The 143,067-nt window shown below is 46.6% G+C and overlaps 4 protein-coding genes and 1 non-coding gene across 27 annotated transcripts; 1 reads left to right on the forward strand and 4 right to left on the reverse strand.

Moving 5' to 3' along the window:
* Positions 1–397: 397 nt before the first annotated feature.
* Positions 398–12,262, reverse strand: TRMT61A (tRNA methyltransferase 61A). 10 transcript variants are annotated; one of them, XM_019747237.2, is made up of 5 exons: positions 12,124–12,262; positions 11,023–11,174; positions 6,477–6,836; positions 3,692–3,904; positions 398–1,602 (listed from the first exon to the last, which is right to left on the reverse strand). In XM_019747237.2, the coding sequence occupies exons 2-5, from the start codon at positions 11,060–11,062 to the stop codon at positions 1,337–1,339; spliced, it is 879 nt and encodes a 292-aa protein (XP_019602796.1). In that variant the 5' UTR covers positions 11,063–11,174; positions 12,124–12,262; the 3' UTR covers positions 398–1,336. The 10 variants fall into 10 exon arrangements, with proteins under 10 accessions (XP_019602796.1, XP_019602794.1, XP_074182974.1 ...); XM_019747235.2 differs by having other exon boundaries at positions 3,692–3,958; XM_074326873.1 differs by lacking the exon at positions 12,124–12,262 and adding an exon at positions 7,200–10,602 and having other exon boundaries at positions 3,692–3,958; positions 11,023–11,170.
* A 203-nt stretch (positions 12,263–12,465) lies between these two features.
* Positions 12,466–15,853, forward strand: CKB (creatine kinase B). Its single transcript, XM_074326871.1, has 8 exons — positions 12,466–12,614; positions 12,915–13,132; positions 13,291–13,445; positions 13,517–13,649; positions 13,978–14,149; positions 14,842–14,965; positions 15,197–15,386; positions 15,466–15,853. Exons 2-8 carry the CDS (start codon positions 12,940–12,942, stop codon positions 15,642–15,644), a joined length of 1,146 nt encoding a protein of 381 aa, XP_074182972.1. The 5' UTR covers positions 12,466–12,614; positions 12,915–12,939; the 3' UTR covers positions 15,645–15,853.
* Positions 15,854–27,790: 11,937 nt separating this feature from the next.
* MARK3 (microtubule affinity regulating kinase 3) lies at positions 27,791–107,194 on the reverse strand. Of its 13 annotated transcripts, none has more exons than XM_019747200.2 (19): positions 106,923–107,194; positions 92,561–92,752; positions 80,730–80,783; positions 67,052–67,100; positions 64,526–64,591; positions 60,326–60,396; positions 55,622–55,678; positions 51,681–51,917; positions 51,400–51,519; positions 51,060–51,159; positions 50,638–50,750; positions 49,947–50,052; positions 45,441–45,658; positions 43,491–43,594; positions 36,354–36,515; positions 35,399–35,656; positions 31,822–31,848; positions 30,442–30,486; positions 27,791–28,321 (listed from the first exon to the last, which is right to left on the reverse strand). In XM_019747200.2, exons 1-19 carry the CDS (start codon positions 106,971–106,973, stop codon positions 27,976–27,978), a joined length of 2,376 nt encoding a protein of 791 aa, XP_019602759.1. In that variant the 5' UTR covers positions 106,974–107,194; the 3' UTR covers positions 27,791–27,975. The 13 variants fall into 13 exon arrangements, with proteins under 13 accessions (XP_019602759.1, XP_019602756.1, XP_074182981.1 ...); XM_019747197.2 differs by having other exon boundaries at positions 49,947–50,100; XM_074326880.1 differs by lacking the exon at positions 92,561–92,752 and having other exon boundaries at positions 49,947–50,100.
* Positions 107,195–127,156: 19,962 nt separating this feature from the next.
* On the reverse strand, positions 127,157–135,582 carry EIF5 (eukaryotic translation initiation factor 5). 2 transcript variants are annotated; one of them, XM_019747252.2, is made up of 12 exons: positions 135,361–135,582; positions 135,017–135,226; positions 133,644–133,923; positions 133,445–133,526; positions 132,979–133,151; positions 132,572–132,683; positions 131,686–131,825; positions 131,286–131,444; positions 130,792–130,953; positions 130,300–130,464; positions 129,751–129,885; positions 127,157–129,347 (listed from the first exon to the last, which is right to left on the reverse strand). In XM_019747252.2, the coding sequence occupies exons 3-12, from the start codon at positions 133,713–133,715 to the stop codon at positions 129,258–129,260; spliced, it is 1,290 nt and encodes a 429-aa protein (XP_019602811.1). In that variant the 5' UTR covers positions 133,716–133,923; positions 135,017–135,226; positions 135,361–135,582; the 3' UTR covers positions 127,157–129,257. The 2 variants fall into 2 exon arrangements, with proteins under 2 accessions (XP_019602811.1, XP_019602812.1); XM_019747253.2 differs by lacking the exons at positions 135,017–135,226; positions 135,361–135,582 and adding an exon at positions 134,411–134,752.
* LOC141570917 (small nucleolar RNA SNORA28) lies at positions 132,180–132,303 on the reverse strand. The gene has a single exon (XR_012495359.1). It is a non-coding gene; the product is annotated as a small nucleolar RNA SNORA28 (small nucleolar RNA).
* Positions 135,583–143,067: the final 7,485 nt, after the last annotated feature.

The following is a 143,067-nucleotide window of genomic DNA, read 5'->3' on the forward strand; positions in this document are numbered from 1 at the left end:
AGCTCTGGGACGCGCGCACACACACACATGCACACACACACAGGAACACACACCCATACACACATACGTACACACATGCACACATACACATGTACAGACACACGCACATACCCATGCGCACACGTGCATGGACACACATGTGGACACATGGACTCTCTCTCCTCCCCCACTCTCCCCAGGGACAAGTGGCCTTTCTGCAGTCGGGTGGGGATGGCCACACTCGCCTTTGTCCACTTCATCCCAGGCTTTTGTCTTGGAGTCTAGAGCCCCGTGGGGCCTGCTGTTGGACAGGGAAAAGGAGCAGGGGCCAGGAGGGCTGTAGGGGGAGGTCCAGCCAGGACACTGGTGTGGGGAAGGGGACTCTGGCCTCCGGGGCCAACAGAGTCCAGTAAGCACATGGGGGCAAGAGTGTTTATTTCTCCGCCAGACATGGTCGGGGGCTCCGTGCCAGCACAGTACCCTGGGGCTCTTGCTCCAACGTGGGAAAGGGGAGGTCAAGGGAGCCACCCAGGCCCTTTGTGCACAGTGGGAGGCAGGGACACCAGCCACATAGCACAGAGCTGGAGGCCAGGGCAGGTGCCATGTGCCCCCAGCCCTGGTGTCCTGCCCTCCGTCCACATGCACCTCCCCTGACAACCCCAGGGCTCCTGCGAGGGGCAGGAGCTCCTGTGAAGCTGGGGTTGAACAGCTGGGGCCCCAACAGGGACTGGCTGGGTCACTCGAAGCATGTCACCCTCCTGCTCCAGCTCCTGAGGGATGCTGTGTGTTCTCACTTACTGACACAGCCGAAGGCACTTCCCAGGGGTGGGAAAAGGAGGCGGCCACACAGGGCTGCACCTCCAGCGGCAGGGGGGGTGCAGCACCCAAGGGGGTGGGGTCAGGCTGGGCCCACAGCAGGACTGCCTCTCCCTATCCGTGGGAAGGCCCTGAGGAGGGTGGGCAGAGACCAGAGCAGGGCTGGGCTTCCGACAGGCAGGCCCGCAATCCACGGCCCTGAGCCCCAGCCCTGCTCCCTGAGTCTCTGCCTCCCCACCTCCCTCCCTGTTTGGGGCCACCTGGGAAGGGGTGAGACCTGGGCCTCAGCATTCAGAAGAGCCTATGGCAGTGGAAACTCCGTGTGGCGGTGAGCAACAGCAGGATTGGGACACAGAGCACAGTGGGACGGGTGGAGGCCTCCCTCCTGGGAACGAGGCCTGGTGTTGACGGTCCCCTTTTGGCCACCCAGGAGGCCCCCAGCTCCACCCCACCATCTGTCTAAACACAGGCCCAGCAGGCATCTGTGACCATATACGGCGCCTTCCTGCCGGGGCCTCCAGCACTCCCAGCGGGCCGCGCACTAGGCCGGGCTCTTGGTAGCAAAGGTCAGGTAGCCAGTGTGGCCCACGGCCTCCTTCATGGGTGTGCCACTGCGGAAGGGGCAGGCATCGGGGCCGGGGCCGGGGCCGGCTCCCAGGTCCGGTGCAGGCAGGCTGACAGTGCGTACGTTGTACACCTGGGGCAGCGCCTCCAGGGTGCTGAGCTCCGAGAAGCCTCTGGCTGCCAGCGCCTGGCATGTGCGCTGCACTTGCTCTATGCAGGGTGAGAAGGAGCAGAAGCGCCCACCTGTGGGGGCAGGACCAGTGTCAGAGGGTGGGCGCTGCAGGACCTCACAGCCCTCCTGTCTGCCTGGCAGCCTCCTCTGCCTGGTGTCTATGGCTGGAACGGCAGCGCAGAGGCAATGCCACCCCCAGCCACCCCCAGCCCCTCCAGGAGCAGGTGCCGGTAAAGAAACCCCACTGTGAGTGAGGAGGGTAGATGTCTGGAGCTTCACCTGGGGTCTGAGGCTGGCCCTGTGCTTGGACCATAGAGAGCTGGGGTCAGGGGCCAGGGCAAAGGCTGGGTCAGGGGTTAGGTGGAGCCTTGGTATTGCAGCTGCCAGCACGCTGGGCACAGAACAGCTCTAACTAGACAGCCCTAACCAGGCAGCCCAAACCACACAGCTCTAACTAGACAGCTCTAACCACACAGCCCTAATCACACAGCTCTCATTACACAGATCTAACCAGACAGCCCTAACCAGACAGGCGTAACCAGATAGCTCTAACCACATAGCGCAGCACAGGGCCGGGGCGGGGTGGAGAAGGGGGCTCTGGGGGTCGGGGGGTATGGGTGGGGGACAGCCATCACAGGAAATTAGAGGCTGTCACCAGCTCCTGGGAACTGGAAGGCTGAGGATGATGAGGTGGGGGCGGGAGCTGACAGCCCCTTCCTACCACCTCCCACTGGGAGCTGCCTGCAATGCCCCTCAGCCTGGCCCAGCGCCAGCCTAGGCCCCAATCCTGGCAGGGAGGGCACAGGAAAGCCAGGGCAGGGAAAGGGGTGTGGCCCTGGCAAGTCCTCTACTCTCCGTGAGGCCTGGTCACCTCAACAATACCTGGGGACACAGGTCCCCATCAGGGCTGCAGGAAGGTCTGGGCTTGGAGGAGACATGTGCAGCTTGAGGCCAACCCAGAGAGGGTCTAGTGTCACTCCCAATAGGGAACTCTGTCCCTGTGTACACTGCCAGGGAAACTGAGGCCCCACTAGGCAAGGCCCGAGCTTGCTGGCCAGCCTGAGGTCTGGAGATGGGGTGGGGAAGTGGCCAGTCTCACAGCAGGCAGGCCCATGAGTGAGTTGAGAGCCTCTGGGCCCAGAAGAAACAGATCCAGGGAAATAGCCCAGGGGAGGGGCTTAGAGGGCACAGGGATGCAAGAACAGATGGCGTGGCTCCCTGGGCCAGCTACCAGCAAGGAGTCTCAGCAGCAAGAGGGAGGCTGAGGAGTGTGACTGCCTGGGCTCGGCCAAGGCTGGGCAGCTGGCTCCAGTCTCCCTGGGACCGGGGCCTGGAACCGCCAGTGGCCCTAGAGCGAGTGTGGGGGGGTCCAGGGTGAAGCTGGTGGGGGTGGAGATGAGGGGAGCCAGGGCTGCCCCTTCCCCCAGCCCCAGGCCACCTTGGCCAAGACCAGGGACCCAGGAGCCCAGGGCCAAGCCTGAGCCAGCTGGCGGGGTCCCTCTAGCCTCTGCCCTGCTGTGGGAACAGCCTGGCATCTGTCTTTCAAGGGACAGCCCTTCCCCCAGGGTACAGGGCCTGCCCGCCCCCTTCACACAGGCTCAGCTGGGAGGAGGGAAGGGGCCTGGGGCCCGATTGCTCCTTCTCCAGAAAAGGGCAAAACCCAGGGCCTCAACAGCACTTCCCTGGCTTGCAGCCCACTTCCCGCCTCCACACCAGCGTCTTCCCTAAAAGGGACCAGCTCGCCTGCCTCCTGGCTTGGGGGAAGGGAGACTCTGCAGGGAACTGCTGGGGTCAGGGGTTGACCTCTAACCTCAGGCTCACCAGTGGTGCAGGTCCCACCGCTCACTCAGGCGGGGCTGCCACAGTCCCCAGGGGCCTCAGACATCTCTCACCTCTACCTCCACCTCCATGCAGGCACCCAGATGGAGCCCCATTCTCACCCATCTGACTCTTCCAACCCTCAACCTCTACTGGGTGACCTCTCCGTGGCTCCCGGGCCAGCCTGACTCACCCCTACCCCAGGTTAACAGGGCTGAGGGTTGGGGACCAGCTGCTGTGTGGCCTGGACGGTTCTGACCTCTGGGTCAGATGACCCAGAGTCGAGGGGGGTGGGCAGAGCTCGGCCCCCAGGACACACCCCTCCCAGAACCCCAGATGCACCTTCAACCTTGAGGGCATCCCAGGCGTGGCCCACGGCCTCCCAAGGGGACGGGATGTCCAGGAAGACGGCGTCTGCCACGTGGCTCACGCCGAAGCCGCTGTGGCACACGTCCTGGTTGCGCACAGTCACCCAGCGGCCCACACCGTGCTCCTGGAACTCCTCCCGCGCCTTCTCCGCCCGCTGCTGGTGGAACTCCACTGTGTGCAGGTGGCCTGTGGGCGCAATGGTGCGGATGATGGCGTGGGACACGGAGCCGCTGCCAGTGCCTGGGGGACAGGACGAGTATCAGGCAGACTGCTGGGGCCACCCAGGGAACAGCCCGTGCGCTCCCGGAGAGACCCACGGGGCTCACAAGGTCAGCGAGCCCAGGCTACCAGTAGGCCTCACTTGTTAGCTGCCTGCCAGTGCTGGCTGCCGTGGGTGTGGGTCCTGAGGCTCGTCCAGGGAACCACTGGGGTCAGGGGCTGACCTCTGACCTCTGACCTCCAGCTCGGGGGTAGGCGAGCTGGGATTGATCCCAGATGTCTGCTGTGGGTCCAGGTGGGTGCGTGGCTGCCCCACCCAGTGCCCATGTGGGAACAAACATGGCTGCAGAGACCTAGAGATGGGGTTCTGAAAGGGGCAGAGTGGACAGAGCAGCCTGGGTCTGTCCCACTGCCTTCCACGCGGTGCCTGGGCCCCAGCTCCCTGAGTTCCCAGCCCACTCAGGTTAGTCAATCTCTGCCCCCAATCTCCTCCTGCCACAAGGGGTGCGGCTCTGCCCTCGCCTTGCTGCACTTCCGGGACCTTGACACCACCTCAGCACAGAGCCCCTCTCCCCGCCATGTCAGTGTCCCCCCATTTCCCACCAACCACAAGAGCCATTCCTCAGCTTCCTCCCGGGTACCCCTCTGCTTGGCCTCCTAGCCTGCAGCGGCCCCCATCCAGCCCGACTTGCAGGTGCCACCTACTTGATGACAACTCCCCAGGGCCATGTCCCTCCACTCCAGACTCCAGCTAGTGTCCAGTGGACACTCGCCACCTCCCCTCAGCACCCAAACAGTGCTCAGCATTAATAACCGCAAAGCTGCACCTGATGCAACGCCAAGTCCTCTCCTTGCCCAGCCTTCCCACCCCCGTCAACTACACCCCTGCTCAGCAGACAGCACGAGGCCCCTTGACTCTGCCCACTCCCACCCACGGCGCATCCGCCAGGAACTCCTGCCACCCGTCCACGTCTCTCCAGGAGCCACTCCTTGTCTTGTCCCCACCAGCCTGCCGCACCCAGCTGGGCCCCTCCCTCCTGGCTGGCTCTGCAAAAGCCACCAGACTGGCCACCTTTAGTCCTGTCTCAACACTCCCCGTTGGACCAGGCTGACTCTGCTCTGCACAAGCAGCAGAACACCCCTTTCCGTGCAGGGTGGAGTCAGGCAACTAATGACGCTCCAAGTTGCGCCCCGTCTCCTCCGACCTCATTTCCTGCTCCTGCCATGCCAGCCTCTGTGCTGTCCCTCACTCAGGGCCCCTGCATGACCTCCCTTGGGGTGACACTCTCTCTCGGTTCTTGGTAGGTACCTCCTTCTCATCATTTTCAACTCAATGGCCCCTCTGCCGAGAGGTCTTCCCTAACCACCCTAACTAGAGGGATCCCTCTCGGAGTCCCCCTCAAACATGAAGCCCTGTCTTACAAGCTTTCAGCATTCAACCCACTGAAATGGTCACACTGGGCTGGCTTACTATCTGTACCCCTCTGACAAGCAGAAACCTGCTCTTTCTTGTGCACAGCTATACCCGCAGTTCCCAGAAGGGAAGCCGGCACGTCAGAGCAGCTTAGAAGCATGCCCACTGACCGAGCTCTCTCACCATAGGGGAGTGAGGCCCTGGCCGAAGGTGTACAGGGAGCGGCAAGGGATGGTGCTGGCTCTGAGTTCTGCTGTCAACCTGCCACTGGCACCCTAGCTGCCCTCGTGCTGAGTACTTGGCCTCTGCCCAGCCCCATCCACTCTGACCCAGAGCCTAGAGTCTGAATCTGAATCTTCCCATTCAAAGAGTTTGGCTGGGCAACAGGGACCATCCAATTGTCCACATGGAGAAACCAAGACCCAGAGAGCCACAGGATGGACTGAAGCCCTCAGAGAGCGACAGCAGTGGTGCTGGGGAGACTTCGTGAGCCCAACTCCAGCTGGTGGGGTCCAGGCACCTCTGGCATGTTTTCTGCCAGGCTGCATGGTTCAATCTCCACCCCAAGGCAGTCCTGGTACCTCTGGGTGTGTCTGTGTGTGTGAGGGCCCAAGAACAGCTGGCCTCAGGCTCTTCTAGCTGCACCCCAGGTCCTGGGCTCAGTGACAATGCGCTGGCTGGGGATGTGCATGAGGTAGGCTCCCCACATACCACAAACACCTCGGCACAGCCCTGGACACCCTCCAGGAAGGGGCACCTCTCGGTCCTGGGGCTGGGGCTCCCACTTGCAGCAGTCAGGGACTGCTCTGCCAGGCACCCTCTGCCCTTCTGTCAGCACCTCGGTCAGCAACAAGCAGCACTCTGGCCCCGCCCACCGTGGCAGGCAGGACCCTCACAGGCCACCACCTCCCGGGGGGTTATCCTTGGTCCAGTCCTGTCACCTCTCACTCAGATTGCAGCACCAGCAGCTCCCCTGCTCTGCCCTTACTCTCTGCAGTCAGTGCCCCAGAAAGATTCTGTTAAAACAGGTGGAGTGGCCATGCCTGTCCTCAGAAAGGGCATGCTGGGGGTTGTCTACACATTGGGTTTGCATCGGTTTCTCAGAGGTAGAAGCAAAGAACTCACCAGACTCACAGACCACGGCGCCGGGCCGAAGCTCCAGCATCATAGTGAGCAGCGCGATGTCCGTGGAGTAGAGGATCTGGGTGCGGTGCGGCAGGTTCAGCGTCCAGAGCTCAGGCGTGGGGTGCAGCACGTACACCCAGCCACCTCGGCCGCAGGTCACCTTGGAGCCGAAGGGGCGGCCGATGAGGTCCACTGAGTGCCGCAGGACACCGTGCCGGGTCTGGGTCTGTGCCCCACGCTGCACGCGCACTGCCACCATAGCACCATGACCCAGTGACAAGATGGCTGTGTCACCCTCTTTGATCAGCTCCTCATAAGCCACAAAGCTCATGGTACTGCAGTCTGGCAGGTGCCAGGAACCTGGAAGAGGTGTGTGGGGGCATGAGCACATAGGGCTCCAGGAGGCCGGGGGTGCGTGGTAATGCCCAGACCCTGAGCCTGGGGGTGGCGTGAATGGCTCAGGCCCTGGCACTGTGCACCAGGACAGCACAAGGCTGCACCCTAGCCTGACATTTGAAGCCCTTGTTGGTCTGGGTCATGAGACAGAAGCCCTCAGCCCAATCACGGATGGACAGACTGAGGCCAAGCAACGGCAGAGAATGGGCCCGAGGATTCCCACAACGTCAGGACCTGAGCCTCTCATCACCCGTCCCCAAAAGCTCGGCTCCCATTCTCCAAGTGTGAGATGAGAGCGGCAGCCAACGGGAAGCAGCCAACGCTCACCTCGTTTCCAGGCTCGACTGGGCAAAACCCACCTCTCCTCAATCTCCCCGAAGGCGGGCTTCCGGGCGGACGGGTGGCAGGGGGATGCAGTGAGGCAGGGCCACAAGCACAGGCTGAGGACACGCAATGGGCCTTAAACACAAGCACCGGCTCGGCCCGGGCAGAACGGGGAGGGAGGGCCGGCGCGGCGGGCACCCGCCGGGGGCGGCCCACGGAGGCTGGAGGGACGCGCAGGGCTCGCCAGGGAGACCCCCGCCCGCGCACTGTCACGTGGCCCCGCAGAGTCTCACCAGCGACACTGTGTCGACTCCTGCGGCGGGAGGCTCCGCACGTGGCACCGCGACAGCGGCCACACCACTTCCGGCTCCTCGGGCCCGGCGCCCGCCGATGACGTCACGGTGCCCTGCCGTCCCTCGCGGGATCGCGGGGCGCGCCCCCGGGTCAGCTTCCTCCCGGATGCGCGTTCCTGTGCGCGCACACGCCCGTGCAAAGACGAGCTGGGAGTCCCACCGCCCCAGCAGTGGGCCGCGCGGGCTGCGCCCAGGGCTGGGCCCCGACAGCCCTGGAGTCCCAGGCCCGCCCGCCCACGGCTAGCTGCCCAGTCCCGTGAGGACACTTTGCTGTGGGCGCTTTGTCACTGCAGATCGCTCTGGGAACACCCCTGACTGGGCCCCAGGGTGCATTCCAGAAAATGGAATCACCTATCAGAGGGTTTAGCTGGGATCAGCCGACGTACAGGAGATGGGGGTCTGGCAGGGTCTGCAGAAGCGGCCTTCCGCCCTGGCCCTGCCCTCCCTGGTCTGCCTCCCCCGCAGGGGCACATTCTCTGCAGTGCAGAAGCCGCTTACACGAGGGAGGGGGTCCTGTGTCCCCTCCTGGGACCCAGGGTGCAATGAGAGCTGGATGAAATGGCTCAGGACAGGGCCAGTGGCCTGAGCAGGGGACTGGGGACGGGGCAGAAAAGGGAAGCAGCAGCTCTGTTATTGCTCAACAGGGCTGATTCAGAGCAGGTTCCTCTGAGGGGAGTGTGTGAGAGGGATGGGGGGCAGGGGACAGGGACTGTCTGCCTCCAGCACTCCGCTCCCTGCAACGCGGGCTTAGCCTTTGGGCCTGCAGAGTGATAGATGTGCCCAGCCCACTCAGCTCCCCTGTAGCCTGGGCCCTAACCCAGGGCTTGGCAGCAGTAACCCTGCTAGGACACCTCTCAGGCTGCTCCAGCCTGCTCAAATGGGAGTGGCTAGGCCCCCGCAGAGCCGGCCCCTTCCCCAGCGCTGCCAGCCTGTGGGGCTCTCTGAACTCTTCCAGGATGCACCAGGATGTCTGTGACCCTTGTCATGGGCCCCTCTGGGTCCATGGTGGAAACCCGGGTGCCTGGCTTCAGCCCTTCCATGCCCCTACCCTGGCTGGGCGTGGGTCTGGGAGCTCCGGGGATAAGAAGGTGAGGGGCTGTTGGTGGCTTCCCACTCTCTGGGTTCATGTCCCTGTGTGGCTGCATCATGGCTTCCCTGCCTCCTGCTCTAACACTGAGACAACCCAGCCCCACCCATGGCTCACCAGCCTCTCTTCCCAGTGACTCTGCTTCACCCCCTTGGTGATGCACCGCCTGAATCACTCCCTAATTGCTCCCCTGAGATCTCAATTTTCCACTTCTCCTGGTGGTTCCTCTTTCGCCATCCACTCAGCTGTGGTGTAGAGCTGAGGCTGGACGCCTACTAAGCCTAAATTAAGACTCGATGACTTGGTGGTGGTTTCCTGTGGTCCTGACTTCCCACTTGCTTCTTTGTCCGTGACTGGCTGACCAGCTCCTCCAAGTGCCCCTCCTCCACAGCCTCCCAGAGCTGCCCTTCTGTTCCATCTGAGCCTGCCCCAGCCCTCGGTCTGAGTCCTCAAGCACTGGCCTCCTCCAGGCCAAGGGCAGAGTCTGTATACCGGGACTCCTCCAATGAGAATTGACGCTATGTAAGCCCAGCTAAGTGTCACTGCACTGAATCCTCCCCACAATCCTGTGAGGGAGGGACCACTTTACAGATGGGGAAACTAAGACTCAGGGAGGTTAAGTAACTTGTCTAAGGTCACACAGCCAATGAGACCAAAGTGGCACTGGGATTTAAAGCCAGTAAACCTAGCTGCAGAGAAACAATGGAAGGTTTGAAAAGGGGGGGAACAGGCAGGAAGGAGACCCTGGAGGAAAGGGAGAAGCTAAGGATGCCCACAGGGGAGGCTTCTCCGCCCACATCCCTAGCAGGGATCAGGTGACCGAGGTCCCCTCCTCTCTGCCCAGCCCAGCCTATGCTCTGAGACCCCAAGGAAGCCCTGCTCCTCTGCTGTTCCCAGCTAACTTCCCCTCTGGATTCTGCAGAGCTTAGGGCCAGGGCACCAGGAGGAACAATGCCTACCTGGCTGCACTCAGACACAGAGGCTGATGATGACTAAGGCCTCCAGTGCCCTGCCCTGAGCCTGGCCCACCTCTGCCTGCCCTGCACCCCCGGCTGACGGGGGTGAGGGGTGCTGATCTGTGGATGAAAGGCCAGCCACTCCTTTGAGGCTCTTCAGAGGCCAGGTGGTTAATGTATAACCAGTCATGATACATTACATCTGAGGAACATGGACCATAAACTGGCCAGGTGACGTCACCCAGCTTTTGCCTGGATTCCACCAGACTGACCTTGGTGCGCCCTGAGGAAAGTGGAGGGTCCACAGATGAGAGCCAGGTCAGCCAGGGGCAGTTCTGGCTGTGGTGGAGGCTGGCCCCTTCCAGCCCCCAACCCTTGCTGCCGCTCTGGGACCAACCAGTCTCCCAAGTAGCCCCTGCCTTGTTGGGGGCCTCACCTTGTCATTTGGGTCTGAAGGCCTCACTCTCCCTCCCCTTCCCCCATCACAGCTGCTGACCACCCTGCACTGTCAGTCTGAGGCCCACCCAGGTTTGGCCTGCCTGGGGTCCCCAGGGTGGTCCTTGGGTGACGTTAGCACAGGGCCAGTCACTCTGGAATCATTGAGTGATTGCAGTATCTCTGACCTGACCCCCTGTCACCCACCTTCTGATTGTCCCTTTGCTTATCTGCAAAATGGGGACAAAACAATGGGGACCCATCTCAGAAGGCTGAGGATTGCAGGAGCCCTAGGCAGGAGTGTCCCCAGGGCCTGACCCTGGGCAAGGCCGCCGCAAGCCAATGGACCTCCTCTCCAGTGTGGACCTCGCTTGTAGAGGGAGCGAGGAATGGGAGTCCTCCTTCCACCCCACAAAGTGCTCAGGTACTCGGCCAGCCTGAGGGGCGGGGAAGGTGGATGGCCTTCTGAGAAATTGCAGAGGCTGAAGACAAAGAGGAAGCCCTGAGTGCACCCCCCTTCAGGGTCTGAAAGCCAAGTCAGCCTCCAGCAGCAGCAGCAGCAGCAGCTCTGGTTTCTAGAAACAGAAACTTGAGCCCATTAGGCCTTCGGGAGTGGGGCGGTGGGGAGGGTAGCTGCAGATATTTGTAAAATTGGGGGAAGGGGCTGCAAAGGGACACAGAGTACAGGAATTCCAGGCTTAAGGGACACCTGCTGTCTGGCCAGCCAGACCATTGGCCTTTTTACAATGGTTTGTTTTGTGGGTCTAAAAAAAAAAAGAAGAAAAAATAAAACACCACAAAACTCAAAATGCTGACTGGGAATAGGTCAAAGCATGCCAAGGTGAGCTGGGGAAGAAGCAGGCGTCCCTTCTGGTCACCACAAGGACAGCCAGGGACAGCTGGGGAGACTCCGCACCCTTTGATGAGCACACAGGCAGAGGTCACTGAATGTGCCGGTCCTCTGGGTCTCTCTTCAGCGCCCACTCCCCACATACCTTGGAATTCCTGGCTCTGCCCTGCCCCAGCCGCGCCCATCTCCTCCCATCTCCTGCTGGTGTTCTGTGCACTTGGCTGCTCACTCAGGGCCAGTCTTCCCTCAGCAGCAGCCCATGTTCACCTTGCTTCCAACAGAGCTCACCATGCAGGCCTGGGAAGATTTTGTGAAATATACACGTAGATAAGGGGTTCCCCCTTTCTGGCTTTACTCACGAAGCAACATATGATGGGCATTAGCTACAGAAGCTCCAATGCACTCTTTAATAGCTGTATGCTTTTCCACACCACAGACATGCCTCTCTACCCGTTGGCTACTCCCCAAATGATGGGTGAGTTATATCCAGGTTGGTTTGTGTTTGTTTCTCCCACCACACAACTCTTGGCCTATCTGCAAAGAGAAATGACTGTCCTTTCTATCGGCTGGATTCCTAGAAGTGGGATTGCTGGGTCAAGGAGTGTGAACATTTTTAATTTTAATAAATCCTGCCAGATTACTTCCCAAAAAGGATGTAGCAATTCACAGTTGCAAGCAGTGTGTGAACGCCTGTCTCCCCACATTCCAACCCATAGCCAACACTGGCTGCTGTCAATCTTACATTTTTGCCAATCTGAGTGTGTTGGGGGTAATAGAATGTAGAGACATTGTTGTTTTAATTTGCCTGATTTTGATTTATAGTGAGTTCTTTTTTTTCCTAATCTCACATATACTTATTGCTTGTGTTTCATCTTTGCCAACCTCTGGGGACTGCCTTTGGGGGTGGGGTGGTGAGACTGAACCTGTCCCCAGCAGAGAGGGCCTAGGGCTGGGGTCTGGAGACTGAGAGACTGTGTACTCCCCAGCGGCCTCTCAGGGTTACAGTGTTCCTGCATCTACCAGGAGGCGCAGGGTTCGGGGTCGCTGGCTCAGATCCCCCAGAGCCTGAGTACTTGCCCAAGGTCAAGGCAGCGCAGGTGCCGCTGGGCTGGGCCGCAGCCAGACTGCGCCTCCGGTGCGCCTTCGCTCTGCACCAAGATCACCCGGGAGATGCAAGCGGGCACCTTGAGAACGGTCGGCGGCTCAGAACCAGCTCAGACCGGGCGGGGCGGGGCGGGGGCAGTACCTGCTGCAGAAGCCCGAGCCTCTCTGGCCCGGCCTCTCGCTGCCGCCGCCGCCGCGCCACCGCGGGGACTGGCAAAGGAAGACAGTGGCGGGATGCAGACAAGCCCGGGCGTCCTCAAGTGCCGGGTGGCTCTCCTGCCTCAGTTTCCCGCGGTGTGGGGGGCAATTCCAGGACGTCCAAGGGTCTGAGGTTCCGGCTTTGGGGTCCTGGGCAGGCGCCGGGCGGGGCGGGCGGGTTGTGCCGGGGTCCCAGCGAGGAGACACACAGGGTGGGCGGCCTTGGGGGGTGGTCTGGAGCTGCGGGCGGAGGACAAAGCAGCGGCACCTCCCCGCAGTGCAGGCCAATGGAATGAATGGGCTATAAATAGCGGCCAATGGGCGGCCCGCGTTGCGCCCCTTAAGAGCCAAGGGAGCGGCGAGCGGCCGCTGTTTGCCAGCGCCGCGCCCGGAGTTGCTTAAGGACCGAGCGCTCCCCCTACGCCCGGACGCCTGGTGAGTGGGCCCGAGGGCTGGGGATGGCCGTGCTGGGCGCCGGGGCAGCGGCGATGCACACAGAGGGACCCTGGGGCATCGTGCGCTCCGGACGCGCACGGGCAGGCAGCCGCGAGCGCGCGCGCTGGCGGGTCTGCGGTCCTTGGTGGTGCCGGCGCCCTCTGCCTGCGCTGCGGACCCCGCTGACCTTGGCCGCATCCCAGGTTGACTGGGGGCCAGGGCTGCGGGGTCCTGAGTGGTTTGCAGGTCCGGGGGAGGCCGGGTGCGCCGGGTCCCCGCTGATGCCGCGTCTCCCCACAGCCCGCCGCCCGCCGCCGCCGCCGCCATGCCCTTCTCCAACAGCCACAACACGCTGAAGCTGCGCTTCCCGGCGGAGGACGAGTTCCCCGACCTCAGCAGCCACAACAACCACATGGCCAAAGTGCTGACCCCCGAGATGTACGCTGAGCTGCGCGCCAAGAGCACGCCGAGCGGCTTCACGCTGGACGACATCATCCAGACCGGAGTGGACAACCCGGGTACGCGCACCCCCGTCCCGGGGTCAGGATACTCCCGGGGCTAAAGTCCAGCGCCCTCCAGAACCCCTCTCGGGCCAGAGTTCCCGCGCAGCCACAGGGTCCTCGGCTGCTTGCTCAGGCCTGGCGGTGACGTCACTGTCCCCTTCCTCGCCCCCCAGGCCACCCGTATATCATGACCGTGGGCTGCGTGGCGGGCGACGAGGAATCGTACGAGGTGTTCAAGGAGCTCTTTGACCCCATCATCGAGGACCGTCACGGCGGCTACAAACCGGGCGATGAGCACAAGACCGACCTCAACCCCGACAACCTGCAGGTGCGGGGTGGCCCGGGTGGCGGGGCGGGCTGGGAGTGGGGTCTCGGCGCTCACCCCCGCTCGGCCTGCAGGGCGGAGACGATCTGGACCCCAACTACGTGCTGAGCTCTCGGGTGCGCACGGGCCGCAGCATCCGCGGCTTCTGCCTCCCTCCGCACTGCAGCCGCGGGGAACGCCGCGCCATCGAGAAGCTCGCGGTGGAAGGTAGGGGTCTGCCCGCCCCGGCTCGGCCGCCTCCGCGTCCCCGGCCCCGCCCCAGCTTGTTTACCAGTCACCCGAGCCACCGCCGAGTTCTTATCTGCGCGCGCGGTCCGGTTTCCCGAGAGACCGAGGCCCAGTCCCGCACCGACTGCGGCCGGGCTGGGGTCCGGCGAGGGCCGCCCGCCTGAGTCACCTCCTCCGACCGCCGCCGGACCGCATGGACTGGGCTCCCACAGGGCTGGGCGCGCGTGGGGAGGTGGCGGGCCCGTGCTGCCCGGGTGGGGGTGGGGCCAGGGCCCGCGGCTTGTCCCCTGAGCGCGCCCCTCCGCAGCGCTGTCGAGCCTGGATGGCGACCTGGCCGGCAGGTACTACGCGCTCAAGAGCATGACAGACGCGGAGCAGCAGCAGCTAATCGACGACCACTTCCTCTTCGACAAGCCCGTGTCGCCCCTGCTGCTGGCCTCGGGCATGGCCCGCGACTGGCCGGACGCCCGCGGCATCTGGTGCGTGACCACTCCCCTCCCCCTCCCGCGGCTCCCACACCTCTTCCTCTACGTCCTGCCCTCGCCCAGGCTGAGAGGGAGGAGGGAGAGGCCGCGCTCCTGGGACGGGTTTGGTGCCGCCCAGGCCTCCTCGCAGGTGACGTTGACCGCGCAGGTGCGTGGAGGGACCCGGCTGATGGAGGCCTCAGCCTCGGGATCTTAGAGGTGGGGGACAGGTCGTGTTGGCGTCTCTCCTCCACTCCCTCTTGGGAGCTGGAGCTTCTTGTTTTCTTTCTCACCCGCCTGCTTCCCCCTTCCTCTGAGGATCTGCCAGGTGCTGGGTGACGCAGACGCTTCCCGGTGGAGGTTGGGGGAGGGCTTACAGCCTCCTGTCCCCACTGTCCGGGTAGGGCGGGCTTCAGCGCCCAGATACAGCGCTTTCCCCTGGGGGGGCTGTCCTGGCTCCCCCGCCCCTTACCTCCTAGGTTGGGACCTGGCCCCAGGGCACGTGACTGGCAGGATGGGGACAGCTCAGGGCTTTTTGAACCCTTTCTGAGGTGTCCTGTGTGAACGGAGCTGGGGTTCTGGGTGTAGCTGGAAGGCGCACCTGAGGGATTTGGGAAGTTCCTCGGTCTGGCGGCCCGCTGGAGTTTTCCTGGATGTGCCTTGAGATCACAGTCCAGGGAGGAGCCTTGACTGTGGCCCTCCCCCAGGCACAATGACAGGAAGACCTTCCTGGTGTGGATCAACGAGGAGGACCACCTTCGGGTCATCTCCATGCAGAAGGGGGGCAACATGAAGGAGGTGTTCACCCGCTTCTGCAATGGCCTCACCCAGGTCAGGCCTGCCGCCCCAATAGGGGCTGGCATGAGTGGGGGTTCAGTGCCAGGGAGGGGGCAGGGCCAGGCCCCACAGCGCAGGCAGGGATGTGGGTGCCCTGTCAGTCTCCCTGGGGAGTCCGAGCCTCAGTCACCTCAGGCTCCCACCTGGGGCTTCTGGGTCCCAGCTGGTCCCTTGGGGGGAGGGGCATCTCACAGGCCTTCCCTCTCACACCTTCTCCACCTCCAGATTGAAACACTCTTCAAGTCTAAGAACTACGAGTTCATGTGGAACCCTCACCTGGGCTACATCCTCACCTGCCCGTCCAACCTGGGCACAGGGCTGCGGGCAGGTGTGCACATCAAGCTGCCCCACCTGGGCAAGCACGAGAAGTTCGCGGAGGTGCTCAAGCGGCTGCGCCTTCAGAAGCGAGGCACAGGTGAGTGGGGCAGGGGCTGCTGGCAGCTGTCTCCCCTGGGGCTCCCACCCCAGCCCTGCTGACCTGGCTGCCTCCCCAGGTGGTGTGGACACGGCTGCTGTGGGTGGGGTCTTTGACGTCTCCAACGCAGACCGCCTGGGCTTCTCGGAGGTGGAGCTGGTGCAGATGGTGGTGGACGGCGTGAAACTGCTCATCGAGATGGAACAGCGGCTGGAGCAGGGCCAGGCCATCGATGACCTGGTGCCCGCCCAGAAGTGAAGCCCCAGCCCGCACCTGTCACCGCCACCAGCCCTGCTGCTTCCTAACTTATTGCCCGGGCAGTGCCCACCATGCACCCCTGGTGCTCGCCGCCTGGCGGCTGAGCCCTTAGCCTCGCTGTAGAGACTTCCTCTGTCGCCCTTGGTAGAGTTTATTTTTGTGATGGCTAAGATATGCTGATGTCGAAATAAACTAGGGTTTTGGCCTGCCCCGAGTCTCTGAATGCCGCCTCCCCTTTCCAAGGGCAGCCAGGCCATGGGGGCCCGAGTTCTGGGTCTGCCCCTTCCGCTTCACTTTCTGTCAGATGGGACAGTATCCAGGAGGCGGTCACCCTGCTGTGCCCACCCAGTCCTATTCGGAGAACCCCTCTTGGCTAGCCTGTCTGCTTGGTGTCCCTGTAGGCCTGGGGGGGGAGGGGGGCTGGGGGGAGGGGCAAGGAGAAGGAGGAGCTCCAGAGTGGCAGAGCCTCGACCTGAGCATCTAAGGGCATTGGGGCCTGGGGGGTGGAGCCTGGCACTGCTCAGCCCCATCTTGCAGAGTGGGGGAGGTGTGGACCCTGTGGGGAGGGGGCGGGGGGGGGCAGGAGCCCAGAAACTCGATACCTTTCGGTTGTTCCTCTACACCCCCCAACACCTCCCCCACAACGCTGATCCAACTCCAGTCATCCTGGCAGCCTCTCCCTGCCTCCCCTTCCCAACACCTATTCTATCTGCTAAATCTCTCCTCTCCCTCCCAACCTTCACTCCAGCTGAACGGACCCCCCTGGCCCCTAGGCCCAGCCCTCCAGTCCCTTCCCACAAGGCTCCCTCCCTGCGGACTTCCCTACAGGACCCTCAGGTGCCCTGGCCTCTTGGCCTCCATGGTGGGCCCCCTCGATAGGGTCCCCGGCCAGGAGGGGGTTTGGGGCTGTTCTCCTTGGTCTGTTTCCCTTTCCAGCCACTCCCCAGCTGCTGCTGCCCCTGATGGGGCCCCACCATGGGTGGGCCCTCTGACGGAATGGGCCGGGACTGGGGAGCAGAGGAGGGGCCTTGTGAGCTGGCCAGGGCTGGGCTGTCTCCCTTCTCCAGCTCCACCGCTTTGCGGAGTCTGTGCTGCCACCTGCTGGCCAAGGCCGTCTCTGCCCGGCCACTCCATCGCCAGGGTCCGGGCGCCCCAACTCCTCCAGTTTGGGCAGGCTGGCCTTACCCTCCCTGCTGAGGTTACCCCACAACCGGGAGACGCCGGGCATGGCCTCTGCATCCACCATGTTCTGGGCTGGGCAGTCTTCCCGACTAAAGGTTGTGGGCTCTCGTGTGCCAGTACCCGGTGGCATGTCAACCAGGCCCTGGGGCTCAGGACCAGCAGATGTGTGTGTGTGTGTGTGTGGGGGGGCAGCAGTAGAGTAGGAGGTGCGTCCTGGCATCTGTCTCGGTGGCCAGGTTCGGTCTGAGGGGCCCATGTAGGCGGTGTCCGAGCTGGGCTGGCCCCCTGGTGCACAAGGCTGGGGGTGGGGATCTCCGCACCCATCCTTTGGGCCCTGGGCTGACCAGCCTGGGGGCTGGGGCCAGCTCTGGGCCCACCCTTTTGCCATGAAGGGCCAGCCCAGAGGCACACATCACACAGGGCCCCCTTTTTCTTGGCTTCAGTGTACATCTCCGGCCAGTGAGGGCTGGACTAGGCCACACGGTGCTTTGCAGACTGTCAAGTCTGATGACTCTGGGGACAAAGGACTGTGCCAAGCACGCCCCCTGGGAAAGGCCTTGCCCTGCAGAGGGGAGGCTTAGGGCAGTGCCCACCCGAGGGAGGCAGCAGGAGCAGTGGGAAGCTCTCCCCGGCCAGTTCAGGAGCTGCCCGGCCTTGCTGTGTCACCAGTACCAGAGCCACTGCTGTGCCCAGGGAGCAGCATTGGCAGCACGTGGCCTCGGGGACCTGGCCAGCTCTGTCTGCCCCCTCCAGCAGAAGGCCCTCCTGTGTGCTCAGCCCCTCACCTCTGCTTGGGCAGAGCCTGGCTGGGGGGCATATGCTCAGGAAGAGTGACTGTCCCCACCCACCCCGAGGTATGCACAGCACATTGCTTTTTGACAGAATGTTTCAGAGGGCATGTTTCACCATCTCCACTATCAGGCGGGGCGCTCCAGGGGCACGTCAAATGAGCTGACACCTGGACTCGCCCTGTGCAGGCCTCTCGGCACGGCACGTCACCCAGGAAGGCAGGTGGAGTGGCAGGGCCTGACTCAGGACTTCCTCCCAGCCCTGAGGCCTGAGCCCCACCTTTCTCCTCCTCCACCCAGCTCCCAGGGGCCTGTAGGGCGGACTCAGAGCTACACCTGACTCTACACCAAGGCTGCTCTCCTGGGCCACCTGTTTTCCTACCCAACCGTTTCCCTCTGTCTCGCTGATTTCTCATTTCATCTTGTTTCACTGAAACTTTCTGGGACAAGGCCTCAGCTCAGCAGTCCACGGGCCCTTTGACCAGTGCCCCCCACGACCCCCTTCCCTCTGGATTCCAGAGATTCAAACGGGGTGAGTTTAATTTTCCCTGAAATCACGGCCAAACGTGGGATGTCTAAGAAACGCCCTACCACACGCTATTAAGGGAACACAACGTTTTATTCATTCACTGTCTTGGGTGGAGTACAGACAGCATTCAAACCTGCCACTGCTACCGCCACCACTGGCGGGGAAATGAGCCCACTGACCGGTAGGACCATTCTGCGGGGGCCCCATCCCTGGGCACTGCTGGGCGCTTAGCAGCATCTCTGGCCCCCAACTTCTAGATGCCAGCAGTATTCCCCCCCCCACCACGTGACATGGAAAATGTCTCCAGACATTGCCAAATACCCACTGGGGACCAAAATTGCATCCCTGCTCCTTTGAGAAACACTGCCCTGCAGAAATAATTAAGAGACACAATTGCTTAGAACAGGGGAGAACTGCCAGGACTACCAATATGAAGGGTCCACTAACAAGCCAGGCTGCCTCTCTCAGTGACACGACATGCAGCCACCAAGTGTCAGAAGTCAGTGAGACGCCGACACACTTAAAAAAGCTGAAGTGTCAAACCAGGTTACCAAACAGCCTGTACTCTGAGATCCCACACAGAACATGGACGGAAAAACCCCGGGGAACAGCAGTGAGCTGCGTGTGCGGGGGTAACATGTGACTTCCTCCTTTAAACTTTAGCTTTCAAATTTTCTACAGTGAACATGTATTTATTACTTGTATAAGCTGAACCAAATTCTTTTTTAAAGTGTTCTTTAAAAAATGCTCTAATGTGTCAGTTCGTGGGAGGCCACCGAGGCAGCAGGATGTCACTGTCACAGCTCCTCACTTGCTCTGCTGGGATGGATCACCACCCCTGGGCTGGGGAACTGAGGCTCAGAGAGGAGAGGACGAGTCGGGTGACCAGTGAGGCCACCCGTGTCCAAGTCGAGAGCTCTTTGCACTGCTCTATGACGTTCCAGAACATTCTAGCCCTCGAGTGTGCAGGACCTGCTTTTCTATTTGGAGCGCCTCCTCCAGCACCTGGGGGGGTGCCCACTATGCCCACACGGGATTGGAGTCCATTTCCTTTTCCACAGGTAACAAAGGGAAATAATCTTTTGATGGCAAGAAGTCAGCTTTCTGGGTGCAAGGTTGCCACCAAGCAGGGGACAGCAGTTAGCTTGGGAGAAGTGAGGCTTTTTACCTGTGACGTGGATGACAAAAACCGTGGTTTTTCAAGGGTGCCTGGGAGGCCCTCTGCAGGACCCATTCCCAGGTTGGGAGTCTTCCCACCTTCCTCCCCAACCTGCCTTTCTAGAACTGGGCCTGTTTTGCTGACGACAGAGAAGTGAAGGCGTCTGCTTGTCAGAAGCCCTGACTTTCACAGCCTTCCGAATTGGGGGCTTGTCAAAATTTAAGGCTTGACTTAATTAACATTAAGACCCAGAAAAGCTAAAAGTACTCTTTCCAGCTCCTCCAGTTTCTGCTGAATCTCTAATCTCTGTGCACACGGCTGCTCGTGTGCCAGCAGCCATTTTCCCTCCACTTTCGTAACAAAGCCCTGGTTCTGAGCCTGCCGTGCAGCTGCCAGCCAGAGCAGCACGCTTCCAGGAGGCCCCTACGCGGCCGTAACCACAGGGTAACACGCTGCAGCGGCCATCTTGGGGTGTGAGGACAAGGGCTACCCAAGCCTGGCAGGCGTGCAACCTGGTGACAGCCAGTACCACTCCTGACCTGGCCATGAGGACCGGGGCTGGGACCCTGCTCCGTCATCTACTAACCCTCGGCAAGTTGGGACCCAGCCAGGTGCTGGCTGGTCTGCTCCGGGTCCTGCCAGGCTAGGAGGTGAATTTGTCCAGGAAGTTAATTAGAACTGAGACAGTGGCTCCAGAAACAGTCTGGGGCCCCGCCATGCCAATGTGCGCTCAGGCTGGCACTCGCAGACCCGACACTGATGGCAGTGGCACCAGTACCTCCAGGCTTTTCCTTTGCCAGTCGGTCTAACCGGGGGCTCCCTTCTGCATGTCTGCTCTCTGCCCTGCCCACCCAAAGCCCAGGGCTACCTCTGCCCAAAGCCCCAGGGAGGACCTCCCTGGCTGCCCCAGCCCTCCTTCCGGGAAGGACTTCAGCCCTCCCCCATCGTTCTCCTTGGCAGTTACCCTGTGTCACTCTCCCGTCACACAACTGTATTGTTACGATGTCTGAGAACACAGGCTTTGGGTCTTCTCCCGTTCAGCCCACCCCACCCCACTGGGCTGCTCCCTTTGCCAGAACACGTGGTCTGTGTTAACACATGCCCAGATCATTCCGGAAATACACACTTATCAAGAAAACAAAAACAAAAACCCCAAAACCTCTATTAAATTTTCACTAAAATGAAGTCTTGTTTTGTCAATACTTCTGACCCACACGAGGTTGCACTTCAAATGAAACACTTTCAGAAAGAAACAATACAGTGTTACATAATCATCCATACTTGAAACAGTTGACGCTGCGCTTGACAGGCGTGTGTCTCGTGTGTCTCGGAGAGGAGGTGCCAGAGGAGGTGCCGGAGCAGGGAGCCCAGAGTCCCTGCCTCCTCCTCCTGCTTTCTGAGCCCACAGAGGATCACGACTTTCTTGCTCAGGCCAGTCCCAGCGTTTTGGTTCAGTTTACGAATGACACAACACAAGGAAATGCAGCCCAGCATGATGTGTGTGCCCGCACACGTCATGCCACCAAGACAAAGGTGCACGACACGGCCTTCCTGGCTAAAGGACTCCCACCCACGATGGACAGGCCAAGAGTCACGGGACAAGCCCACCAATGTCCTCCTGAGCTCAGAGCTCACAGGGACGACCCAGGGGCAGGGACTGGGGCAGCAGTGGAGGCTGGCCCGAGGACACGAGCAGAGGAGGAAGTGGCCCCAACAGCACCCAGAGCGTCCAGGGGGCTAGGGGCTGGCGGAGCGGCACAGCTCCCGGTGTCGGGAAACGGCTCTCAGGGGACGCTCGACCAAGGGAGTCCTGGAGCCATACTAATGAACAGGACTGCATATGCTACTTCCCAGCGTATTCCCATGCAAATCACGCCTGCTCTGAGAATGCCTCACACCTACCCACGCCTGCTGCTGCTCCCTCCCGGGGGACGAGGGACGCAAGTCAGTGCAGACCTCACTCCGGAAGGAGCCAGCTTGCCAGGTGCCCCCACCAGCCTGCTTCCTCTCTGGTCCCCAGGGCCTGGCTTCTCAGTGCAGTGCGGTCTGTTTTGGTCTGATGGCAGCAGAACTCTACCCTGAAGCCTGCCAGGTCATCCCCGAAGGAAGTGTTGGGCTGAAGTCCCCTTAACAGAACAGAGGTGCATTGTGTGAGACACAGTTTACTGGGACGGCGACAAGACAGAGCCTGCCCCTCCCTCCCCCAGCCTTGCATGTGCTGCTCCTTCCTCTCCCACTGAGCAGACGCGGGGGTGCTCCAGGCTGTACCTGTCACCGTACCTGCCTCCCCCACCCAGACCGGCATTCCTTCGTGCAGCACTGGCCATACCAGTTTTCACGACCGCGTCTGTCTCTCTCTGCCTGTGAGAACGAGCTCCTGGAAGACAAGGTCTCACCACCTGGTTTATCTCTGGGTCCCCACAGCTCAGCACCGCTGCCCTGTCCTAACCCGCACGAAGTGCGCATGTGGACGAAAGCACATAGTAACAAACCCGTCTTCTCCTGAAACACCTGGAAAGGACTCGGAGAAGCAAAATTCAGTGAGAGAACACAATTTTATCTTCAAGGAGCTGAGTGTTGGCTAGTTAAAGCTCCCAAGAGTAGGAGACACCACCGGCTTGAGGAAAATGCAGAACCAGCCAGAACTCTCCCCCAGCTCCCTGGGTGTGGGGTGCAAGCACCCTGACACGCGGTGCCCCAGCAGAATTTTCCAACCAGCAGCAGTGACTCCCCTCCCGCCTGAGGGACGAGTTCTAGAACGCCACTTAAAATAGCGAGCAGAGGTGGGACAAGTGGGCGGGACGGGGAGAGAGCAGGGGCAGGAGCCCAAGAGGCACAGGCTGGGGGGGCCACGTGCGACCAGTTGTCTCTTCTCAGGGACACCCCAAGCGGGCCCCTATTTATCAACCCACTGGGTAAGAAGGTATTTCACCACAGCTAGAAACCACAGGAAGGAATATTCAGGGAGCTGGAAAAAGACATGAGAACCTGAGAATCCAACCAATCAGTCCACCACACAAACAACAGCAAAGCCCCAAACACATCAACTAGGCCACAAAACCAAAGCCAGCAGTGACCAAAGTGCACGGTGTGGCCCCGTTCTCCTGCCTTCAGGTCCTCTTGGCGAGCAGAGGTGACCCTTGCCCACCAGCTGCCTGCCTTGCGTGTGGCGGGAGGTGGTGCATGCGTGCAAGTGCCACGAAGCAGATCTCACCTTCGGTTTGGTGCCCACGACACAGCATGCAGAGGTGAGAGCGCCTGCCCACACCCACACGCCTCTCTGACCTGACTGTACACCAGCTCTCTCTGCTGCCAACCCCCAGGAGCTATTCTTTTAACAGACTGAAATCCAAACTACACTGACTGTGGCACGGGGCACAGATTAAGGCCCTGAGCCAGGTGTTTCAACCCCTGACGGCCAACGTCGTCCGACGGAGGAGCCACTCCCGTCCTTCCACAGCACTCGCCTGGGGACTTGCACGTCTACCCCAGCTGAGCTGAACGATACAATATGGGCACTGGCAGTGCAGGCAGCTGGTGAGAGCAGGAGCACACGGACCGCCAGGGAGACCAGCTGGGAGCCCTGGCTGTAAAGCAGGAAGGGCTCAGGGCTGCGGGAGACCAGTGGGACCTGTTAACACTTTGTAAGCGGGCATTGTCCCGCCAAATCGCGTCGTAACGCGGGGCTTTTTTGACATTTTCTCGCCAAAATTAGACTTTCCGTAAAATATTCATATCTTTCAATCTATTTGATATTTTTCTATGAAACTTTCAGTGTTTTAGTTTAAAAAGAGGTCTCTATTTATTTATTTTGCAAAATTTTTGCCGGTTCCAACTAGAGGCGATATGACGAGTTTACTCGTTTCCCGCAAAAAATGTGTTTTAACAGTTTTCACTGAAGCCTAAAGCTGCCCTGTGCTTTCTAGATCTCTCTTGCCCACACTTTATTATTATTATTATTACTTGAATACTTATTTTGTACTATGGACCAGGCACTATTCTAGGTACTTGGGATACAGAAAAAAAAAAGACAAAGACCCTCGTCCCAAGGGGCTCCCATTCTAGGAAGGATGGGGAGGACAGACACACGAGACAAGAGAAGCTTGTCAACGACACTGGCTGCTGATGTCAGAGGCAGCAGGCCGAGAGGGCACAGCTGGGCGAGCAGGAGGGCTGGGTACGATTTTAAACTGATGGCCGGGATAGGCCTCTTTCAGGAGACAGGCGGAAGCTGGCGGGAGGGGAGGGCGCTCTCACCAGGCTCGCTGCCTCTCCCTGTCCTCTGGGGACACTAGCAGAGGCTCGGGGCCAGGAAGGTGGCAGCAGAGGCCTGCCAGCTTTCCTCACAGCAGCTCCAAGACCACAACTCTACACTTGAGAAACGGGGGGAATTTCCTTCTCATGTCTGCTGGGAGGGCAGCGTCTGTCCTCTCCTGAGAGCTGCTGTTCCAGGACTTCCGAGGCCTGGGTAAGCTGGCAGCGGAGAGGAGGAGAGGGGCAGCGTGTGCTCGTGCAAACTGCTGTGCGCACACCTGCCAGGTCCCTGCACCTGCCGGCAGGACTCTGCCGACAGGACTCTGCCGACAGCCCAAAGCGAGGCATGACCACCACCACGTTGATTTTCTAGAGGAGGAAACCTGAGGTCACGAAGCTGACGTCTGGGACCCAGGCTGCCTCGGTCTAGGGTATACACCCCAACCGCTGGGCCACACTGCCTACTTCCCCTTTAAATGGCTCCGACAGCGGGGCGCCATGAACCGGAGGTCCTGGAATGAAACCCGTGACGAGTGGGGACAGGCTCAGCACCTCGCGTAGCCAGCGACACACTGCTTGGCAAAGAACTTTCCTGAGCTCACCCACACCTCCTGGGTCCACTCTGCTATCCCTCCTGCTCCCTAGAGGCACCCAAACAAGCTGGCTTCCTCCCTGAGAGTGGCCCAAACATGAAGAAAGGTCTCGGCCCCGTCATGCCCTCAACCTTCCCTACCTGGGCCCTTCCATTGCTTCTTCTCATGCCGTGATTTCCTCCCCCGGACGGAGGGGCCCAGATGCCCTACTTGAGCTCTTTCTGACTCTGATGATCACCCTGAATCTCCCCCATGGCCTGGCTGCCACTCGGCCACACCACACAGCGAGCAGCGCCTCTAAGGAAGTGTCACCTCTGCCTGGGTCGTGGCACACCAAAGCTCGATTTACAAAGAAAGCTGTTGGACTGTGTCCTCCTCACGGAGGACGCCAGGTTCTACTCTCAGGGACAGTGACACCGGCAAAACTGTCAGGACACCTGCAAAACATGCTCTCCACGTCACACCACTCCCCCATTAAAGGATCTCAGGGCAAATTATCAATTAACCAAAACAAAACCAAAAGCCAACCAAAGATCCCCCAAAAGGAAAGCTCTAGGCCCCTCCTCACTCCTGACCTTTCTAATACCCTGGTCTGTGCCTCGCAGAACCGCCTCCGCACCCCTGGTCTCCCTCCCTGGCACTGTGCTGGGGCGGGGAGTGCCCAAGGTCACCACATATCAATTCCTGAGCACCTGAGCAGGAACTGCCAGGACCGTATTTTAGGGACGGTTTCCACGGCAACGGGAGCGTGTTCAATGCACTCAAGGTTTTTCTTGTAGATATCATCCTTCTCTAGGCTTCTGCAGAAACCTGTGCTGTGAACTAGTCACAGCTGGGCTTCCTTCGGATCGTCAGTCCAGCTTCCTCAGTTCTCTGAAGGGTCTTCATGCTGAGAAATGGAAGGGCGGCCTGAGAGCCGGGCACGTGATTAAGGATCGCGGTCTTAGTTCCTCTGATTTGCCAGATCCGAACGAGAGGAAAGTCAGTATAACTGGAATGTTAACCTTATTTTCTGGAGCAGGACAACTCTCTGCTTGGCAGGTAAAGAAAACCAGTAGCACCGGCCTGCCAGGTACCTCACCTCACCAGGTTCCAGGGGAGTGGGTGAGGAGAAACTGTGGCCTTGTCTTGGCTTAAGTATTCTAGAATATTTCTTTTCAAAATTCATTGTATGCAGAATAAAAACGCCGTGTCCTGAGAATGCAGTATCTAAAGGAAGGGTCTGGGCCCCTTAGTAACAGACGTGATTTCACGTTTTCACCTCAGTAAAGGTAACACTACCTGACTACCTATAATGCCACTAAAATCAAGTGAACGTCAATTAGTGGCAGAGACTTTCCATAGCATCTCCTCAGACAACTTCTGTGGGTGAACACTGGTCTGACAGACACACACTCATTGCTCATGGGATCAGCAACCTACTAAAATGCAGACGATGCTTACGATAAATATTCAATTGAAAATAATACGATTTCTGTCAGCATAAAGCAGGGCCATTTCATCAGAGCACGTGGCAAACTAATTTCTCTTAAAGTAATTTAACTTCTAGTGTTCCATGTGTCCCGGAGAACGTAAACAAGGAAAACAATCTGAGACGGGTCCCAGGTGTAAAGACAAGGAACTCAGCCAGAGCCACACCTGTACTTGGCAGAGCTCCCGCCGTCTCTGCGAACTTCTGTAGGGCCACCCTGCATGGGAAGCCACATGCGACCCTCTATTGGAGAGCTTGTGCTCAACAGCTGGGGTCTGGGGAAAGCAAACGCCCCCACTGCAAAAGGGTGGAGAGGGGACCTATTTAGCTATTTATTTAATAAAGAAAGTTTACAAGTTCCAGTAAGGTGAAAATGACGTGCTCTGCTGAAGAGCTCAAAGGGCATTCAGCCCTGCCCTCCTTTCCTGCCCCAGGCCTGGGCTCCACCTCTTCCCCTGGCCACTCCACGGGTGTCCTGGACTCACGGGGGTCCTCTCCTCTTCTCTGGTGAACTTTAAAAAGGAAGCAGCCACCTGCCGAGGTTCTGGGTGGGAGGGGTCCCCTCCCCAGTCCCCCCCTGGTGTCTAAACACGTTTTTCTGCCCCTCTTCCCGCCCACCCCAAACCTTCCCATAGCAGCCCCGGCCTTTCTGCTGCTCAGGCCAAACATTGCAGTCACCCTTGGCTTTTTCTCACTCACTCATCTCCATCCCAGCAGCAAATGCAGTTGACTGAATTCAAAATGCACCCAGAACCCAACCAACATCTCTTGCCTAATTACCAGCTGCCTCCAGACTTTCCTGGCTTCTCCTGGCTCCCTGGACAAATTCACAACACAGGGCTCGAGCAGTTGTCCTTTGAAAACCTGCAGCCACACCACTCTGTTCGAAAGCCCCCAGTAGCTCCCACCTCAGAGGAAGACCGCACTGTAATGGCCTTCGAGGACCCGGTGGTATCAGGCCCGCCAGCAGCACAAACATGCAGTCTGGCCGCCGGCCTCTGCCCCGGGCCGCCCTCACAGCCAGTCTCTGCTCAAACGCTCCACCCCACCCCTCACCCCACGGAACACGGCACTGCCCGAACCCCAGGAGCCCCGCAACGCCTCACCCTGTGTTGCGACTGTTCCTGGCATTTCCCACTTTGTTCCACAGCAGGTACTTGACATCTTACTGCTGTCCTGCCGCCCTATTAGAACATAAGCTGAGACTAGGGATCTGTTTTGTTCACGTGTCCCAAACACCTAGAATAGTGCCTGCCAGTGGCAGACATAAGGATCCGTGACTGAGTGACTGTCCAAACTTGCCTACTTGGACAACCAAACCCAGAATCAAACAGCGTACCAGTGTGACAGTTTCCCGGTGAGAATAAAGCATCAGACTGACTGGTGAGTTCACTGTCCCTTCACCCACCGTGTAGGTGTTGGAAAAAAGCTGTAGGTTGGATTCATGTACTAAATCACAAAAACATGAGAAGAAAATCACCATACTTCATGGAAAACCAACCCCGAACCGTCAAGAGCTGCGTTTCTCCACACACGGGAACAGGGGCTCCCAGGCCCGTCTTTCTCAGGTGGCCAGGGCCAGCTTCTCTCTTTACTGCCTTTGGGGGAAAACAGATGCTGGTAACCACAAAACGTCAGGAGCCACGCTGAGGACAAAGTGGCCACCGGTCTCCATACATCTTCCAGGTGCTCTTGTCCATCTCGGTGGTGAAGGCAAAAAACACTTTTAGTCACTGCCTTAATCTGAGTCTTAAATACAGTACTAGGAGACAATTCGAGATTTTACTGAGAAAAAGTGAATTTTTAATTATCTTGTGAATCTACTTAGAAAAACACACACAAGCAATGTTCACAACTATAAATTTAAACCTTTTGCACTAAAAAAACACACAAAACAACAAACACAAAACCACAGGCATGAACTGTAAACCTGTAATCATTATCAACTAGTCTTAAGGTTAATTCTTAGTAGTAATTCATATTTTCCTCCTTGGCAATTTTAACGTTTTAGCACCAAATGATCTCCCACAGAGGTACACGTAACAACTCTGGCTGCCAGGGTAAGTCAGGAGATGCTTCCGTATGGACCACTCACACGCACAGACAGGACACACACAGAGATGGATGTCACACGCTGACTGTCAGGGCAATGGAAATAAGACAGAGGGCATACGTGTCACACATCTTTAATGTAGTGCATTCGTAGAAAAAAGGCCAGCTTTCGCTCCCAGGCGTGCTCTCCTTAGTTTAATATCATGATTTAGAAGATGCAGACGTTATTGCCTAAATATTATTCTATACATTTCCATTCGTGTTCAGGAAAACGGCTACTTAATTTACACCATAATTACTGGGTTACAGCTTTAGCTCATTGGCAATTTTGGAAGCAATATTTTTGAAAGCTATGGATGTCCCCGAGATCCGCTTGAACCGGACCCCGTTCAGAGACAGTCTTGGCAGCTTGCACACCTCCATCTCCCACTGCACGAGGTTCTCGGCGTGCCCATCGCCGTGGACGCAGAAGAGCAGGAAGCGCTCTCTCTGCTCATAGTCGCAGTTATTGGCGTCCAGCACTTTGCGGATTTCCCGCATCATGTCCCCGGGGTCCATGGAACTAGTGGTTTTCATGCTCCAGGTGAAGCGCAGGGAGCGAGGCTTTGCTTCTTTGCTGTCATCCTTTTGCTCAGCAGCCACGTTGCGACTGAAAGGCACAGTGGCGGGTTCATTTGTAAGTGCACAGGACAGCCAGCCTTCTCCACTCCAGCTGGGTCACCGAGGCTGCAGCGCAGCCCGAGAAGCCACGCCACACCCCGCAGAACCCAGGCAGCTCCCTCCCCTTTTCTAACTATTCATCTCCCCCCGCCCCCCCCCCACAATCCTAAGCCATGCGCGCAGAAAATCTACCTGGCTATAAAATCTGCACCAGCCATGTACTTACTCAAATTAAGAAAATAATCTGTTAAGCAGGATCCTTGCAAACCAGGGAAAGTAAAGAGCGTGCTGAGTGCATCTCCAAAGCCCAATTCCCCCCTCCCCTCCAGGTTGAGTGTGGGGGTGTGTATGTGTGGGGGGGCAGGAGCCACCAGGCCCCCACAGGCCCCTTGGAATTCAATGCTTCACAACCTCTACCGTAACTGTTACTCTGGATAACCAGTGACTCAACAGTTTAAAACTGTTTTTCCTGCTAACAGCCCCAGATGCCGGACTGTGCACAGCTGGCTGTGTGTGTGTGGTGAGACATTCTCTCAGTCCCCTGCACCCTCTTCGATATTTGGCCTTCTATTTTGTTAACTTAAACTTCTAGTTTCAGTTAAAAAGAATTCTTATATGAAATTATCTAATACTTAAGTAGAAAAATAAAATGTTAAGGCTCATTTGCTGTTGAGCACTGAAAACAACCCGTTTGAATGCAAACTGTATGGATTCACAGAGTATATAGGTTTTACTATGCAGAGTTCTCCCTGTCGCCAAACCATTAGAATATTCGATTGGGTTTACACCTTCCAAAATTGACTGAAAACGTCCTATGTATACAATGCCATGTTAGATACTAAATAGGTTATAAAAATGAACAAAAGCTCTCCCTACCTAAGCTGGGGTTAGAGAAGGGAAAGACTCCACTAAGGAAACTGCAGCAGCACAGGAGAGGCCAGGGCAGGCCCAGAGGGTCATGGGAGAGGTGGAGCCCACCTCAGGGGAGGAGTGCATAGGAAAGGCAGGACAGGATACGGAGGAAATGGCTTCCTGGACGGGGTATCTGAGAAGAGCTCTGAAGAGCCCATGGGGTTTCACCACCACCAGAGGGGTGGGGGTGGGGGTGGGGCAGAGTGCCAGCAAAGGCCAGGAGGTCCGAAACAATGCGTTTGGGGCTGATGTAGTCAGTGTACAAATGGACGGGGACTGAGGGCAGTGTCACCCTGACAGCCGCTGGCATTACTTTGCACTGTGTGGGCAGGCCGGTGCACTGTCCTCACCACGCCAGGGGCAGGACCCGTTCCCTTCCTGGTATGAAGGGGGAATCAGGCTTATGGAGACAGGAGCCTGCTCAAGGCTGGAAGGAGCAGGTCCGGGCTGGTCTGCTGTCTGGCCCTCACCCCAACATTCTGCCTCAATTTGCAGGGAGCTGGGGCTGCTGAGGCCACACAGGGCCTCACGTGGACACGGTGGGTCAGGCAATGGGACCGCAGCAGGTCTGCATTCAGAAAAGTCACATGATCATGGCCGTGCTTTTACGAAGACCAGGAGAGCCACCAGGTTCACAAGAGCCGGAAACAGCATGTGGTGACTGGTATGAAAAGGGCACACGGGGTCGACGTCTCTAACTACGGAGCGCCTGGAGCCTATCCAATGACTCTCCCACTCCCACATCCGTGCAATGACTATACAAAATTTAAACGGAAAACACGACCAAATCAAGTGTTCTTTTAAAAAACCTGATTTGAAATATGAAAATTCTCTATTTTGCTTTCACTCGAGACTAGAACTATGCTAGAAGTCACTGAGGCATCCAGAGTCCTATCAACTCCCAGACCTCATTTCAGGTCGTTGGGGCCCAGGCAGTAGGGGCGGGTGGTATTTTACTACCCAGACCAACAGAGAGCCCAGGTCAAGGGGACCAGGCTTTCACCAGGGGGCAGCGCTGCGCCCTCATGTGGCCACCGGGGAGCAGCGCAGCGCGGGGCGTGGGCGGGACCCGCCGCCAGGTGGCAGCAGGGTGCACATGCTTCCCGGTCCGCGTGTGCAGACCCCATGCAGCAATCCTACCCCAGCAGAAATGAGGTATATACCTATAAAATATATTTAAAAAATCGTTCCCCTCACCTTGAGCCCTCATATCTCCCGTTCCTCTCATATTCAGTTGGAAGCCTCAACGAACAGAAGGGAGAAGCACAGAGAAGTGGGAAAGAGAAAAGAGATCTTCTTATACACCAGTACACGACAGCCCGTACAGAAACACAAACGTCATAAAACAAACAGGTCCAGGGCACTCTGGGTCCTCGGTGCTGCTCAGTTAGTCTCTCAGTGGTGACCCAGCTAGGGACCACTCTCCTCCGCGCGTGCCTGCGGCCGGCCGGTGTCACACATGCCGCGGGAGTGAGTGCCTGCCCGGCTCTTGCAGCCAGCACGCCAGGCCTTCCACTGCAGTTCATCGGACCTGTTTTTAATCACTCCCCAGTAAATGAGAAACGGATTTACCACTTGAATTGTACACTGTTACAAATTTTTCTGTCCAAGGGAAAACTTCGCAACTGGGAAGCTCAATTAAAAACTAATCGGGGAGGGGCATTTTCCTCAGGAAGAAAGCAGCCTTCCCAGTTTGTGGTCAAGAACTCCCGTTAACAAAGCGTCTCAGTGACCCACTGGTTTCGTCATCAGAAACCGTATACATAGCCTGGCCGGCCAGTGAGCCGAGGGGCACAGGCAGTGTGGCCTCAACAGCGGACTTTCCGCCTCCCACGTGTGCATTCCAACACAGGGAACGACATTTTTGGTCTCTTGACTATCATCAAAAAATAAGTCATCTAGTACCAATAGCATTTACAACAGTGCTTTAAGTGGAAACAATGAGACATGCTTTCTTCAGTGGTTGGTGGAAAGTGGCTTTTAGAATACTATTTACTATTCAACTCTGAAAATATTAAAACATTTCTGCTATGCTGCTGCCTTCCATCTTAATTTCTGAAAAATCCAAACCAAATGAGGCTGTAAGGTTTGAATTTTAGACTTGTTTCCAGTATCAGAATATTGGCTAATTTCCCTGTCTTTTTAAGGCCTTTTGCTAATTCAATGAAAAAAGGGCAACTAACACCACTACCACTTACCTTCTGCATGCTTGAGGCTAACCATTGAATGCACATAATGTTACTGCACACCTCATTCTTCAAACAGAAGCATGCTAAGTGTTATTAGTATGAAGACAGAATTATTTGGATGCTAAATAATTCTACCAAAGAAAGAAAATGCAGAGCATGCGTAGGCCTCGTTACGTGGGTGCCACAGTGCCTTTAAAAATGCCTTACAGAGTTAATCTATTTCTTTCCAGCTTCCTTTCAAAGAAATAAGTATTTAGTTCTCAGCAGAAAGTTTAGTTTTAAGGAAAACAAAACAAAACAGGGCTAGAAAGCCAAACTTGATGTTAATTGCAGGAGCCATTTTGGGGTGAGGATTGAAAAAAAAAAAATGTGTATATATAAATCCTACCTTTTGATAAACCTGAATGACATGTTTCTAAAAGAAATTAAGCCAAAAAAAGAAATTAACAAAAATGACTTGCACAAAAGAAATAGAAAATCTAGTCAATTATAGAAAGAAAAACAATAAAACAGGGTGCCTTTTCTGTCCAATGAACAATGAAACAGTGACACTGTTGAAAAAGTAAATTATAGATAACTGAGCATGTGACCTTGTAATTAGAAATATTAAAAAGTCTGTACTGGAATCAAAGATTTAGCAGTAAACACTGACATTAGCTGGAATGGGATTTGTTGAAGGCCCTTCAGATGGATCGACTTCAAGATAATAGAAGTCAACAACCCGTGTTAAAGAAATGACGTAAGTCATTTGTAACGAACAAGTAATACCATTTCTCAATTTCAGACTATCTTATGAAAAATCTCACCTTCTTATATAGGAACATTAAAGATTTCATTATAAAATGTTTAACCATTAAAGACAATCATTACTTACTTCGGGAAGATTGAACATTAACAGACTGTTAACAGTGGTATGATTTAAGTCACTTTTTAAGGAAAAAAAAGTTATTGGTGTTTAAAATGAAGTAGACTTTTCAGAGTTTTTGATATTAAAATGAATGAAAATTAAATGACAAGTAACAATGGAGGTTTCATTTTTATGTTTTAGGCAATAAGCTGAGAGGTGTATTTAAAAGTGACTCGGCTTGTTAAAAAACTTAAGAAGATGCTTCAATTGTACTGAACAGAATGTGACAGAAGAAGTTTCAAACTCCGGATCAGGCCTGTATGACCATGTGACCTGTGTTCCTGGGCCAATGTGGGCTGGGCTTGCCACACTATTTCTAACACCTAGTGCTGTGATTGGACATCGGAGGAAGGTGTATTACCTGCCCACTGAATTAATGAATCCCTGGACTTTTTTTTCCAATTTGGGATAACTGTGGTACTGCTTCAGTTCTGACCAATTTAAAAAGTATCTAACTACTCTAGATAACCCTCGGCCACTTCATTACGGATCGAAAGTGGTACACAGCAAGGTCATACACAGTAGAGAAGGTCACATATTGAAACTATTTTGTAAATCATTAGGTCCTACATAAATATAAGGTAGTATTATTCAAAGGATTATTTTAGCTGTATACTGATAGATTTTCATTTCCGAATTTTCTACCGGTGAAGTGCGAGTTCCTGTCAAGTACCATAGGGCGGGACTGCCTTTCCTAGTCTCCCCGCTGTCCCCCTGGAGGTGTGAAGAGCAGGCAGCTGCAGGACGCTCCTCTTGACTGCAAAGGACCTCACAGGTGGCAGAACCCACTGCTGCCCCAAATGCACGGCATCCAGGGCAGTGCAGGTTTTCTGGTGCCAGCTCTTCCCACCAAGACACGGCAAGTCTCCTTGCAGATTCTAAGTGCGCACACCTGAGTCCTCCAGGTACTAGCGCTGTAACCCTGGCAGTTCTTGCTGGGGCAGGAAAAGAAGTCAACACTGACTACGGCAGCAAGGACTTTGATTGTTCTGAGGAACGAACCGACTACATGTGAAGTACAGGACCAAGGGAGGCGACAGACTTCAGCCTGAAACGTTAACAAACAGAAGGCTATCTTTCTGAAAAAATGTAGGGGTGGAAACTGTCTGAAAACTGTAAGATGATGCCCTAGAATTTCTTTAACAAGAAACCTCAGTCTCCAATTTCAATTCAAATACATGAAACACATTCAGAGAATGCGGGAAAGGCCCTTCACAGTTTTCCGTGGGGAGCACGACACAGTGGCTTCAGGGTCTTTTCTGGAGTCACAGGCTTGGCTCAGACTTTTGCTGTAGGATCTCAAACACGTGCCTATATCTCTCTGAGCCTCAGCGCCAGTTTCTTCTACATCTAGTCCGCAGGGTAGGCTGTGGAGACAGCGCGGATGTGCGAGCGAGACTCTGTGTGTGTGTGTGTACGTACATGTTGATATATGCAAAACAAGTACACCCAGAATTCTACAGACATCTACTTAGCATGTAGCAAGCATTCAATAAATGGTAGCTGATATTATTTTTATCAATAATAGTATCAAGATGACTAAAAAAAGAGCACAAAGGAGACAAACAAATTCAAGGATTTTAATGACGAGCCCACTGTAGACGCAGAGCTGACTGCTGCACGTCCCGCTGCGCTTGGGGCTCAAAGGGCAACACACACTGCTGTTAAGCAGGGTTAGTGAGTGACACCTGGCTCCGTGTCCTACTCCCCCAAGTTCAGAGGGATATTCTCTTTGGGACTAGTCCCCAGGAAGGCCCGGGAGACGCCATGGGCTGACCCTGAAAGGAACGAGTGACTTCTGGGGGTCACCGAGCTCCAAACCTGGCCAGACCCTGCAGTCTACTCTGGGAAAGGGTTCTCAGCAGAGCGGCCGGGAAGGGAAGCGGAGGGTAGCCTGGAGTCTTCTGACTGAACTGACCTCTAGTCAGTGCTAACAGATAGCAGAAGTCCTCCCTGATCTGGGTGGCATTCTTGGCCTGACAGCACACAGATCATCTGGGGAAAGAGTTCAATGTGACTCGTCTTAAGTTTTAGACGACTGATTGAAAATAAAATTACTGGAGAATTAAGGAGACTGAAAAATGGTCTTTAGCTTATAGGCTGAATAATGAAGATGGCACGAAACAGCAGGCTGATGGGCCAGAGGGAGGGGCGTGAACCCCTGCAGACTGAGAACGGTCATGCTGTGTGTGAGATACAGATGGCGACCTGTGAGGGTCTGTGACAGGCAGGCCTGCAGAACACCTCGGCCATGCTAGTCCACAGTGAGGCTGAACTGCATTTTCCTGGCTCAGGCTGCCTGGGTGTGGTGCTGGCTAAAGGTGCCTTACACTATCTGCTGAGGGTGTAGGGTGGTACCTTCTCTTTTTCTTCTCGTAGCAGCCATTGTTTCTAGGCTTTCACAACCTCCAATTAGATTATGGAAATAAAGTTAAAGAATCTCAAGGGCACCAGAGAGATTTCCCAAGGCCCCAAATGACAGGCTCCTGGACACGTGAAGGATTATACATGACCAGACACTAGTTTCTTCCTGAGAATGAAGCAGGGATTTTATTCCCATAATGATACCATTTAGAAAGTTACCTTGTTCTCACTGTAACGGGAGACTAACAGAGAGAACAATTCCAAGATTCAAACTAAGAAACGTAATGCTCCTCAATAACAGTGAAATGAAATGAGAGATGGGCCGTGTCTGTCTCCTCCGTGTCCAGAGTGACCACACGGCCCCTGCCCCTCAGGACTGCCTTGGGAGCACCAGCCCCTGCCTACACTGGACCCGGGGTTCCACTAAACCGCACTGAACATCTATGTGGACAGATGTGTGACCCAAAGGGTCAGGAATTCAAGAATCGCCACCATCTCCCAAGTACTGGAGAACTTTTACTGTCGCGAAGACTCTGAGTTCTGTAATTTCTCTCCTACAGGGTTTTAAAGTATAAAGTTAGACATATGAACCAGAAAAACATGAGCTAAAGACACAAAGCTGCCAGCAGTGGCTTCACGCACAGAGAAGACATTCTCCTTTTGCTCCCAACAACCAGCGCCACCTGGCACTTACCTCCTGGTGAGTTTTGAGGTTAATTTACTGAAAAGGTTAGTGGAGCCTCGGCTTCGAGTCTGCGACAGTGGCGTGGCTTCGTGCGACAGGCTGGGCGAGGCGGGCGGGCCGTTGTATGTGGCGGTGCGCCGCTCCCTGGGCTGGCCGTGGAAAGTGCTACGACTGGCAGTGCCTCTGGGGAAGCGGATTCGATCCGGGGTGGTTGCACTGCTAATACTGTGTGTGGAAGCAACTGGGGTTCTCTGATCAGGAATAGTGCTAGGAGATCAGAAAATACAGTTTTACATCTTTGTTCACAAGCCCCGGCTCTGCGGCAAATACGGCACACGAAGAGTTACAGTCACAATATACCTTTTATATACAGTGGAGAAAATCAGTTTTAATAAATCCAGATCCAAGGGGGTATTTCACAGGACTTAAGAGCCAAAGGTGAGTTAAATCAGAAAAGGGACCAGAGGAATAATATACAATGAAACAAAGCCTCATGGAGCTTAAGGGAATAGTACAGACATATTTTCAAGGACAAAAATTAGTGCAGGGAAATTCTAGGATAAAGAATGGCTAATCCAAGCTTCTTCCTTTGCTTTCCTCTCAAATTGTTTACATGCAGAGAACCTGGCCAGTATAAAAGAAACAAAGGCTATGTAGGTGAAACTGAAAAGGCAACTGAAAAGTTCTGGAAGCACACGAATGGCATAAATACTGTAAACTCCACATGCTGACGGCAACGTGTGGAGGGGGGCATCTCTCACCGCACCCCCCTGCAGTGTGCAAAGGCACGAAGATGCACACGACGAGCAAGGACACCACGACACAGGATGTGCATGACCAGAGCACACACAGGAAGCAGGACACTGTGGACAACTGTGACAAATCTGGGACCAGCAAATCCACAGCACGAAATTAAGAAGCAGGGGGTACACATCAGTTACACAAGGAATGGTGTTTTTCTTACACAGCCGTGAAGTTATCTCCTTCACTGTCTACTGGAGGTAACAACGTCTTGGGGTGCCCAGAGGCTGACATGGACATCGACTTCTGATGTCTCAGCCGACAGGTGGAAGGTATGGTACAAACTGAGGCAGGGCTAGCTGCGTGAGCGGACACTTCTGTCAGGCTGGGAGGGGTTTGGGTTCGGGCAGAGGCAGAAACAACAGTATGATGGACCAGTGACAAAACAAGCAACCAGCTGTTCAAAGCACACACCTTCCTCCCCAGATCAGCTCATTTCTGTCAACCTCATTTTGGGGATTCTCAAGCAACTGCTAACCTATAGCTGCTTTTTCAAAAACAGCATTTTTAGGTTTATAAGCTTTAAAGAAAAGAAAACACCTTCCATGTTTGAATAGTTACGTGAGAGGGGCAATGTCTCCATTCAAACCGAAGTGGTAAAGTCAAGCGGGGTGAACATGAACACTCTGCTCCTGACCAGTTCCCAAAGCGCAGTGACAACTTAAAGTGGACCAGTAAAGGACAGCACGGTGTCTGGCTGTTATTTGTCACAGTGCCCTATGTTGTTTAAGTAGAACTAAGAGTCTTCCTACTCAAGGACAGTCACTTCCTTATGAACAACAGTCAAAATTCCCAAGGGGTCAACAGAGCCCTTTTTCAAGGTGGGAAAACAAGATAATTAACGGTTTAGAGACAGAGAAAGAGAGTGACAGAAGTGGCTGCAGTTTCACCCGGCACAGACAGCCACAGGACGAAACCACCTAGGGAGTCTCACCATGACCTCGCCATTCCTTAATTCCAGCTCGGTCACCGTGTCCTCGGAATTCCAAAGGGGCAGTTTCTTTCCTTTAAGGATAACCAGGCTTTAGTATTCTGGCCCTAGAAACTACTGGGCTCTTTTCCTCCAGAGCGACCACGCCCTCTTGCTGGTGTCGGCTTCCTAGCGCTGCAGGCGGCCCATCCTCTGCATGCCTGCTCCCCATTCCCAGAGCACAGCTCACCTCCCTCAGCACATCTGCACTGCTCTCTGGCCTTTACCCGCACACCTTCCAATCCGTCCACCAAATACAAGCCCAACCTTGCACTCGTAAGTGCACTGCATCTTAGGATGAAGACCACATCGCGCCCTCAGGGGCCCACAACTGGCCCTGCCGTCTCTCCAGGCTTTTCCCTCTATTGTTACCTCCCAGAACTCGACTGGGCCCTCCGACGGTGTGCAGTCCCTTGGTCGCATCAGGTCAAAGAACTCCTGCAGGAGCCACAGCTGTCTGTGCCTGGAGAGCTAGCATCTTTCTACTTCCATCAAAATCCAACCCAGGCCACCCCTCCACGAAGTCCCTCAGGAGTGAGTCCCATCTCCTGTGTACTTAGCACGCAGCGGCCGGCACACACCACTGGGGGGGGGTGGGGTGACCCTTCCCTGCTCCAGAGCCCTGAAAGCAAGACCTGCACTTGCATCAAGGTGTCCCCAGGGTCAGCAGAAAGCCTCAGACACAGCAGGTGCTCAGTGAGTACTCTCCTAACTGAAAAGGTAACAGAATGAAATGACTCCTGGAATTTTGATGGTTTGGGGGCGGGAAAGGGGGTGTCTTTATAATCAACTGCTCAGCAAGATGTGCTTGTCCCTGAATTTTTATTTAAGATTCTGCCCCCTGACTTGGCAGAGTGGCTCTGCCACAGTCACAGAACTGAAAGCAAATGCCTTATAAAGATAAAAGGAGATTCAGTTTTCTGGTTTGGCCACTCGGCACTCACTCTTTCCTTGTGGCAACAACACCTGAATCCTGCTTTGGGGGAAACAGGCTCCTGGGCCCTACATGTCTCTGACTCTACCCCAGACTTTACCAGCCACCTGGCCAGTGACAGGTTTAGAGCCAGACCAAAGGGGATGGAGGGGACAGCCCGGGGCTGTGCCTGAGCAGAGCTGAGTGTGGGACAATGTTAAGTGTGCCAGTGCAGGGCCCAGCCAGGGACCAGGGACCGACCGCAGAGGAAGCAGAGCTAGGAGCTGCACCTGACTCTCCCTGGCTGTCGGCTGTGGGAATTCATGGGTGCCATTTAATTTCAGCTTATTTGGGCTGGGCTTCTACCTGTCACTTGCCACACAGAGAGTCTTAACTGATTTAATTATTTGAAGAAATGCTTGGTTGTTCCCAATACATACAGACATACATTTACATGTCATTTTATGTTATTTTTAACAAGTTACAGATAACTACAACTCTCTTGTGCTCTCGTATCTGTCCAGGGCAGGGCAAGGATCAACATACTTTATCCCCTCCACCAGCTGCTGACATTCTGTTGTCCAGATGAAGAGCTGGGATCAACGGATGCATTAAGAAAGGCAGGGGAAGAAGGGGGAGAGAGGAGACAGGGTTGTTCGGCTTCTTCCCTGGAGAATATAAATGGTCCCAACGACTGGAGAAGGAGAGGGCTTTCAGTCAGCCTAACAAGCAAGAAAACGCCCATTCCATTGCCCACAAGGCACGCCACCGCCTGGCTGGGCAGTGAGGAGAGATCTGAGGGCACAGAAGCACGGCAACAGTGTGGACACATGCTGGGCACTAATCAGACCCCCTCAGAGGCCTTTCTAAAAAGGAAGTGTAAATGGCATTTTCATTAGAAATGACTAAGTGTTCTGACAGACTGATCTTAAAGGCAAGTACACGAATCAGTTCTTTAGAAACTGGATCCAGGCCGCACTGGAGTTCCACCAGGGAGGTAACAGAACAGACGTGCTTTGCCTTCCACAGCAGGCTGCATCCCTTGGTTTAGGAAACAGTAAACTCAGTAAATGCCTGATTTCCACTTTGTACAGTCAAACTCACACCGATCCCACTGACAACAGACCATCCCAACGTCACAGCAGCTGCATCTGCTAAGAGTTCCTTGAGCTGGTTGTTGTGAAAGCTGGACAAAAATTTCCCCCCAAAATATTAAAGATGATGGTTCTAGTCCATAGACCAGCCCACAAGAATGTATAGAACACAAAGAGCAGCTGCATTACATTTTTAGTAGTTCTGGGTCCGAGGAAGAACCATGTTTTAAACCTTAACAGAAACAGCAAGCTGTTTCTTAAAATTCAAGTTACATGAAGTTCCTTTCACTCTTCCTAGCTGATGTGTATTTATATCTGATTTTGTGTTGTTTTTTTTTTTTTAATTTTAAACTCTATTTCACTATGGTTACTAATGGACAGGTATTTTCAATTTGTTTGATATGACATCTATCCCAGATCAGAATATTCTGGTATGAAATGTTTTGGTTGCTGACTCAAACTACATCAGTGATTGGGCAGAAGCAGAATTAAAAATATAATCTGAAATATACATGTGGTGACTGATCAAGCCTTGATGCAAGACAAGTGGCTAGATGGGGAAAGTAACAGCCACTTTACAATTTTAGGAATTTACCTGTGATATCAAACACCTAAACTTGTTTGAAAAAAGTTCTGTTGTGCTTTATTATAATGACTGACATCACACTACTCCCTTGGGGGTCCTCCAATGAATACATTTTCAACAGTCTCCTATAGGTATCTAAAAGCATATGAAAAAAGCAGGACAGCATGTCCAACTGACATGGGTTGGTTCATGACACTGCGAAGCTGAAAGGCCAGGTCCAGTTGGTGTGAACTACGACAATTGCTCCCACTCACATCTAACAGCTCCTCAGCAATAAGAAAGGCCAGTGTTTGTGGAGCAGTGTCAGTGCTAAGGGCCAAGTGGTGCAGACTCGCAAGGGGCCTACGTGACTTTCATGGGACCACACACTGCGGGTAGTAATTACACCCTCTCAGGCCCAGCTTCTACTGACTCGTAGGCAGAGCTGGAATTGGGCCATTTTCACAGCCTGACACCTGAAGAAGGCAGAATCATTACAGCAGGAGGATTACAGCAAAAGCTACGCTGGACTTCAGCATGCTTGGTTTCAAAACAAGTCTGACTTAGAAAATCGCTCGTGCCAAAGCAGCAATTGGCTATACGTCCTCTGCCTCAGACACCAATGACTAACTAGCTTTATTTCACAGTAAAGCTGATAAAACAGAAAAATTGCACAGTAAGAATCAATACATAAAATGAATTTCAAAATGAAAAACTATTAAAATCAGTTATATTGCCTGTGGTGAGAGAAATACATTTGGGGAGGCCTTGAAACATCACCCCATGTTCAGGGCAGAATGCTGAAGAGCTTGTTTAAGGCATGAATAAAGCCTTTGGTTTAAAACTTCATACAGTTTTTAGTATATGTGCTGCCGAAGCGAACACTCATACAGTTTTTATTCGCCATGATCATTCTCATGTTGAAAGTCAGTATAAACACTCATACGTGTAAGAAAAAAGTCCAACACAGTCAAGGCTAAAAATGGAAATGAACGTCCTTTCAGAAGTTAGCACAGATCCAGGCATCCCATAGCTCACCAGCATTTTAGTCAAGCAGCAAGACAGGTACGTAGGAGAGGGAAAAGCAATGATCTGCCTAGAAAGCCATCTGTGCAGTAAGAGGGCTCAGTGCACCTAATTTATGACTCACGCCCCTATTTGAAAGGTGAGAAAGTTGTCGCATTTAGTACCTTAACTAAAAGTAAAAAACATGACAACTACAGTTTGGCACTCAAACCTCCAATAATTTTCCATGTTATTGGAAATCCACTTTTAATTCACTTGTAAGATAGAAAGGTATTATTAAATTATGGGCCATATCTTGTGTGGTTTGGCACCGAGGCTGTTTAGTTAAAAATAAGGACAACACTTTCAAAAGCAAAGCATTTAAATGACTGATGCTAACAGAAGCAATGAGGCCCAGGCCAGGATAAGGAAGGGTCAGCCCCAATGAGGAAGTATTTCCAGGGAGCACACACACAAGTAACGACTCCACAGAGATTCAGAATTCTTAAAACCATTTCCACAGAGTGAACTGAATAACTGTGGGAAAGGGGAATTAGAAGAGCATGTGCAGACACAAACACAAAGGGGGGGTGCAGATCTTGGTCTTAACAGCCTCTTAAAAAGTCTGTACCTCAGAGAACTGTACATTCTAAAGTTCAAAAGGAATCTGATAGAATAGTTCAACAATTCAGGAGAATTTGTAAAGAGAAGAAGGGTCATGAAACAACACTTTCTAGTTCTACAGACTAAAATTCATAACATATTGGAAACATCTGTTTAATTAAATCTTTTACTTATATCATCTATTACATCACTTTGAACTAGAAGAAATTTGATAGATTTTAAAATGTAACAGTAATAAAAGAAATTTATCAGAGAATAGACTACTATTAAGAAATAGGGCCAGCCCTGTGGCTCGTTGGAGCGCCCTGCTCCTAATGGCGAGGTCACCAGTTCAATTCCCACATGGGCCAGTGAGCTGCGCCCTCTACAGCTAAGACTGTGAACAACAGTTCTCCCTGGAGCTGGGCTGCCGGGAGCAGTGAAGTCCGTGTGGGCTGCTGTGGGCTGCCGTGGGCTACCATGTGCTGCCATGAGTGGCCGGTGGCCATCGTGAGCAGCCAGCGACCGACTGCCCAAGCCGGGGAGAGCGCAAGGCCCATAACACCAGCATGGGCCAGGGAGCTGTGTCCTACACAACTAGACTGAGAAACAATGGCTTGAACTGGAGTGGGAGCGGGAGGTGGAAGAAAAGGTGGGGGGGAGAAATTTATCTATCATTATTTGTAAGCTATCTATAGTCCAATTGCTACACAAGTTAGTAACAGTTTTTAATCATAAGAAAAAAGACAATGTTAATATAAGCACACATATAGGAATTAAAAAAGACTGAAATGTAAAAATTTCTAAAACTTCACTGAATTATCAATATAATCTTACGTAACAGGCTTTTACCTTCATATCAATTCAAATTTAAGTGGTCTGTGGAAGAAGGAATGATAAATACTGTAGTCGTGTCTTAAGGATGAAGAAGAAAAGGAGACTGCTTAGTCTATCACAGAAACAAGGCAATTGCAGAAGTAAATCTCAGGGGAAAAAAAAAAAAAGAACCAATTTTGATGCCGGACATGGCAATGTGACATGACCAAATAATGCTCAAGTGAAGAAACCAGGGGACAATGACAGATGATGTAAATTTATTTTCTGGATTTCTACTCCAGAGCTTTATCTGCAGCTACACTTTGACTTTATCTCACCACTCTGAATTGTTTATACGTGACTTTTCCAAAACGAAAGAAGGAAAATCCATGCCAGCTTGGGGAACGGGTTCTATACAGAACATATTTAACTACTCTAACACCCCAACGTCTCTATTCTCTCTCCCCACAAACTAAGTCTACCCCATGGTCTCTGGGCCTACTTAATCTCACTTTTCCAACTCTACTTATTTCTTATTTTATAACCCCAAGAAAGCTGTTTGCAAAATACGACTCTCTTCTTATCGACATACTACTTTGTCAGTATTTAAATCATGCCGATCCTACGTACGCCTGCCTCTCCACCAGATTAAAATCACTCAGAAGACGGTGGCACGCTTCATTTCTCTGGGACTCACGCGTGCCTCTTTCAAGGTGGAGACTCTGTTACTACTCGGCCACCTGGCCCCTTTTGCAAACTGCTGACCACTGACGGCTCATCCACCTGGGGATTTCCATTCCTCAGGAGTGGGGCTCCCTGCTTCAGTCCTCATCCTTCCCCCTTTCACCCACTATTCAAGGTACTGAAGTGCACAAAATAATCTCGACTTCCCTATTCACTGTTCTACATTGAAACCATTATCTTACTATCTACAGTGTTTCCCCGAAAATAAGACCTAACTGGAAAATAAGCCCTGGCATGATTTTTCAGGATGACATCCCCGAACATAAGCCCTAATGCGTCTTTTGGAGCAAAAATTAATATAAGACCCGGTCTTATTTTCGAGGATACACGATATCGCCTCTGTGAAAGCTCCCTGGTTAAATTCGACCCTTTCAATCATCATATACAGCCAGCCAGGAGGACAAGCTCGGGACAGTGAGAGGCGTTTGGAATACTAGTACCTCACTAAAAACTCGCGTTTAAATACAATTTACAGGTAGAGAATACTTACCAGTATTATTTAAATTTTGATTATAAAAACTGAGAAGTAAACATGCTTCCATTTCTCTTGGGAAAAACAAACTTTCTTGCAAACAGCTAGAATTTCATACCTGTTCTCTCTGCCGTTTGGAATTACTGAGTGTCTGTCTGCTGTAGCTCTTTCACTGCAAACGTAAGTATTCCGCCGAGTCATTCCGCCAGATGCTGTATTACTCTATTTAAAAAAAAGAGCATTTTGTCTTAAACTGTGTAGCGAATATAATACAATGAGAAAAAAGTCACCTAAATAAACATGAATACTCAGTCTTTAAATAAACCTACACTGAAATAACAGTACCAGTCAAAAGATCAGAAAAGGGGGTGAAGGCGACAACTCTCCACTCTCTCCTGGCAGATAGAATGAAGAATGGCTGTGGTAGAGTGACTCTGAAAACCTGGCAATAATAATCCATAAAGTAATAACTCATGGATTATTTAAAGTAGGAAGATAGAGATCCACTATTTAAAAAGTAATACTTTCAAAATTAAAAAGCAAGGAGCAAAAGTCACAACTAAGGAATTTTATCAGTAAGAACAATTTTTAAAGAAAGATAAAAGCAGCCACCTTTAATACAGCATGAGCAGACCATGTATAGGCAAATGCCAAAGACTAATGGGAGAAAATTTTAACATTACCTTTTTCCTTTACAAATAATCAAGTTCTGGTGACTGATAATGTTCAGGATGTATTTTGAAAACAGCGGTGTAATGAGGGGAGCGATAGGGATGGGAAGTTAGGAAGGCAGAGAACAAGGTCCCTACCGTCCCTGGAAATTGTCAACAAAACTTGGTGGCTGAATGTAAACTGCAGGGCTATAGAATGACAATCCAATTTTACAGCATTAGGAAGCCAAAATTAAAAAACGCTTTCAGCACAGGGTTTACTCTGATAAAGCCCAACATCAGAGGATGGAGCAGACCAAAGAAAGGTCTGGGCCCCTTTAGGAGCCCCACCCCCAGACGGGCACAAATGGAAGACTACCTAAGGGGCAACAGCTTCCCGCTGGGCTCCTCCCTCAAGGGCTGATGGGGCGTGGGTGTCCGGAAGGCTGTGCCATTGTTAACTTTGTAGGAAAAAGCAAGGTTATAGAATTTCTTAAGATTATTCCTTTTTTGCAAATTCTTTCCAAAATCAATGTGCTAGGAATAATAATTACTATGTCAGGTCAGATAGAACACACTTCACTTAACGGAAAAATTTCTGAAGCTGAACAGAATCTATTTAATTGAACAAATATTACTTACTTACTGGGGGGTCTAAGGGTAGGGATTATGAGGTGGATTCAGGTCAGCAGTGTAATTTTAGGCAATTACCTAACTTTTCTTCATTTTCTTCACCTTAAAATTTAGCTAGAATGTGGAAAAGCACTCGGCGCAGTCCCTGGGACACGGGAAGGATGCATAGTTCTTTATCACTAGAAACCTTTGAAAATGCAGGGCAGGGTGATCGGATGGCTCAGTTGGTTAGAGCACGAGCTCTGAACAACAGGGTTGAAGGTTCGATTCTCCCATGGGACGGTGGGCTGCACCCCCAGCAACTAAGATTGAAAACGGTGACTGGACTTGGAGCTGAGCTGCGCCCTCCACAACTAGACTGAAGGTCAATGGAGCTAATGGGCCCTGGAGAAACACACTGTTCCCCAATACTCCCCAATAAAATTAAAAAAGAAAATGCAGGGCAAACAGTACATCCCTGGCCCACGGGGCAGTCAGACCTCCCAGTCTGTGTGGTCACCTATCTACACTTCCATCATTTGGTTTTCTCTTCCTGTTAGGCCCTGAGGTCTAACAGACCTCAGCCCCTAACACAACCTAGAGCTCGGCAGATGTTTGTGGAATAACTAGAAACGGCCCTTCACATAAAGGGTCTGATCACTCATCTAGCGGCATGGGGCTCAACAAGAAATACCTTCAATGCAGAGGTTGATGGCTGCATGGTGGCCTGTGTGGAGGCCACTCCAGGCAGACGAGATCACAGGACGGTTTTGACCCTATGACTCCTGGAGTTCAACAACACTTACACTAGGGACAGCGGAGCTCTTCTTGCGTTCAGGAATATCCGCCTTGTTGGGGTTACTTGCATTCCCAAGCATGGGACTGGCCGGAGCAATTCCCTTTCCTCCAACAGCACTGCCGCTTGACTTCCGGGAGGGAATTCCATCTTCTTTGAGGTCACCATCTGCAGTGCTGGTCTGACTCCTTTTCGGATACGCCACAACTGAAGGAACAGCCGGTCCAGCTGAAATAGAGTTGTTCCCTTTTTAAAAGTCAGAATACAGTTCACATTTTATTCTATGAAAATAAATATATTTTATAAGATGACCTAAGATTGCTCTTCAACTAAGGGAAATGTAAGACAGTAAAATCCTCTATGATGTTTCCCATCCGGGTATGATGTTTTCCCTATGCAATGAATTCAGTTTTGAAATTTCACTTCTTAGTCCCTAACTTTCTACTTAAGGTTTGTAAGAATGATCATTAGTGTGCTGGTACAGCTGTCCTTCAGAAACCTCTTCGGGGACAGTTCCTGCACACGTAACTAATCAAACTAACTTGATGCACACACATCACACAGTGAACCACTTCACCTGGTACATCTGAGTGAATCATCTTTGTACACAAGATACTTTCCCCTTTTGGAACAGATTTACGGGTCATTTCTTTAGTGGTTTTATCGTGGATCTTTTTTAAAGCACTCAATCTTCTAGATAAACAGGATTCTGAGTAAACAGGGAAAGGTGATATGCGCAGAGGAAAGCATGTTTCTCCTGCATGCGATAAGGAGGCAGTGGGTGAAGGTCCCCGTTGCACCCTCACCGCGGGAAGAGTGTGCTTCTGGGGAAATCCTGGGTGGACAATTAACGTATGTCCTATAATAAGCCATCTGGGGACTCTGATAGTAGCACAGGCGACTCAGGGCTCAAAGAATTGTGAAAACGAACAAGGTAACTAGTGTATTCATTATATATGATGTCCAGTGGTAAACTTAAGGTAACTAGTATACTCATTACATGCTACGTCCAATGGTAAACTTAACAAGGCAATTAGCATACTTTTTATATATGATGTCGAGTGGTAATCTTAAGGAACATACCAAATACTCATCATTTATTCTGCAGCAGGAAACTGTATTTTAGGTCTATTAAAGTGGGGTGGGGTGGGGTACAGAAAAGCTAATTCTTAGACAAAAATCTAAATGGTAAATCTATGTGGAACTGAATTAAAATTATACAAGGATTTGATTTTATTTATTGCAGGAGAACTAAGTGTCATTTAGCCATTTTAACATTTTAATGGACACTGACATAACCCTCTGACCTCGGTCATTCTGACTGCTCAGTTTTCCTGCATCATGTGTCTCTCTGTATTTGGTTGTACACACTTTTGGCGCAGGTGCAGATCCAGGTGAATACCACCTGCCAAGACACAAGACTTCTCCATCTCAAGGGTCCTGTTGGGGCCACCCTTCCATAGCTATAGCCACCCCTTCAGCCCCAACACTCCCCTAACCCTGGCAACCACTAATGTGTCCTCCGTCTGTGCACTTCTGTTAGTTCAAGAATGCTGTATGAATGGAATCAACACTGTGTAATCTTTCGAGGTTTCTTTCCCACTCAGCATAATTCCATTGAGATCTATCCACGTTGTTGCGTGTCACAGTGTGTTCCTTTATTGCTGATCACTGTTCCACAGTGGATGTGTCACACAGAAATGAGATTTTTATGTAGTCAATTTGTCAAGTCTTTTCTTTCACGGCTTTTAGTGTTTGGGGCCATAGTTACAAGGGCCTTTTGAAGTCCAAGTTATAAAAATTATCTCATGTTTTGTTTTACTATTTCTGTGGTTTTATTTTTTATATTTACACCTTCCTTCCAATTGGAATCTACCATTGTATAACATGTGAGAAATGAATACAAGTTTATTTTTTCTGATAACTACCAAATTGCCCCAGTACCATTTATTAATAAACCAGTCATTCTTTCCTTTTTTTTTTAAACAAAGAATCCCTTGAAAATCTGATGAAGATCCTGCTTGCTAGAACATTATGCACACACACACAGGTCCCAAAAAGAACCCCAGGTAAATTAAGCTGTGACTGTACAGAGGCAGGCATGTATCAATCATTGGTACCTAAAGGGAGGGACCAAGGGGAGAGGTGAGAGGTGGGAGGACGAGCTACAGGCTGGTCTGGCTACAGGCGTGTCTGTCTTCACTGGGAATCAAGTGGATTTACTACCCAGCGTATGTGGCGCCTATTCCATTTTTTAGCACCTAAAGGAACAGTGCCAGAGGCATAATCAAATCATTCCTTTGTTGGATCACTATCTTCTTCCCCATAAAGAACAAAAAAGTATGTGGAATTGGGTCAGTGACTTCCTATATACATGAATTTCTGGAAATATTCTTTTATGAACTTCTTTTGAATATTAGAGGCTCCGAGAAGGAAGAATGATGACTATCATAAAAAGACTACTCCGGGCAGCCGGTTTGCTCAGTGGTTTGAGCACAGTGCTCAAAACACCAAGGTCGCCAGTTCGATTTCCACATGGGCCAGTGAGCTGTGTCCTTCACAACTAGATTGAAAAAAGAAAACAAAAGAAAACGACTTGACTTGGGAGCTGATGAGTCCTGGAAAAACACACTGTTCCCCAATATTCCCAAATTAAAAAACAAACAAAAAAACACTACTCCAAGAGGAAATGGGCAAGTTAGTGGACAGAGGACGGGCCCAGGGACCAGGAGTCCTGGGTTCTGAGCCAGGTGTTCCCACGTCTATATAATGGCAGGAGACTTTGTGAGCTCTCTTGGCCTATTTCCTTATTGATAAAATGGGTTTTTGGTGAGTGTATGATACCATGCCTTAAGTATTTTTTAACTCTAAAATTTTCTGAGCTGTAGAAAAAGGCATCAGGAACCCAGATGGAACCTATGTGCTTAAGGAAGAATTAATTTACTAAGACCGTCACTAGAGATAGGAGAAAACTCCCTTACCAGCTTTCTTCCAGGATTCAGGACAACTCCCTTTAAACTGGATGGTTTAGAGCAATATGTAGGCATTTTGCTAATTGCCCTGCAGTCCACAAGCATTGAAAACCCCTCCTTGTTAGCAACTGACATGAACAAAAAGAAGAGACCGAGACCCAGATCAATGCCTAGTGTACCAATGCCGTGAGCACAGATCCTGGTGCCAGAACGGGTTCTAAGCTCTCGGTGACACCCTTGAATAGCAGACATGCAGACAGTTTACTGACAGTATCGGTATACGGTGCTGCTTCAGCCAAACCACACAGACAGACGGCATCCACAGAAAGAGAAACGGAAGCCACGCAAAGTGTCATCACTTTTGTACAAAATCAAAGCCGTCCACACTAGAATGCTCTGTGCGGTTCTAAGTGCCAATTCAGAAGGTGAGAGGATGGAGGTGGCCCAACATCCAGAGAGGGAAATGAACTGAACCAGAGGTAAACGGATGTGCCATGTGAGGACGCAGTTTTGGAAGTCAGGACCAAGCCAACATTGATTTGGTTCTTGCGTCCTAGAATCCTGGAATTAAAGGAAATACCTGCAACATTAACACTCTCAGTTACAGGCAAGTAAACACACACATGCCACAGTTTCTGCATTTCCACACACAGGGGACTGAGTGCTTTGGAGGGAGACTGTCTAGTTTGGTGAGCATCTCCTTTAGGGCCCTAAGTCTCAGAAAAGATTCACTTCCACGTGACAATTTAAGAGTCAGTGTTTAGATGCACCAACAGCTAGACATGGCTGAGAATGACACAGGTCAAAAATATAAGCCAATTAAGGAAAAACTGGGGCACATCTTCAGGGCTGTGCTGTGCTATGTGGCAGCCACTGGCCACCTGCAGCTATATACAGTAGTACTTCAGTTTTTAAACATCTCCACTGACGAACATTTCGGTTTATGAACACTGTAAACTCGGAAGTAAATGCTTCAGTTTTCGGTTTTTGAACACGCCTCGGAAGTAGAACATGTCACGTGGCTTCCACTGAGTACAAGATCCTGAGGCCTAGCTGTCGGCTGTTTTCAAATGTTTCAGAACTCGAACGGTCTTCCGGAAGGGATTACGTTCGAAAAACCGAGGTACCACTGTATATTTAACTTCACAAAACTGAAAATCATTCCCTCAAGTCAAGCGCTCCACAGGTATGTGTGGCCACTGGCTACTGTACTGGACAGCACAGCTCTAGAGCATTCTCAGCACCACGGAAAGTTGTACTAGATAGTGGCGCTCCAAAAAGGAAGCCCAAAGCAGAGACAGGAAGGGATCAGCAAAGAAGCAAGCCAGAAGAAGGGGTCCCCAAGGGACTGCGTGGTCAGCTTTCCAGCCCGCAAGGTCTTCCCTAGCGAAGGCCATGGGATGTGCAGGAGACTGAGCCCTGAGACCATTAGGCCAGCACCTACAGGGCGGCTGAGGTGCCGAGAAGGGAAAGCAGCCCAGGATCCCCCAGCAAGGTGAGGAGAGGCCTCCTGCAGTGGGAGGTCACCAAGGGAACACACTTACCATGGTCACTGTAACGCCGCTGCTTTTGGCTTGAAGAAACACTTCTCTGCACTTTGTGGTGCGGAGACTGGCCAGTGCTGTTGTTGAGGTCACTGCTTGGCCTAACCTTAGCAAGTGAAAGATTGCTGCTAGAACTGGAGTCACTAGCATCCAGCTACGAGAAAATGAGAGAAACAGAGCAAACCACAACACGAACCCAAATGGCTTATTAGGAAACTAAACTTCTTGTAACACACAAACCTCTCACAAACAGCTCATTTAGAGAGAAGAATCATAGTGCACAAAAATGACAACCCGAAGCTCAGGCAAAGTGCTTTTCCGACTGCGGGGAGAAAAACTCACAAAGGAACAGGTATTTATGCTCTCCTTTCCAGGTGTTTTCAAATAACTTAAAGCGCTCTATTTACTTCACCTGATACTTTGTATCAGTTCTAAACTATTCGTGGCTATAGGTTAATTTAGGAAAGCAAGTTTGTGACAATATCCACTAGTAAGGCTGTTATCTTAAAGAGATTAAAATAGCAGCTAGCTCATCAGAATCAGAAGAGCTCAATTTTCATCTGAAGGTAAACTAAAAAATGATACGCATAGTAAAAATGTTACACATAGTAAAAAAATAAAAATTAAGAGAAGAGCTTACATAAACTTGTGATTTACATAGAGGATATTTTTTTTCTCTGATCACTCTTACCTCTGAAGATTTTCTCCCCAACAACAAATATGTAGCTGTGATTTCATCATATTTCATTTTACTAAGGGATTCTTGGATTTCTTCTTGTGAATATCCCATTCCCACCATAATATCTAAAAGAAAGACAAAATATAGTTTATGTGTTTTGTTGGGATAAGAAATCACTGTTACATGCTATAGTATTTTCCTTTATTTGACTCAAAAGATCACACATTTTCTAACATAAATGGGCAGCTGGCTTACTTCTGAGTTCGTGAGTGTTAGTATAGCAAACTGCACATATGCTCCTGAACATGACAAAACAGATCAGCTGATTCATGTAACCGACGCTTAACTTCCCATTATCTCCATCTTAGGCATACAGGAGTCACACCAGAAATGCACTACGGGCACACAAAGGCACGCAGGCACAGGTGAATTACCTATTCTCTTCTGGTCTGAGATGTCTAGTTCTGGTTCAACAAATGGCTTGAGCTCGTCCTCCTCATGGCCCGCGTTGATCCACCGGTCCTTCATGATTTGCTGCAAGGGAACTGTTCATTAGTAGCAGCAAGCAAAACACTGATCACCACACTTAGGAAAATTTACTTAACAATTCATCGATTATAGCTCAAAGGGTAACTTAAAAAAATGTTTTGAATGCTCAATTCCTGCTTTAAAAGCCCCAGGATAGTTTTCAATATGTTATATAAACCAAGCAAAGCTCTAAAAATACTTTAAAGACTCTCCAAAGTGGTTATTTATCTTCATGTATATGATTACCTCTAGAGTGCCTCGTTTGATTGGATTTAGCACCAGGAAACGTTTGAGAAGGTTTTCACAGTCTGTGGACATGTAGAAAGGAATTCTGTATTTCCCTCTTAATACTCTCTCTCTCAGTTCCTTTGGGGAGGTAGAGAGGAAAGAAAACTAGTGAGCCAACTCTGAGGTTAACGAAGAACCCCCAAAGCCCGCATACTGATGTTACACGAGGAGACCAGCACTCGCTGTGCTGGGAAATCTTTTTAGTTTTCTAAAGAGGCTGGTGTAAGTGCTTCTTTTACCTTTAGGTTCTGGCCATCAAAGGGGAGCGACCCACTGACAAGGGTGTACAGAATGACACCGAGGCTCCACACGTCCACTTCAGGCCCGTCGTATTTCTTGCCCTGGAAGAGCTCTGGGGCTGCGTATGGAGGACTGCCACAAAACGTGTCCAGTTTACCGCCAACAGTAAATTCATTGCTAAAACCAAAGTCAGCTATTTTAATGTTCATATCAGCATCTAACAATAGATTTTCAGCCTAGAGGGAAAACACCAAGACAAAAATGAAATTTAACCAAAATGTAATTAGAACTGTGATAAAATTAGGCATTTTATAAAAGCTTTTGTAATGATATAAAGATAATACACCCTAATGAATAAAATGAGAAAACATTCTTTCCAGAATAAAATGGAAATAAATCAGAATTTCTGACTTAACATTAAAGACACGAGGTATAGATTAATTCTAGCACTAATATAAACAACAAATGCCCCACGATAAAAAAACAAACAAAACAACTTTTAAGTAGTTTTTCAATTAAGAATAAAAAAGGGCTTTTACCAAATTAATGCTTCTGTAAGTGCACAGCCATTTCACAAAACTGCTAAATAGCTGTATAATAGCTATTATTGGAGAGGGGAGAATCCTAAACCTCAAACAAGGTACAGATCATAGTCATTTTTATTTATTTCAACAAATATATACCATGTGGCCATTACATACCAGGCGTCATGTTAGTGTCTGGATATATAATGATGAACAAGACAAACATGGTGCCGCCCTTAAGAAGCTCATGGATGAGGAGGGGAGTGGCAGAAAAATGAGCAGCGACACTCTCTGACCTAAGTGTTGGGATAGAGGAGGGGTGGGGGCCATGGCCTGGCACTGAAAGGTGTGGGATGGTTCCAGAGAGGGGGTGAGATTGAAGCTGCTGCCTTAAGGTTTAGTTGACACTAGTGGGTATGCTGATGAGAAATATTTCAGACAGAATAAACAGTCTGAAAACCCAGAAGGTGAGAGAGAACGTTTTGCTCAAGACACTGAAAGGCAGTGTGTAGAATAAAGATGCAGAGAGAGAGAGATGGCTGGGGATGTGGCCATGGCTGAATCACAAAGGGCTAGCAGAGTGACCCGCAGTCAGGAAGTTTTCATTGTCAAGATAAGGGCAACGGGAAGCCACAGAAGAGCTGTTCAAGTGGGGACAGCGATCGCACTTGTGTTCTTCACAGGCCATTCTGGGTGCAATAGGGAAACCACATGGGAGGGAGGCCAAGCCAGAAGCAGGAAAGACCAGGCAAGAAGCTCATGTGGTAACCAAGTACGAATGCTGGTGGTCTGAACAATGACGTGGTAATGGGGACAGAAAGCAGCAGCAACAGGACCTGGGGACTGAGTGGACCACAGAACAGAGAGGGGCACCTAAGGGACATTAGTAACAAGGATGAGAACTCAATATTCAAGTTCAGGAAGAAGAGCTTCAGGCTATGAGTTTGCTGACCCTGAGGGGCCAACGGATGCCTAGGTACAGGTCTTTCTGTCAGCTGGGTACTGGGTCCTAGAAGGGAGCTCGCGCTGCAAGAATGGATTTGGGGGTCATCAACATACAGAGGCTACTGCAGCTAATAGAAAGAAGAAGGGTGCAAATGCAGCCAGGGTGGGGCAGAGGAATAAGCAGGTGGGTGACAAGTATGTGAGGAGAGAGAGGGCGTGAGTACCTAGTTAAGAAAGGATCTAGACAGTGTTTAGAGAAACATGGCTGTGAGGGTGAAGAGAGAAAAAGGGTGTATTTGGAAGGGGAGTGGGGTGGAGAGGTTTTTCAGTAAAAGATGGTATAGACTTGAGCATCCTCTTGTAAATGCTGCTGGTGAGATCCAGCTGAGCGAGACGGTGAGTGGGACACAGGAGACAGGAGGCCGCAGAGGGGCAGCAGCCCCTGCAGGGAGACAGGACCTAGAGTGCAGAGGGGGAGCCCACAGAGGCGCCCCACTGTCCTGCAACAAGAGTCAAGTTCTGAGGGGTGAAGGCGGGTGAGATGTAACTGAGTGAGGCCTGCTGGGAACCCGAGGGGGTTTCAGCCTGGTGCTTTTGTTTCCCTTGTGAAACAGGAAACCTCTTCTTATGCTGAGAGGGCAGAGGTGGAGGACTATGGAGTAGGTCTCAAACACCAGTGCCGTGAACAGGACAGAAGGCTGACGCAGTGAGAGTGGGGGAGGCTCCCATCTGTTTGCTGGTGTGATGATTTTTCTCCAGAGACCAACTCCGAGCTGCTCTGACTAAAATGTAAAATACTTTTCATAAACCTAATTTTTATTTTTCTACAGAGCAACAATAATCAAAACAGCACGGTATTTGCAGAAAAACAGACACAGCAGATCAATGGAATAGAACTGAAAATGAAGAAATACACCCACATAACATTGGGCAGATAATTTTTGACAAAGGAGCCAAAAACATACAATGGAGAAAAGAAAGCATCTTCAATAAATGGTGCTGGGAGAATTGGAAAGCCACGTGCAAAAGAATGAAACTAGACTGCTATTTGTTACCATACACCAAAATCAACTCAAAATGGATCAAAGAACTAACTGTAAGACCTGACACAACAAACTGCATAGAAGAAAACATAGGTACTAAACTCATGGACCTTGGGTTCAGAGAGGATTTTATAAATCTGACCTCAAAGGCAAGGGAAGTAAAAGCTAAAATCAATTAATGGGACTCTATCAAACAAAAAAGCTTCTGCACAGAAAAAGAAACCATCGACAAAATAAAGAGACAACCAATTGAATGGGAGAAGACTATTTGCACACAACGCCTCCGATAAGGGGCTAATATCCAAAATATGTAAGGGAACTCATACAACTCAACAACAAAAAGACAAACAATCCAATAAAAAAATGGGCAGAGGGCATGAATAGAAACTTCTCCCAAGAAGACATTAAAAACGGCCTATGGATATATGAAAAAATGCTCAACTTCACTATCTATTAAGGAACTGTTAATCAAAACCTCAATGAGATATCCCCCATCCCAGGTAGAATGGCTATTATCAACAAGACAAATAGTAACAAGTGTTGGAAAGGCTGTGGAGAAAAACGAACCCTCATACACTGTTGGTGGGAATGTAGATTGGTACAGTCACTATGGAAGACAGTGTGGAAGTTCCTCAAAAAATTAAGAATAGAATTATCATATGACCCAGCAATCCCTCTCCTAGGTATCTACCCAAAAAATCTGAGAACATTTATCCATAAAGATATATGTGCTCCGATGTTCATTACAGCTTTATTTACAGTGGCCAAGACATGGAAACAACCAAAGTGTCCTTCGATAGATGACTGCATAAAGAAGATGTGGTATATATACACAATGGAATACTACTATGCCATAGGAAAAGATGAAATACTGCCATTTGCGACAACATGGATGGATCTTTAGATTATTATACTAAGTGAAATAAGTCAGAAGAAGTCGAGAACCGTATGACTTCACTTATATGTAGGATATAAAATTGAAAGCAAAGGAAAAAGACAAACAAAGGAAGAAACAAAAACTCATAGACACAGACAACAATTTAGTGGTTACCAGAGGGTAAGAGGGGAGGAGGGTGGTAGATGAGGGTAAAGGGGGTGAAACAGTATATGGTGATGAAGGAGAACTGACTCTGGGTGGTGAACACATAATGCAATATACAGATGATGTAATACAGAATTGTACACTTGAAAGCTATTTAATTTTACTAACCATTGTCACCCCAATACATTCAACTAAAAAAAACAAAACACCCTCATTGTTATTTTTAATTCTCTTTACTGTAACTTGATTAAAAGGATTTGATTATTATAGGATTTATTTTTTCTTATTTAACAACACAGTCTAAATGAGGCCTCATTTGGGTTATAACTGCTGGGAGAACTGAGCGCATACAAGAAAAGCACCCTCTAGTGGGCACTGGGACCCACCTTGAGGTCTCTGTGAACAATCCGCTTCTGGTGGCAGTACTGGACCGCAGATACTATCTGAATAGGAGAGATGCAAAATGAACAGTCACCATGGGCGCAGATTCATCAGTGAGATGAAAACACGTCATTAATGTTCACGCATGCTAAATGCTCAGACACTTCACATCTGTGTGGAGCTCTAAATACAATTTTCTTAAGCTCTGAACTTTTCAATTGGGAGAAATTCAAGGGTGAGGGCAGGAAGCGATCGGTGAGTATGTTCTCCCTGTTCTCTCTAGTTTAACTGGAAAAGTCTCTTCTGGGGGCCTCCCCCTTGACATTCCAGTACTTCTGAGTGTGGTGCCACAGCCCAACAAGTCACCAGGATCTGGAGGGCCCAGCTGCCCCCAGGCCCAGGCCCAGATGCTCTGGGGTGACCTCCATGCCCACGTGACCAACTCAAGACCAACAGGCAGTTACAGACTCTCCATGGCCAGGTGTTAACCCAGGTTGGTTCTCTGTTAGTTACTTTTCTTCCCAGTCAGTCTGCTCCCTACAACACTCTCTTCCTTTTAGCTGATATAGGTTCAAGGACAGCAGAAGTTACTTCACTTCTGGGAGGATCAGCTTCCTCTTCCTTAAAATGAAGAATAAATGCAGTATGCAAACTACAAACTATGGGAACTATTATGTGCTCTCTCAATAAGGGCCCCCCTACTCTCGGCAAATGGTGTGCTTTGAGTCAACTTCTGATTGGTCCTGGGATCAGCACTGTTAAACAACTGTTTTGCTGAAATTCCACACTTACTAGTAATTTTCTCATCAGTCTCCTTTTCTAATTATAAAAGTTTTGTATGCTCATTATAGAAATTTTAGGAAATACAGAACAGTTTATAAAACTATATGCATTACCACCAGAGATAACATCGCTGTCATTTTGGTGTATTTGCCTCTAGTCTTTTCTTTGGTGTTATGCACATGTATTTATAATATATGGCTTTATATATACAAAACCGGCATTACAATGAAACTACTGCTTGTTGCTCCAAATCACTACCAACCTTGAAATGTAAGTCACACGCACTCACCTGGACTAGACATAAAAACTCACAGGGCTGTTCTACTGGTTAATATTTAGTTCAGAATAAGCAGCAAAGAGGAGCTGGGCTGGGATGGTATCAAAATCAGGGCTTCATACTTTGTAATAAAGTGAATATTCAGAAGATCAGACCTACTCATAATCAACTAAAGGTACAAAAACTCCAATGCCAAAATAAGCATTTTAGAGCATCTGTTACTTTGGAAATGCTGTTTCTATTCTGTCGGCATGGAAAATGGGAAAGTGAAATTACTTTGTTTTCCTAAAACAACATTAGGTTTACTGCCTAGGACATAGGTAACTTTTTATCTTCTGCCTCATCCAATTTTCTTTCTGTCCCCCACCCCCATATTGAGTTTTCTCTTGTAGATATTTTCAAATTCTGTTGTTCAATTAGATTTGACAATTTCCTATGCTTTCTCAAAGAAATCAAAGAATTTCTCGTTTTACCTCCAAACAGCTCAAAGCTAATGCAATGCCACAATAACCAAAATACTCAACTTTAAATGATTGCTTTTTTGGCATTCTGCTTTTAAGCTAGAAGCAATTACTTCTAAAGAAGGCCGAGAACCTGGATGTTTTCCAGGTTAGAATCTGAATGCAAGCATTCATACATGAAAGGACAGAAGTTGTGACATCACCAAGCCACCAAGACAGAGGCCAGGAAAGACGATGGAGGCAGGAATCTATTCTCTTTCTTTGAGAAGAACAAGAGCTTAGCCAAAAAATGAAAACAGCATAAGCAGTAAGTAGGCTGAGAATGGTGAAGAAGTGGGAAGAGGAAAAACCCTCTGCTGATGAACATGGAAAGAAGGGCCAACCTTTGACAGAAAATAGAGCATGCGCAGTGTACTCTGTGTGCAGCATGCTTTCCGCTTTGTCATAAAATGGAAGACTTTTTATTTAGTCAGAGTAATGAGGACATAAACTTTTGGAAAGCATGGCAATTAGAAACAGAGAAAGAGAAACACCAATATCGTGCTGATCCTTCCAGGTTTAAATGAGCTGTCTTAAGGGATACTGTAGCAAGGAGAAAGAATTACATTAGCTGGAAGCACTGTAAATCAAGTCATTAATTGTAAAAGCATGTGAACTCCCTTTCCTGGGTCAATTAAGGTACTTCAGATAAAGGCTTCAGAATTTTTGCAGGAAATTTAAAATAAAAATCTGAGCAATTTCCTCAAGATTTAGGTTAGGAAATGTCCAAGTCCCCCTGACAAGTTGGATCCCACCGAGGGGACAGGTGGAGATGGGAGAAAAGAAGGTTTCGGTGTAAGTGCTACCCAGCCCCCTGAGAGAGGGAGCAGCTCCAGCGGCTGCTGCCGGTCTGCACTGGCCTTCTCCTCCGTCAATAAACCACATCTGCATTAATGTGCACGTCAGACAGATTCATCTGAGTGGGAGGGAATTTAAGTTTTATAAGACAAAAAAAAATACTGGTTTTTAGGCAGCCAATTTATAGAAATTAAGAGTACAGTTATGAAAAGGGTCAAACAATAAAGAGAAATTTGAGGGGGGTGGCTGGTTAGAGCACAGTACTCTTAACAACAAGGTTGCCGGTTCAATCCCCACATGGGCCACTGTGAGCTGCGCCCCCCACAACTAGGTTGAAACAACTACTTGACTTGGAGCTGATGGGTCCTGGAAAAACACACTTAAATAAGTTAAAAAGTTAAAAAAAAAAGAGAAATTTGAGTTTCCTTCCATAGATCACAGAATAAAGTGATAACAGAAGTGAAAAGAACTTCAGAATTCATCAAGTATAACTTCCTCCTTTTTATAACTAGAAAACCTGAGGATCAGAGAAGTTAAATAATAGCCAAAAGTTAGTTTCAACTTTATATTTAATAGGTTTTATTTCAGAGTACCATTAGTATGTTTGAAGCTTTTAAATTATATTTAAGCAACAGCAAAAGTTAAGAAAATTATGAGTGAGTCCATAACTGTAAACACTAGACTAAGCAATCAAGAGAGGCAGATGTCAGGAGAAATCTTGAAAATTAGCCAAAACTGCCTTTCCAAATATTGTGAAACCTTTAAAGACTCCTGTCTATATGTCTACCTTGACAAGCTTATATGAGAATAAAACAAAAATTTTAAAGTTCTAAGATAAATGAGTCTATACTTCCATTTGAATAAAAAACTTATGGCCACCCGGGTGGCTCAGGTGCTAACGCCGGCCGAGGTCACCAGTTCGATTCCTACATGGGTCAGTGAGCTGCTCCCTCTACAGCTAAGATTGTGAACAACAGCTCTCCCTGGAGCTGGGCTGCCGTGAGCAGCCGGAGGTTGGCATGAGTGGCTGGCAGCCAGTGGCCAGCATCCAGCCAGTTTGAGTGGTCGGTAGCCAGCATGAGCGACAGCCATGGGCTACTGGCAGCCACAGCCACCGTGAGCAGCCGAGCTGGCGAGAGCCGTGAGCAGCTGACCTACGACTGGTGACCGACTGCCTCAGCTGGGGGGAGCGCAAGGCTCATAACACCAGCATGGGTCAGGGAGCTGTGTCCTACACAACTAGACTGAGAAACAACGGCTTGAACAGAGCGGGGGTGGGTGGGAGCAGGAGACGCGAAAGAAGGGGAAAAAAACAACTTACAACCATGAGAGCACAGAGTTCATTTAAAAGTAATAAAGCACCTGGGCCTTCCCTTCATCTAAGGCAGGGTGGGCAAATTATGGCCTAGAGGCTAAAGGCGGCCACCATTTGTTTGTGCAAATAAAGTTTTGTTAGAACACAATAATGTGAGTATATTTGTTTACATATTGTCTACAGCTGCTTCTACACTAATAAGAGGAGAGTTAAATAGTTGCAACAGAGACCACATGGCCCACAAACCCTAAAATAGCTACTATCTGGCTTTTGCTGATTCCTAGTCTAAAGAATCGCACAACGTAATAATTAAAGAGTTGAGATTTGGAGTCACAGGACCTGGGCCTGAATCAATGGCAGGTCTGAATCTTGCCAGACATCAAATTAGGGGCAAATTATTTAACCTGCCCATGCCTCCGTTTCCTTATATTTAGCAAATGGACATAATAATACGCAACTCACTAGGCTGCTATGAGATTTAATGCAGGGAAAGCACTTATCCTAGTGTAATGATCAATCAATAAATAGTTATTAATGAAGATAGGAGAGTGAAGTCACTTTTATGCTTAAAACTTGCTTATTAAAATGAGTTTCCTTAAACGGCAGGGTAAAGACAAAGCAAGAAGTTTAAGTCATTAATGAACAGATAAAGTTCTATTTCGTTTTGGCTTGTGTAGAACAAAACTAATACTGAATTTTGGGATTGTGACGCTCTTCTTGCTAAGAACTCGGGAATGGTTTTAATCAACACAATCATAGGTGTTCTGAAAGGTTCTAGTTTTTTAAGGCTCGACCGTCAAAAACTAAGAGTGAGATGAAAATTCTAATGACGAAAATTCTAATGCCGAAGCAGCTGCCTCTAGCACAGTGCCTTAGGCATGAGAGGTACTTCATAAACTTTTGTTGAACTGAATGGCCAACCCCTGCTCCATCCAAGGGCCTCATAACAAGGTACAGAGGCAAACACTTGTTTGCTTCAGGGTTTAAGCGAGTTAACATTATTAAATCAATCAACTAAAGGCACATTAATTCATACCTGTCTAAATTTAGCTCTTGCTTCTTTTTCCTTCATTCTTCCATGTGCAACCAAATAGTCAAACACTTCACCTATAATTGAGAGAAATAAAAGTAAGCAGAAGTCCTACTTCTAAGCATTAATTTTCCATAAATTGATGACGTTTCATTTTAGCCATGCTCTCATTTTTATTTTTAAATATAGGTATAAACAGAAACATGTGGAATTTAAACTAAACTAGCCTTAACTTTAACTACAGGCAAAGTTCATTCACAAAATCTTTAAGCTAGTGAAAATCCTTGAAATTAGATTCTCTTATGTTTAAATTACACAAGTTTTATTTTAAAGATTGTGTTTTTAATATGCTTTAATAAAAACTTAGCAGTGAAAACTGAAAGTTAAAATTGGTAAGTTATTTGTGTTAAGATATCTATTCTGTAGGATTAGGATAACAAAGCATTTCCTGAATATAGTCATTCATTCAACAAACATTGATGGAGTGCCTACTAAACTGCCAGGCGCTGTTCTAGACTCTGGAGACAGAGCAGTGAACAAAGCCAAGTCCCTTTCCTCGTGGAGTTTAGTCTGGGAGGGGAGACAGAATAAACAAATGAACATACAGGATGGAGATAACAAGGAGGGCTGTGGCGGCAAAGCGAAGAAGGAACAGGAAGCGCGTGTGCGCACGCGTTTTGCTGACTGCTGTGAGCAGGGAAGGAGGCAGAGGGTGAGCAGAGATGAAGAGGAGGTGAGGTCATGAATGCAGCCCTGCAGGCTTCCGTAAGCACTGGGGCAGAGCTCTGAGTGAGAGGAGAAGCAGAGGACAACATGGAATGACTGGCCTCTTACAAGGACCACTCGGGCTGCTGCCCAGAGGAGAGGGTTAGGGCTGGGCAAGGGGCAGGGAGACCGACTGGGAGCAGCACAACATTCAAGACAAGAATGAGGACGCTGGGCCGAGAGTGGGGAGCGCAGCGGTGGGGAGAAGTGGGGGATTCCAGACACACTGTGAACCAAAGGGTAAAGCCAGCAGAATGCGCAGGCAGACAGCTAGGCGGGAGGTGGTTCCCACGGTATTAATTTCTCAGAAGAGACGTGACCTTCAGGGAACGTATCAGTAATGCCAACTGCGTATCAATTTAGAATAAAGAAACACCTCTGAAATCAACAGAAAAGAGTACTAACTTAGCAATCAGGTAGAAAATGTGTTTGGGAAAGAATTATGTCTAATTCATACAAATAAAGAATACCTTCCAACTTAGTGACGGCATTCAACTAAAATATTCTGGTACTTAAAAAAGCTGTTTCAGAGCACAACTTAAATACTTTTGAAGAAAAAGTCATTCTGAATTGTACATTAATATCTGACAACCTTTAGCCTTAAATGAATAAATTTTTAAATAGTGGATAGGCATAAATGTTTCAAGTTATTGCTTGATTATATAATGATCTTTTAAAACGCATTACATGTCATTAATTTACACTACACAATTCATTTAACTATGATGAATTACGAAGTGAAATGTCAGCTCAGTAAAATGTCAGCATTTTCTAAGCAAATGACCTTCGTATTTGCAGAGTAGTACACAATGTCAAAACAAGTGGTTAAAAAGTGAAAACAACTAAAGTCATGTGCATATCATAAGGAAAACAGTTTTGACTTTAAAAAAAAACTAACGGATTAAACACACTAGTTATAGAGTAACACAGATAAAAAGTCCAAGTCTATCAATATAATTTTAAAATGTTTTTATAAATTAAAATAAAATATAAACCTCTTAAGAGATTTTGGAACCATAAGTCACCCTCACTGTTATAAATCAGTTCAACCCAGATCTTTTCTTTTCTTTATTAAAAATGTATTAGTACTCAGATTAAGCAGCTGAACTGAACCTCTACAGGCTATTTGAGAAAAAATAGCAAACAGTGGCTCTCTCCACCCAGGGCAGGGACATTCATGTGGTTGATGGAAGGATACTGGACAGAAAGCCCCTCATTCTAGTTTAGGTCCTGCCACTAGCAATGGAACTGTTAGCACAGAACACCTTTCAGGGCTTGAGTTTCATCTGTAAAAATCACAGTGTTGTCCTGGATGATTTCTAAGATTCCTTCCTTTTCTCAAATTCTATGGTTCCACCAAAGTGAAAAATACCAGGCTGGGGAGGAGTGGTCAGTTAACAAAACTGTTGTTCAAAATGGCAGACCTGTCAACAACAAAATGATGTCCAAGACATTGACAGTCTTTGTTGAGCTGATTAAAACAAAGAGCCCAGGCCAATAAACCACCGCCAATCGATTAGCGCTATTATCATGCACCTCAAAGTGGGGGGGCTGTGTTACATGGCTACTGAGAAACTCAGAGACATGGAACTTAGCAGGTCACATTGCCCACGAGGGGGGCTGGCTGAACTAACTCCACCTCTGTCTTCCCCAAAGCCCACCCTCTTTCTGCTAAAACTGGATGCTTCTCAGATGTTCTTGTTTTGCCCCTATGTAAGAGCAATCTCTATGAGCCTGGTACCTAAAAGAGATGGGAACAGAAAGCCATGACCAACTAACGAAAGCAGGAGAGGCTACATGGTGCCAGAAGACTGGGGCTCCAGGCCTGGAAGAGTACCACAGTGAGACTTCCAAGCCTCTATTTTCTCAAGGGTAAAAGCCCACCAGCCCACCACTCACTGCCTGGCCACCGCACAGAGTCACTGTGAAGGTCAAAGGAGAGACCGGGTAAGAGAAAGCACTTGTGCCCTGCAGAGGCTACACAAATGAAAAGGTCATGAATGTTACTCTGTAAGATGAGTACCAAGTATTCCAACTCTATATAGATTTTTGGTTCTGCAAGTAACTTCAGCTCTTCCTACTACTCACTCTTCAATCGTGAAAATCTCAACTAAATTCTCAGCCACACACTTAAAACATGAATCACACGACTACTCATGAATTAGGAGCATGGCAAAGTGGTGTCAGGTGTGCCTAGATAACCTCTTCTTGCTCACAACAGGCTTACCATCTTTTATTTCATGGTTAACTCAATGAGGTTCTGATTCTGCTTTTTGTCTTCAGGTTTTGCAACCTGGATCAAAGTGCTAGTGATAAAATAAAACTCCACTCTAACCAAAACAATGTAAGCTATACTGCAGAGTTAAACAGAGTGTATCCCCAGTAGTTTATAACTTCATAAATTCAGTTCAATCCATATTTGTTGAGAATCTGCTGTGTCCCAGGCACTGTGTTAGAAGTAAGGAACACGCAAAGATAAGCAGGAAAGCTTCTGACGTTCACCAACAATGAAACTCACACATGGTCCAAGTACCAGCCTAGCCCAGCCTAAACCCTAAATGAGAATCTTTGTAAAAGACAACGGCTATATACATTCATTTCAGAAAAACATCTCCATTTAAACAACCTTGTAGGCAAATCATTACTGGTCCTTAATCATTAAGGAAAATCTAACTAGATGCACTATAACCACCATTTCTGGCCTTGGGAAAAGATGGCCACCAGTGACATTAAAATCTGATAAGGAAAAATAATCCAACATACAGTACACACTTATTTCAAACAGGCTAATACATTGATATATTTAAAAATCCAAATACCTGGAATAAGCAAAATGTGTACATACATAAATATTTATGCAATAGAATCCGATTCAGCCTCAAACAAGAAGGAAATCCTGTCACAAGCTACGACACGGATGGACCTTGAGGACATTCTGCTCAGTGAAGCAGGCAGTCACAAAGGACAAACCCTGTGTGAGTCCACTCATCTAAGTACTAGAGCGGTTCAATTCATAGACAGAAAACAGAATGGCGGGTGCCCGGGCCCGGGGGCAGGGGATGGGGAGTCAAGGTTTAATGGGGACAGAATTTCAATTTGGGAAAATGAAAAAATTCTAGAGGTGATGGCTGCACAACAATGTGAATGTGCTTAATGCCAAGAACTGTACACCTGAAATGGTTAAAATGGTAAATATTATGTTATGGCTATTTTACCACAGTAAAATAAAAACCAAGTATTTGGATATTATCGATTAAAAATGCTAATAGTGCAATACTCAATAGCAACCCCCAGAACTGCTAACAGTCAGCTTTTCTGATTCTTATCCTACTATATTATGACTCTGAATGTTAAAGAAGCCATAATAATTATCCCCGTGTGCAGTGTGATTGTGTGCTCTTCTAAAAGAGAAGAAAGAAAGAACATACATAAATTCCTTACCTCCACTTGCATACTCCATGATTAGGTAGAGTGTTTTGTCAGTTTCGATGACTTCAAATAACTTCACTGGGAGAGGGGAGAGGATACAGGAGAAAAAAGAAACAAATGTTTGTACGCATGTACACAGACACTGTAACTGTGAGAAGGAACCTTTCCCCCACCCCCATTAAAGATTTCAATAGCTGGCCCTCTAAAAATTGCTTTTAGGAAATTTATCATATATTACAACTGAAGAACGATTTTATAAAAGCATGGAATTCCATAACAATAAAGATTGTTTCTGGGTGCTCAAACGATGCACTCGGCAGCCCAGTGAAGTGTCGGTTCTCACTGGCTCTGTCACCGTCCTGTATTGTGTCTATGGTGGCTAGCTGCCCTCCCAGCAGCTCTTCCTTTGCACCTCAGGGAAAGCGTTCCTATCTCACATTCGACCTGCAGGAACTATGGCTCGGATCTACTCTACTCCTGCAAGTACAAGTCCATTCACTTGTCATTCTGGCTTTAAGGATACATATAATTCCACTTGAGACTTTTGTTGCTTGGAAAACTTACCACAATTCTCTGAGAACAAGGTTCCTTTGTTACTATTCGGAAGCCAGAGATGGCAAGAAGTAGAAGGGATACTATAATTAATTAATTGAAAAGAACTTTTTTAAAGAATTATTTTTAATGGGTTAATGTGACTTTGCTATACCAGTCCCTGTTACACACAGAAATATTTCTATTACTAATTCATAAAACCATAACAAATCAATCAGAAATATGTACTTTTTGAATGAAACAAATTTCTAAAGCTGTCAAATCACTATTTTGCATATCTACCTTATTTTGGTAAAACTTTAAAATTTACCGAAGGGGTGTGTAGGTGGGAAATGCTAGTCTCTCATATTTCGGGCTATTTCCTGATGCTTTAACATAGACTACTAGACCAAATAAAGTCCCTAACGTATTTAATATATGCTTGTTGAGCTGATGAACAAAACTATCATATTTCTAAGATGATATGTCCAGTTTGTCAAGAAAAATCACTGAAAAGAAATTTAAGACATGTATGTTGGTAAACCATCAATATATAAATAAAGCCTAAATTCCAATGCAAATTTTGATTCTCCTGGGAAAACTATTTTAATCTAATAGCAATTTAAATTTTTAGACATTTAAATCTATTATCAAAGATATGTCATTTAATAATAATTAGAGAGAACTCCAATCAGGGTACAACTTAAGTAATTAAAAAACAAAATAAATGTGTTTAAGTTAGCTAGTTCTAGGCAGTAGTGATAAAGTGTTTTTGGGTGAAAAGTTGGAATCCGAAATCCAGAGTTGGCTAGCTAACCCGAAAGGGTTGAAATGAAAAGTGAAGATGGTTTTCTTCCAACTTTTATATTAATATTCCCTATTATTTTTCTTTTCTCCAAACAGATCATATTTTATTAAGATGTATATATTTTTTTACATTTTAACTAATATCACTGGTAATGGGATAATGGCTTGGTAGCATTGTTTTTTCTTAGTTCGTAAAATAATGCCTTTTAAACAATGGTGGCTTAGATTTGATGAAATAGGGTATAAGCTTTTTCTCTCCTGTGGCACCATTTTATTCTTCTCTTTTTGTGCCAAAGACTTTTTGATAGGATATCCTTAACATCAGACGTCACATCACCCCTCCCACTTCCTAGAAATGATTTTGATAGTAAACTGATACAACTGGCTGTCTTAAGGGCTATTTCACTCTTGAAATACTACTTTTAGTTTGTAGGAGCTATCATTGTGTAAAAAAAGCAATTATACTATTTTTAAAAAGCTCTTATGATACATGGGATCAAAACTGTTCACTGTGCTATCTATACAAAAGGGTCAGGATTTGGTCCCTCACTTATAGGACCACGCCCCTTCCTCCCCTTCACACCCACCTCTTCACACCTAAACCAGGGCTGTGCACACAGAGGACACAGAACGAATTGGTGCTGTACAAGCAATTCATATTGAAATTCAAGTAGATAACAACTATCCTGTATCTTTTAAAATATGCTTCAGGGTACGAATATTTTCTTAGGAACACAGCTACTGCAAAAGGTGTTATAGCTTTGAAAATCTTAACTCTGACTTAACAGTAGAATTCCCTTCTCTCTATCTACGAATTAAATACAATTATGATATTTTCTAATATGTCAAAAAATTAGATTCTAACCTGATTATAGATGTTTCTACTTGTATTAAAGCTTTAAATTCAAATATTGAATAGCTAAGTTTATAACCTGTCTTTAGTAATTTCAAAAAGTTAATTAAAATGAACAATTTATATATATATGTGTGTGTGTGTGTATATATATATATTATATATATGTTTGGATGATATATATATAAAGTATATATATATATATATAAAGTATACCTTATTAAAAGTGTATCTGGGCTGGGAGGAGGGAAGGAATCCCTTATCACTGCTGGAATATATGTTTAGCTTTATGACATACTTGCAAGAACGCATTTAGACACAAAAATATTTAAGAAAGCAGAAAGTACCTATGTTTGGATGATTTAAAATCTTCATTATTCTTACTTCTCTGAAGAGCTAAAAAACAAACACAATCCCCCCAACACAGGTTAGTAAACATTATACGTCACTGTTGCAATGTAATTTAAATTTTCTCTTAGATTACTGATTCACTGATAATGTTTAGCAGGCCACACCTAGGACTAGCATGAAAGTCCAGGCTAACTGTGAAGTAGCTTTATAAGCCAATACTAAGTGCTTCAGTTCTATCTTGTGAAAAAGCAGATGTCCCAGAAGAGAATGATACCACAATCTCAATTACACTTTGCTCTCTTGAACACAGGAGGTCAGACTTAGCAAGAATAGTCTGGGAATAACACTCTGACGCAGTATCTACCCAGGGGTTCTATTCTGCAAATGAAAACGTGCCCCGTTGCAATGAACTACACATCCTGAGCATTAGACTGATAATTCCAATTCTAGGAAAAGATTGTGAACAAAGCCACTACAGGAAACCCTCACTGGAGGCAGGTCATTGAGCATGGAGGCTGTGAGAAACTGTTACATGAACGGCCCTGACGAGTCCTGCCTCACATGTTTTGTACTGGCTGTGTGACTTGCTTTGGCCAAAGGGACATTATCAAATTTGAAGCCAAGCAGCGGCTGCATAAAATGCTGGCACATCCGGCCTTACTCTCTGGGAATGATGTCGCATGCTCTTTGAGGACGAGAGACCATGTGGAGACCCCTGTTCAGACTGAGCGCAGCTCCTGCCAACTCGCCATCTGAATGCCACGACACAAAGGAGACCCAGGGGAGACCGTAAGAAAAACTACCCAGTCAAGACCAGCAGAGCTGATCACACAGAAAAAGGAGAAATATCACACTGTTGTTGTATAAACATGTACTGTGAATTCAGAGCAGGGTCAGAGCATTATGGCCTGTGCTCATAGAAGATCTCAGAAAATAGCAGCATTTTAGAGGCTATCGCATCCAACCCTCACCAACAAGTGAAAACAAGAAAAAGAAGACGACGCTCCAAAGTCCTGCCATCTTTCCGTGGGGAATTTGCCCAGAACGAGGTCTCCCAACACACGGCACACTACCACCCCCAGGAGATGAGGGCTGCAAAGAGCTTTGGAAGATGGGGAACAGCTGACGGTGGAAAGGAAGTCGGTGAGAAACCCAGGGGCTCTCACTGTGCTTGTCCTAGCCCAGCACGTCTAATCTACAACTCAATCAGCAGCTGGCAATGGATGGCACAGACAAACAGACAAGGACACATCTGACCCCAAGTGAGCACAGAGCTTCCAAGTCTGGCTCAGGTGAACAGCCTTCCTGGCTGGGATGTGGGTCATCTCTGAAGCAGGAGCACTCCTACCACCGACGTGAGCACCTCCTGTCGCTGGTGTGCTCACCCCTCATTTCACGTTCCGAGGCAAGCATTCAGGCTTGAGTTTTCTTAGCTCCCCCTGTCGAGCTAACATGAAGTCCCGTTTCCCACATGCCATAGTCGAATCCGTAGCTAGAATCTGTACCCCTCACTCATCCCCTTGCCTACATTAGAAGAGCCCCAAACTGGGTCCCGTCCTGACACAGCCTGGGACACTGCCTTCAGAATGAAACCCTGGCATGGCGACCTCCGCTCACCCCTCCAAGCTCAGCTCCAGCCACGCTCCTCCAGCAGCCGCGCTCCCTCTCAGATACTGGAACACACGGAGCTGTCCCCTGCCTCAGTCTTTGCTTCTTTCCATCCTTCAAGGCTCAGGCAGATTCTCTGAATACCTTTTCTAAGTAAGTCTCCTTTGTTTTACATCATAGCATCGTCTGTTCACCTCCAGCCAGAATGTCTTTCAAGTGTGCTGAGACTTTCTGTGTGCCTGCTGCTGTCACCTCCTCATGCACAGGGAGCACATCTGTCTCCTTTGGCTACCGCATGCTTGAGACCGAGCGTGGCGCACGCAGGAACGCATGCATTTGCTAACTGCCTGCATGACAGCACTACCCACCCCGTGTGTGGGCGCCTAGGTGCTGTCAGCACTCTAAGGACCACGCTGCTTTGCAACCCCGAGGAGCAGAATGCTCGTTAGAGTTGTCACAGTGCTGCTGGAAGGAGAGCAGGGCAAATGAAGGCAATCATTCTTCAAATTCCTGCTAGCACTACAGCACTGAAACCACGTCATCAGAACCAAAGAGCAGGAAATAGAAGGGACATTAGGGACAGAGAGCTCATGTCTATCTGGGGCAGAGGGCACCTCGGCTGTCACTGGCCATATGGAGGACTGAAGAAAGGACGTGTACAGCTGACAACGGGCTGTGTGCTCCGTATTTGGGAGCAAAGACGTGGAGGCATGACCAATGAAACCTGTTTAAGGAGGACCAAGTGACCCAAGGGGCACAGCAGCGTGTTTCCAAGTGCCACGTGCCTCCGAATCATGAGGGTGCTGGTGTAGCTGCAGGTTCCAGGTCCTGCCTGGCACTGGATCTGAAATGGACCTTGAAAAACTTTACAACAAGCACCCCAGGTGTGACGGTCCTTAATTACGTCCACAAATTCCTTGACAATCCTCCCCTCAAAAAGCAGAACCTAATACCCCCCGTTTGAGTGTGGGGCACTTAGTGATTTGCTTCTAAGGAAGGGAGTAAGGTAGAAGTGATGGGGGGGGGACTTAAGAGGCCGACTGGCTCGATAAAAGGCACTGCGGCCCCCTCCTTGCTCTCAGATCACTCGTGTCACGAGGACAGTAAGCACCTCGATTGACAGGCCCAGATGGCAAGGAACTAAATAAGGCCTCACGCCCACAGCTGGTGAGGAACTGCAGTCTCCTGCCAGCAGCCAGGTGACAGGGCCCTTTTGGAAGTGGATCTGCCACCCCTAACCGAATCTTCGGATGCTTGCAGCTGTGGCTCTTACCTCAAACCTCTTGAGAGCCCCTGAGCCACCCTGCTAAGTCACTCCCAAAGGCACTAACTCAAGAAATTGTGACATAACATAAGGTTTTGTTTAAGTTGCCAAGTTTTGGAGTTATTTGTTAGAGAGCAGTAGATAATTATACGCTTCAGACAACACAGGAAAGTCTGAGAACTCGTGAGTCACAGCAGAGGTCACACCAAGGGACGCGCTGTGAAAACAGGAACGGTGGAGAGATGAGCAACACAAGCTTAATTCCAGAGGCAGAAAGGGCAGCAAAAGATCCTCTAGTAAGGCAGTGTCTAGATATTGCGAAAAGAACTTTACATGTTTACCTCTCAGAGCTACATATCAGGTAGAAATGAGTTCATAAGCTCTATACCAATTAAGGGGGTTGGGGGGAAGCCAGAAACTACCAGTTATCAACTGCCTACTGTGTGTGGGGCACAGCTAGACACGTCACATCTGGGATCACATCTAACTGGGTTTTCCCACCTGTCAGGTGACTGACAATCCATCTGCAACGAATGGGGAAGGAGGACTGAGAAATTGAAGGAACCTGACCAAGGACTCCCAGCCGGGATGTGCCAGAACCAGGATGAGCCAGGATGCTAATCTGAGCCGTCTGACTCCAAAGTCCAAATGCATCCCAGGATTCCATGCAGCCGCTATCGAAATTTACAAGTAAACTGACAAGTTACCCACTGCTGATACCAAACACTAGAGAGCAACAGGTGGGCTGGCACAGAACTTTTATAAAAGTTGACAACTCGGGCCAGGCCAGTGGCTCAGGCGGTTGGAGCGCCGTGCTCCTAACGCTGAAGGCTGCAGGTTCGAGTCCCACATGGGCCAGTGAGCTGCACCCTCTACGGGTAAGATTGTGAACAACAGCTCTCCCTGGTGCTGGGCTGCCGTGAGCAGCCAGAGGTTGGCGTGAGCGGCTGTGGGCTGCTTTGTGCCACTCTGAGTGGCTGGCAGCCAGCGTGAGCTGCCGAGAGCTGCTGTGAGCAGACAACCAATGATTGGCGACCGATTGCCTGAGCCAGGGGAGCTCAAGGCTCATAACACCAGCATGGGCCAGGGAGCTGTGCCCTACACAACTAGACTGAGAAACAATGGCTTGAATGGGGGGTGAGGGGGGAAGAAAACGGGAAAGAAAGGGGAGAAAAAAAGTCCCAACTAGGATTATACAACATATTTTTTTAAATGTTATCATAAAAGGATATTTAAACCATAGAAATTCACCTATTTCTACTATCTTAATTCAACTTGTTTTTCTACATTCCCTTTCAATTTTACATAGATGCTAGTTATAAAAAATGAAATAACACAAATGTATAACGTGAAAATTCTCTCCTCACTGAGCAATCGTCACATCTTTCTGTCCTCCAGGAACTGCAACACGGGAGGAGAACAAGTATCTTTGAAGGGAAATATTCGGAATCCTGGTCGTCAGAATACCAAGGACACCAAACCTACTGCATCATACCGAAATGTCCTAAATGTCCCAACAGCCAGGATGTGGGGGGCCCAGGAAGGAGCTTTGGCAAACGACAATTGTACTAAGCAATATAAAAATACAATGAGCACATAAAAGCAAGCATGGGGCACGGCCATTACAGACATGATGAAAGTGTTCAGACTCCCTCCTCCAGATAGACAGGTACGCGACAAAGCAGCAGCCCAAGACGTGGACAGCCTGGGCTTTTTATGGCAGCTGAGTGACAGGATGACGGAAAACTTACGTAACAGAAATAACAGAAGGGAATATAACGACCACCCTCTTCTTTAACAGGAAATAGCTGTATTGTAAATCCAAAATTAATGAATAAAAATCAGCAGCCATGAGTGAAGAGAAGGGGACACAGCTATTCAGGAGGAGTGGGAGGGAGGCCGCGTTGAAGCTGACAACCATGTCTGTGGATACGGTGTCACTCTGAGACAGAAAAGACATGACGGGCTGAGAGGCAGGGCAGGTGGGGTCTGGTTTGGGACATCCTGCAAGAGACAGTTAAGTGAGGACAGTGAAAACACAGTTTGTATTTGGTATTTGGGTCTAAAGCTCAGGACAGAAATCTGGACTAGAGATACACAAATTCTGGGCTAGAGATTATTAGCAGAGATGGCATCCTTGGAAGTGAACGACACCGCTTAGCTGTGTAGAAGGAACAGACAGAACCAGCAAGAAACAAACATTTCAGAAAGAGTCCACCCTGCAGACTCAGAACAGGCAGACACTGGCGGTTAATGCCGACCACAGACACACGTGGGGCCAGAGACCGGTTTATAAAGTTCCCCAATCCCGAGCACCTCTGCATGCTTCATGAGGAAAGATGGAGGTAGGCATGACATGCCTGCTTCCCCTCAACACTGTCCCTTTGTGTTACTCACCACTCTGATCACAGCACCACTGCTGAACCAAAGAACAAAGTAAAGACCCCCTCAGACCAAACCGAGGCTGGCAAAAGCCCAGAGCTTGTGGAGCAGGAGTTGTTGAGAAACTGCACTGGTGTAAAACAGGAAAAACACGCGTCCTTGCATCTCTGTACAGAAACATCTCTGGAAGGACCAGTAGAAACCGATGCCACTGGTTGTCTCAGGGGCAGGGACCTGGGGGCTGAAGTCAAGGGGTAGATGAAGACTTTCTCTTCTGTACTTTTTTCTCACCTTTGAACTTTGAATTACATAACTATATTACCTATCTCCTCTCCCCCAATTAATCTGAATTTTAAGAAAAAAGGTTGAGAATGAACAAAGGGGAAAAAAATTATTTTTTAATTTTTTATTTTTTTTGGCTAAAAGGGGAGTTCCTGAAAAAGAAAAGGTAGCTGAAACCCGCTGTATTTTGATCACTCTTAACAAGAAGACAGTTTACTATTCCTTTGCATCATGTGAGTCAAGGCTCCTGGTGAGTGGAGGGCAAGCAAATACGAGTAGTGAGGCAAATTTAAGGCAGATTAGAAAGTTTCTAATGACTCTCAGAACCACCTTAACATTAAAGAACAGAACAGGAAAGTTAACAGATGATAGGGAAGTAAGGTAATTAACAGCATGATTCCAGACCATTTGCTGAACACTAGCCAAAGCCAGTGACTTGTCCTACCCAGGGAGCTATCTGCAGACGCGGGGAGAGGGTATGTGTGGGTGCACTGCAGGATTACCCAGAATTCTCCTGGCCTCGTGTAGGGGCTGCTAGCTTTCTGCTATTGTAACATCCAGTGATCACCGCTGTACTGGCAGGAAGATGCTCAGAAATCAAATGGGAAGCCGAAGAGCATACATGCTTTTAAAACTTAGTGTATATCCTCTCTAAAAATATAATAATTTAAACTATTGTCAAAATTATGAGATTTCCTGTTTCTCTACACTCTTGCCAACAATATTTATTATCAGTTTTTTGTAGATCTGATTGGCAAAAATTGGGATCTTTCAGGATGTTGAACATTTTACTCGAATACTGAGCATCTGTCATGCCTAGGTGTATCTTCTAATATTTTTTACTAGGTTACATATTCCTGTTTCTTACTGATTTATAAGACCTTTTTATATACAGTTGATCCTTGAATGCGGGGGGGGGGGGGTTAGGAGCAGCGACACCCCCCATGCAGTTGAAAATCTACATATAACTTTTGATTCCCCCAAAACTTAGTTGTCCCTCGGTATCCACAGGAGACTGGTTCCAGGACCCCTCCCTCCAGCCCATGGATACCAACATCCTCGGATGCTCAAGTCCCCCATAGAAAATGGCGTAGATCAATGCATACCATCAGCCCTTCACAGCTGCGGACTCCCAACTGCAGCTCAAAAACAGTACAGGCATGCATTAGAAAACATCACGTGTACATGGACCCATGCAGTTCAAACCCGTGTTGTTCAAGGATCAACAGTAGGAGGGAACAGAGGCCCCCGGTCTGCCACAGCAGACAGTGCTGGGTACTCAGCCAAACTCACCCTGCCCTGTTTGTCTTAGCTGACCATGCAGGAGCAATCCTTTCAACTGCTGTTACAAGTTCAGCTATTGTTTACGCACATGCTTCTAAAAGCCAAGTACTGATGCCTGACTTTCCACTTCACACACTGTCTTATAGTTTCCTACCTGGATTTAGCTTTCCTAAACCCTTCCAAACACACACTTATGCATCCCCTTCCCATCCTTTTCACGAAGTTCTATCACATTTGGGCTAAACATTGCTTTTAACTTTTATTTATAAAAGTAGTACACACACATATCCAGTTTTATGAGTCAAACCATGTCACGTGAAAGCTCACCCCACCCTCAGCCCTTGTGCATAATGGCAAGCACCGGCAGTTCCTCACTGGCGCTTGCGGGGCCAGGCAGTGATGTTGAGCCCCTCCCCCGTACTCACCACCAACTTGCTCACTTACCCATATCCCTTGCCTCCTTCCTCCTAATCAGTTGTCACAGTATTTAGCTAAATCACTCAGTTCACATCATATAAATATTATTTACAGCCATGCTAGAAATGTATTTTCATTCGTTTTATTTATTTTCAATGTTCTTTACTTTCTTGGAACTAATAACTGCCTCAGTTATTTCGGTCACTGAAGTTTCCTATGTATTTCTCACTTTACTAAGTAACCCTTAAAATCTGTTAACAGAAGTGTAAATCTCTCAAATACTTCCAAATAGTCCAGTAATCTTTCTTTCCCTCTGCAGATATTCACATTCTGGAAGCCTCTGTACTGTTCTCAAGGCCCATTGTGTTGGATTTTCTGTTCTGGCTCCTATGCTTCTCTTTCTCGGTATTCTCTCCTGCTATGGTGAAATATAAAATATACCCCACCAATAGCTCCTGAGCAAGGGTAGGTAAATGGTTAATTTTAAGACCTTGCATAACTCAGGATGTTTTGATTCTATCTTCACATTTGACAGTTTGACTGGGTAAAGAATCCCAGGTCAGAATCATTTTCTCTCAGAAAATCACAGCCCCTGCCCCACCAGCTTTAATGAGACATAACTGGCATATAACAAACATTGTGCAAGTTTAAGGTGTACAATGTGATAATTTGATTCACATGTATATTGTGAAATCTTTACCACAATAAGGTTAATTAACAAATCCTTCACCTTACATAATTACCATTTTGTTGTGGTGGTAGTGAGACAATTTAAAATCTACTTTCATAGCAACTTTTAAGTATACAATACAGTGTCGCTAACTGTCGTCATCACGCTGCCTACTGGATTCCCAGAACTTATCCATCTTCTGACTGTTTGCACCCTCTGACCATCATCTGCCCATTTTCCCTCCCCTTCTACCCCTGGCAACCAACTCTGCTTCTATGAGTTCGGTTTTTTTAAGATTCCACATATATGTGAGATCATACAGCATTTGTGTTTCTCTGACTTATTTAACTTAGAATAAGTCCCTCGGTTGTGACAAATAGCAGGATTATGACAAATAGCAGGATTTCCTTCTTTTTTTAATGGCTAAACAATATTCGTGTGTGTGTGTGTGTGTGTGTGTGTAATTTTTTATTTCTGCAAATGGGTCCATGCTATGCTCTAAATTTTAATCCACTTAACATATTTGGTTCTACAGTGACTTTTTAAAAATAGCATAATGAATCACTGCTACAATTAAAAATAAATTATAATATTCTCAATTCACAAAGTACTCTAAATATCAAGCTTATTTCCTGCCAAAGCAAAAATAAGTCTGGCAATCAATTTAAAAGCTCCCCATAAAGCAGCAACACTGAAACTGGGTTTTCTTGCATTTCTATTACCAATTTTGAAATCTAGCAATAAAAAATACCTACATTTTTAGTCTCAATACTGTAAGTATAATCAAGAAGAATGTGTCTTAGGTTGCATTTAACGCACCCGTTTCTGTTAGTTTACCAGATCCATTACACTGATCTGAACGCAGGTGCTGGACTGTAAATAACAGTCAGGACTCTGATAACCACGTCCTTCCATTAATGGCCTGAATTGTTAGCCTCCTACAAGTCCATATGAAAAAAGTATTAAGAAAGGAAAAGATAAACAGTTGTTCAATGAAAAAGATTCCACAAAGTGACTGTGCTTCACCTGATGGGCAAAGGAGAGGAGAGAAGAAATCGGGTATCCGGGCGTTCATTCCCAGAGGGGGGGCTACTCGGCAGTGGCAGCAGTCTAAGACTGAATGCTGGGAATGAGGCGTCTTTAAAACAGGGTACCTTTAGGAAGGAAGGAGAACCAAAGAAAGTCTGGGAGCCATTCTCACGCGGGCTGTGCACTGGGGATCCCTCAGCCTCACCTTGGAGCCATCAAGCCAGGTGCTCTGGGGCTGGAGGGATGGGGAGTATTTGGAAGGAAACATGTTTTTTTGTTTTTACTGAACTCCACAGATGATTCTAATGCAGAGCAAGGACGGAAGAGAACTAGTTTAAGGAAGCTGAAGCCAAAGTGTCGCAAATAACCAGAGGTGGTGGCAGTCAAAATAATTACACCACAGACCACAGGAAAAGCATGAACTGGATCTCTCTGCCTTCAAATTATAGTTTCCTGATTTGTCCCACAACTAAGATTCCCTGAAATGCCAAAAAAAGGCCACTGGTGTTATAGAGCTCTAAGCATTAACAGTGGCTCTAAAACAAACACTGGCTTTAAAAAGGAAACAGACTTAGTGGCTGTGATGTTTCATATCGAACATGTTTCCTTTCGCATTCATTCATGCTCGACTCAATGCTAACTGCACCTGGCATGGAATGACTGCCCAAGGATCCATCACTATTAGTTACGGGACTTTGGGCAGGTTCTTTTGTCTCCCTGGCCTCTCTTTCCTGAGTAACAGAACTTGACAACCTCATGAAGTTGTCAAGATTCAATGAATGCTAAGAATGAATTGTGTTCCCCCCCAATTCCTATGCTGAAGCCCTAACCCACAGTGTGACAGCATTTGGAGATGGGGCTTGTGGGAATTGAGTAGGTTTAGATGACGTCATAAGGGTAGGTTCCTTGCGATGGGCTCAGCACCCCTACAACCAGAGAGTGTGCGTGTTCCCCCATCCCAGACACAGTGAGGTAGCAGCAACAGGAAGAGCATGCTCCCCAGAATCCAACCAGCTACACCCTGATGTTGGACTTCCTAGCCTCTGCACGGTGTGAAATAAATGTCTGCTGTTTAAGTCAGCCAGTCTATGATGTTTTGTTACAGTAGCAGCCTGAGCAAACTAACACAGTGAGTTAATACAGGTAATAAATAGGCTTAGAACAACACTCAGCATATACCAAATGCTCAAATATTAGCTGCTATCAGAGGTAGGCTACAGCAATTAAGTCCTACAAAAGACACTTAGCCAGAACCTACCATTCAGTTCTCAAGCTTTACTTAATTCCTTTGAGAGGAAAATTGTAAACAAACAAAAAACATCTCCCACCTCCCCAAACTGAGCAAACAAAAAGCGCATCTTCAGCAGGACATATGACAATGGCACACACTCCTGACGTGTGTCAGGTCCTGTTCTCAGCTCCTCTGAGAGGTTTTGAATGCTAACTTCTTTAATTCTCACAACAGCCCTATGAGGAGTTGTTATTATTCCCATTTTACAAATGGAAAAACTAAGACCCAGGGAGGTTAAGAGACTTGTCACACAGCTAGGCCGGGTTGAAGCCTGGATTTGAATCCACGCGGCCTGGCTTCACCATGCTCCTAACCATTACTCTACTTCAGGACTGAAAAAGAATGTTAATAACTTTAGATGGTTACACTTAGTGAACTGGCACTTAGTGAATTAATAAAGTCCAGTATTTTTTAATAAACACATTTTTAAAAAATGGGCCATGACTTACTTATTAATGACAGACTCAGATTTAATAAAACAAGACCCAGCAGTTTACCTGCATAAAACCAAATTAAAGCTAAAAATGACTTTGTAAAATCAGGACAAAGACTAACATTTGTATTATTCCCACTGTTTTCAAAACCATTATAGGGATATAACATTACAGTTTTTTAAAGGTTGACCTAAAAGACATTTATGAACAGAAAATTTCCAATGGAGAAAAATATATCTCTTACTAGAATCTAACATTTATTAACTCAATGGCTGGACAAATAAAAAGGAAAAATGAAGAATTTGCCTGTAAGGGGCGGATGGGTGGCTCAGTTGTTTAGAGCGCGAGTTCTAGGCAACGGGGCTGCTGGTTTGATTCCCACATGGGCCAGTGAGCTGCGCCCTCCGCAACTAGAATGAAGTCAATGAGCTACCGCTCAGCTCCTGGGTGGCCAGATGGCTCAGTTGGTTGGAGCGCAGGCTCTCAACCAAAAGGCTGCCAGTTCGACTCCCGCAAGGGATGGTGAGCAGCACCCCCTGCAACTAAGATTGAATACGGCACCTTGAGCTGAGCCGCAGCTGAGCTCCCGGATGGCTCAGTTGGTTGGAGTGTGTCCTCTGAACAGAAGGTTGCTGGTTCGACTCCCGCAAGGGATGGTGGGCTGCGCCCCCTGCAACTAACAACGGCAACTGGACCTGGAGCTGAGCTACGCCCTCCACAACTAAGACTGAAAGGACAACTTGATGATTTGGAGCGGTCCTGGAAGTACACACTGTTCTCCAATAAAGTCCTGTTCCCTTCCCCAATTAAAAAAAAAAAATGAATTTGCCTGTGCAAATAAAATCAGTTTGCAAATATGCAGTCAATTCAGGTTTACCTGTATGCACTGATGAAATGTGCATGAGTCAATGTACAAGCCTGAATACCTGGAACATGTGAAATGGACACTATTTTAAAACCTGTGTTCAAACACTGGCTGAATGAGCCAGTCCACGTTCTGTGGTAGTGGCAGTACAAAAAAATTATATATGGCTGATGGCACGATGTTCCTTAGAGTGAATGTTAGCTGCTAAGGCAGTGCTCCAAGCTCCCCGGCTCCATTCCTGATGCAGCTGTAATACAACTGTGATCGGTGCTGGGAAAGACAAAAGGCTGCAAGAACCACTACTACAAGGGCCGAGATGCCAGGTCTACTCCATCCACCCTGCTGCTCCTTTTCCACGGAAAATGAACTCAGTGGAAAAGAATTCTAAATATATACAGAATCCTTCTAATTCATAAGAAAAGACTATCAACTTATACACACGATTTAAAACAATGCCCTATAAACTGAAAGGTACACTTACCAAGTTATTCAACTTGAACAGATCTGGCTTTAGTGTAAGTCTTTTGTGGATGGTTCAGACCTGAACTATATCAACAACAACCTCTAAGTCTTACCTATTAGATGATTATGTGCCAACACCACTGCTGATACACACCTGCACCATCACACTATTAGGCTAGCCAGACAGCCTACCAGGTACTAAACTGATAATGGGATGACAAACAGTAAGTTTTAATACTAATACTAATAATAAAGAATAGCAGCAATGAAAAACTGACCAAAAATAATGAAAAAAGCAAGCAAGAAAGAAGGAAAAATTACCAGCTCAAGATGGTATTATAATAAATTCTTCCTAGAAAATTGCTATAATTTCAGTTACCTGCAAGCATACGTGGAGAGTGGAAGATTTGTAACATTAGAATACTGACTAGAATCCTCAGTAAACTTTTTTATATGCTAATTTTAGGTCTGAATATCAAATTTTAGTAACCCTTAACTTACTTAGAAAGACGACTTACACATATATGAAGAAACGCAAGTTTAACGAAATGAATACAGTGTCATCTTCAGAACAAAGGGCTGGAATTTTCAGATCTGTTCCAGGGCCCCCTTGAGACCAGAGAACCCTTATGACCCACTATGCCCTTCAGAACCACTTGTTTAAATACCACTTCTAGGTCAAGGTAAAGTCTGTCTCCCTCCCCACTCACACACACGAACAGGATTCAAAATTATGATGACATAAACGGAGAATGACCATTAGGAATACATCAGGAATGCATATGGGGCATTACATGTATAACATACGTGCTGTGCTTTGCAGTTTACAAAGGTTTTACATGCATTATTTCATTAATGCATCTGTCCTGAGAAAATGAAATTATCTCCATTTTAAAGACGAGAAACCCAAGGTCCAAAGAGTTAAGGGATTTGCTCAAGGTCAAGTTAGACATCTGGCTAAGTGGCGGAGCCAGGACTACCAAGTCCAGAAAGTGCATACAAAGGCTTTGCCAAACAAAAACAGAAAAACTAGAAGGATTTTATTATGAAGATCATTACTACCTGGCAGGTGCACCAGTGAAGTGCTCATACCTAGGCCCTACCTGCACCTGTGGGCCCGTCACCAGGACTGTGGAAAGAGGCCCAGGCAATGCTAACAGGCACCAGGGTTGGGAACTTCTGATCTAGTTAGATGACACAGATGGCAGCAGGGCCTTCCAAACATGTTTTTCAACTGCCATCAGTTTTACTTTCATGTTTTCCTTTTGCAGGAATTAATCATCACTCCTCAATTAAGACACGGTGTCACAGTTTTATAAAGCCAAAGTGCTGACTTTAAAGATCTCAGGATGAGCTACACGATGTGTAACTGCACAACACTAATTAAATGAAAATACGTTGTTCTGTCTTATTTTTTAAAACTCTATTCTAGTCAATACTGAGAATATCCAGTTTAAAAGTACAGACTTCAGTTTGCTATGAGAACATTTAAAAAGCACTACCTTCAACTGCAGAAAAAAATCCAACAATACTACGTTTAAGTGCATTCTTCTGAGGAACATAAAGCTTTACTGTATTGAACATAATAAATAAAAATAGCAGCAGAGGTATTTAAAGGGCAAACTAGATGGCAATTAGTTTGAAAAACTGAAAAATTAAAAACACTGGATATTGGACCAATCTTACCTTTTGAAGACTTGTTGGATTCAACTGCGTTTTGTCAATTATTTTTATTGCAACCTAGAAAAAAATAAACTAGTAAGTATTTCTGGATTGGAAGAATTTGGTAATTACAGACAAACTGGTAATAGTTTTCTAAATCCCCAGACACAGGTATTGTGAAAAAGTAAACAAACCTCAAAACCTAAAACTCAAGTAGTTATTTCATAAATATGTTATAATTGAAAAGAGGGGCTTTGTACAAATAAGGGTACTATTATAATATTTTATATTAAGTTACCTGTAGGTACAGGGGGAAAATTTTTTCACAAACCGAAACAAAAAATACAGAGAGATGATAAAATGAAAACACTTCTAAAAACATATGACAATGCAGCAAATCTATTCACTATTTACTGACCCTTCAATTTTATCTGCCTCTTGAAAACATGGGCAGAACTACAGCTTTTATAGGTGTACACAGCCCAGAATGCCTGCCAGAGCGTCTTGCATACAGCGGGAACTTGGTAATTGAATAAATGTATGAACAAATAGGCTGATGTTGAATCTGTAAACTTTAAAAACATTTTATTACAGAAAAGATGTACCCCTATGTTCATTGCAGCAGTGTTTACAATGGGCAAGATACGGAAGCAACCCAAGTGCCCATCAATAGATGATTGGATAAAGATGTAATACGGATACACAAAGGAATATTACTCAGACATAAAAAAGAATGAAATCCTGCTACTTGCGACATTAATGGACCTAGAGGGTATCATGCTACGTGAACAATTTAGACAGAGAAAGACATATACCACATGATGTCACTTATAAAAATGGAAAAAACCGGGGGGGGGGGGGGAATGAAAAACAAAAAACAAAAACAGACTCATAGAAAGAAAAAACAAACTGACAGTTGCCAGGGGACGTAGTGGAGGACGGGTGAAAAGGTGAGGGGAATATAGTTACTAATAGCGAGACAACTGCACAGTGAAGATGGGTACTAGACTTAGTGTGGTGATCACATCGTGAGGTACAGAAATGTCGAGTCACCATGTTGTACACCTGAAGCTAATATTATATGCCAACTACACTTTAATAAAAAAAAATAAAAATAGAAAAGGCCTTTAGGCAGTTAAAGAAGGAAAAGAGACTAATTCCAGACCAATCTGTAGGCTAACCAAGTGAAATATATACAGAGGCAACAAATGGGTCAATAGTGTGTGTACACCCCAGGCAATCTAAAAACAAGTCATTAAGATACAGAAAGAACTACAGATTCTAGTTACATGCACTTATCTTAAAAAGGAACATAAAATCAGTTTTATTAATAAGTGGACCTATACCAGCATCCTCACCTGGTCGGTTTGTCATTTCTAGCATCGAAGTGATTTGTAGGAACCATGGATATCCACAATGGGGTGATGGGGTTGACAACAGAGGACGGAAGAGAACATACATGGAGAGAGAGGCTTTGTCGTGAACTGGGGAACATAATGAACTCAGCTGTGCACCGAAGGTCCAGAACAACAAATGACCTTGGCTCATACTGGCGCGGCCGTGTTTCCCACTATGCATCCTTCAGGACACACATCCAGGAAGAAGCACCACTGAAGAAAGGGGCAGCGCTTGGAGATTCTCCATGTCAATGTTCTCAAACTTTGTACTCCCCCTTCCAATCTTAAAGATTACTGATGACCCCAGATGTGGGTTAAATCTACTGATATTTACTGTTACAAAGGAAAACTGAGAAAGTGTAAAAGTGCTGAACACTTCATTTTAAAATAATAATAGTCAACATATGGTGCTGAGATAACTGGATATACACATGCAAAAGAATAAAGGTGGACTCTTACCTAACATCGTACATTAAAATTAGCGCAAAGTGGATCAATGACCTAAATTAAGACCTAAAACTACCAAATTCTTAGAAGGAAAGGGCAAAAGCTTCATGACATTGAATTTGGCAATGATCACTTGGATATGACACCAAAGGCATGGACCACAAAAGAAAGATAACAGACAAACTGGACTTCATGAAAATTTTTAAATTTTGTACATGAGAAGATAATATTAACAAAGTAAAAAGGCAACCCACAGAATGGGAGAAAATATTTGCAAATCCTATAACCAGTAAGGGATTAATATTCAGAATATATAGAGAAAACTCAACAACAAAAAAAACTGATTTAAAAATGGACAAAGGACTTGAAGAGACCTACCATGTTTCTCCGAAAATAAGACCGAGTCTTATATTAATTTTTGTTCCAAAAGACGCATTAGGGCTTATGTTCAGGGGCTGTCATCCTGAAAAATCAAGCTAGAGCTTATTTTCCGATTAGGTCTTATTTTTGGGGAAACACAGTATCTCCAAAGAGGTACACAGATGGTGAAAAGCACGTGGAGAAGACGCTCCACATCACTAACCATCAGGGAGATGCAAGACACTACTTCACAAACATCAGGATGGCAACTGTCAAAAATAAATAATAATTTAGTTACATAAGCTCTGATGAGGATGTGGAGAAAATGGAACTTTGTACATTGCTGGTAGGAATGCAAAATGGTACCGCCACTGTGGAAAACAGTATACAGTTCCTCAAAAAATTACCGTATGATTCAGCAATTCCACTTCTGGATATGAACCCAAAAGAACTGAAAGCAGAGACTTAGATATTTATACACCCCATGTTCATAGCAGCATCATTCACAATAGCTAAGACGTGGAAGCCACCCAAGTGTCCCTCAAGAGGTGAATGGAGAAACCTAATGTGGAATTATCCATACAATGGAATATTATTCAGCCTGAAAAAGAAGAAAATTCTGGCAAATGCTACAACAGGGATAGATCTTGATTGAGTATGTTATGCTGAGTGAAATAATCCAGTCACAAAAAGACAAAAACTGAAACTCTCCCCATTGAACTCTGTTTCCTCCCCCTCCCCCAGCCCCTGGTACCCACCATGCATGATTTTACTAGGTATCTCATATGAGTGAAATCGCATAGTAGCTGGGGGAGGGGGAGGAAACGGAGTTCAATGGGAGAGTTTCAGTTTTACAAGACGAGAAGAGCTCTGGAGATCGATGATAGTAGTGATAAGTATGCAACATTATGGATGTATTTCATATCACTGAAATAAAAATGGGTAAGATGGTGAATTTTATGTGCATTTTACCACAATGAAACAATTAAAAAATAAATAAGCCCACTACACGTTATTATAAATAACATTTTAATGAAATTCTCTTATGTCCTTCTGAATTCCATCTGTTGTGCTATCACACATCAATCACGTAGCCTCTGGAAAATTCTACGTTATGTTCATGAGAGAAAATGGAAAAAGCAAATAATGGCTTAATATAACAAAAATAGTTTTGACTTTGCAGACACGCCCCAAAATGGTCTCAGGAAACCTCCAGGGGTCCCCATGCCTACTTCAAGGACTACTGCTCTACTCCTAGTAACACTTAAAGAAACGCTTAACTGAGCCTAAAGCCTCCACCTGCCCAAATTATTTGATGACTCCTACAAACCTATTAGCTGCAGACGCTGCAGTAAGACCCAGTGGAGTGGAAGATGCTCCAGTAAGAACCTGCAGTGGAAGGAGCGCACCACCCCTCGCCCCTGCCTGGGGGAAGAAGAAGATCAGAACTGGAGGAGGACTGGAGAGTTAATGAGTGCGTGTGCCTGAAAACAGCAAGGTCAGGATTCCCAACCTGTATTTGGAAAACATAGCACCTTGCTGGAAAGTATAGTAAGTACAGCCAAAGGAGGTGCAGGCCGCGGGACTGCACGCACAGTGCCATCCGGCCACAGGCCCAACCAGCACCGCCGCACACAGCGCGCTCAGTGATGCCAGATGGGCCGGTGGGGGCCCACACACTCTGATCTGCAGCTGCACCGTCAGGGGTGGAGAAGAAGCACTGAAGAAACAGTTTCTGGAGTTTTCACAGATACCAATGTGGCTTAAAAATTACTTTATTTCAAAGTTGAAAGAATTAATTTCCTTCCAACTTTACTTTCAGAAGTAATTTGATATGGTATACGTGGACCTCCCCATTCCAAAGAAACCCCTTAGATACACTGTTCGTTTCTGGCCACCATTCTGTCTTCTTCCTCCGTCTCGTGGCCAAGTCCATCAAATATGCCGCCTTTCCAGTTCCTCTTCCCTCTGATCTTCTGAGACCTGGTTTCTATTCTCATGACTGGACGCTTAATCACTGGTTTCTTCTGGCTCTGCTCGATGTCTACTTTCTATTCCAACGCTTCTATTCTCATTCTGTTTTTACACGTTTTCATTTTCAAGTAATGCTATTCAAATAGCATCTAAAGCACAAACAGGAGCTCAATATGTTGCATTCGGCTAAATCAAACTGAAGAAGTCATTTTATCAAAAGCCAGTGTCCTCAGAGTGAAACACAGTCATTTAATGATGTGTGTGTGTGTGTGTGTGTGTGTGTGTGTGTGTAACTGAAGCCTGAGGAGGAAGCTCCTAATCCCCTCTTCCTTCCAGCTCCCTGCTGGGATGACTCAACTACCAAAATAACCTTGGCCCAGAGCTGGAGCCTGGAGGACAGCTCCGAACTTGAGGTCACCAAAGCAGGCAACTGTGGGGCATTACTGCCTCTGAGAAATGGAGACTGGCAAGAAGACCACCTACTCATTCCCAAGATTGTGGAGGTTTTTTTTTTTGGGGGGGGGGGTGCACACAGCAAAACGGAGTTCACTAGGTGAGGGAAGAGGAGTGTCCCTGCCACTTACGTAAAGTTCTGGGAAATTCCATGTCTTCACCCTGATGCCAGAAGCAAAGTGGAAAATTACACAACAGGGCTAAAGAGAGCTCATACATGAGAAGGGCTTCCCCCAGCATTCCTCAACCGAAAGGGCCCAACAACCCCTAGCAAACACCCACTGGAGAAAAACCCTCATCTTCCACTTCCTGTCAATTCACTACTGCTCATAAGATCCTAACATCCTGCTCCTGACAGGTGTTAAAGCATCCGCCACCACTCAAAGAGCAGATGACAAAAAAAGATCCCAAGTCCTTTAGGACACAGGAGCCCGGGAGATGGCATATTACTCAGCTTGGGCCACCGTAACAAAAAATACCATACACTGTGTGGCTTAAACAGCAGAAATGTATTTTCTCACAGTCTGGGAGGCTCGAAGGCCGAGATCAGGCTGTCGGCTGGTCAATCCGCGGTGAGGACTCTCCCCGTGGCTTGCCGGGCCACCTTCTCACTGCGTCCTCACATGGCGGACAGAGAAAGCAAGCTTTCTGGCGTCTCTTCTTATAAGGACACAATCCCTATGGGATCAGGGCCCTATCCATATGACTTCATTTAACCCAATTACACAGAGATGGAAAACAGATTAAAAAAAAACAAAACAAAAAAACACCCCAAGGCTCCTTTCAACAATTCCAGTCTGATCAATTAGAATTCAGGAATAAAGATTTTTAAATAATAAAATGAGACAATTTTCCAGAACTGAAATAAATGAGAATATTTATATTAAAAGGGTCCAATGAGCACTGGGAACAATGAATGAAGACCAAGTCCTTGGAACCTCACTGAGAAACTTCTGAACAGGAAGGATACATGAGAAGAGTATAAAAAGCTTCTAGAAAGAAAAATAAAAAGATTATATAATTTAGCCACTCACATTGTTATACTCTAGTTTTTGGAACTATATATAAATGAAAACCTTTATGAATCCGAATTTTGAGTTTCTCACTCTCGACCACATTTCTCCAGTCCATTCACTGTCCTCCTCACCCAGTACTTCCTACAACCTTCTCAGATCTCTAATATCTCCTATCTCCTCATTCATCACACTCTCAGCTACTGCTCTTGCTTTCCATTTTACTGAAAAAGAATAGGTGCAATGAGAAGAAAACGTCTCCAAGCTCCCACCACCATGCAGAGCCCCTCACCTGCACCTGTGCCAGTGCCCTCCACCTTCCTCCTGTTTCTGTGTAAACACTGTCCTTTACCCAAGGCCAAGGCCTTCCACCATCCCCTTACTCACTCCAATGTCTCCCACAGCACTCCTTTCTCCCTTTCTGTTACATTATTCCTACTAGCAGACAAACCTGTTGGTATTTTGCCCATCTTTTAAAAAATTTCTGGGCCTGACCTCTCCCTGTAGTTACCATCCCATTGATGTTGGACCTTGAGTCGTCTTGTTGTCTCTAATCTCCACCCACCTATTCTCTTTGAACTCAATGTTACATGATGTACATGGATACCGAAAGATGTCTGAAAGCTACGCTGGAACATCTGGGACAATTAGCAGTAAATACATAGAACCATAAGGAAGTAAAAAAAATTCAGGCAACTATTAATTCTAGACAAGTATAATTACATAAGAAAATAAGTGATCGTGGTCCAACATTGAACAGTATTTACAGCTTAAATTAAGTAAAAAAATCTAAGTTTAACCAGATATAGCATTGCAGTAGAAAGGCTGAGGAAAGGAAAGCAGACGTGGAAGTGAGTGATATAAGAAAGCCATAGCCTCGTCCTCCATAGGAAGGAAGTCAGTGACGCCTAAGATTATAAATCTGGACATAATCAAGAGTATCCGAAGAGCTGAAGAACTGAAAGTGGGAGCCTCTGAGTAATGGTACTGAGTGATAGAGAGAGGTGGGAAAAGAGTTCTGGTTTTAGTTAGAAGCTTTTTAAGCCTTATCATGCATTACTTAACAAAAATAATTTAAGACAATAAAAACACAGCCTAATTAAGTATCAAATGATAGATACAAATGAGTTCCCCTGTAGTTCATGAGGGGAGAGATCCCAGAGAAGCTATGAAAATAAATGTGTATGTGTGGGGGGGTGTTGGGGGGACGGAACGAACGTGAAAGAAAACCTGGGCTTGAAAGAAAACTGTAGTATAGAAACAGACAGCATTTCAGAAGCTAAAATAACCTTCAGCTGAGAAAAGTTCGTCAAAAACAAGACAGCAGATGGAACCAACATCCTCGAATCCAGAGTAAATATGGGATAGATGCTTCCATAACGATAAGGATAATGGGCGCCGTTTTCATCAAAAGAGCTAAATAAGATGAATTTTATGACTGGTGCTTGTGTTTTGAAATATACAAAATAAGGATTCTGGTGTCTACTCCTGATTGGTTCCTGGTCTAAAAATTAAGAAGCATCCTAGAGAGTGGCATCTCCTCTAAACTGGATTTATACCACAATCATTCTACTTAAAGACTTGGTTAGAAACTATTCTCTAGATGTACATAGTACCTACCTTGGTTATAATTCATTAATTTAATTTGTCTGTTCAGCAAAATACCACTCTTCCCACAAATGCACTGATTTTCGTGAGTGTCTACATTCGTAACACCCTGTGACCTGAGCGCATGGGAGAGCCGCTCCCAGCCGCCTACTTCCAGGGAATTTTCCACAGTACAATTCCACTACCTCTACTCTCACCCCAAGGATAGCAGTTAAAGCTGTCTCATAACATGTAACTCTTTATCCTATGCTGACTCAGAAGGAAGGAAGTGTCCGAATCACCAATACCAGTTCCTGCAACAGTTTTCTTTAGTGGTCTTATTACTACAGTGGGCAAGATACGTCACATTCCCATCAACGGGTAAGAGAATGCTGACAGAAATAAAGATTTTAGCTTTCAGTGGGCTGAGAACAGTACCAAATAATAAAAACAATGTAAGTAGACTAGAGGTTTTAAGTTTCTATCTCTTGGGACTAGCATACTGTAATAAACCTGGAAACAACAACAACAACTTTCTAATCAAAATTCACTTAGTTTTTTAACCATGTGACATAGCAATTCCACTCCTGGGTTAACCATCCTAAAGAAACTAAAATTTATGTTCACATAAAAACATGTACAGGAATGTTTATCAGTTCTATTCCTAATTGCCAAACATGGGAAACAAATGTCCTTCAGGGGGGAATGGATACAAACTGTGGTCCAGCCCTACAGTGGATACTACTCTGCAGTAAAAGGGGACAAACTGTCAATATAAGCTACAATTTGGATGACTCTCAAAGGCATTTGCTGAGTGAGAAGAAGTCAATTTCAAAAGGTTACATATTGTAGGATCTCCCTTACTTAACAGTCTTGAAAGAAACAAAACTATGAGGAAGAACAAACAGGTGGTTGCGGGAGGTTATGTTAGGGGAGAAGGAAGGGATCAATTAGGGAGTTTACTGAAGTAACGAGACAGTACTGTCGTCATTATGTCAGTGGTAACATGAATCTATAAATGTGTTAAAATTCACAGAACTGTACACCAAAAGAAAAAATAATGCCTAATTTTTAAAATAACATAAATTTGCTTATTCTTGACATCCCAAATGAGAGTGAGTTCAAAAGGTGCTCAGATACAAGATGCTATTCAAATGTTACACCCTTCCCATATATTCCCAATAGCTGGGGGAAAGTCCCATTCACAACTGTAACAAAAATTATAAAGTACCTTGGAATGAACTTAAGAATCATGCAAAACCCAGATGAAGAAAATCACAAACATTGAAAACAAAACTGAGACACATTTTTCACATTCCTGGATAAAAAGACTCAGTATCATTAAAATAGCAAATTTCTCCCAAATCAGTTTATAAAATTCAATTAAATCCAACCAAAATTAATCTAATCAAAATTATAGTAAGACTGTTTTCAGCACATGGCAATTTGATCCTAAAATTCATTTGACAGAGTATATGGCAAAAAGCTATGAAATTCTTGAAAAATGAGCATAATCAGCAGGGAACTTTCCCTACTCCTAAAAACCACAATGTATAACCAAAAGCTGCAGTAATAAAAATACGATGGTATGGGTACAAGACTAAATGAGTAAATCCGAGTAACAAAAAGACATCTATGAGAATTTAGTATGTGATAAAACAGGTATCCTAAATCTGGGGGAAAGAATAGATGATTGTGGGACAAGCTGGCATCCATCCACTTGATGGGAAAAAAGTTGATTCCTACACCTCATATTAATCTCTCAAAATATACACCAAATGAATTAAACATTCAAATATAAGCCATAGGAGTGTTTGAAGAAAACAAAGATTGTTTTAAATTGAGACGAAGTAATCCTTTCTCATCAAGACATGAAACCCAGGCAGATCACAATGATGTCTGAAACACATCAAGGGCTTATATCACTAAGATTTCAAAGAAAAATGGATAAAGGATATAAACAGGAAATTATTTTAAAAAGAAAATAAGAATGATGAAAATATCATCAATTTAAGTAGTCTGCAACTTAGATTTTGCAATCGAAAATACCATTTTTTGTCCATCAGACAGACGAACATAATCTACGTGGTGTATATAGCAGGGGTATAGGAAAACAGACACCCTCACTCATTTTGGTAGGTTAATCAAGTACAACATGTTCCCTGAAGCAGTTTAACAGTACCTATCACAATGTTAACTATTCATCCCCTTTGACCCAGGAGTTCCACTTCTAAGAATTTATTCTACGAAAACACTCTTAACAAGAGCACGGAGAGCTAGGTTAAAAGAATGTCCACTGCAGACGTCTGTGAAAGCAAACAATCAGAAGCCACGAATGCCCATTGACCAGGTGAACTAGGGACCCAGCACACACCGGCAGACGACGTTCACTAAACAGAATGTGTCGGATCCATGAGCACTAAGATCCAAACATAGTCAGGTAACTTGCTAAGGAAAATTATCCTTGTGTTCCATGAATCGCTTTTTGTTAAACTAAACAAGTTAATGTCTGTATAGAAAACTGGGAATCTACACCAAACTGCTGAAAGTGATCCTGAGGAAATTTCAAGGAACTTTTACTTTCCACATAATTGATTTCTACAATGTTTACATTTTATATGATTCTGGATAACACCCACAAAGGGGGGAAAATAATAAAATGATTTTGTTCAAAGTTTTTCAAAATCTGAAAAAAATTGGGCCAGCCTGGTGGCTCAGGCGGTTAGAGCTCCATGCTCCTAACTCCGAAGGCTGCCGGTTCGATTCCCACATGGGCCAGTGGGCTCTCAACCACAATGTTGCCAGTTCAATTCCTCCAGTCCCGCAAGGGATGGTGGGCTCCGCCCCCTGCAACTAAGATTGAACACGGCACCTTGAGCTGAGCTGCCACTGAGCTCCCGGATGGCTCAGTTGGTTGGGGCGCGTCCTCTCAACCACAAGGTTGCTGGTTCGACTCCCGCAAGGGATGGTGGGCAGCACTCCCTGCAACTAGCAACAGCAATTGGACCTGGAGCTGAGCTGCGCCCTCCACAACTAAGTCTGAAAGGACAACAACTTGACTTGGAAAAAAGTCCTGGAAGTCCACAGTGTTCCCCAATAAAGTCCTGTTCCCCTTCCCCAATAAAAAAAATAAAAAAATAAAAAACTGAAACAAATTAAATTTAGCCACTATCTCGTCGTCAATAAGCATTTCTGGAGAAAGAACATCCTAGCGTCCTAGGTAAACATGGTAGGCCAGACTCCAGCCATGTAAGTTAAGTACAAGGGGAGAGGGCCTGTCTGTCCCACTCCTGTCACCAACCACCTCTGCCCCTGGAAGGAAATTGGTCGAGTCACCACCACCTGGGATTGGTAGAGACTAAACTCAGAGGTTTTGTTCTTTATTTAAAATAGCTTTATCAAAGACAACAGGAAGAGCTCTACCCACTCGTGCTGTTTACTGATTCCCCGAGCAGTCCAGGCATCACAACAAGGAGTCACTAAAATTGAGATGAAATTCAAAGAGACAAATTTTTAGTTCTAGTCTTTACTGAAGACTCCGGTTAACACTGACCAGTGCTTCCCAACCTTCTTCAGGTTCCAGCACACACAGAAGATGAGAACATTTGTAAGGCACACTGCAGTGAACAGGCTGCTTGCGGGCAGAAATGGCTGGCCCAGGGTCCTGCCCCAGCAGTTCTGGGCACGGTGGGCTGCAGGCATCAGTACCACGGCACACTTGTACCACCGGCATGGCACACATAACAGGAGGCTCTGGCACAGAGAAAGCATTTCTTCAAAAAGCTTCCTTCAAAAGTATCATTACATTCACTCCACAATATTAAGTACCTAGTGTGCCCAACACTGTGGTAAGTACTGACGTCCACCCTCAGGCTAGAGGGGGAAGACAGGCAGACAAGCAATTCCAATAAATGTAAAACGTGCTACCTAGGGGAGTATCAGGGTTTTTAATAGGAGTCCCAGGCCTGGAGAAAGAAAGTCTGTCAACGACTACTTCCCAGAAGAAGTGGTCCCCACACAAAAGGGTGAAGTGTGTTTCAGGAGGAGGGACAGCAGATACAAAGATCAAAATGCAACAAACTATGTCAAAGGAGCAAAACGGGTTCTGCACCACACAGGCAGGACAGGTGGAGGGGTTAATTTAGCAGTCTGCAGGGAAGCGTTTGATAAACACAAATGGGCTGAGCAGCAAATCAGCAACACAGAAGTCAGAGGCATGCGCCTTCCTCCATGACGCAGCCAGGAGACAGGGTTTGGGGAGATGAAGAAACTTCTTGAGAATAAATCTGTAAAAAGACAGTACTATTGATTTGCAAGTACCACGGGCTTACACATGAAATTTAAAACAATTTCTACTATGGTGGCAGATATTTACTACTAAAAAAGAATAAAACACTACTCATTTTTAAAGGCAAAAGATTACTCAAAGACAATATTTACAACATTTAAAGAAATGGGAAAGCAAAAGAACTCTCAGATAATTAATATATAAATTACTCGTTCTTAAAAAATGTTTAATTAGCTTAGAAATAAGCCCAAATATATACATTCTCTTCCTCTTTCTCTCAAGTGGAACTAAACAGAGCAAGTGTCATAACAGAAATTAAGCATCATTTCTATTTACCTCTCTGCCTGTAAGGATGTGTCTTGCCAATTTCACTTTTGCAAAATTCCCTTTGCCGATTGTTTTCAACAGTCTGTAGTTTCCGATGTGAGGCTGCTCATCTGCACAGGAAGCTATAGAGTTTCTACACCGAGCTCCAGAGCGCCCGGTGCGAGAGGTAACTTCTTGCCGCCCATCTCCGTGTGACGTGTGCTACAATACAACATACAACAAAGATAAAGAAATGACAGAACACATATACCTACCAAGTTTTAAGAGGCTTTAGTTGAAGAAACAAAACTTTACTGCTTTAATTCTAATACATCTAGCACTTTGACGAAATGTGCCCACACAATACAAATTTATGAGGAAAATAAGGCTGAGAAGAAAACTACCAAGTGTTGAAGTTCAACTGGGTACTCAGAAAGAGATATTTTCTGTGTATGTGGCTGTAACATGAAATAGGAGTAACAGGGCTGCCTTACCGCCACCAAGAACTTAGCTTTTCCACATGCTATTAGGTACACCAACACACGTGACCCTCATACCACACGTCGTGAAGCGGGAACAACGGCCATTGTCCCCAGTGACATGAGGGTACTGCTATAATTTACATATGGCCACGTCACTGGTGAGAAACCCAAAGAGAACCTGGAGTCCCAATTTCTTTCCACATTATGCTGCTAACAGTAATTCAAAAGGATGTTTGAAAAAACACCCAAACTGTGTGGTGCTTGGTAAGTACTTACTGAACAGATGAATCAAGTAGCCAGTATGCTCCATAAGGCAAAACAAATCATACACGCCTCTAACTGTGTTCAACGTGAACGCACCAGAGCTACAAACGCCTGCACAGTCTGCTCGTACAACCTTCAGGTACCCAGCGCTTCCTCTCCCCACGTGGCAACGGATGCCACGCCCACCGCTGCCTTCCGGCCGCCTACTCCTGGCTCAAGGAGGGCTTCTTGCTCTCAGACACTTTCAACCTCCTTCACTCTTATCTCTTTTCTAACTTTTTCATCAGGAAAACGTCCTTGTCAAAACAAGCCTGATTCCAGCTGATAAACATAAGAAAGCACTCATATCAAGAAAAACAAGCGTATTTTTCACTGATGTACCAGGTGTTGGGATAGGTTCTCTTGTTTTATTCATTATCACGTAATACTGCATTACAAACAACGCCTTCTATACTTTTATTGTAAATGTACACTTTAGGTAAGTAAAACAGCATTTTATGAACTGGGTACAAATCGAAGCAACTTGTAACATTGTTCCTATAACAAAAAGGATTCTAATTTCTAAATCAATTTAGGGAATATAATCTATTTACAAATGTTGATAAAAGAAAAGACTAATTTCTAGATCAGAATTGAGGGAAAATAGTCTATTTATAAATGTTGAAGAAAGAAAAGACTAAAACAACAACTAAGTTATGACACTAAGGCTTTACACAAACAGGTGTACTCTGTTGTACACAAGATGTGTGGTGATGTAATGAAAATTTTGTAGATCAGCTGGAGTACGGTTTTGAAAGAACTTTGGTGACCGTGTTTGTTTATTTCCAAACTAGACTTAAGTTTCATGAAAATAGGACATTAATTTGTTACTTAGATCTTAGAACATTAGTTGGCACATAACAGGTATTTAATAAATATTAGAATAACTAAGTAAATGGTATCAAAATATAATAATGTTCAAGTGGTTAAATTATGAGCAATTTCTATTCTCTATCTTCCAAATTCCTTCCATTCATTCATTCAAATATTTACCAGGTGCCAACATATAACAGATTTTATATAAACACCCGCCAGGCAGCTTGGGGTCCTAGACACCCAGCAGTGCACACAACAAAGGCCCAATCCCCGTGAGGCATGTGTCCAATGGGCTTACTATTCATGAAATGAAAACATGGCCATCAAAATCATACTACCACCCAAAAGTGTAGTTAAAAATGCTTTTGCAATGTAAACATACATTTTTAATTAAAGTGTTTTATAAATTCAGCTGCTCATATAGTAAGTTATCCAGAGTGAGACACAGTTAAACAAAATACTAACTTTTGTGCAAATCTACTGTCTTCTATTCTATGTAAAATAGAAATATCATGAATCTCAAGATTCACAGACACCCCGAGTCCGTATCTTCGCTCGCCCCCAATCCACTTACAATAAAAGACTGACTCCTTAGCATCCCCTAGCATGTAAGCTTCAGGAGGGTGGGGATGTGCGTTTGCGTCTGTTTGCTCATTGCCAGACAGCTACCCCTGGCACACGGGAGCAGTGCCTGTCACCCGGGAGCAGTGCCTGGCCCACGGGAGCTGTGCCTGGCCCACGGGAGCTGTGCCTGGCCCACGGGAGCAGTGCCTGGCCCACGGGAGCTGTGCCTGGCCCACGGGAGCTGTGCCTGGCCCACGGGAGCTGTGCCTGGCCCACGGGAGCAGTGCCTGGCCCACGGGAGCTGTGCCTGGCCCACGGGAGCTGTGCCTGGCCCACGGGAGCAGTGCCTGGCCCACGGGAGCTGTGCCTGGCCCACGGGAGCTGTGCCTGGCCCACGGGAGCAGTGCCTGGCCCACGGGAGCAGTGCCTGGCCCACGGGAGCAGTGCCTGGCCCACGGGAGCTGTGCCTGGCCCACGGGAGCAGTGCCTGGCCCACGGGAGCTGTGCCTGGCCCACGGGAGCTGTGCCTGGCCCACGGGAGCTGTGCCTGGCCCACGGGAGCTGTGCCTGGCCCACGGGAGCAGTGCCTGGCCCACGGGAGCTGTGCCTGGCCCACGGGAGCAGTGCCTGGCCCACGGGAGCTGTGCCTGGCCCACGGGAGCAGTGCCTGGCCCACGGGAGCAGTGCCTGGCATACAGGAGCAATGCAGTACATTGTTGCTGAATGAATGTTAAAGGAATTCAAGGCCCTCTCTGGTCTTCTCCATTCCTCCTCTCGCGCTACACCCTCTGCTGTTCTCCCCCATGGTCCTGGTTCCCAGTCTGAATGCCCTTTTTCTCTTCAAACCTAGAAAACCCTACATTCCCTTGTGTTTGGTCTTCTGTCACCATCTTTATGAAGCCTTCCATAACACTCCCTGCAGCCTATCAGAATTTCTTTCTTTTCCTTTGGGCTCCCAAGGTACTTTGCCTGTATCTGTCTCTATTATGCTTGGTTGACAATACTATTATCCACCTCATTGGCTCTTGTGCTTCTGAGCTCCTGGAGGAATTCACTGCCCTCACCTGAGGTCAGGTATAGCAATGTGCCTAACTCTGGCCAATGAAACGCAAGTCAAAGTGACATGCCTTCACTTGCTGAAGCCCTGTCTTCTGCTCTCCTGAACGCTGAGCACTGTGCAAAGACAGAGGGCCACAGGACCAAAGCCACCTGGACAAGATCAGTCTTCCCAGAGCCAATGAGCCCTCAGGCAAAGTGCACGAACAAGGGTTTTTTATTGTGTTAAGCCACTAAGATTTCAGTCACATATATTACCACAGCATAACCCCACCTAACATAATACATATTCATACAAATAAACAATACAAGCAAAAAGAAACCTGTATTTCCCCATTAGATTACAAATTCACACAACAGAGTGAAATATCTGATGTTTATTAAATCCCAATAGGGTTAAACTTAGTATACTTAGTTTGATGTTTCCCTACATAAAGTCCTTAAACTTAAAAATCTAATGTGTTTAACTTAAAAAATTATCTCAAAACGGAAGCAATTAAAAATTGCCTTTTACTTCTACTTGGCCTTCATTTTTTCCCACGTACCCCTCAGTGGCCCCAAAGAAGAAAAAGGTTCCTATTATGTATCATAGCACTCAATGCGATATTAAACATTTTAACAAATAATTTTGAATTCTTGCACTGTTTGTCAATTATTTCACTCATGAAATTTTTTTTTCTCCCTAAGGAGCCAATAAACCACCTGAGGACAAAAAAAAGTTACATACTTCTTCAGTAATCAGTTTATAACATTTTGTGGCAACAATAAGCACATAACAGGTTATGTGCCTGGTGAATTTAATTCTTGAAGATGAAAGGAGTCCTGATCCTTCTCCCTCCCATGGAATTGAGCTGATACCACTTCATCTACTATGAAAACTAGACTGTGAACAGTGCTACGGAAACTAATGCAGAATCAAGCCAAGACAGAAAACTAACAAATTCATAAAGCGTTCATTTTCAAACTAAAATCTCTTTAATACAAAACATTTAAGTTGCCAGGTAATATTATTAGGGATGGAGCAAACACTGTAGTTATCTACTTAATATCCATTCCTTCTTCATTTCCAAGAGAAGGCTGGATGTGTGTGTTTGGGGAGGCAACATGGCCAGCTAAATTCTTGTTTTCCCAACTGCCTTGCAGCCAGAGGTAGCATATGGCTTAGTTCTGGCCAGTTATCATTAGTGAACGTCTACTGGGGGATTCTGGGAAAACTTGTTTCTCACAAAGGGAGACGGATACACTAGTACAGCCCCTTCCTCTTGCCTTGAATGTAAGCATAATAGCTGGAGCAGTATAAGCTATCCTGCAGCCATAAGGTCTCAAAAATGTGAGAAAAGACAAAAATATTTTTAAAAACCACCAGCTCCAATATTATTGAACTGCTGAACCAAAGCTAGAGGCTGTCTAGATTTCTTCTGTGAGAAAAACAAACCCCTATTTGGTTAAGCCATCTGTTAGGTTTTGTTACTTTCAGCTAAAGCACTACTCACTGTTACAGGGGCCATGGCCATATCGATACTGTTAGAAGCAATAAGAAAATGAATGGGGAATGCATTCAATTTTATGTTATATGTATTAGTTCTTTCAAAAAATTTGTCTACATAGTCACAGACTACACATCATCGTATAACCAGAACATAATATGGTTCCAGGTTTGCCCTTGTATCTATCCGGTAAAGCACACTTTAAATTTAAGAAGCTTAAGAAATCAGGTTTAAAAGTTTACCACTTTATACTCTTTTTCAACTGCCTGAACAGACCTCCATCCCTTCTGTAAAACAAACACAAGACATGTGCCCACACAGCCTTTCTAATCCTTAAAATAACCAGTCACCTCCCTAACATATGGGCAGGTTTTTCAAATGTAAGGAAAAAAAAAAAAATCTACAAAGACAAATTGTGAAAATAAAGGACTATTCCCCAAGTATTTTGTAATTTAGAGATATTCATAAAATCAATTTTCACTTTTGAAAGCAGCTGAACAATTATTTCATTCACTGCAGAAAAAAATATTTAAGATTGAGCAATTTGTGATCCAAAAAACTCTTAGCAAACTAGGAACAGAACTTCCTTAATTTGATAAAAATCATAGGCTAGAAACCTTCAGCAAATATTATACTAAATGGAGAAACTTTAGAATCATTTAAGATCAGAAACAAGAGGAAGCTGCCTATTATCACTACCATTATTTAACAGAATACTGAAGGCCATGGCCAACACTTTAAGAGAAGAGAAAGTTTTTAAGATGTAAGAATTGTAAGAAAGATGTAAGATGTAAGAAATTTAAGATGTAAGAAAGGAAAGAAATAAACATGTCATTATTTGTAGATGATATGCTCTACCTACAAACCAACAGCATCAGAAATACCATTAGAACTCATGACAGTTTGGCAAAGTGTTAAGATCAACCAGTAACTCTTCTCTACACCAGTAGTAACCAATCACAAAATTTAGTTAAAAATAGTCATTCTTAATACAGTCATCCCCTCTTATCCACAGTTTCACTTTCTGCAGTTTCAATTACCTGCGGTCCAGAAATAGTAAATGGAAAATCCCTGAAATAAACACACAGTAAGACTCACTGAGGTGATGTGATATACATGGAAAAGGAAGTGAGACATCTGTGGATATCTGGAAGAAAAGTATTCAAAGAGAAGACACAATGCCAAGGCCCTGCAGTTAGAATGTCCCCAGGGTATTCAAAGAACAGCAAGAAGACACCTGGGTCAATGAGTGGTGCGTGAGAAGTGGTAGGAGATGAGGACAGAGGAAAGGCAGGCCAGCGCATGGAAGGCCTTATCCTCAGTAACAGTCCTAAGAGGTCATGACTATTACCAATCCCATTTTACAGATGAGGTAACTGGGGCACAAAGAAGGTAAATAACTTGTCCAAGATCAGAAATAAAATGCTAGGTCGGGTTATAAACCCAAAGAGTTACTATTATAGTGGTTTGAACACATGACCCCAAAGTCTTTGGCACCCCTCCCATTATGAGGTAAGGTCCATGTCCCTTCTGCTAGAATCTGCGTGCTTGTGACTGCTTTAACCAAGAGAAAAAAGCAGAAGCGATATTATGTGATTTCAGAGGCTAGGTCCTAACAGGCAGGCAACTTCCATCTTGTTTGCTGACAAACACCGAGCCACCTTGGAAGTCCAGCACACTGCGGCCTCCATGCTGGAGAGGCCCACGTAGCGTAGCCACTCTGGCCAGGAGTCCCAGCTGAGCCCAGCCTTCTCACGGTACCTGCCAACCTGCCAGCTACCTGAGTGAAATGTGCATCTTCCAGCCCAGCTGTTCAAACCCCACCCCTAGCCTTTCATGATCCCCCAAAACTGAAGTCCCAGACATAGTGGAACAGAGAGATAAGCCACCACTGACTGAATCTGTGAGCATAATGCTAAGTTGTGGAGTGGTTTCTTCCACAGCAATAAGCAGAACAACTATACAATAAGCAGCAAATAAACGTTAAGAACTTGTACTAATAGAAATGGGGGGGGAAAATCAGAATACATTCCCATGGCATGTGGAAGGTTCTTTATCATTGAATATCTTTACCATCTACATGGCAACCTTCTTTTAAGAGAAGAAACCATAAGCTCCACCAGCCCACTTCACTAGTGAAGCTAATCCATGCCAAAAGCACGCCAAGGCAGGCCTAGGCTAGGCAGGGGCCAGGCAAGGGAAGGAGACGGGAAAGAGGTGGAGACAGTACGTGAACTGGGAGTCGTCAAAACACCTCCAACGCCTCAACAACAGCTGCTTGTCCCAGTTTAAATGATTATTCTGGATAAAGAACAGGAAGTCTAAGGGCAGAAGACTGAGTTAGGAAATGGTTCTAGGTCTACTCCTCTCTAGGATTCTCATTCTAGAACCAGCTATTTAGTCAATGAAATCACAAAGGTCCTGACTGCATAGAGAATGGGGTGATATAAAATTCTGGAATAAAAACCTTTGGGTTCAGTTTATTCAAATTTCATTATTAAATTCTACCAATACAGACTTTCATGTAAAATTGCTATAATACAAACCCCACAATATTTAACCTCCACCCAAAAGCAACTGCCTATTAGCAAGAAATACAAATAGCCCCTTTGTTCAAGATTCCACTATGAGGGGCCGGTCCAGTGGCTCAGGCAGTTGGAGCTCCGTGCTCCTAACTCCAAAGGCTGCCAGTTCGATTCCCACATGGGCCAGTGGGCTCTCAACCGCAAGGTTGTCGGTTCAACTCCTCGAGTCCCGGAAGAGATGGTGGGCTCCGCCCCCTGCAGCTAGGATTGAACACGGCACCTTGAGCTGAGCTGCCACTGAGCTCCCGGATGGCTCAGTTGGTTGGAGCGACGCGTCTTCTCAACCACAAAGTTGCCGGTTCAACTCCTGCAAGGGGTGGTGGGTTGTGCCCCCTGCAACTAACATCGGCAACTGGACCTGGGGCTGAGCTGCGCCCTCCACGGCTAAGACTGAAAGGACAACAACTTGACTTGAAAAAAAGTCCTGGAAGTACACACTGTTCCCCAATAAAGTCCTGTTCCCCTTCCCCAATAAAATCTATAAAAAAAAAAAAAAGGTTCCACTATGAACGCCAAGATTCACATAACCCACAGAAATAACGACTTACCTAGTCTACATAAGATTATATAAGACTAACCATGGCTGAGCAGCTCAGGTGGCTGGAGAGCAGTGCTGAAGACCTCTAGCTGGAAGAAAAAGTTGGACTCCCTCCCCAAAAGGTCCCTTTCTTCTGGTGCCCTCCCAAGCACTACACAGGCAGGTACATATGGGGCAGCAGAAACCCCTACTTATTGCTTGCTGACCAACTCCAAGCACATTCTTGAAATTTTTGTGTAAGACAACATTAAAGTTGGGATATTCCCAGGAGAGATGTGTTTTCGCCTTCCGGTTTAATTTGAAAGTTTAAAATGGATGTGAGACAAGTGAATTTCTGCTTTAGTCCTCCCAGTTCTTATCAGACGGGGCTGCATTCCCTGACTCTTCCAGCTTAGGAACAAATTCCAGGGATAAAATTTAACTATATCCAGCATCCTCTTTGAAATTAAAGATAACAAGTACTATTAATTTATATTAAGCTTTGTATGTCTCTTGTAAGCAATTGCAATGTAAATAATCATGTGCTACATAATCAAAATGACTAATATTTTACCCATTGCAAATTTCTACCTTCACCTAATTTACATACAGAATAAATTAAAATGACCCTCAACTGAGGTCTACAACATGTTTTCCCGAATACTTTGACCCAATAAAAGAATAGTTCTTCAGAGATCAACTTTTTTTAAGGCCCAAATAACTTGGCTGAATATAATTTTAGCAGATTGAATGAAACCATATTACATATTTTAAATGAAATATTATATAAAGTACTTAGTACTGTTGCCTAACGTATAGTAAGTGATCAATAAAGGGTAACTTTTTCTTCTCCATAATCACATTTTCATTCAAAGAACCAATTTTAAAAACTCGTGGAACTTGAAAATTTTATTGAATCTATTGGAAACCTATCTTTTATAGCCACAATACAATCTAAAGGAATATAATTTAATTGGCAAGTCTTCACTGAATACTAAAGCAGCTTAAAGTGTGGTCCCTGGACTTTTGGGATCTACATCACCTTGAATTTGTTAGAAATGAAAACTCTTTTTTTTCCTTTTAAAATTATTTATTAGCACTTTATATTTATTTTTTTTTAATTTTTTTTTTTTTTTTTAAAGATTTTATTGGGGAAGGAGAACAGGACTTTATTGGGGAACAATGGTCAAATTGTTATCCTTTCAATCTTAGCTGTGGAGGGTTCTGTTCAGCTTCAAGTTGTTGTTCTTTCAGTCTTAGTTGTGGAGGGCGCAGCTCAGCTCCAGGTCCAGTTGCCATTGCTAGTTGCAGGGGGCACAGCCCACCATCCCTGCGGGAGTCGAGGAATTGAACTGGCAACCTTGTGGTTGAGAGCCCGCACTCCAACCAACAACTGAGCCATCCGGGTGGCAGCTCAGCTCAAGGTGCCGTGTTCAATTTTAGTTGCAGGGGCAGAGCCCACCATCCCTTGCGGGACTCGAGGAATTGAACCGGCAACCTTGTGGTTGAGAGCCCACTGGCCCATGTGGGAATCGAACCGGCAGCCTTCGGAGTTAGGAGCATGGAGCTCTAACCGCCTGAGCCACCGGGCCGGCCCCGAGAAATGAAACTCTTAAGACACCAACGGTAGAATCAAGGCCTGGGGGTGGGGTCCAGCACTCAGCACTTGAACAAGCTCTCCAGGTGACTCTGTGTTTGATCCAGTTGGAGAGTTTACAGACTAGTTCCACCAAACTCAGGGTGCAGTGTTCTTCAGGGACTGGAAGTCCTAAAGAGCAAGAGTAATGTGGTTCCTAAGTACATCCTCTATAGCAGTGTCACACACATAGTAGGTACTCATATGTGAACAGGCGATTAATAGTCTCATATACCCAACAGCTGGCTAGACCACACCATCAGTTTCTGTATTTCACAGATAAGAAATTCCGATGACTCTCTGCATTAACTAATAAGTCCATGGTGCACACACAACAGGAGCTGTTAAATAATTGGCAAAGCCTGGGGCCTCCGGTACTTTAGCAAATAACCCAGGCTTACAAAGTGTCTCTCGCTTTGAAACTTAAGTGAAAAATACATTTCTAATTTTACCAGTGTACAAACAGGATTTGTCCATGGCTCTACCCAAGACAACTGTAGAACAAACTAAAATGCAAACTTTTCATCAAACTTTAAAACGCATCTTATTTAACATATTAACCAACTGTAATAAATGGATTCTAATTTGAACAAACTGTTTAAAAAGTTGTCAACTGAGGACATTTGAACAGTGGATAATTGATATTAAGAATGATAAAGGGATTATGATTATCCTTTTTTAAAAAGCTTTACTAAAAGCTTTGGGGATTGAAACGATAAGATGTATTGAATTTGCTTCTTGGGGAAAGAACAAATACAATTAAGCTGGCCATTGAGCTGTTGAGTCCACAGGTGGCTAACTACATACCTGGGTTTCTAAACCCAGACTACTGACATTTTGGTCCAGAGATCTTTGTTGGTTCGAAGGAAGGGGTGCTATCCCGTATATTGTAAAATGTTTAGCAGCATTTCTGGTCAGTAGCAACCCTCTTCAGTTATGGGTATGACAACCAAATACGTCTCCAGACACTGTCAAATGTCCACTGGAGGACAAAATCGTCCCTGGTTGAGAACCACTGACAAATATTAATTCTCTCTACTTATTCGTTTGAAATTTTCCATAACAAAATATTTTTTAAGTCCTATTTAATTATACGCTGTATCAGTACATCTCCCTGCCTGAATCATTAGTACATAAGCTTTTGGGAAACAACCTGATACACAAAACAGTGAAGGAGACTGAGCTGGAGAACTGGGGCCTAGTAGAGGTTCTGCTACTAAATAGTCAGTGGTCACAAGCAGCTCTTGTCACCTGTCTGAGCCCCAGCATCTTCCCTATGTCAGATTGTTTGACAATTCCTTTTGAGTTATAAAATCTTTTATATACCCACCAGCTAAAGGAGTATATTCACATTTGGAAATAAAATAGAGTATACTAAGAAGAAAATATTCTTACAGCAAATTATCTACCTTTTATTATTCTTGATCTATAAGCAACATTCTTATCACAATTATATGTAACTACCTATATTTAAAATTTAAATAATTTTGTGAAACATAGATGGATTTCGGGACAGAGTCCCAGAGAGCAGTTTCCAGGCTCTTGGCCTCACGTGGAAAGGTGCTGACTTGGGTAGTAAATGGCCATCAGCTGTTACTGGTTAGCCATTAGCCACTAATATAACTGCCATGGCTACGCTAGGGGTGGGTTGGTTGGCAGACAAGCGGAGCGCAGATTGCAGTTAGCAAGTTGGGTTGGTTGGCTGAGAAGTGGAGGGAGGATGCGGCTAGCAAGTGCGGTTAGCAAGCAGATTGTGGATTGCGGATTGTGTGGCTCCTGCTTCCTGTGTCTCCAACCCAGCCGCCAGGGAGAATATAGTGGTATGACTCCCCTATCTACGGCTCCGTTGGTGTTCCTTTTTGGCCTCACCATATCCTGCGTTCTTATGTGGGGAGCGGGACCAGAAACCCTGCATGACAATGGATCTTGAGAGTATTATGCTAAGTGAAATAAGTCAGATGGAAAAGGACAAGAACTGTATGATTTCACTCATACGTGGGCTACAAAACAAAAAACAACAAATGAACAAAACAAACTCATAGATACAGACAACAGAATGGTGATTACCAGAGGGAAAGGAGGGCTTGGGGGAAGACTAAGAGCGTAAAAGGGGGTCAAATATACGGTGACAGAAGGAGACTAGACTTCAGGCAGTGAGCACACAATAGGGTATACAGATGTCTTATTATAAAGTTGTACACCTGAAATTCATATAATGTTATTAACCAATGTTACCCCAATATATTTAAAAAATTTAAATAAGATTCGTAGGGTAAGCAAAATGGAAAGTCTTTTTACAAACTAGAAAGACAAGCTGTTCTAATCATAATAGTCAAAATGTCCATCAACTGGTGAATGGATTTTTTAAAACTGTGGTACATGTAAACAACGAACTACGAAGTAATAAAGAGGAATGAACTACTGACACACACACAAACATGAATCAACCTCAAAAGTATTAATGCTAAGTGAAACATGCCAGACACGTGATCATATACTCTTTGCCTCCACTACATAACATTCTAGAAAAGGTAAAACTATAGGGACAGTAACAGATCAATGGTTGCCAGAGGCTGGGGAAAGGGTGCGGGGATTGACTGTGAAGGGCCACAAAGGACCTTTTTGGGCAATGGAAATGTTCTCAATCTTTACTGTGATGGTGGTTACATGACTGTACATTTGTCAAAACTCATCAAGTTGTACACTTAAAAAGAGTGACTGTTCTCTCAATAAACCTGACTTTGACAGAAGAGCTGCTCAACTGAGAGCTCCCACTCATTCTTGTACCCTCACCACTCAATTGTCAGGAAGTCTAATACTTAGCAGCAGTTCAGTAGATAAATAATATGGTATATGCCAGACGTGTAACATTGACACAAGGGCACAGCACTGTAAAAGATATCCAACTACTTCCAGAACATGCCAATACCTGAGTTAAAAATGGAACAGGGCATGATAAATTAATCCATGATGTGTTACCAACCTCTGATTGTAACACTGTCAAAAACTCAATTTTAAGTACATTCTAAGAGAATAAAGACACACTCCATACCCCACATTGTTTTTAAAGAATATAGTACCAAATAGTCACGAGGATGTGGGGTGCAGCATGGGGGATATGATCAGTAATATTGTAATGGTTATGTGTGACGTTCGGTGGGTGCTGGACTTGTCGGGGGAATCCCTCCATAAATGATATGGATGTCTGGCCACTGTATTGTACACCTGAAACTAATATAATACTGAATGTCAGCTGTAAGAAAAAACAAACAAACAAGAATAAAGTTAGTAATTACTAATACACAAAAAGATTGCAACATAATTGAACAAAATCACCAGGAATAAGGTAGAGACCCATTAAGTGTAAACCCTTCGTTATCACAAATCCGCTATGATGGTTTGTGGTTTCAGTTTATTTAGGAAGTATGGAGCTCCTGCTCTGGGTTCAATGCAAGATTTTGCTTCTCTAAGTGAAAGTCAATGATCAAAGCTAATCAACTCACTTTTTTGCTTGCTTCATTCAAGGGCGTCAAAGAACAGGTTGATCAAGTCAGAAATCGGTTCAAAAAGGAAATGAAGTCACTGACACACCTACAATTTTCTATTACACACTCTTGATGTAATTTTCTAATCCATCTCAGGTAAAGGAACATATACCACTGTACTATTTACTTACTAGGCTAAACAGCATTAAATACTATACATTAATATACCACAGGGACGATTCAAACCAAGGTTTACATAAATAGATTAAATCACCTGATAGCTATCCAGCAAACAAATGGCATTTTTAAGATTAAAATTAAGGCATTTGATACCACCAGCTCACAATGTCTCAGGACGTTACTGAAATCATGAAAACAGGCAGAGCAAGGAAGCTTTTCCTAAGAGATGGCATTTTCTTGCCAGGAATTACCTCATCACACAATGAAAAGCTAGTGAAGTTTCTTCACAAGTTATTTTCTAGATATTTTGCAGAAGATAACACAGCTAGACTGGAACAGTTCTGAACCCAGGGCTAGAGAACAGTTCAGAAAGCATTTGGGCAGAGTCAACATTTTTCCAATGGAATCTCTACTACTGGTTGTCATTCCCTAAAAATGCTGCTTCTGGCTTTTTAAAAAGGTTTACGTGAACAAAACCAAAGGAACCTTTTTGAGCCTCTGAGGACGTGAGTGCTGGAAGGGACCTGAGAGCTCGTCTAAGCTGGCCTCTTTTTAGGAAGGAAGGAAGCTGAGCCCAGACGCGGGTCCCTGGCTGGGCAGCGAGCGTTACTACACACCGTCCTTTCAAAGATGCTTCCCCAACCCCTTCAGAGCAGACGCGTACGGAAACGAAGCTCCTTAATGAAGTCTCCCCTCTCCCAAGAACTCCTCTCCTGCGTAGCTTCGGAGTCCCTTCGAAGGAGGCCCAAAGATTCCTCGGTGGCCATTTAGTTTCAGTGACTGTCACTAAACTCAGTTCCAGACAACTTTATAGAACGAGGCATCCAGGCCAGCCCATGTGACCCAGTCAATTCCTTTTCATCAGCACCACGAACGTGTTTGTATCCGACAGCCTCTCAGGAGCTGCCTGGCCAATGCGAAAGGAGTCTGGTTTAAATGAGCACCAAACACTAACGAGCTCGCACACACACTCGGATAACCCCACTGGGCGCGACCCCAGCCTCTCAAGACACTGGCAGGGAAGGCTGCAATCTACAGGCTCCTTAACAAACACGACTCCGGCGTAATCGCGGATGCACTGCCCGGCCCGCACGCGAGCGGCGGGAGGGCCGCCCGCCCCAGGAAACGGTCCGCCCCGGCCGCCTCCCGGGACCTGTGGCCGGCCCACTGTTTCCAGGGCGCCCGGGCTGCGGGACCCCGACTGCAAAGGCTGCCGCCGTGCTCCCTGAGGCAGGGGGTGGACCGGCCGGGGAAGGCGACCAGAACGCCCAGGTTACTTACATTCTCGGTGTCTCGTTCATTCACCGTTGGCAATGGGGTCCTCGTGGACATTTTACTTCACTTCACTCTGCACAACGTGAGGGTGAAACAAAACAGCACGGCCCAGGGGCCGGCGACCGCGTCCTCGAGTGGCCGGCGGTTCCGGAGCGGCGCCGCGGGAGGGCGGCTCCCCTCCCCCACGGCCGTCTAGATCCCGGGCCGGGCCCGGGCCGTCCCCCGGCGGGTCCCGGGGCTCATGCTCCCCCGGCCCCGGCGGCCGCGCCGAGGAGTCCCGCGGGCGGCGGTGGCGGGGCCGGGCCGGCGGCAGCGGGCTGAGGGTCGGCCCGCCGGCGTCCCCGCGCCTCACGGCGCCCCGCGGGCCGGGACCCCCTCGTCTTCTCCTCCGCCCCCGCCCGTCGCGCCGCGGATTTCAGCGCCCGGGCCTCCACACAGCGCCGCCGGCGGCCCCTGACGAGAAGGCGGAGGAGGATGTGCAGGAGGTGGAGCGCAAGACAGGCCGCCGCGGCTTGCGGGCGCCGACCATGGAGTGCGCTGCGGAGGCGGCGCCTGCGCCCAACTGCTCTTCTCTCGCTGGCTCGCTTTCCGCCTCAGCCTCCCTGCTGGCCGCCGCCGCCGCTGCTCCCGGCACCTCGGAGCCTCACGGACCCAAGATGGCCGCCTGTCGGCTTCCTCCGCTGCCTCCGGATGCCGGAAGTGACGGCACCGCCGCCTCCCGAAGTTCGGCCAATCAGCGCGGCCAAGGAAGTCGGCCCCGCTGCTGTTGCTAGGGGCGACTTGGTCCCGTCTGAGGCCGAGGGGGCGGTGCCCAAGGCGGCTCCTGGCTGGCGCCCGGGGCGACGGGTTCCCAGCTCCCAGAGCACGCAAGCACCCGCAAAAGATCCGGCAAACTGCCCTGGGCGGCGGCCTGAGCCCCACTGATGCGTTGGCATTTGCAGGGTTGATTGAGCGCCTGCTTTGTGCAAAAGCTGAGGTCACGGCCCCCTGACCGCGCTGCCCCGAATGGAGTCACCGCAGCAATTATAGGGCCAGGGATGAAGGGAGGTGCTGGGCTCCTGCATCATTAACGGTGACCCGGGAGTCGAAGACTCAGTCACCCTTCCTGCTTCCAGCTCTGGGCAGCCGGACTGGGCTCGGCGTCGGGATGGCAGCAGGCGCGTCTACCCTCGAGGTTGCGGTCAGGATGGACTCGGACCTGGACCCAGCTAAAGGCCATTCCGAAGGAAGGGGGTTGGCGAACGAGGGGGTGGGAGCAAAGCAAAACCCTAGAAACCCTAGATGCCCCTAGGGATTTATACTACACAAGCCTGTAGCTCCTGGACGACTGGAAGCCTAGGATAGGGCTTAGCTCAGTGGACGCTTGCAGGCTGTGACATTGGAAATGCTACCTCTCCTGGAAGACTTCCTTGTCCACTCTTCTCTTCATGTGTCCCGTGGTCCTGCCTAGAGTTTGGCCAGCAGTAGACAGAATCCATTGATGCAGGGTTCTGAGGAAGGAGATGGGTATGGGTTGGAGTAACATGAATTGTTAATTGAGAGTCTACCTTGTGGGTCCATTATATTTGTTACCTCATTTAAGCCTCAGGATAATACCTTGCGATCTGAAGTCTAAACAGGTTACAGTGACTTGACCAAAGGACCCAAGTTGGTTAACCACAGAGCTGGGATTTGAACCCATACGCTAAAAGTTCCCTAGCAAATAAGCCTTTGTAGTGGGTATGTCTTGCTTTTCCTTTCTTTCATTTTCTTTTTCTCATTTTTCCCCAGCATGTGAACCATCTTGCTATGTCTAGGCCACTTCCTGCTCTGTGAAACATATATGTCTTTAAACACTAGAATCACCCCCAGAGAGGACATGCTCCCAACACAAAAACATGTGAGGACTAAGATGCAGGTGGGGCTCCCATCTGACCCTCTCTGGCAAGTGTTCACTGGGCCCAGGGCAGCCCTGTTTAAAATGTTAATCCTTTCTTCCTCTTTGGCCAAGCAGAAATGATTGACCCCTCGTTAGTTAAATGTGTGTGTCATACAGTTGAACTGAAATGTGGGTGAGCACAAGATTGTGGGAGCCCCAGCAGGGGCATTCAGCCCAACATGGGTTGGGCCAGGGAAGCTCCCTGAAGAGAGGTGTTTATGCTGAGTTTGAAAGCATGAGCAGGGCTAGCCAGGTAAGGATAGATGGAAAGGTAGGTCAAGCAGGACAATGGCCTGTGCAGGCGCACAGAGATGAGAAATGTAGTGGGTCTGGGTAAACGTCAAGAGAACAAGAGGTGAAAGGAGAGCCTGGAGGGGGAGGCAGGAGCCAGGCCAGGTTTGGACAGCAGGGCCCTTGGTTCTGCCTCCTGATAACAGGAGTGTCAACTAGGTCAGCTGGGAGAACACCCCGGAGGACCCATAAAAGGGTGTTAGCCTTGGGCAGGAGTCCTTGGGAATGAGGTTTCCACCTACATGCTTCCTGGAGCCGCTCATTAAATAATGAGTCAGTGAATGCCAAAAGGTAGGAAATTAAGCTGACACTACTTCACTCAAGATGCTTTTGGTTGTCATAAAGACTAGAATTAAAGAAACACTTCGAACTTTCCATTACACCTATGTCAAATGACATCATGGAACTATAAAGAGCTGACTTGGGAGGCAAGGTGTGCCTGTTACATGCAAAAAAAAAAATAAAGAGGAGGAAGAGAAGGAAAGAAAGAAAAGTGCATTCATAACATATACCGTCACGTAGAGTGGTCAGATCTGACCTCCATGCCTCTGCTCTTTGCACCACATCTAGTTTAGACGGGGTGGAACGGCCAGCTTCTGCTTGGTCACCACACCACCACATTCACAAGCACAACTGCCCCACCAGAGCGCACGGTGGGAAGTACTGGGACCCAGGAGCCATTCCTCAGTGTGTGTGTGTGTGTGTTGTTGTTGTTGTTCTGTAATTGATAGGGAACAGAGAGCTGAGCAATGAAAATAAATGAAGCCACAGAAACTAAGGAGTGTGATAATTGTGGGTACCTGAGGTCATCAGGCCTGGAGGCAGGGAAAAAGTTGGGGCTGGGCCAGGTGTGTCCCTACGTAGGCCACAGATGCTTGGAGGCTCTGGGAAATATGAAATCGATTCCAGATCCAGTCCTCCTGAGGCTGTTCCCCAACATGTCGGGTCACAGCAGGCATGCTACTATTCTTTTAGTTCACTACTCTGGTCCCCTCTTCACTCCAGTGAGGCCATTGTAGCCATCTGTGAGGGCCGGCAGGCAGCTTTGAAATTCTCATGTCTAAGACTTTGTTCCCGTCATTCTTGTGCCTGCAACGGCTTCCCAGTCTACCTGAATCCTCTGTATCGTTATACAGCCCTGTCATCTCACTTCTTCATGGATCCTTCCCAGAGTAGCCCCCTGTGAGCTCTCCCCCACTCCCAGCATCCTTGATTTTACTGCCTGAGATCACAGTACATTTATTGAGCTCCAGCTGTGTACCTGGCACTGCAGTAAACACCTGGGATAAGACCACTTAACCTCCAACAGCCCTGTGAGGGAGATGTCCGCAGCATGTTAGAGCAGGAGGCTGAGGCTCAGAGAGCGGCCTGTAATTTGTCCAATGTTGCCACAAGCAAGAGGAGGGCCAGGATCAGACTCCAACGCTGTGCTCTGCCCTCCAAGTGTCTAGTGGTCACTTTCATTCTGGCTAAGCAGAGGGCCTTCCAGCCTCTGGAGCTTCGCTCAGCGAAGGGCCCCATTAGAAACTCAGCATAGATCTGTCAGTGATTTTCCCCTTCTGTTTTCCACAGTATTGCATCCTTTCAGGATAATTGTGAATGGACTGCTTCTGAGATGGATTACATACTTCCCAGCCTTCCTAAACACACTATTCTGAAAAATTCAGCTTTTATCAAGCATTCATAGTTACCCTTTTATCAGTTCCCATGATGCACTACAACCTTAGGATGGCCTTGGGGGATATGGAGATAGAAAGCACCATTTGCCCCTGCACTTAATGGCCCCAGGCTATGAAAATGTTCTATTCTCTGATCTGCTAGAGATTATAGATCCAGATCTAGGTCCATCTGTATACAGACGCAAACAAAAGCCACCTTAGCCTTCAGTGGCAGCTCTCTCTGCTTCCCTCTGTCTTCCTTCCTTCCACAATGTTATTGAGCACCTACTTTGCGAGAAGCAGTGTTTTAAGCCCTGGGAATAGAGCTGTGAACAGAAAGTTCTCACTCAAGTGTTAAAGGACCTACATAAAAGAATTCATGAATAATAAAATTTCAAGATGTGATAATTGTAATAAAAAATCAGGATAGAGGGCTGGCCCGGTGGCTCAGGCGGTTAGAGCTCCATGCTCCTAACTCCGAAGGCTGCCGGTTCGATTCCCACATGGGCCAGTGGGCTCTCAACCACAAGGTTGCCGGTTCAATTCCTCGAGTCCCGCAAGGGATGGTGGGCTCTGCCCCTGCAACTAAAATTGAACACGGCACCTTGAGCTGAGCTGCCACCCGGATGGCTCAGTTGTTGGTTGGAGCGCGGGCTCTCAACCACAAGGTTGCCAGTTCAATTCCTCGACTACCTCAAGGGATGGTGGGCAGCGCCCCCTGCAACTAAAATTGAACACGGCACCTTGAACTGAGCTACCGCTGAGCTCCCGGATGGCTCAGTTGGTTGGAGCGTGTCCTCTGAACCACAAGGTTGCCGGTTCGACTCCCACAAGGGATGGTGGCCTTTCCCCCCTGCAACTAGCAACGGCAGTGGACGTGGAGCTGAGCTGCGCCCTCTACAACTAAGACTGAAAGGACAACAACTTGAAGCTGAACAGCACCCTCCACAACTAAGATTGAAAGGACAACTTGAATTAAAATAAATAAATAAATAATTAATTAATTAAAAAAAAAAACTTAAAAAAAAAATCAGGATAGAGCGATAGAGACTAAGCTCTTTTGTTTTCATTCAAATTTTATTCATTTTTTTTCTTTTGGTAATAGATGCACATGGTGCAAAATTTAAAAGGAGTAAAGAGATACAGTTTTTAAAACGCTCCCTCCAGCCTTTAACAATTTCTGTTTTTCAAAAGCACCACCAAGAGGGTGAAAATACAAACCCTACACTGACAGGAGATGTATCCAATAAAGGATTCATATCCATACTGCGTTAAAGAATGTCTACAATTTAATAAATTAAATGACCTGATAGAACTATGGGCAAGACGTAAGAACAGGGACTTCACAGTGGCTGATCAATTGAACAAATGCTGACACTCTTTGTTAATGCAAATTCAAACCAAGACCGTAGTGAGGTAGCATGTAACTGTCACCAGACTGGGAAAATGAAGAAGTCGGGCACCAGTGAGCATTGCTGAGGATGTGGAGCCAAGGGAACGCTTAGACACCACTGGTGGGCGTGGACATGGAGCATCAAGGCAAGAAAATGATGAAACACAACACAGACACCACACAGAGGACCAACAAAGCCAAAAACTGGTTCTTTGGCAAAAATGAACAGTTGCCATCTCAGGAAGCAACCTGGCATTAGCGAGTACAGTTGGGGTTGTGCATCTCCCACAACCCAGCCATCCCATCGGCGACATTGCCCTGAAGAAGCTTCAGACCATGTGTGCAGGGGACACGCACAGGAAAGCCACTGCATTGCCATTTGTTATAGAAAACCCTGGAAACAACCTCTGCCCCTGAGCTGTATGAGTAAGAATACAGCACATTCACGAAAGAAACAGTATCCGGCAGAGAGAAGAGCTTCGCTGCAGCTACACACCACAACGTGAAGGAACTGCAGGAACGGCATCTTGGGAGAAAAACAGTTCATAAACTAACACATGACTTCATTTACGCAAAGCGCAGAAACGAAAACATGCAAAACCGACAACATGTTTCAGGATGCAAACATATGCAATAAAAAAAATGGAAGAAAACACAATGGGACAATAAACACAGAAAGTAGGGTGGCATTTGTTCAGTGGTTATCTGTGAGAAAAAGAGGAAGGAAACAGGCAGGTCCAGGAGCGGTCTGGGTATCACCATTCCTGATGGACACTTGAGATGTTGTTTTGTATCTACTCAATTTTAAAAAATAATGCATTGAGGTTAAAGTCACATACCATAACATAGAATTGACATTTAAAGTGAACAATTCAGGGACATTTAGTACACTCACAAGGTCGTGTAGACACCTCTTCTACCTAGCTCCAAAACATTCCCCTCGCCCCAAAGGAACCCCTCCCCCGCCAGCCATAAGCAGTGTCTCCCCATTCCCTCCTCCCCCCAGCCCCTGGCAGCCACCACTCTGTGTTCCAGCCATCTTTACCATTCATTCTATTTCATACAAATGGAACCAGACAATATTTGCCCTTGTGTCTTGCCTCTCACTTAGCATTTAGCATGTTTTCAAGGTTCATCACATTGTAGCATGTGTCAACACGTCACTGCTTTTCATGGCTCAATGACAGTCCATCGTATGACTAGACCACGCTGTTTTTCCATCCATCCGCGGACATCTTCGCTGTCTCCACCTTTTGCCTACTGGGAGCAGTGCTGCAGTGGCCCGCGTGTGCATGTGCCGGCCTGTGTGAGTACCTGGTTCCAATTCTTTTAGGTATGTATCTAGGAGGGGCAAAGCAGGTCTCCTCAACTTTTTATTGAAAAGTAAAATAGTAAAAAAACATGGTCAAAAGTAAAATCAAAGGGCCCTCTGGCTAGGTGTGGAGGGGCCGAGAGGGGAGCTTCAAGCCCAGTGAGGAAGCTGTTGTGTCCCCAAGAGAGGAGGAGCCGGAACTGGGGACGCATGCTGGGTCGGACTGGGGAGGGTTGAGTCCATCAGAACGGCAGGACTTGCTGATGGACTGGATTCTTGGGAAGGAGGGGGAAACTAAGGCCAACTCCTAGTACCATTTGCCAAGATGGAAGAGATGGGGCTGGGGGGTGGCAACAGAAATTAAAAATTGGGTTCAGTTTTGGGAATGTTGTATCTGAGACGCCTGTCAGACTCAAATGCCTTACTTGGGACCTACTTTGAGCCATAATTTCCATGTAATGGAAATTGGGTGGGGGAAAGAAAGTAACAGCACTTGTAGTGCTATTATTCTAACTGCGTTGATTGAGGAATATGAACTCAGTAGGAGGTGACTATAAACCTATTTTTCTCGGCTGTTTTCAAGTGTGTTCCTGTCAGTCGATTTCTAACTTTCGGGACATTTACAATTATTGAGAGTCCTGCCCAGTTTAAAGCTGCCAGATCAAGCTTAATGTAAGGATAAGATTCCCCCAACCCTGCCTCTGGTGAGCCCCTGGTGGAGGAAGGGGGTGCCCCCTGGTCTTGGCACATCTCCTCCCTGCTGTGGGCTGGATGTCCTTGGGGAGGTGGGAGAGGGGCACACACTGGGGTGGGCCAAGTAGGCTGCAGAGAACACTGACAGTCAAAGCAACAGCAACAGCCCACTCAGAGCCCACACGGCACACCCGGTCCAGTGCCCCATGCCTGAGAGACCCTGCCTCCCCGAGGTCCCACAAACACCCCGCGCCCAATGGACTTCCCTGCATATCCCAAAGCAAGTGCCCCGGTGCAGAGTCTGGGCCTAAGTCCTTCCCGCCACCTCCCCAAATGGACCCTGGACCCTCTCTGGATCCTTAGCCTCTCCTTAATCGGCACCCTCTCCCTCCTTACAGATGCTTCCATGCAGCCACAAACAGCTGCTTTTCTCATATTCTAAAACAAGGGGACCCTTGTTTGTCCCCCACCCCCATCTTTGGTTCCCTTCTCTTCCATCCTCTGCTGAGGTCAGACTTGTCCGTCCCTGACATCCCCACCTGAGGCCCCAACAGCTCCCAGGTTTTCCCCTCCTGCAGGCATTCCTGGCCCCATCCTCCCTCAACCACTTGTGGTATCTGAGAAGGCCCAATGGCCTGCCTGCTTCCCTCTTATCTTCCTGGCCTCTCTTGAAAGAGTTCCCATTTCACAGATGAGGAAACTGATCATACTAAAGGTTTAGAGGTTTGCTGAGCTCCCCCAGCTGGTCAATGCTTGCACCAGACTTTGGCTGCAGGCCCCCGACTCCATCTTCTGTGCCCTGGAGTATATGTGTGGGGTCTGGAGAGTGTCTGAGCTCACCTGCGAGGTAGATCTCCTGTCCCATGCATGTCACATCCCCAGCACCAGCTGGCCCTGGGCAGCAGCAGGCTTGAACAGATTTAAGAACTGGCACCCTGAATTTGGGCAGTGAGCTGGTGACTGACGAGTGATTGATTTATCCGTCAGAGCTGGAAGGAGCCTCCGAGTTTGTTCATGTGGCTAAGCCCTCAGCTGACCAAGAGGAAGCTGAGGCTGAGGACTTGCCGGGACAGAGGTGTGAAGAGGCACCAGCATCGTTTCCACCTCTGAAGATGCAGGAGCTTGCAGGACCTCCAAGGCCTCCTGGGACTTGCCAGACTGGGCTGCTTCAAGGCTCCTTCTGGTTGAGGCACCAGGGTGTGGACAGAGGAAACCCCAGCAGTCCACATCAACAGAGCAGGGGCTGTGGGTTCCTGTGGGGACCCCGTGTGCAGCATCTCCAGGGTGCCCGTCAGCCTTCTCCCTGGTCTCGGCATAGCAGTTTCCTATGGCCACATGATCAGACTGTGTGGCTTAAAATAACCTAACTCTATGCGCACAGTCTGGAAGCCGGAAGACTGAATTCGAGGTGTCGGCAGGGCCACCCTCCCTCCAGGGCTTCAGGAGAATCTGCTTCTGGCCTCTTGGAGCTCCTGGGGCTGCCCGAGCTCCTTGCTTTGTGGAGGGATCGCTTGGATCTCTAGTCACAGCGCCAGCCCCTCTTCTGTGTCTAATCCCCTCTGCCTTTCCTTTATAAGGACACTTGTGATGGCATTCGTGCCCAGGATAACCCAGGATAACCCCTCTCCCATCTCAAGACCCTTAACGTAATCACATCTGCAAGGTCTTCACTGTGTCAAGTCACTGTCAGTCACAGGGATCGGGACCTGACACCTTAAGGGCCATTATTCAGCCTACTACACTCAGGCTTAGTGGGACTAACTCACTCACCCATGGTCACCAACTTGAAGTGACAAGATGGCCAAAGAAGTGTGGCTAAAATATGCAGGCAATCTATTGGCTATTTGGGGGGTTTTGCAAGAAAGGAGGGTAATTCTTCACTTGCTGGTAATAGAATTAATTTTATCTTGAAGTCAGTGCACTAGGACATAATCATAGCCAACCCACCACCTTTCTGTCCCTCATTATGGATCGCGTGTGGGAACCTGACACGCAGCCCTTGCGCCTGGCTGGCAAGTGGCTTTGCCTAAGACCCTCCCTCCCACCCTGCATTTCTGTTTCCCCATCTGCTGATCACAATGTTTTCGATGGTTCATCATATTCCTCAGCTGGGAAAGTGGTTATCATGACTGCATTTGGAAAATATTTGCTGCCAGCATATTCCAGGTCAAAGACAAGAGCAGAATTGAAAGAGCAAAACCCTTAGAGGTCTAGCCTCTCATCCTGATGAATCCCACCAAGTTGTTAGAGCAGGACTGTTCCGGCAGAGCGACCTCAGACATGAGCTGTCCAGGGCTGGCCTTCTGACTCAGCCCTGAGTCCCACCTACACGCCCTCCCCGTGGGGCTGCTGGGCTCAAAGCGTCCTTTCACAAAGAGTAGCATGGATGACTCGGAGTGTGTAATGTGTCTAAGCCCCAATGAATAATTGATGTGCTTGAATGTTAATAAGCAGAAACTGATTTCTGCAGCCAGCGAAGCCCAAAAGAGACTGGTAAAACAAACTCTCAAATGTAGATCTAAGGCAGGCAAACAAACAGGAACGACAACAACAAAACCCCAAAACTTCCCTAAAAACAGAAGCCTACACACAACTCATATTCACAGAGAATTTATAGGTCAAAGAAATCGAGAAGAAAAACATAGACTTGAATGATAATGAAAACTTCACACATCAAAATTTGTGGGATACAATGAAAGTGCTATTTAGAGACAAAATTATAATCTTGTATGTTTACGGAAAAAAAGGTCTAAAAATTAATGAGCTATGTATTAATATTATGTAGTTAAAAAAAGAATATAGCATACCCAAAGACAGTAAAAAGGACAAAATGAAAGCAGAAATTAAATGAAATAGAGAACAAAGATAAAATGAGATCAACAAAGCCAAGAAACAGTTATGTGGAAAAACTAGTTAAAAAGGTAACACTCTAGTCTGACTAAGAATAAAGGAGAGAACGCAGGAGTAAAGCACTAGAAAATATAAAGGAAGATACGGTTACAGTTGCAGAGATGTAAAAGATAAGGGAACACTATCAACAAATTTGTGTCAATAATTTTGAAAGCTTGATCAAAACCAATTAATTCCTAGAAAACTGTAACATCATAACTACCCAAGAAGAAATAGAAAATTAATAGCTCCATAACTATTAAAGAAGTTGAAACAGTTTTAGAAGTGCGTTCTACCAAATTGTCAATGAACACATTTCAATTTTATAGAAATTCTTGCAGACAAGAAGGCAGGCTGAAAATCCATGACCTAAGCAAGCACTTCAAAAAGCTTGAAAAGGAGCAGAGAAAGAAAGCAGACGAAAGGAAACAACAAAGAGGAGAAAGTAATGAAACAAAGAGAGTCAACAAAGCTACAAGTCTCAGCTCTGGTGAGATTGATCCAGGTGAGAGTCACACAGATAACAATGTCAAGAGTAAACAAAGACATTACTTGAGATCTTTTAGAAATAAATACGGCAGTAAGAGGTTACTATGAACAACTTTATAACAATACATCTAAAAATTCAGATGATATGGACAAATTTCCAGGAAAACACACCTTACCAAATTGGCATGAGAATAAATAGACACTCTTAATATTCCCATAACCAACAAAGAAATTGAACCTGCAATTCAAAACTTTCCCACAAAGAAAACTCTAGGCTCAATGACTTCACCAGCTGTTCTACCAAACATCTGAAAAGAAAGAACACTAATCTCACACAAACTCTTCTGGAGAAAAGAAAAGGGGGAGACACTCACAAGTCTATTTTAGCTAGACACTGTGGCCTTTTTCCTAAATCTGATGAGGACATTACATGGCAAAGAAAATTACATGGCAATATTATTGTTCAGGAACACAGATAAACATAATTCTAAATAAAACATTAGTAACTGAATTCAGTGATTACTGAAAAGATAATACATTACAACCAAATTGGGTTTATTCTAGGAATGCAAGTTTGGTTTAACATTCAAAAATTAATCAATGTAATTCACCAAAATAGCAGAATAAAGGAGAAAAAAATCATATAAACACAATACATGCAGAAAAACAACTGATTACATATTTCTAGCAAAGCAGGAATAGACTGGAACTTCCTTGATCTAAGACCACCTACAAAATCCTGCAGCAAATATCATCATCCCTAATGTATTAAAAGAACTTCCAGCTTTCCCTCTGCCATCAGGAAAACACAAGGGAGCCCACTTTTGCTGCTTTCACTCAAGATTGTACTGGAGCTCCTAGTCAGTGCAGATAGAAAAGAGAAATAAGAGATAAAGGGATTGGAAATAAAACTGCCATTATTTGCACATTACAAAGTGTGTACATTGAAAATCCAAAATAACATATGGATAAATTATCAGAATTAATGACTTTAGTAAGGCTGCTGGATATAAGAAATTGTAATTTCTATAAAGTAGACACAAAGAGCTAGAGAATGAATTTTTGTAAAAGAGACTATTTATATAAAAGATATTCACGGTATCTGCATAGACAACCAATGAGAATTAAGAGAAATTAGAGAATATCTAAGTAAAAGGTAGAATAATGCTATGTTTATATATCAGAAGTCATTATTACAAATATATTGATTCTAGAAAATTGATCTCTACAGTCAATAGTCTCAGAAAACATGCCAGAAGGGGTGTGTGTGTGTGTGTGTGTGTACCCGTGTGTGCTACTTACTAGCTGATTCTAAATTTATATAGAAATGCAAAGGACCAAGAAAATCCAAAAGCTTTTTAAAGCAGAGTAATGGGGTAGGAGAATGGCCTCACTGAATATCAAGGCCTATTACAAAGTCTAGTAATTAAGGCAGTGTGGCATTAGTGTATAAATACAAAACTAGCTCAGTGGAATAGCAAAGAAAACTCAGAAGCAAACCAACACGTAAGTACCTGATTTACAACCAAGGGAGCACTGCACAGCAGTGGGGAAAGAAGCTTTTAAATAGATAGTTCTGATGGGATATTCCCATAGGAAAAAAAAAAGAAACTTGATCCATACTTCATACCATACACAAAACTTATAGTAGATCTGACTATGAAAGACAAAATATAAAATATAAGAAAAATATTTAGGGTAAGGGAAATTTACTAAATTGGCATAAAAACCCTAAAGACTGGCAAAGTTGATTACAGTAAAATTAAGAACTTCTAATAAAAGTTAAAAAAAAAAAAGGGGGCATGGTCGGTTCGCTCAGTTGGTTAGAGCACGATGCTCATAACACCAGGGTTGCCAGTTCAACCCCCACATGGGCCAGTGAGCTGCGCCCTCCACTACTAGATTGAAACAACTACTTGAGTTGGAGCTGATGGGTCCTGGAAAAACATACCTAAAAATAAATAAAAGTTTAAAAAAAAATAAACTTTTCACCCAAAGATATCAAAGAGGAAACAGACAGAAACCAACAAAGAGCACGGAGATGGTATTTGTAACACATGTAACTGACAAAGGCTCATGTATACCCTATAGATAGAATGTCTATAAATCTCTAAGAAAAAGCCAAATCGCCCAGTAGAAAAATAGGCAAGAGACTTGAAAAGGTACTTCGCAAGCAGGCTGGCAACTGGCCAGTAACATATGTAAAGATGCAGGATTTTGTCAGACACCAGGAAAAATTAGACCCACTTCAACTACATTAAAGATACAAACATAGGGAAAAGACATGTTACAAACTTAGAGAAGGTATTTTCATGCACATAACTGACAAAAGATTAGTATCTTGAATATATAAGGAATTCCTGTAAGTCACTAAGAAATAGCAAACACCACAATGCAAAATGATAATCCGTTCTATGCACCACATTTTACTGATCCGTTCGACAGTTGATGGACGTTTAGGTTGCTTCCACTTTTTGACTATTATGAATAACACTGCTGCAGCATTATGGACGCCTGTCTTCATTTCTCTCGAGTATATTCCTAGGGAGTGGAATCGCTTGATCTTATAGTAACTCTACACTGTATTTCATCTTTTGAGGAACTGCGAGTTGAGACTTCTCCCAAGTTGCTACACCATTTACATTCCCACCAGCAGTGTATGTGCATGAGGGTTACAATATCACCACATCCTCACCAATATTTGTTACGTTTTTTTACAGCCATCCATATTAGTATCCTAAGGCTGCCAAAACACATCACCATACATTTGGTGGCTTAAGGCAACAGAAATTAAAGACCGGAAGTCTGAAATCAAGGTGCCAGCCGGCTGTGCTTCGTCAGAAGGTTCTAGTGGTGAGTCTGTTCCTAGTCTCTTCTGGCTTCTGGTGGCTGCCGGCATTCTTAGGCTTGTGGTTGCATTAATCCAATCTCTACCTCTGTCTTTACATGTCCTTCCTGTGCGTGTTGTGTGTCTCTCAAAACTTTCTCTGCCTCTTTCTTACGAGAACACACGATTGCCTTTAGGGTCCAGATAATGCAAGATAAGCTCCTCCTCTCGAGTCTGTAACTTCATCACATCTCTTGCCATGTAAGGTAACATTATCAGGTTCGAGATCTGAAGCAGCCAGCTTGTGGGGTGCCATTTGTCAGTCTAGCACACCATCCTAGTGGAAGTTGTATCTCGTTGTGGTGTTTTGATTTGAATTTTCGCTAACAGTCCTCTCGAGCATCTTTTCATGTGCTTGTTAGCCACTTGTATATTTTCTTTGGAGAAATGTCTATGCAGATCCTTTGCCCATTTTTAATTGGGTTGTCTGTTACTGAGTTGTAAGAGTTCTTTGGATAGCAGCGACGTCAGGGAAGACAATGGAGTAGGAAGCACCAGGAATCCTTCTCCCCGCCTAGACAACAGTTGCACTGGCAGAATCTGTTTGCTGTAACTATTTTGGAACTCTGGACCTTACTGGAAGGCTTTGCTTCCAGGGCAGGGCTTGGATGGCAAACCCTGGTTAATTCCAGTCATTTTCTCTCTTAGCATGGTAGCTGCTACGCATTCCCCAGTCCTCTCAGCCTTATAGCAGGACATGGTTCCTACAGTGGTTTGTGGGAGCCAGAGTGGGCAATAGTGCCTCCTTCTCCAAATATCAGGGATCTGTGTACTGATCGCTGATTGCTGCTTCTGATCACAGATGTGCAGACACAAAGGCAAGCAGTCATTATTGTACACCGCCACCGGCTGAAGCATCTTCCAGAACCAAAAATTTAAATAGAATACCCTGGCAATGGGAGAGAATCTGATTTCCAGAGTTACCACATAGAAAACTCGTACGTCCGGTTTTCAGCAACAAAATAAATCACAAGGCATATAAAGATACAAGAAAGTCTGGCCCATTCAAAGGAAAATATTAATTGACAAAAACTATCTCAGGAAGAGCACATGTACTAAAAAAGACTTTTAAAACAACTGTCTTAAAAACATTCAAAAAGCTAAAGAAAGACATGGACAGAGTCAAGAAATAATATTTGAACAAAATGGAAATATCAATCAAGTATAAAAAGGAACCAAAAAGAAACTCTGGATCTGAACAGTACAATAACTGAAATGAAGAATTTACTCAAGGAACTCAAAAGCAAATTTGAGCAGGCAGAAAAATCAGCAAACTTGAAGTCAGAACAATAGAAATTATTAAATCTGAGGAACAGAAAGAAAAAGAGTGAAGTCAACAGAGCCTAAGGGACCAGCATATGCATTGTAGGAGTCCCAGAAGGAAGAGACAAAGAGGCAGAGAGACTGACAAAATAATGGCTGAAAACTTCTCAACTTTGATGACAGCCATGAATGGAAATACTCAGGAACACTCGCACTAAGACATATTTTAATCAAAATTTCAAAACACAAAGACAATCTGGAAAACAGCAAGAGGGAAATGACTCATCACATACAGGGATTTTTTTTTTTTGGGTCCCCAATAAGATTATCAGAAAATTTCTCCTCAAAAACCTTGAAGGCCATAAGGTAGTGGGTTGAAATATTCAAAGTGCTGAAATAAAAAAGAAAAAACTATCAATCAAGAATTCTACATCAGGGGAAAACGGTTCTTCAAAAATGAGGGAGAAATGAAGACATTCCTAGATAAACAAAAGCTGAGAGAGTTCATTCACTACCACTAGACCAGCCCTACATGAAATGCTATAAGGGACTCCTTCAGGCTGAAAGGACACGAGAGTAACTTGAAACTGTACAAAAAAATAAACATCTCTAGTAAAGGTAAATATACAGGCAATTATGAAAGCTAGCATTGTTGGAATTTGGTTTGTAACTCCACTTTTTATTTTCTATATGATTTAAGAATCTAATGAATAAAAACAATTATTAGCCTGTTTCTGGACAAACAAGCATAAAGATATAATTTCTGACAGCAATAACTGGTGGTAACACAGCTGGGTAGGAGCCGGGTATGCTCTTGAAGTGAAGATGGAATCAATTTTAATTAGTTTTTTATAACTTTAGGATGTAATCCTAAATAACATTATTTGTTATGGGTAGTATATTGACATCTTAATACTAAGTCTTCCAACCCATGAACATGGGATATAGTTTCATTTATTCACGTCTTCTTTCTTTCAGCAGTATTTTGTAGTTTTCAATATACAAATCTTTTACCTCCTTGGTCAAGTTAATCCCTAAGTACTTTATTCTTTTTGATGCTATTGTAAATGGAATTATTTCCTTTTCAGATTGTTTAATTATAGTGTAAGCCCTGAAATTTGGTTTTTTAAAAAATACCGTTTCCCTGAAAATAAGACCTAGCCGGACAATCAGCTCTAATGTGTGTTTTGGAGCAAAAATTAACGTAAGACCGGGTCTTATATTAATTTTTGCTCCAAAAGATTCATTACAGCTGATTGTCCAGCGAGGTCTTATTTTCGAGGAAACAGGGTAATGCACATGCTTGACTTAAGCTTTGATTGCTAATGCACCCATTTTAGAGGCAACCACTTCAAAGACAGGTATCTTGAATAAACACCTTGCCAGTCACTAACTAGGTAGAAAGCCAGGCTGCCCCCCCCACTGAGGCTCTTTTGTTTGAGATCTCAGTTGATTTCAGTAACTGACCATTTGAAGTACTTTTTTCCCCCCCTTCTCTTCCCATATTTTAAACGCTGGCCTTTATGGTTTTTGTTTTTTTGTTCTTTTAAGATTTTATTGGGGAAGAGGAACAGGACTTTATTGGGGAATAGTGTGTACTTCCAGAACTTCTTCCAAGTCAAGTTGTTCTTTCAATCTTAGTTGTGGAGGACACCGTTCAGCTCCAGGTCCAGTTGCTGCTGTTAGTTGCAGGAGGCACAGCCCACCATCTCTTGCGGGAGTCGAGCAACCTTGTGGTTGAGAGCCCACTGGCCCATGTGGGAATGGAACCGGCAGCCCTCGGCGTTAGGAGCATGGAGCTCCAACCACCTGAGGCACCCGGCCAGCCCCTGACCTTTATGTTTTAAATTCACCAATAGAGTAAGCTCAAGAAACTAGACTCCACCCTCGACCCCAATAAAAGCTTAACTCCTGGACCATACACTCTACCTGTGACCTCACTGTGTGGCCCCAAGTGTGCTGCATAATTTCCACCACTTGTTTGTAATAAACCTGTATCTTTTCAGTTTCCTGAGTTATTGATGAAGGGCATCTTGCAATCACAAGAACCATAACACTGGTCCAGCCACAACACTGGTTATCAATAGGCGGAGACCAGGACAAAACATGTACAGAAACGCAACTGATTGTGTTGAGTTTGTATCCTGCTACTTTGCTGAATTCATTACCTCTCCCAGTTTATGGAATCGTTAGAACTTTCTACATAGAAGAGCAGATCATATGCAGTTTTATTCTAATTTAGTTGCTTTTCTTTTTCTTGCCTAGTTGCTCTGGCTAGAGCTTTCAGTACTCTGATGAACAGTAGTGAAAGCAGGGATCGTCTTATGATCTTAGAAGAAAACCTTTCAGTCTTTCACTACTTAAGTATGATATTCCCTGTGCGTTTTTCATATACGGTTTTTATTATGCTCGAGGTACTTTCCTTCTACTCTTGGTTGTTGCATGTTCTTATCACTGAAGTGTTGAATTTTGTCAAAAGCTTTTTCTTCATTAATCAAAATGTATTATGGAATTTTCCCCTTTATCCTTTTAATTTGGTATTACACTGACCAAATCTTTGTATGTTGAGCCATCACTTTATTCCAGCAATAAATGTGTCATGATGCATAATCCTTTTAATATGCTTCTGAATCGGTTTGCTGGCATTTCATTGAGGACTTGAGCATCAATGTTCATAAGGGATATTGGTCTGTGGTTTTCTTGCAGTGTTTTTCTGGCTTTAGTATCAGGGTTATGCTGGCCTCAAACTGAGTTTAGGAAATGTTTCCTCCTCTCCAATTTTTGGGTACTTTAAGGATCGTGTTAGTTCTTTAAATATTTGATAGAACTCACCAGTGAAGCCATCAGGTCCTGGGCTTTTATTGTCTGGAGATTTTTGATCTCTGATTCGATCTCCTTACTAGCTGTTGATTTTGTATTCCTTGGTGATTTAGTCCTCACTGGTTTTGTTTCCAGGAGTTGATCCATTGTATCTAGGTTAGCCACTTTGTTGGTATACAGTTGTGCATAGTGCTTATAATCCTTTTTATTTCTTAAGAATCAGTATTAATGACCCCATTTTTGTTTCTCATTTTAGTAATTTGAGTCTTTTTCCCCTTAGTCCACTCAGTGCATGATTTGTCATTTTGTTGTTCTTTTCAGAGAACCAACTTCTGGTTTCATTTTCATTATTTTCCTATTCTTTCTCTTATCTCTGCTTTAGTCCTTATTCCCTTCCTTTTGTTAGTTTCAGGTTTGTTCTTTTTCTAGTTCCTTAAGTTGTAAAGTTTGCTTCTTCATTTGAGATCTTATTAATGTAAGCATGTATAGCTATAAATTTCCTTCTTAGCACTGCTCTTGTAATTTTGGTATTTTTATTCATCTAATTGTTTAGTAAGTTTTAATTTCCACAATTTCTTTTTAGTTTTACCAGAAACTAGGGATGCTTTGGAAGCATTCCTTCCCTGTGCATTAGGAATGCTGGGACCAGACTCAAGCCAGCCTTACCTTACCCACTGGCCTTGCACCTTGGGCTAGGGACTGAATGTCTCCAGCACCAGCTCGGTGATGCCCCATGGTGGTGCTGATGCGAGCTTCTCAGCTAACTCGGTATGTTGCATAGGAAACAGGCAAGGCTGGATACAGTTCTTTCCTTTAAGCTACCCACTGCTCTCCTCAGTCTGTGACCCCTACACTACCACCCCTCCTTCCAAGCTGCCCCAGCAGGCATTACCTCTGCCTGCAGCATTAGGCATCCATCAGGCTTATAAATGCTGCACACAGGGTTACCATCTCCATTAGGCAGACATGGAAAGATAAACCTTCCAGTATTATAGGCAGGCCCTGGCCAGAATCCAGTTGTGATTCTAAAGCCCAAGTGAATAGATCTCACTGAATGGAAAACCAGATGGCAGGCCCTGGGCCAACTCAGACCCTACCGCCTGCTTTAAGATCCCAACACTATGTCCTGGGGAACGTCTCTGTAGCTATTATTCCCACATCGTACGTAGCACATTGGAATGATTCAACTTTCTGGCTGCCAAGAACCAGAGTTGAGACCTTTGTGAGACAAGGAGTTAGGCTGGAATAGAGTCCTACTGCAGGTGAACATGAAGCCCAAACTCCCAACCTACTCTAAACAAAGGCTCATGTGATCAGACCCTGGGGACTACAAGCCAGCCATAGGCCTCCAGCAAGTCATCTGTCCATGTCACTCCACTCAGGGTCATTCTTAGGACTCAAGGTCTACAGAGTACTGGGGACAGAGATGCTGCTGTCCCCTCAGGGAAGACAACACATACCACATGATATATCGTTGGAGAGGACCGACACAAAGTGCAGCACTGTTCCTGGCACGGCGCACACTGAAGATTTGGAGTGGTCTAATAGGCCAGTTTGAATAATCATCAAAACGACAATGCAGAGACAGCCAACTTTCCTTTTTTGAATTATACTCAAGTATTATGGGTAGAGTTATAGCAATTAGGAAGAGTTCACTAGATAAAGATTGGTTGCAGGTTGGTTATAGAAATCTCATTGCTGGTTACTTTGTTCTAAGTAGATTTCAACAGAAATCTTGCTTTGGTTTTAAACACCTTACCTCAGCAATACAGGAGACATAGTGTCTGGGCACAGGAACCAGACTAGGTGAGCAACTTTGGGACAACCCTACCTATGCCTCAGGACCATGAGGCTCAAACTCCCAGATAGAAAATGCAGAAGGCTTATTTATCACAGTATCTTTTGGATTTTCCACTCTCTTCCAAAGGCCAACTTTCATTTTGACCTTATCTCCAGGTCAAAGGCTTTGAGTCAGTGCTTGGTGCTCTGGAGCAAACAGTGGGGGTGGGGGTGATTTGCACATACCCCAAGGTGGGAAGCACTGAGCACTGGATTAGGAGATACCCTTCCCCCCTCAAACCTTTAGGACCCAAACTAGTACCTTGTAAGTTCATCTACTTCAGAAAAGACTTGCTTAGCACCCTTCTCTATTTCCCTTTCTCAATTAAAGATATATGCTATATCCAGTTATACAGTCACAGGCATACCATGTTTTTCTTGTGCTTCAGATGAACTTTTCATAAATTAAAGGTTAAGATCATTCACCAGCAAAGATTACGACTCACTTTACTGCAGTGGTCTGGAACTGGCCCTGCAGTCTCTGCGGTCTGCCTGTATATACTTGATGTCTGAATTCCCTAGTAAGCACCCGTAAATAGTTCATGAAATCAGATTAAGGCAGATGTTTCCAGTTTGTAATCAACTCAAGTTACAGAAGAGGAGCACGAGACTTAAGGAAAACCACTGACCCAAGGTAATTAGCAACATCTGTTCTGTGAGCAGGGATGGCAACTGGAGGAAACGTCCAACACAAATTCAAAGCAGCAGCTACAAAAATGGCAGATTTCAACACTCCAAAATTGTACGAAAATTTAGGCTAATTTTAACATTAAAGCAGAGACAAAATATAATTTTAACATTGTTTTAATCAAGTAACGTAGCTGTTTGAAACAAGAAAGTTTAAGACAGTTGAATAGAGCAAAGTGAATGATTACTCTATTAGGACAGCCTCTGGGTAATTCTGTAGATCTGAATTCTATCGGAAGTTTGGCACCAGACTGAATACCGGTTTAAGCCAAAATTTTGTCTTTAGTGTTTTAGCCCTGAATATGTTTTCCTTCAGATTAAAAAGGAGGGGGAGGGGCGGGGGAAACTTCCATAACAGAACCTCATTAGCTTGACACTGGGTACGCAGAATGCAACTTGACTTAGGCCACCAGTATCTCTCTAGAATTTCAGATAAGGAAAGCAAAGGCCTCCAGCGAAGAATGTGAAACCCAGGTAACATGTGGACTTGCAAAACCCTCTTCTCTTTGGTGACAAAGCACACTCCCCCCTCCAGGCATATGGCTTCTGCTTCACTCTCATCAAAATCTATCAAAAAGCAGCTGGAGACGAACTCTTATCTCTCCAGTAAAACAGCCAGATTTTAATTCCTTAAAATATCAAGCTAACAAGGTTTTATTATACCAAACGTGTATAATTTCAGAGTGAAAATTTTTTACACACATTTAAGGTCTCGTTATAACCTGTAAGATCACAAAGTAGTCAAGAGGTGAATGATTCAAGCCCGTGCTCCAAATAAAACCCATGGTCCTGATTCTGCAGTGCACTTCTTATGAAAAGTAATAAATGCAATACGTTTCTACCTTGAAAATTATTTCTCGGGTACAGGCAGAATCCATATCAGGTGAGTTTAGATCAGCGAAATTGGGCAAGTTATTTCTAAATCTAAAGCCCAGGATGGGCTGGGCCAGGCCCTAGTCACCTGCATCCAGTGGCCATCACATAGACTTCTTGAGTGTCTGCCTATATTCAATGTGAAGTAAAAGTCACCCCAAGTCTTGCACCAAAATATAGGTTCTGGCTTGCAAGTACAATTTTAGCTTTCTTTTTAAATAAGACATTTGGGGGGGGGGGGGAGTTTGAAACATAGTAACACTTATTTTGGCAAGATAGCAACCAAACCTAAAGAGCACAGCTGTGTCCAAATGTAGAAGGCATTAAATAAGCCATAGTATCAGGGAAAATCCACTGAACAAAATATACAGTATGTCAGGAACATTTGGAAATTGTAATTTAAACCGTAAAAGCTGAAACATTATGCTGCTTTTGCTAGATTAAGTGCACCTTTCACTTCTTTCCCCAAATAAAAATCATAGAGATTACTATTTAATCATACCCCAACTTGCGAGTTTTCTCTCAGCACAAAGCAACAGCTACACACATAGCATGCTGACTTGTTAATGTGACAATTCCCCTGGCTCATCCGACGTGCACTGCACGGGACTTCAATGACTACAATTTGGGGTAAGTGAACAGGAAAAAAAACAAACAAAAAAAAAACACAACAAAACACAATTCAAGTTTCAAACCTGCCCTTAAAATTATTCATAGGACACTCACGTCATTTTTACCCTCAATAAGACAAAGGGGTTGCACTGTCCACCTTGGTATGGTAAGAATGTACAATACCAGATACCAATTTGAGAGACTAAAGATAAGACTTCAAAGTACTGTATTTCTTAACGACTGAATAAGGTAATTACAAGTGTATGTTTACATTCTGCTGAAGACCTCTTTACTGTCCCAGCACCCAACAATTTCTAACAGGCTCCAAGAATCCTATCAAGTTAAATAACGGTGCAACACTTTTAAAAGGAGCCAATTAATTCAGCTTAAGTCATTCAGAGCCAAAAATATGAAGAATGACCAAAATCAAATCTTTATTTTTGTAACTGTATAAATGTGATCCAAATGTGTCCACCACTAAGTTTTCAAAAAGAAACATGCTATAAATAAGCAAACTATATCTGGTCACTGATATGTGTATGGACTCCCTAGATGTCTCGGGCTTAATTACAGACCACTCACAGCAATACATTTTTAGTAGAAAGTGTAGCATGATGTGAAGCCATTTTAGCTTTTGCACATACATGTTGCACTTCTGGCTGATGACGCGGAAAGATTCTCAGCATTACACTGTTAAGCTGGGCTGCACCCACCCCTTTAAATGGCATCAATATCTATGTCATCGTCCTTGTTGTCAGACTTCACAGCTTCAACTTTCGGTACACTGGCAGTCTTCGAATACACCACCTGATAGAAGAAACGTTATTTATTGAGTATAAACCTTTTTATCCCAATAAATGTACTTATAAAAAATAAGTCAATGGTCAACAAAGAAAAATTCCGTACATGCAGCCATCATTCTTCATGCAGTTTTTATGCAAAAGATTTCTCTCCATAGCCTAACAATACGTTAATGTTTACAGACCACTAGCACCTCTATACTCAACCCTCATTAAATAAACCCTACTTTGGGAATCCAGACATTTATTTAGAATCATGTCTACGGATATGAGATTTCTACCACCTTTACTATTAAGGACTATTTTCCAAATTATTGAGACTTTATTGCCTCAATTACTCAAGTTTGCCATTTTACAATTCTCAAAAACACGCATCACTAATACTGAATTTAACTTTTCCCAGTGTTTACCTCAATGTTCTCATCTTCATCATCTTCTTCACCACCAGAAGATTCCTCCTCTGCTTCCTTCAACCACTTTATAAATGGTTCTGCTTTGACACGAATCTCTTTGGCAAGTTCTTTTGAGACATATTTCTTAGAAGCCTAAAAAATATTAGGTACAATGTTCTTAGATTGAGGAATATAAAGTTATTTATATATTCTGAGCTCTGAGGAAGACTGGGTCACATCCTGATCTTAAATACTCAACAGAATACATGGAATTCAACAAGAGAATATTAGAGACGGACTAGTATTTTGTTATTACTAGCAAGCTGACACAGTGGGAGTCACGTACAAGTCACACCAGTCAAGAACTAGGGACTACACCTGAAATCTATGTAATTTTACTAACAATTGTCACCCCAATAAATTTAATTTAAAAAAAAACCAAAAAAAAACACAAAAAACTAGGGACTGCATTTTCATGGAGGAAGGGACTAGGTATTAAAAGTTACTTATTTCAAAAAAGCCCCAAAGCGGTTTCAGTATTTTTGATCTTAAACAACTATTCCCTACCTTTTCCGACCAGCTGATGATGACCTCTTCTTCCAGAAGGTCAGCGTCATACATCTCCTTCAAGATATGTGGGATCTTGGAGAGAAGCTGAGCCTGATGCATTGCTACCACACACTCTAAACCATGAAGAAGGTACCGTTGAGCTTTTTTGTTGTTGTGACAAAACTGCAAACAGATTATCTTTGTATTAACAAGCTTTTACAGATGTTCTAAGCTGACAATTCTAATATCCAAGTATATTCACTGCCTTAAGATTGGTTCCTTAGAGTTATGGCCCGTAACAGTGGTTCAAAAATGTCAACGCATAGAGATCTCTAGATTACTTTATGTATTAAGGGACCAACCACGTAGTTTTCAGATACTCCCGTGCTTGTAAGGTAGGTCAATTATCTCCACTTTCAGCATGATAGAGAAATGAGTGAAAGGTTAAAGTGATGTTCCCAAGGTCACACAGCTGCAATCTCATTTATGAATCTAAAACAATTTGCTTACTCGTAGGAAATGGCGCCTGTATTTCTTAATCTGTTCTCTAATCTTTTCATTAAAAAGAACTTCAGTCAAAACAAGAGGGCCCATAGCTTTTACATCCAGCCTTTCTGCTTCAGCAACAATTTCTTTGTCAGATGAGTCAATAACACCCTCTTCCTTCTTTTTCTGTGAATAAAAGGAAGCAATTCAGTGACACGGAGGCACATTTTGCTCTAGGTACATTAGTGCCCGCTCCCATTGACTTTCCCCCCAATTTGACAGTTCTGGATTTCCAAATAATAAACAGCTGCCAAAAAGTGCCTGAGACCATCCACAAAAATCACCTGAACGAACAGAAAACAAATAAGCCTTGCATTTGAATATTCAAAAGACAGCAAGAGAAAATTACTCGCCAAATACCCAGCTTAAAGTAATAAATAGTTAACATAAACCTAATGCTGAGTTGAAGCTGATTTCACTGATAAACATTCACCTGCTCTTGAAGGAAATACTTTTACCTTAACAAAATCAAACAGGATGTTGACCCGCTCTTCAACAGTCCTTTCCAAATCATCACTGAGTGTCAGTACTTTTGCATGGTCACTGATTTCATCCATTCTGCGCCTTTGAGCTTCCTCGGTAGTATCCTCCCCCCAATCATCATCCTCCTCTTCTTCCTGTTTATGAGAGTGAAGATGCTTGGCGAAAGGCCTTATAAATGTTTCAGATTTCTAGTCAAGTTAATGACATCAAGTTCATTTTCCACTAAATTAGGTTCACCGTAATTCAACCAACCAACAGCATGTGGAGCCCAAAATACTGTTGCAGTATTACGCTGAAGGCTAGTGTGTTTCTGCTCACCGGAACCAAATTTCTCTCTCTTAAGTTTAGTGCCTATCACACCAACTCTGCACTTACCACAGCATGTGGAGGATTGATTTCATTTGGTGGTGGTGGTGGTGGTGTCTCACTGCTGGACACGGAACCATTTTCCTTGTCTTTGCCCTTTCTATTTTTCTTTTCCTTTTCTTTCTTTCCTGTACCACTGTCACTATTCTCTATAGGAAAACAAAGAAAAGTTTAGTGCCATGACTTAGATTACACCTCATTGCCCATCATGAACATTTCAAACTCTGCCTTTTGGCTTCAGAACCCTCCTCTCAAAACCATATACACAGTGTTACTTAAAATTCTAAGGATTCACAGACCAAATCCATTCACTGTATTTCATAGGTAAGAAACTCAGGCTAAGAATGGAATGTCCCAAAACATTAGTGGTATTGATTGTTAGGTAATAGCAAGATGAAGTGATGATTCAGAGTTAGTGAAGGTTGGCATTTATAATCATCTTCCATCCTTCACGAACTTGAACAAAGGTATAGTTCAACTGCACTTGAGTCAACAACTAGAACACTGTTTAAGTCTATATAACGGCTTTTCTCATGGAGGAGAGCACCGGAATAGGTTAGACTTTCTTGCTATAGCAAGCTCAAATTGTGTCAGACAGTTTTGATCATCTGCCACAGAGTGTTGCTTGCAATGCTCTAAAGCCACTCAGGCTTATTAATGAGCCAAGGCCCCCTTTTACAAAACATTAACCCAGAAGTAGATCCTTTGCCGGGATTCCATCACAATCTGTATTTCAATACCTATTTCACTCATCCTAACGTGATGTTTTCAATAAATCACAATGCAAGGATTGTAAGTTCCTTATATTGCAGTTTTATAGCAACCAACTTCCCTTTTCTTTCCAATAAACAGTTGCTTTACAGTCAGATCTTAGAAGTTCATCACGAAGACTTACCAGGTGGGTTTTTGAGAATGAATGTGCAGAGTTTATGATGTGTGTCAAGCATGCCTCGATAACCACAGGCTTTACAAGAATTACCTATTGTTTGCTTCTTTGGATTGACATGCTGCCAAAAAAAAGTAAAAACAAGTATGTCATCCATAATACACAAAAATTCTGTAAGGAAAAAGTGTGAAAATATCCCGCCACCATAAGACATCTGAACACCGGGCTTAACGTACCAAAGAATTCTCCCCCTCCTCCAGTGATCTACTTTAAAAAATTAGCATGGGAATATCTCCAAAATTTGTACATTACGCCCGCTCTGCCTTCTCAAGAACACGATTTGGAGCAATCACAGAACTGATCACAAAAACAATGTTGTTTCTTTTTTTATTGACAAAAACTTCAAAGGCACTCACCAGCTCTGTTTCAGGATTCTCACACTCAGGACAGAGAACAAATTTTTTAATGAATCCATCCAACATGTCTTGCAGCTTATTCGCCTCATGAGATCCATTGACAATGTAACGGTCATTCTTAACATCAAACTGGGTCTGTGCTCCCAGTTCACAACCAAAATATTTGGTGGGATCTAGTTGGATAAAAAAGGTTTGATTCATTACATTTAACTTGTCTTTGGCTACTCAGCCACATTGATACAAGTATCACTCCCTATTTTCTTTATATTAGATTAAAAAAGTGTTGCCTGTGTAGTTCTTTGTACTAATGGCAACTTGCAACTAGTAAGTTGTGTTTTAAGTCCAAGGTTCTACTTAACCCTTAAGCTAATTAGTAAATAATTCAGACAAGATATGCAAATCAAAAGACGGTTATAACTACGTCAATAATATGCCTTTTCAAACTTCTTCAAGAAACATTACTTACACGTTGGAGGCCGATTAAGCGCCTTTGCAACGTCAACCATGTTGACTATAACTGTCTTGATTCCATTTCCTTTGCCCTCAACCTAAAGAAAATAAGAATTTAATTTTGCACTGTCTACCCAGGAGATGCAATCTTAAAAAAAAAAAAAAAAAACTATGAAAAGAGTAGGACTTGCTACTAAAATGAAGATCAGTATTACCTTGGCAATCAGACGGGGCATCTTGTAGCGATAGAACTGGTCTGACACGCTGCGGTTGACGTTGACAGACATTTTGGCTTATTAGTGGCTTTATCAATAAGATGAAGAGATCTTTGATTGCAACTTTTTGGTATCTTCTGTCTGGAGAAGAAGGGATGACATAAACGACTGCAAGAGTTCTCGGTCTCTGACATGAAAAAATTTTCGCCACTGAGGCTGTAAGCTTCTTGCTTGTATGCTATGTTTCCCCAATACAGGTACCAATGGCTGCGCAACAGCTCTGAAAGAGAAAAAGAGAACACACAACCCCCCCACACACACTTAGCATGACTCCCCGTGTGGAAACACCTCCCTTTACATTCCAGTTAGTTATGCCTAATTTTCCCATGTTAAAAAGCATGCCCAGTTTGCGTGAAAAAGGATGAATATTTTCACATAACACGAAACACCTGTAGCAACATAAAAGGCCTCCATTTTGATTAAGATGTTACTCTGGCAGGGAAACGCCAGACTAAAAACAACAAACTGCGCTGCTTCAGCTGCCCCGGGTTTCTAGCAGACCAAACATACCCAGCATTGTAACAGGCCAACTTCTGTGGAGTGGCCTTGTTTTAACAACTGATGAAAAACGAACACAAAACCTCTCCTCCCCCAAACCAAGCCTGTATTCATAGTTCCCATACACACTCCCCCACGAATCGTCATTTTAAGACGGAAAACTAGGAAACTCTTCTTCACAAACGGTTCCTTCGGCAACAAATGCTTACTTCAAAGAAACACTCCCATAACACACAGGAGACGAGGTCTCCTTGGAGCGAGTGTGCACCGAGGGACGGAATGGCCCGACCTCGACCTCCTCTCCCTTCCTCTGCTCTACGCAAACACACAGTTAACCTTCGCTCCCGTCCCCATGGCCACGAGTCGTTTCGTTCGCAGCTGCGAAAGGCTGCGCCCAGAACGGCCTGCGAGGCGCGACATCGCCAGGCTTCTCCTCCGCGGCAGGTGGACCGGGCCGCAGACACCCCGCGTGCGCCGGCCTCCGCGGGCGCACGGCACCGCGGGGCGAGGGAAACGAAACCTGCCGAGGGGCGCCAGCCCGGGCCGCCCCCGCCCCGCCCCGGAGCGAGCGATGACTCATAAATGCAGCACGGAGGCCTGACTCAGCCCCGGCGGCGGGCCCGCGCAGCGCGCTCCCGGCGGGCGGAGGCGCGGGGGAGGGGAGAGGGGCCGGGTGTGGGAGGGGAGGGGGCGCCCGCTCGCCGGGCCCCGCCGCCCGCCCGCCCGAACTGCGCCACACGCGCCGGGTCACGCGGCGCGCCGCCATCTTGTGCGGCCGCCATCTCCCCGCCGGCCCGCGCCGCCCGCGGACTCACCGTTTTCGTCAAATAAAGACATAAACCCAACGCTGCTCGCCCGGGACTGGGATGAAGTGAGGCGCGTGTGAACCCGAGTCCGAGGAGGGGCGGCGGAGGCGGCGGAGGAGCACAGCGACCAGCGGCCAGGCAGGCGCCGCCGAGCAGCGGGGAGGGGCTGTCCCAGCGACGTCCGGGGTCCACACCCTTCAGCGCCCGGGGCCTGGCGACCTGGCGCGGAGAGACGGCGCCGTGAGCCGCGGGCGTCGGGGCGCCTTCCCCGCCAGCCAGCGGCCCGTGGGGATCGAGGGGGCGGGGAAGGTTGGGAAGGGGGCGCGGGGCCGCCACCTCCCCACAGGACTCACCTCTGGAATGTTCTCGCTGTGACTGAACAACGCCGCCGCCGCGCTCAAGCTACCCTCGGTCCCAGAGCCCGCCCCCAGCGCCAAGCGGCACAGCCCATTGGTCAGAAGCTCGCCCGAGCTTACTCGTCATTGGCCTGCATGCCGCGTCAATCGCAACCTCCACCGCCCCTTCTGCTTCCTGAGGCTCCACTCACCGCCTCATCCCGCCCCCAGCTCCGGGTCCCGGCTTCCTTCACCTGCCCTCCCTTTCCCCCGCTTTTCCCAGAAGCCTCCGCGGTCTCGCGAGACCCTGTGAGCCGCGACAGCGGGCTTCGGCCGCGGGGCCGCGCTTTGTCGGTTTGGGCTCCCGGGGGAAGATGGCGGTTGGTTCTCCTCCCCTGCCGTTTTGGCCTGTCCGCGTTCCCGCCGGAGTTCTCCCCGTGGTGGGCTCGCAGCCTCCATGGGGGAGGGGGGGATCAACCCTGCCCTCTGCGTCCCTCGGGGACGCCCGTTTTCGGGTCTTGGGGAAGTTGCTTTTTTCTCCCCACTTACTAGGCCTGTGCATACAGTGGAAACGGGGCCTGGCTGGGCCTGGGAGTTTCATTGTAGTGCTGCCTTTTATGTTCCGAAGCTCAGGTCTGCGTGGCCGCGGTGACCGTGACTCACCAAGTCACCATTGCAGGGTCGTCGTGAGGCTCCATCGCCCGCCTCCCTGGCTTCCTCCCCGGCACCCGGCCTGCGCATCTAGCTTGGCAGGTCACTCGTCCATCGTTTTCAGGACCTCCTGAAAGCGCATCTTGGGAGGGGTGACCGTGTTCTAGTGCTCCACCACCAGTGTGCTCAAAATAAGCCCGTCCGGTGAGAGCCATTCATACTTCAGTTTTGTTGAGGTTACAGAAACTCTCCCACTCGTTCAGAAACATCTTGTGTAAAACTTTCGGTTGCGATTGTAAAAAGTCAGTCCACCTTGACTGTGTTTGAATAAGTGCATGACTAAAAGAACAAGCTGTTGGTTCCAACCTGCCATGGTGGTCTCTGAGCCGCCATGGGTTCCCCAGCTTTGGATAAAGTAGTTATGTTGTTCAGGACAGGGTGAGGTGGATAAGGGGCTGCCCATTGTTGTAGATCAGTCGAATTTGCAAGAAGGTTAGACTTGAAAGATACATTAATTTTATTAAAGTTCAAGATTACTCTTCTATGACTTACAAGCTTTTCTAAACCATTTTAAGATTGACTGTGTCGGTGGGGAGAATAAAGAGCTAAAATTGAGAGAGGTGATTTGTGTCCTTTGGTGCAGGGGCTTTTGTTAAAATTACGGTATATACATCCATGTGTATTGGTAAACCACACGTATAATGCATTGTGGGTGCCAGGGTTTCCATAGGACAAACTGCAAAGGTAGATCCCAAAAAGGCTGCTTCTGGGGCCCTGCGGAGCACGTCTCAGTATAGCGGTATTTGGAACGTTTGGGTTTTTGCAAGACTACATGCAAATGACATGGTTTCAGAAACCCCGTTGGAAAATATGGGCATGAGACTAGTGTGAGGTAAGTAGCCTGCCTCCTCAGAAGAGTTTTTAAAATAATACAAAGTGGTTACTTTTTTGGTGTGTTTGATGGCCCCATATTTAATTTCATTTAAAAAGTGTGTGCTAATTTTAACTTTAATTTAGAGTATGTGTACTGTGGACAAAAAAGGGGTTCTCCAGAAAACAACCACAGGGTGATATCCTAAATTACCAACTAGGTGCGTCATGGTGGGTAGTCACGCCCCAGGCATACAACTTTTTAGCAAAAAGTTCATCTTTGCTTTAAGCAAGCGCTGTCCATTGTTTTTGTACATCTAGGTTAACACACCTTGAAACAAGCATAACCATCCTCCAGAGAGCACATAATGTTCTTAACTGTCCTGTAATCCAGTCCCCCGCCTCACTTTCTCCCACCTTCACGTAATCTTCCTTACAGTCCCTCCTTAATTTCAAATGCATGAAAGAAACCATGAAACTCATTTTCCAAAGCATTTGAGGTCTTGCTTCCCAGCAATTTATGTCAGTTTTGGCTCAAAGACTTGTAAAAATTCTCTACAGGTTTGGATATATGTCGACAGTACCTGTCATCTGCATCTAATCACACACAACTTTTTAAAATTAGTCTTAACCATACCATTTGTTGAATGCCTCTCATAACCTAGGTATTTGCTAAGTCCTTTGAATACACTATCTTATTGACTTCTTAGCCTCTAGGAAGAATCTTTATTCCCACTTTACAAGTGAACAAACTGAGGCTTAGTGGAAAAAATCTAAGCAGCTTGCCCAAGATAATACCTATTAAGTAGCAGAGCTAGAGTTAGACCCAGATCTGTATGATCTCAAAATCTGTTCCCTTAACTATTATGTGATACAGCCTCTCCAGGTAAATATAAACTAAATTAGGTAATTTTCATATGTAATATAATGTAATTCTTGAAGAGTCAATGAGGGAGTGTTGTTATGTCCATTATGTCCACAGGTGACAAAGAGACTCAGGAAGGTTGAGTAATTTTTCCAGAGTCATCTGTCTAGTAAAAGGTGGACAGTGTTTGAACTCGAGCTTGTTTGAAGCCAAGCTCATTGCACACTTCCGCCTCCTGTGTCTGGATCTCTGCCTCATTTGGCTGTTCCTTCCTCCAGTCAGGTGCTCAATTTATGGGCATTTGGTGCTTATGAAATCCTTGTTGAGTGGGTCCTCAATTACGCATTTCGGTGTGTGCCTGGATAGCAGACATGGATAGCTGCTGAAAAGGCGAATTAGTAAATCGGCCTTCCGGTTGTTTACATATTGGTGTCTGTGCATCTGTTTGGCATGAAGTAGCCCCCTTAGCAAGATCTAGTCTGTGTAGATGGAGAACCTTGTGCCTCTGTGAGGCGCCTCTGATTGTCCAGCTGGCCTCCCTCTTTGACAACCCTTTCTCAGCTTTCTCCAACTTACAGTGTGTTTTAAAGTGACTCTTAGTCACTTAAGTTCCTGTCTCCCCTACTTGAGGATGAGCTACAGGGGACGAGCATGGTTTTTCTTCTCGCACTAGCCTGTCACGGTGGATGCATAGAACAGACATTCAGAGCTGCTGGAAGGGAACTGAAGGTTATCTGGTGTGTACAGAGGTGGTGAAGGGTGTGGCTGTGTAGAGGGCTAGTGTCCTAAACTGTGGTAATCTAATGCAGCCAGAGCAACAAACATTTCTGAACTGCTAGGCAGCAAAGGTACAGGCCCCACCTACAACACAGGCCACGCCCAAGGAGGCCGCAGGTAAACAAATGTAGGTCAGTATCTGCCTGGGGGACACCCACGGAAGGCATGCGCCCCTCCGTGGCATCTCAGCCTCTGGACAGGATGTCTCCCACCTTTGTGACACCCTCCCCACCTCCTCCACACCAGTGGCATTCATGGCACTTTATTGCTGGTGTCTGTTTACTTGTCCGCCTTCCTCACTGGGCTAAACAACTTGCAGGCAGGGGCCTTGTCCTGGAAGACAACAAAGGAATCTGAACTTTGGCGGAGCACTGGGGGCCTTCAGTTTTGAAGGAGACAGAGGCAGGAAGCAGAGATGTCTGTGAGGAAGAGAAGAAGCACCCAGGCAAGGTCACGCCAGCATCCAGGAGACTGACATGACGTCTTCCTTCTGAGCACATAACTCCCACCAGAGTCTATTTCGTGCCATTCCTGGAAAGAGAGAAAAAAGTGCAAAATGGTTTCTATTCAGTAGAAGGTGGGGAAACGTGCATGCCTCAGAGGGAAGGCCTTGCTCCTGGATGGGTTGTGTCTTGGTCACATGAGAGCCACGTGCAGCACCCCAGTCCATGATGCGACCGCACTGGGTGCTCCTGGCTTGCTTCGGGTCCTTTCTTCAGGGAAGCCAGGTGTGTGGCTGGGGAACTGGACCCTCCGCTGTACGACTCCAGTGTCAGTTGGAAAGGCATTACACACGGCGCTGCCCTGAGAATACATGGTGTCTGCAAAAAAGGGCTGGAATAAGCCGAAGTGTGGCAAGACACTGGGACTCCCGCTCTGATCCCAGACAGCCATTTGTAAACCTTTGCGAGAGAGCATCTCACTATGTACCCAATCTCTGCCACACATTGTCCTCTTTTGATGTGAATCTGGCACATTTGGTCCATTTAGACAGACGGTGTCCAGAGACCAGACAGCTCACTGTTCCCTGATGGATGGTGGCTTGTGGCCCGTCCTGGAGCCCTGGACCCACACCACCAAGACGCACGGTGTGTCAGCTGCCACATCGGGCAAAACTGCCATCAAGCTGAGTTCCTGAGCATAAATATCTACGGCTACATTCTGGGCTCTGTATTTCTTAAAGGATGCCTATCCTAGTGTAAGGCTGGTTTCCCTCAACCAGTGGCCCTTAAATGTGGGTGAGTATCAGAGTCCCCAAGGGCTGATTAAGAACACAGATCACCGGGCCCCCCAGACTGTGATTCTAGGTCTGGGTGGGACTCAGAACTGAGATTTCTAATAGATTTCCAGGACCGACCGCACTGTGCCTTAAAGCCAGCGGGCCACATGATACCATGGTCTCAGTGGTGGCTTTCTTTTGAGATATCCCCAGTGTCCTAATTCCAGCAATCTGTCTGTGACTGCAGATAAGAGGAACAAGATCGATGTTCCAGTGACGGTGCTGCAGTGGTGGGACCCAGGCCTAATGATGACATTGTGGGACTGGCTGTCCAGAGACTCTGCATTATACTAACCATGCACATTAGAATCACGCTCGTGGTCCTGATGACATTGCCCTGGGCCAAAGCCCTGTCACCCGTGTTCTCTCATTGGCACCCTGACCTCAGGGAAGTGACAATTGTGCATGCTGCTCCCCTCCTCTCACAGATGGGGAAACCGAAACTCAGAGAGAGGACTTATCTATCTGGGGTCAGGAGTCCTGCTTCCAACGTTAGGGCTTTTCCCACTGCATAGGACCTAATTAGCCTACTTAGCACATCCCGCTTCTAGAAGTTTGCTTCTCTCCCTTTAAAGGATCTCCATAGCACTGAGGCTCTTTTTCAGACACACCTGAGAGGAGGCCGGATCCCAGGGCTGAAGACATGGGTCCCTTTTGCACTGATTTCCATCAATCAGCCCTGTGCATCCTGCCCACAGCTGAGCTGGACACTAGAGGTGCCGATGGGCTGCTCTAGATCGGCTATAGAGAGAGGTGCTATATCTGCTCATACATTTATTTTTTGTGTGAACTAACATTTAAAGACTTGGGAGATTTCACCTAAAAAATCCAAATTTTTGGTTTCTTGGGAAATTCGCGACCCTGGCATGCTGGGACATATTCCCATGTGGCAGCTGTTGCAGGAGCCAAGTGTCTGTCATTCAGAGTTTAAGGTAGGGCACGGGTGCTCACAGACGTGAGCCACTGTATTCCCTCACCCCCTCCGTCCAGGTGTCCTTGTGTACACCTGACCCATTACACACCCCCATTGGCCCACCTCAACTCTGTGCTGGTCTTCACTCATTGTTTGCTCATTCATTCAACTGATATATAGCCAATGTTCTCTGTGCTGGGCTCTAAGGAATTTAAACATTTCAGACATTGTATTAGTTTCCTTTTGTTACTGTAACAAAGTATCACAAATGGCCTGGTTTAGAACAAGGGAGATTTATTCTCTCACAGTTGTGGAAGCCAGAAGTTCAAAATCGAGGTGTCAGCAGGGCAGTGCCCTCTCCCCTGGCTTGGGATGGTTGCTGGCAGGCCCTGGTCGTTGGCTTGCAGCTGTATCACTGCAAACTCTGCCTTGGTCACATGGCCTTCGTGAGTCTGGTCTTCACACACGTTCTCCTCTCTGTGCGTGCCCCTCTCTGCATCTTTTCTCTTCTCTTAAGGACCCAGACTTGTTGGATTAAGGGCCTGCCCTGCTCCCCAGTACAGTATGACCGCATCTTTTTTTTTTTTTTTTAAGATTTTATTGGGGAAGGGGAACTGGACTTTATTGGGGAATAGTGTGTACTTCCAGGCCTTTTTTCCAAGTCAAGTTGTTGTCCTTTCGATCTTAGTTGTGGAGGGCACAGCTCAGCTCCAGGTCCAGTTGCTGTTGCTAGTTGCAGGGGGTGCTGCCCACCATCCCTTGTGGGAGTCGAACCAGCAACCTTGTGGTTGAGAGGACGCGCTCCAACCAACTGAACCATCCGGGAGCTCAGCGGCAGCTCAGCTCAAGGTGCCGTGTTCAATCTTAGTTGCAGGGGGCGCTGCCCACCATCCCTTGGGGGACTTGAGTTGAACCAGTTACTTTGTGGTTGAGAGCCCACTGGCCCATGTGGGAATCAAACCGCCAGCCTTCGGAGTTAGGAGCATGGAGCTCCAACCGCCTGAGCCACTGGGCCGGCCCCCAGTATGACCGCATCTTCACTTACATCTGCAAAGACTATTTCCAAGTAAGGTTTCATTCACCCCATTCAGGGTTAGGATGTAAACACAGTATCTTTTTGGGGGAAACAGTTCAAGTCACAACAGACATTAAAGAAAAAACACAAAACCTAGAACAATACCAGGTTTAAAACATGGCCCTTGCACGTCATCCACTTGGGGAGACAAGATGCCTAAATGTCAGCAAGCGCCCCAGTGACAATTCACGTTTGTGGAGCATGTACAACGAGGCGGTTCTGTGGCCTCAGTGCTTCATAGGCATTAGTCCATTTGATCCCCTGAACAGTCTTCTCAGGTAGATTCTGTTGTTACTCCACTTTTGCAGGTAAAGAAACTGAGGCACCGAGAGGTGCCTGGCCAAAGTCATGAAGTGAGCAGAGCTGGTGTGTGCGATCAGGAGAGCGAGTGCTCCTGGGCAAGGCTCAGGCCCTCCCTTCCCCACGAGCTTCCCCTGTGATAGGGATGGAGAACCAGCCTTTATCTCGGGCCCCCATCATGAAACCTTATCTTCTCCCCCCCACGCCATGAGGGGAACCCCACTGCCTTTGCTGCTCTGTTGACTTTCCAAGGTGAGTACAGGGACTTCCAGTGTGGGGTATAAAAGGTTTGATCATTTTCTTGACCTGCAGGGTGATGTCTCTAAACTTCCATTTAAATAAGATTTTGTCCAATTTCCTGTATCTCTATCGCATTCTCTGGTAGATGGAAGAACCATCCAGAAACCATAACAATATGCTCTAAATAACCTTTATTTTGTGGTGCTGATCTATCTAAGTAAATATAGTTAGTACCACATGGGACATTTGCAACGTAGATTTCTGAATGAAAGAATGGATTCATTTTGAGTTTCCTTAAATTAATTGAGAGATTTTTTTTTCCCCCTGGGCAATCGACTCCCACATTCGATATTCCCAGCATGACATTTTGTGCTGTTATACTTGGTAAGTAAAGCTCAGCTATTCTGAGTGTTATGGGCCTGTGCTCAGAGCTCCTTTTTTAGCTTAGCTCAGAAAGGCTGCTTGGTTTTTCATGCAGAAAGAAGTCTTTCGGCCTAGGCCACTCAAATGCCATATTCTCTTGCTAGATATTTGCAAAGTTTATGGCTATTTTTAACACGCACCTTTGCTGCCTTAAAACCACAGTCAGAATTTAAAGCCATGACTGGTTCTTTCACTTAGCATAACATCTTCAAGGTTCATCCATTATGCTAAGTGAAAGAAGTCAGTCACAAAAGGACAAATGTCCACTTATATGAGGTAGCTAGAATAGGCAATTTCCTAGAGACAGAAAGCAGAATTGTGGGTGTCAGGTG

The sequence above is a fragment of the Rhinolophus sinicus genome, linkage group LG03, assembly GCF_036562045.2.
Source record: "Rhinolophus sinicus isolate RSC01 linkage group LG03, ASM3656204v1, whole genome shotgun sequence".
Lineage (NCBI taxonomy): Eukaryota > Metazoa > Chordata > Mammalia > Chiroptera > Rhinolophidae > Rhinolophus > Rhinolophus sinicus.

Bases quoted from the DNA above. Each gene is read 5' to 3' on its own strand.
- TRMT61A (XM_019747235.2), bottom strand. From the start codon at position 11,062: ATGGGCGCGGCTGGGGCAGGGCAGAGCCAGGAATTCCAAG. The intron at 3,959-6,476 runs GTGAGTTCTTTG...CCTGTCCCCCAG, and splicing joins CGCCGTGGTCTGTGAGTCTG to GCACTGGCAGCGGCTCCGTG. The intron at 1,603-3,691 runs GTGCATCTGGGG...CTGCCCCCACAG, and splicing joins GGATGCCCTCAAGGTTGAAG to GTGGGCGCTTCTGCTCCTTC.
- CKB (XM_074326871.1), top strand. From the start codon at position 12,940: ATGCCCTTCTCCAACAGCCACAACACGCTGAAGCTGCGCTTCCCGGCG. The intron at 14,966-15,196 runs GTCAGGCCTGCC...CTCCACCTCCAG, and splicing joins TCTGCAATGGCCTCACCCAG to ATTGAAACACTCTTCAAGTC. The intron at 15,387-15,465 runs GTGAGTGGGGCA...CTGCCTCCCCAG, and splicing joins CCTTCAGAAGCGAGGCACAG to GTGGTGTGGACACGGCTGCT.
- MARK3 (XM_019747197.2), bottom strand. From the start codon at position 106,973: ATGTCCACGAGGACCCCATTGCCAACGGTGAATGAACGAGACACCGAG. The intron at 92,753-106,922 runs GTAAGTAACCTG...GTTGTATTGTAG, and splicing joins ATGAACGAGACACCGAGAAT to CACACGTCACACGGAGATGG. The intron at 43,595-45,440 runs GTAAGTGTTGTT...TTTTTTAAATAG, and splicing joins AGAGCTCCGCTGTCCCTAGT to AGTAATACAGCATCTGGCGG.
- EIF5 (XM_019747252.2), bottom strand. From the start codon at position 133,715: ATGTCTGTCAACGTCAACCGCAGCGTGTCAGACCAGTTCTATCGCTAC. The intron at 129,886-130,299 runs GTAGGGAATAGT...AATATTTTTTAG, and splicing joins TCATCAGCTGGTCGGAAAAG to GCTTCTAAGAAATATGTCTC. The intron at 129,348-129,750 runs GTAAACACTGGG...TTCTTCTATCAG, and splicing joins ATGAAGATGAGAACATTGAG to GTGGTGTATTCGAAGACTGC.